Below are 104,969 nucleotides of genomic sequence, written 5' to 3'. Positions count from 1 at the left end.
TTTTAAGTTTAACACAGATATACCATTTTAACATTGTCGATTATTTTGGACGCTACTTTTCATCCGTTTACCTCATATAGACGCGCCCGCATCAAAGTTCTCCATCACCAAACATTCTCAAGATTTACTACATGAATCACAAACAGCTGTTACATATTTACATCTTTCATACTCAACTTCTAACAAACTTTTATTTACAAACCACGCTTGTTCCATTAGCGGCAAGTACGCGTACCTCTCAACTAAATCGATCGACAGGCAACAGCTCACACTACACGATGTGACTTCGCCTTGACGCATTGACGCTAACAACCCTGCACCTCGTGTAGCGTCGCCTCCCGAAGTACCCGAGCGGTCCCGAAGTTGTCCGGAAACAGCCGAGATTCGCCGCACGCGCGGTTCACTCGGGTCTTGTAGCGGTAGTTAATATAATGGTGCGGTAGGCATGTAGACCCCATAGACCATGGTGCAGCGAACCCCATAGCGGTGCAACACGTGACATCCTCAGCTTCCGGTCTAGAGAACGTGAGTATGTAGTCACTTCCGGTGGGAACATAAGTCAGATGATAGGCCGAGAGACAATATGTTACTGTAAACAACCGCAAAGGCAACAGCCGGGACGCATTGGTGCTTTGAATTATTTTTATTTTGGTAACATTAATTGTAATATTTACAACATATCAATACATATCAAACATTTATATACAATTTATATTAAATAATATACCAATGCGTATATTTTTTTATTTTATAAAAAGATATTTACGTTAAACATTTACTGGAATGGAAATTAAATAATTTACAGAGATAAATAATTAAATAAATTATTTAAATAATTTATTTAAGAGAGTTAAAATAATAAAATTCATTCCTATGTATCGTAAACATACCAGTGACCACGGTTGTAAATAATTGTTTTTTTTTTTACAAATAAGGGTTTACTACCCAAACTAACCTAACTGATGTATTATTTATAGTGTAAAATAAATAAATCAGAATATTATTTTGTTGAGTTAAATATTACACATTAATTTCGCTAATTTAATAAGAGTACGAGTACATTATTAATAAATTGTATGGTAATTAAAGTAACAGTATTCGTCATTAATTATACAAAATCAATAAATAGAGTTAACCCAAAAATTATTGTAGTGTGAATTTGTGGATAACCAAAAATATCTTAAATATTAGTTCCCAATGTTTGTGAAGTGTTGAAACATACTTTTCTTAATTTTTGTATACATAAATGTTACAAAAATATTCCAATTGGAAATACTAGCATAATGCAATTTTTACAGCTAAGTTAAACGTATTGGGAATCTATAACATAAAATTAAAATAAATTACACATAAATTCAAAATCTTCTTTCTTAACAATTAGGCATTTGTCCTTTTTCAAATTCACTATTATTAATATTTATTAAAAATTCTTAATGATGAATTATCATTAAATATTTTATAAAACGCAAAAAGAGGTTGTAAGAAAAGGCTTGTATATAATATTAGCTGTAAAAAAGAACATTCTGCATAAAATTTAATACAGTAGACCTAGAAAATTATCTGATTATTTGGATGGTTAATATGATTTATAACTAAACTGCACTAATACTATTAAAATTTAACTCACCTTAAAAACAGCTTTTCCAGTTTACCAAATGATTTTTGGGATAAAAAAATAAAACTTTATTCTCTAGACATCGGTAAGAGATAGTAAAATACAATAATTTATGTTGGGTCAATTAAGGTTTTCACTCGAGGCAAGAGCTGCAACATCTGTTGTTCCCTCGTAAACGTTGTTTTATTGCACTAAAAACAATTAGAAGAAATTTAATAATGGGAAACATTGTACAAAATATATTTACATAAATCCATTGTACAGTAATATAATAATTAACGGAATAAATTGTGTAATTTAAATTTAGTAACCTATAAGAAAAGAAATATTCTATATAGGTTAGAATTATATAAAAAAAATTGAATGGTAAAATATACCTTTGACAAAAACCCATTAAATGTACGTTAAAAGGTAAAAATACTCTTTTTGCGGTACAATTTATTTCACGATAGCCCTCTTTCCAAAGTAGATTAGCTGCTAAAGGGCTCCTTAAAAATACATGTTAGTTTATAAGGGCGAGCACTTTGTCCATAATCCTTTTCTGTTTGCTTGTTGCACAAAGATCACGAAAACGGCTTCGACGATTTCCTTCAAATGTAAATAATTTACACCTGGTCTAAAAACGTGTTTACTGCAGAAATGCCAACAAATATCGAATTGCGGAAAAAATAAAATTCTAATTCAAAACTGTTTAACATTGGCCTTATGGGTTGCAAAGTTACCATTTTGGTTGAACAAAATAACAAGGAAAAAATACACAAATACTTGTCACATGTGTTTATAACAAGCACACCACAGTATATTGGCCAATTATAAAATGTAATACATAGGGGAAAACATCAGTTGTTACTATTGAGCAAAGATTACACTGAAGATTACTCGATATAGGGGTACAATGGAAATAAACTCAACCGAGCCATGGCTTGGTCTCCAGGTACTCTACAAACAAAAAAGTACAGCCATCCCTATGCAATAACTAGGGGGGGGGGGGGGTCTTACCGATTTCGGCAATGACTCCACTGAAAAAAATTTGCAAAACCAGGTCTATTCATCTTTTTTTACTAGAGGGGAACGATTTCCTCGTTAATAAACCCTTTATAAAGAAGGGTCCACCACATAAATGTTTTAAATGAAACTGAAGCCTGAGAATTGTGTGTGGCTATTAATGTTTGTTATGGAAATATTAAAGTATTAGTTATACGTTAAATTCTAAATTTACATGGATGGTTTATGAATAAAACTGACATTTCGGTTGAAATTATACTAAAGAATATTGTGTCGATGACAGAACAGTTAAAATCAATTATGTCATCCAGTGGCAGTGATATATAATGCATAATGTTCTAGCATACTAGCAACAGCTGTTCTAAATGCTATGAAGTGTAGTTATAGGAAAAATAGGTTTCGTTAGTTAAAATGACGATTCGTTTGAGTTAAAAGTATTAAAGTCTTAAAATATTGATGTGCTTTGATATTGTACTTCGAAAATAAAACTTTTAACATTCACATTAAAATGCACTTACCAAATAAAGGTAAGTCTTTAGTTAAACCATTGGTGTGGTTTAGTTTATTGTTTGGGTGCTTGAAAGATTATGACTTTAAGACGTAGTGCTCCCAAAATTCATCTCTTTCTTTATATAAATCTTAGGCATAATAAAACATATTGATTTAAAAGTCAAAATATTGTTCCACCTTAGTTAAACACACAATAAAAATCGTCTACTTAGGACTTCCAAGATTCATCTTTTTTCTTCTTTTTAAGCAAATATAATAAAATACCGCACGCCCAACGTTTTCCGTTCGTATCAACTACAACACTCTATATGTGTAAAAAAATTGGTTTAGATAAATAATAGATAAAACAAAGTCACCTACATCGTAAACACATTTTGAACGAACCATGTCAAACAATAAAAGCAAATATCGGTGCGCTGTTGTTAAAATAATACATCCAATACATCATGATAATATTTATAAAACAATCTAGATAAAACATAATATAAAATATATATGTTTTAAACATAAATATTACCAACATGTAACACATAAAAATATGTTATCTTTTAAATTAAGATCATACGTCAATAATTGTCAAAATCACTATTAAATTTCACTATTAAAATTTTCCAACTAAACACGAGTGAGATTAGGGTAGGTTTTGGATGTTATTTTAGGCAAGGTTAGGTTAGGTAAGGTCAAGTTAATATGCATCACCCTCATTCGCTAAAGGAACATTTTAACCCCACTTTAAAACACTTCAGATATCTAGTTCCACTATTCTAATGAAATAGTGCTAATATTCAAATTAAATTACGCAACATGTTCCCATTTCTTAAAAATAATGATAAATCATTTAAATCAGTTGCATCCTAATATTCATTGGTTGGTCGCGAGGCAAGCTGGCCTCCGCCAGAGCACAGGAGTTCGGTCCTCGAGGTCACGGGTTCAAATCCCGCCAAATCACTAATGGATTTTATCAGTGATAATGCCCCAACCCCTAGGTATAGCCTGAAAAAATGTGATAAATGAGCCCAGTCCCTAGAGCCTAGCGTCCCAATTAAATCAACACATCAATCCACAAACTCAAAGTCAAAACATTGGGCCGAGGTCTTGTCGTGACCCATATTTTAATGTTTCAAACAAATGCGTTTTCCTCACTTTGACAGAGGCATGTCACAGCACGTCTCTTCGTGAGTTACCATGCTACCTTGTCATTTACATTTGGAACGCTCTAATGTTTATGTTGATGACACTAAAGGCTCAGTGTTGTTTGAACAACGAAACAACTCATGGACTCCATACAGGTTAGGTTCAAATTGCTATTGTACAATTTTGAATTTTGAAATATGTTTTTGATATAATTTAAAATAGAAACTGCACAACTATTTCATAAACATTTATTAAAGCAAACAAAAACAAATAGAATAACGATTTAACAAACATTGGTGCAGTTTCTGCCGACAAACAAATTACTTATTAATTTGTATAGCCACAGAATTTCACAATTCACAAACAGTGGTTAAAACGTGTCAAATAATCCTGGGTAGTGAAATTGCTATGTTTTGACTGTTACAAGAACTTTGCCTCGTATTCAAGTTATTGAGAAATTTAAAATTAGTTCATTTCATCACATGGTGTAGGAAGTCTATACATTTCAAGGATCTTTTGACGAGGTGTTGTTCAAAATTATATATTGGATTTTTACATACTGGACCCTATAGTTTATATATATATACATATATGTATAAGTTCGCAATTTCAGTTGAAATCAATTTGTAGGGTTGAAAACTAACAAATTAGTTTATTCAAACGTGTTTGTTCTTTTAATGATCTAAGTGAAAACATATAGCAAATTTAATATTTTTAGTCTTGTTGTGAATAAGTAAACTGTTGTAGTTTACTTGCATTTGATCAAATTTGCCAAATTTATTTGCATTCTAAACCTTTTATATAAAAAAAAAACAGCAGCAAACCAAAGTCTCCAACAGCAAACCAAGCAAAGTACTCACCGTTATTTCAATATTATTTTATTAAGTATTATTATTATTATTAGTATTAATATTAATATTATTTTATTTTTTAACGTCATGTCTTTTATTAAGTATACTCACCGTCAGTGCCTAACGTTATTTCAGTTTGGAATAGATCTGACATTTAAAAAAAGAAATATTTTTGTGAAAATCATATCCGGCAAATATCGCTTAGTCTACAGGGTTGCTTGAGGGAGTATCAATTTATTCTCATTACACCTTATTTAGATCATTTTGAAGCCTGACGATTGTAGAGTTTTGAAATGAACGATAAAATATTAGTAACATGTTTACAATAAGCTTACACGTAAAGGATATTTTGAAAAGTTTCATATCAGTTTTAACCAATATCCATTATAAACACGATCCCTTTTGTGCCGATTAACTTTTTTTAATATTTACTAACAAATATAGTTTTTTAAATAACATATTACCAATTATTTATGATATATAACAAACTGGTCGACGTTAGATATTAACAGGACCGTCCAAAAAAAGCGTTAAAAATGCTAAAGCGCTTTTAAAACATAAAAGCATATTTTAAAATGTAAAAATGCATTTTCCGCATAAATTTGCTAAATAAAAATAAAAACGTACGTAGTTCGAAAAGTCTGTAAATGCTATTTATTTCCTGTGTGTTGAACCACACGTACACAATTCAATAAAACGATGCATCAAATCCGATTTATTCTAGAACTGGAGGTTCTCCTAAAGATGTTGTCAAAATGAGATTTCCACGACTGTTCCTATTGGTGCTTCTCGCCTCCAATTACCACTTTTCACCTTCAATGTCAACCTCTCTGGGTTTATATTTATTTTTATCCTGATGCTTTATGACTTTCTTCCCTTAACACGTCAATTTTTGTGGACGTTTTTTGGGGTTTTTGATATTTTGCTTAGGAATTCTTTGAAAATTTTATATTGGTAGATTTTAATATTTTAAATATTACAATGAAGTTAGCTCTATTATCATACTGGAACATATCAAATTCTATTTTTTTTATTATTTATTTATTTATTTGACGGTAAAAACCATTTACAAGAATATGCTAATATGCTAAAAATTCTAACCAAACAATAATATGAAAAATTTGATGGCTAACACATATTTTTACAATAGATAATAGTATGTATGTACATGCTTAACTACACAAAAGATAGAATTTGCTTAATGGCTACAATTAGAAAATTTAACAAAGTGATGATTGCAAAATACATATAACAAGACAGACAAAAGTAATCGAGAATTGACAACAATGACAATACCTAATAACACAGCCATAGTGATACATGCAATAATGTTGAACAAAACAAAAGAGAAAAACATTGATAAGCGACTGACATTTACTAAATACATGTCTCCAGTGACTAGGATTTCCACAACAGCTCATTTACAGTGACTTTGAAAGACTTATGACTAGAATTGAAAAAGTCAACTTGTGGTGCAACTACATTCCCTAGTCTTTGGATGCGGACCATAGTGGAGTTTTGCGCATAGTTTGTACTGGAGTGCTGTCTACTAAAGAGGTCCCTGGATCTAGTTGCCTTTGGTACGTGGAAGTTTATCCTGCCGAGAAGTTCACTGCAATCCACCAGTCCATTTAAAATCTTGTAGAGGAACAATACATCCTGAGTTTCACGTCTGGACAACAAAGTTGGTAGGTTCATCTGAGCAGCCAAAACATCCAAGGGAACCTCCATGAAGGCAAATCCAAGTCTGAGTCCAGCCAATCGCAGGAATCTATTCTGGATCTTCTGGAGGCTATCACCAAGGGTAGACTGATGGGGTGCCCAGACTACAGATGAGTATTCCAGCAAAGGCCTTACATTGCAGCAGTATAGGGTTCTAAGTGTCTGAAGTTGGGAAAGATGTCTCGATGAGCGTACCAGGAGTCCCAACGCACGGTTAGCCTGTAGGCAAATCCTGCTTACATGTGCTTCAGCACTGAGGGATGGCATCCACACAACTCCAAGGTCCCTAATTGTCAAGGGCCTTTCCAGGGCAGTTCCATTAACATTATAGTTGAAATTAATTGGAGAAGGGATTCTGTGAAAGCAGAAACTGAAAGACTTCTTAAGATTCAAGCACATCCTGTTATCACTACTCCACTTGTGAACAGCTTGAAGGTCATCCTGTAGGGATTCACAATCATTAACCAGTTTCACTGAATTAAATATCTTTATATCATCTGCAAATAGTAAACTGTTGGTCTTGATGCAGTGAACTAGATCGTTGATAAAGACGCAAAACAATGTAGGTCCCAAAATTGAGCCTTGTGGAACACCGGAAGTCGCAAGGAAAGGATCTGAAAGTGCCGAAGCAAATTTTACCCTTAGGCACCTGTCACTCAGATAACTGGAAAACCACTGAAGTAGACTTCCGTTAACACCATAAGCCGATAGTTTGTCCAGTAGGCGCTGATGACACACCCTGTCGAAAGCCTTTGAAAAATCCAAATAAAGGACATCGACCTGTTCCTTTCTACCAAAGGCATCCACTACATAGTTCTGAAGAGAAATTAGATTCGTAGAAGTAGACCGGCCACGGACAAATCCATGCTGATTTGGAGCTAATTGTTTGTACAAGAATGGTCCTACATTCCTTAACACCACCCTTTCAAAAACCTTGGCAAGTCCTGACTGTATTGCAATCGGTCTATAGTTAGTCACGTCATCAGTTGGTCCAGATTTGTGAATGGGCACGATGTAGCTTTTTTTAAGCTCAGTAGGGTATACACCCAATCTAAGAGATCTATTAAAAAGACCAACCAAGTGACCGGACAAAACAGGACTACAGTATCTCAATACTAATGGCGGGATTGAGTCAGGTCCACATCCTTTTGTGACATCTAGAGAGTTTAGGGCGTCTTGCACCTCCTGGAGTGTGACTTGACAAGATGATAGAGCACCAGAGAAGTTGAAATTTAGCCCTCCTGACTGATAATGAGGATCAGAGGCTGTAAACACCGAGTTAAAGAAATCAGCAAAGAACTGGCACATAACAGTAGTAACACATTAATTCTGTAATGTGTTTGGTAACATATACTTCATTTAGATTATCTATAATTCTCACTTATCTCTTGCAGAAAAAAAATAAAATATCTCATATTATACCACAGTAGACTCCCTCTATCCGTACACCTTTTAACCGAACATCGGTTTAACCGAACTACACTCGGCGGAAATTACATCTCTACCGGGTAATTTTTATCAGCAGATCGGTTTAACCGGACTAGATCGGCAGGAAGTGGGTGGTACTGAAACGACTGTTCTCGTGGAAAAGATTTGAGACCAGTAATCACGTGTCTAAATACAATGCTCTCCTAAATTTAAGTCAAATGCTGTACACAGTATGCATTTAAACGGCACGTTTTGACGAGTTTTTGGGGACGTCGGTTTAACCGGAAAACCTGTCATCCGGATTGGCCTCGGTCCAGAGGAGTTTACGTATAGGATACGTATTTTTGGAGTATGTTTGTAATGAAACGGCTACGCCTTGGTGTATTTAACCTTAATATAAGAAAAAGTGTGGAATTGAGTGAGATCTGTGTAGCTTTGTTACCCTCTAAGATAAGTTGTTTCTTTAGAAGTGTTTAAATCCCAATCAAGGACTGCCCAGAAGCATCAACATGTTATTGGCTTTTCTCAGGATCGAATCAGTGTACAAGGAAAGCTAGATTAACACCATAACCACACACCTATACAGCTACCAAATATCGAAAGTGAATGATAATAATGAAGGAACCAATATAAAACTGCCTTGTGTCGTGTACACGTAGATGAACCTTTCTGAGGATAGAAAATTATTCAAAGTTGTGCGCTCTGACGAAAGAGTTGTGTAGCTGAGGGGGATTTTTACGGTTACGAGAGGGTTTTTATGTCGACCCCTTCTTTATTCCACCCCAAACAACCTCACACCATACTTCACTGCTGTTTATGGTTTTGTTTATGGGGCCCCTGAAGGGCTCTTCTTGTCGAGGTCAAGGTACCATTGTAAATAACGCACACTGGCCGTGAACCTTTCATTCAGTAGGTTTCATCTGATAACTTAATCGCAATCTCTATTGTTAAACGTATTTTGTTTATATCCATTTAAAATACAGAAACGTGGAAATATTAAAGTCGAATTAAGAATGCTTAAATTTTGCATATCTACAGAAGTTTCCAAAATGCCACTGGCGCAGACAAAAAAATTGTGCATATTATTTAAGGGGCCTTTTCCGTTAATTCACTACATAGCTTTGAACTGCTACTTAGGGTTGAAATGTTATCATTATTCAGAAGACTTGTTTATGGTTAGGTTATTTTAGATTGGATTAGGTTAGGTTATTTTAGATTGGATTAGGTTAGGTTATTTTAGGTTGGATTAGGTTAGGTTATTTTAGGTTGGATTAGGTTAGGTTATTTTAGATTGGATTAGGTTAGGATATTCGAGGTTGGGTTGGGTTTGGCTAAAACCATAACTTCTAAACCCCAACCTTGTCACATACAACTTACTATGTAGTTGTACCAGGACATCACTACCATTCATCAGGTAGTGAATTTAAGGTCCAACTTACATACTAACAAACGGAAAAGTACACAGACCAAGTATATATTTGAATCACTTTTCCAACTGGAACTGACCCATGATGCAACGTAAACTTTCGAAGGCGTTCCACCTGTCAGCGGCCGTGTCACTTGTCACTTGTCTCTAGATGGAGACAATTGCTCGAGTAGGACATTAGCACGTCCTTTTGGACCCTGGTCAGTCTCTGTAAGGATTCCCGCCCGATAACTATCGAATTCGCTGAATACAATGCAACCAGTTCGGTTTGACTTGGACAGTTTTTGGTCTTGTGGAATCTGTTTTAATTTTTTGGTCGTGGTAGGGACAATTTTGTTTGTGAATTTCAAACGTTCGGGAAAATATTTGCTGAAGATTGAACGCCGTATTGAGGTTATATTTTACACTTGGTTTTTATACCGTGATAGTTTCAGGGGATCAAAGATAGTTTTTAATTAGTCCTTTCAGCGAGTCATAGTTTAAAAGGTTCGTGTTTTAAAAATGAATGCATTTTGTTCAGAGCCACACCCTGTCGGTCGCTTAATTAAACCAAGGAATAAATACCACAGTCCATAGATAATACAGTTGAACTATTTTTTGTTCTAGAACTGGCTGTTTCTTCTGTTAGATACTGTTCAATGAAATGGCGACCATACATAGTAGGTATTTTAAGCCAAGTATGAATGGAGATGAGTGTAGGATGAGTGGCGCGATCTTGTAGTCTTGTTAGTGACTAAGGTCGACATTCCTTAGACACAGCTGTTAATTAATAGCCCATACAGCTAATGGCAACTAAGGGGCCTACAGGTTATAGTGGAATCCGAACCACATCTTCAACTTAGCGTAGTGTTCATTTCGCGGTGAATCTATAGTCAACGCTTGTCCCTACTTGGGCAAATTAGTTCGGAGTATAAATATCATGTAAATTGTACAGTACATAAATGCATAAATGCTATACAGTGCACATTATTTTGACTGCAACCCTCTGTAGTGTATTCCAACTTAGGTTGGGCGTTTGTGTATTGTTAGTTGTAATGTGTTAGTTAGGTTTTTTCACCTGAGGACGGGATCAGATTCCAGATCCCGAAACGTTGTGTATGTTTTTTACAATCGTGATGGAAAATGTCCGCAATAAACCTTTGGACAACAATATCATGTACTTTTAAAATCTGTATTAGTCTAGTTAATTGGTTGGAGTAGCGTTAGGGTGGAGTTAACGAATAACTATTTACCTTACAAGAGTTGTAAGAGCGTTTTTGCGGAAGCGAGTTGCATAATTTACCTAAGTGATGTAAACACTCTCTTGCGTAACGTGTAACGTACAAGATTTTACCTGACCCGACATTATACAGGAGGCTACGTACAATATTTTTCATTATCCATTTCACTCATCTTCTAACAGTAATGTTTATTTACAAACAAAAACTATGTTAGGAAAATTCTTCAAACATTAACAATAAAATTCAAGCGCACAGCTGATTTCTAGCGTTGAACGTCGTTGGCCCCATAGAGGTATATTTTTTTAAGTTAAGCACTCAATGTTATTTAAATAGTAAATTAATTGTTTCCCTGACAATTTCCTCTGTGCTTTTGGCCATCGAATTCTTAAACTACTAAACCATTTTAACATTTTAGTTTCCAGCAATTTTATGATAATCGTTTTATTATACGATACGATCACAAATTAAAAGAATCTAAAACAATCAACAAACCTAATCCAAAATATGATAAACCGATATACGAAAACAGTTTGGAATTCACTTGAGCAAAGAATGGTGTAAGCCGCTTTTAACGAGAACAAGTTTAAAGAAGTTGCAAAAGTATCGGGAATAAATGTCGCTAAGTTCCTCTTGAAAGTCGCATAACAAGACAACTTCGACATTCTATATCTTCACAACTTCGCGAGCACTTCCTAAGTGAAGATCTTCATAAAGTTCCATTCATGGCCAGTGACCAATGTCAACTTTAATTACCGAGCTATTCGTATTAGTAGTTTTTATTTTATCCTACAGTAAAGATAGTATTTAAAACAAAAATAAATGGGCAAAATGTGATTTAGATTAGGAATCAAAGTGTATTAGCACAGACAATATAATACTTTAATGTTTATTCCATTGTCTGTGGTATTAGCGTCAACATGTACCCTACAGCGAACTAAAAATTTGAACCTTGACTTGGATAGTAAATAGACATCCTATGTATATGGTCCAGCTATAGTATATTTTCCAAAAAGAATATAGTCGCATGAGCCATCCACAGAATGCGCTACTGTCTAAAATTATATTTTCTCACTTTGTTTTTGTTACTGAGATAGGGGATGTTACATAAAACATATTACAGCTTACAATAAGCCGTCCGTACAGTGTGACAGAGGTGTTGCTCTGTTTGTTTAATACTTGTTTATTGTACATGACTTATATTAAACATCTCTATATTGTTCCAATTTTATACTTGTGGGTAAATGTGTGCAAGGGACGAGACGAGGTTTACATGGGGTGGGTATTAATTGCACCAACTGACCTGAGTCAGGTAGTCGGGTATTCCTGGATTGCACCAACTACTCCAGGGAGCCACCTGATAAACGTTAGGTAAACTCAATAAACATTATTTAAGTAATTATAAGTTTATGATAGAAGGCGGGCCAAGACTCCGGCGTTGGAATGAAATATTAACTAAATCATTTTTGTTGATTTTCATCAGTCTCGTTGGTGTCATAATCGATAGCAAATATATATCACACTAGCTGTATCCCGCGGGCTTTGCCCCGTTTAACTTCTTAATTTTCATGATGATCTCGTTCTCATGGCTCAATCACGTCCTGGTTGAAGTTCGCTCGCTACGCTCACTCGCCTTTAGGTTGGAGCTCGTTCGCTACGCTCACTCACCTTTAGGTTGGAGCTCGTTCGCTGCGCTCACTTGCCTTCAGGTTAGCTCGTTCACTTCGCTAACTCGCCTCTAGGTTGAAGTTCGTTCGCTATGCTCACTCAACTTTTGGTTGTAAATTAGCTGTTGTCCTAAATGTAAAAGAAATAATAGTGCTGCACCCTGTTGGTAATCCTTGTAACTTTAATGCTATTGAACATCATAGAACAGAACCAACTTATTTAATTGAAACAGCTGTTAAGATTCATTAATTCCATTTCTCATGAGGTTAACATGGGAAACTCAAACTCCAGAGCCACTGGGGCGGAGCCGATTGGACGGATCACGAAATTGGTGGTGTATAAACCTATTCGATGGAATTCTACACGTATGTACCAAGTTTCGTGGCAATCGGTTCAGCGGTGTCTGAGTTTATCACTGCCAAATATATATATACAAACATCCTCTTTTATACTTATAGATAAATAATACAACAAAGGCTTGATCTTGATAACCGTCTGATTGAGTAGATATAATATACGGGTTTAAAGTCACTTGGGGCACGTTTTCCCATAAGAAATAACATGGGATCATTTTTTGGCCACTAAAACCAAAAATCCTGATCTTTTGCCTAAATATCCCTATAAAATTGTCAAACCTTATTTCTTACTTATTCCCCATAAATATATTCGATATTAAGCTAAAAAAGCTATTTCTTACATTTATTGACCCTTACAAGTGTAAATGTAGAGTAGAGGCAATATGATGGTTTAACATCACTTTAGGCACGTTTTCCCCATAAGAATAACATGGTGAGCTTTTTTTGACCACTTTTTTAAAAATCCAGCTCTCGGCCTATACAAGCCTATATAAATGTTCAATACCATTGTACAACACTATTACTATTTCAAATCCATATCCATTCACATGTATATTCTCAAAATCATCAACTTGACAGTGCGAGGTTTGTACGCGAACTCGGGCGCGCTCCCGGCTCATGGCGCGCTCCTGACCTATGGTCAGGCTTCTTGCTCCTGACTCATGGTCAGTCTTCTCGTCTCTAGTGGCAAATACTGATTAAGTCTTGAGTGGGTGACCTCCCGTTGAAGTAATTTCTAATTAAAAATTTTGAAATTTATGTAAAAACTTCTTAATTTTTAGTTAAAAAATTTGAAAATTTCACAATTCCTGGTTAAAAATTTTTGAAAATTTCACAATTTCTGGTTAAAATTTTTGAAATTTTCGGAAAATCTATAAATAGAGGTGACATCAGCCCAAGTCCTCATTCCTAAACATGAAGCCGTCATGTCAACACTGCTCCGTGTCGCTCTCCACCAAAAGTAACCTGATTCGCCACTACAAGGTAATTCATCAAATGAATGTGAAACTGTGCAAGGTTTGTGATTTAATCTGTGATAATAATGTGGCTTTAAAATCACATATATTACAAAGTCACAAGACTTGTAATTTTTGTAAGAAAAATGTTGTTGGCCATTTTAGAAGACATATCAATTCTTGCAACAATTGTCCATACACAATGATAAAATTTGTTGGTGAATCAATTAGAGCTGAACTTGAAAATACTCTCAAGTCTTTTCCTCTGCCAATAAAATGGACTTTAGTTAGGAGAATTAAATTTATAAAATATTCAATGGATAAAAATGGAAAATTAGTTAATGAAAAAGAATGTATAGCGGATTTTAGAAGTCTTACTACCTTAATTATTGAGAAAAGAGATTTAAAGCCTCAAATTAAAAATGCACTTTTAAAGATTGATGCATCCATTCACAAATATCAAGCCCAAGGCAGTGGTTGGATATATGACCATACTAAGTATTGGCAGCTGCATGTTTACAAGTATAAACCCCTAACTCCAAAGTCATATATCCCCACACCAGAGAGTATTCAATCAAAACATGCAGTTCTAAATATAAGAAATTTTGACAATAAATGTTTCCTTTGGTCGATATTAGCAGCTTTATATCCAAGGAATTGTATCAATGAAAATGCTAATAGAGTCTCTAATTATGTACCCTATGAAAGTCAGTTAAATATGACAAATATAAAATATCCCGTAAAAATATCTGATATTGATAAATTTGAAACACAAAATAATATAAGTGTTAATGTATTTGGAGTTGAAGACCAGAAATGTGTATATCCATTAAGAACAACCAAACTGAATAGTAATACCCATGTAGATTTATTATTATTACAAGAAGGTCGTAAATCACATTATTGTTTAATTCGTGATTTTGATAAGTTAATGTTCCATTGTACAAAAGATAACAATAAGAAGCATTTTTGCAAGCTGTGTTTGCAACATTTTTACACCAATGATAAATTAGAACGTCATATAACATATTGTAAGAATTTTGATGCGCAAAGAGTGGAAATGTCTAAACAAGATATATTACAATTTAAAAATTATAAATATCAAATTAAAGCTCCATATGTAATTTATGCTGATTTTGAATGCTTTATAAACTCCAATATACATATTCCATCGGGTTTTGCATTTGTCGTAGTAAAAGATTCAAAAATTATTTCTGAAGAGTTGTACAGTGGTATAAATGTTATGGATGTGTTTTTCGAAAGGCTATTTGAGACTTATGATTATATTAAAAATCAAATGGCAATATACATTCCCCTAGTAATGACTCCTGAGCAAGAGGTATCTTTCCAAAACTCAACACACTGTCACATTTGTGAAAAGCCCCTATATTTTGATAGGGTGAGAGATCATTGCCATTCCTTTGGGCAATACCGTGGAGCTGCCCACAATGATTGTAATTTAAACTATAAAGTAACAAAGAAAATCCCAATATTCTTCCATAACTTGAAAAATTACGATGGACATTTAATAATGCAACACTTGGGAAAGTTTAATAAACATAAATTAAATTGTATAGCTAAAGATATGGAAAAATATATATCATTCTCTGTTGATGATTTGATATTTTTAGATTCCTATAACTTTCTGTCCCTTCCATTATACAAATTAGCTTCCAATTTAAATACATTTAGATTCATAGACAATCCACTACTACAACGTAAAGGCGTATTTCCATATGAATATATGACGGGACCAGATAAGTTCGCAGAGTCTCTACCTCCAATTGAAAAATTTTACAGTACTTTAACTAAAGAACATATCTCTTCCAACGAATACGAACATGCTAAAAATGTCTGGACCCATTTTAATATAAATAATTTACAAGAATATCATGATTTATATCTTAAAACAGATGTATTGCTACTGGCTGATGTGTTTGAGACATTTAGAGACCTGTGTTTAAAGGATTACAAACTGGACCCCGTACATATGTATTCACTTCCTGGATTAACATGGGAGGCCTGTCTTAGAATGACTGGTATAAAATTACAACTATTTCAAGATATTGACATGCATTTGTTCATAGAAAGTGCGATTAGAGGAGGAGTCAGTATGATTTCCACACGTTACGCTAAAGCCAATAATAGATATATGGGTGAACACTATGACCCCAATCAAGAGAGTGTGTATTTAATATATTTAGACTGTAACTCGCTATACTCTACAGCAATGTGTGAGCCACTGCCCGTGGATGGATTTCGTTGGACAAATGAGATAGACTACAAATATAATCAAAATGATGAGTTTGGATACATTTTAGAAGTTGATTTAAAATATGATAAAAGCTTACATGATTTACATAATGACTATCCATTAGCACCAGAGAAAATGAATGGCAAATTAATACCTAATTTAAATGACAAAACTAAATATATTTTACATTACAAAGCATTACAAAAATATGAGGAATTGGGTTTGATTGTTACAAAATACCACAGAATTTTAAAATTTAGACAGTCTAAATGGCTTGCGCCCTATATTAATTTTAATATTGAAAAACGAAAATGGGCTAAAAATGATTTCGAAAAAGACTTTTACAAATTGTTAAATAATAGTCTCTTTGGTCGAACAATTATGAATCAACGAAAGTTTCGTGACATTTATCTCAAGGATGAGTCACTATTAACAAAATATGTCACTAATCCAAGGTTTGACTGTAGCAAAAAGTTCGATAACAATTTACATGCTATACATTTAAATAAATTAGTTGTAAAGTTTAATAAACCTATATATTTAGGAATGACAATTTTGGATATAAGTAAAGTAATAATGTATGATTTCCACTATAATTATATGTCAAAATTTAAGAACAAAAGATTTCTTATGACAGATACAGATTCTTTAATGTATTCTATAGTTACTCAGGACTTTTACAAGGAAATAGAATGTGACTTGCACTTTTTTGATACCTCTGGATATAGTAAAGACCATTTCTTATACTCTGATAAAAATAAAAAAGTCACTGGCAAGTTTAAAGACGAATTAGATGGTCATATTATGTATGAATATTGTGGTTTAAGACCAAAGTTATATTCTTATATTCCTCTTAAATGGTTATATGAAGAAGACAAGCAAGCTTTAGAGGTGAAGAAAGCTAAAGGAGCTGATGGTGCTACAGTTAAACATCTCCTTAGACATCAACATTATTTGAACTGTCTTGCAACTGGGCAAGATTACTATGAGAATGTGACAAGAATTAAATCTACAAATCATCATCTTCAAACCTTGACCATGAACAAGAAAGTACTATCCTTTGACGATGACAAGAGGTTTATTCTTGAAGATGGCATTAATACTCTTGCACTTGGTCATTATAAAATTGATCAAACATAGTTATGTTCAAATGTATGTAGATATAAAATAAATGCAAATGTTAAAAAACTCCAGTCTTTTATTTATTTACCCTTACCATCCTCTTGATAGAATTGGTCAAACATAAATCTATATTTACCATTATTCTTTGACCTTTCTTTGTCTATTACGAAAAAGCCATATTTAGTTTTATCCCAACATTGATGACAGAGATTTTTAAATTGGTCAAATGAAAAGTCATTACCAACATGATTGTGATATACATGTTTTAAATTTAAATCATCTTGTTTGAATAATATTAGGAAATTTACATTATCACGTAAATGTTTGTGTACTTTGCTGTAAGATTGACACAAGTAAAAACAGTTAATATTTTTATGTTAACCCATTGAGAAAAATTGTGTAATATTTGGACTATTTATGTCATCAAATACAACAACTGACTGTGATTTTACATCATTTGGTGTGATTTCACAGTCAGTAAACGTGTGTAATTTCACTTCATCACACAAACTAAATATGTCAATTATTTTTTTATATTTTTCTTGTTCTAAAGATTTAGATATTAAATATAAGTTTGTAAATTTTAATCCTTCCTTTCTTACAATTAAGTTATAAATTACAACCGTCTTCCCACTTCCACTTGGACCACAAATAACACATCGAATATTGGTAGGAAATAGACCCAACTTCTTTGGTATATTTTCCTTAGTATGTACTATTTTAAATTTGTGTTTTTGTTGAATAAAAGACATTTTTTATATAATAAAAATGGTAAAAAATGTCAATAAGAAAACATGTAAAAAGGGCAAAGGTTTATTCCTAAAGCCATACAGGGGTCGAGGGTTATTGAATACTCTTATAAATAACCTTCCATTCCCACTTCACATACCATCATATCGGTACTGTGGACCTGGAACGAATATACGTGAGAATCTAGCTAAAAATTTACCTCCAAAAAATAAACTAGACTCTTATTGTAAAGAGCATGACATATTCTACATGAATAATCCCGATACCGCTTCTCGGAACAAAGCAGACATGAGATTAGCAGACTTAGCTTGGACTAGAGTTACGGCCAATGATGCAAATCTCGCTGAAAAAGCTGCTGCTTATGCCGTAACAAATTTGATGAAGGCAAAAGCAAAAATGGGAATGGGATTAAAATTTAATAAAAAAGATGGACAACTACCAGCTGTTAGAGGCCGCAAAAGACGTGCCTCACTTCAGGGGGGTGTACCTAAAAAACGAGCTAAAAAATCTAAAACCAAGAGTAAAAGAGTGCGGAATAGTTAATTTAGACAGTTCATCTGGCACACATTGGACAGCATATCGTAAAAATAAAGATATTGTAATTTATTTTGACCCATTTGGAATCCAACCTCCAAAAGAAGTAATTAAATATTTTGAGGGATATAAAATATTCTATACAACTGATCAAATACAAGATTTAAATAGTTCTATTTGTGGAATTTTATGTTTATCATTCATAAAAAATTTTTGTTTATAAAAATGGATTCATTTACTATAACATTTTCGGGTACAGAGTCAGAGCTAAAGTCAGTGTTCTTTCCTCCCATAGAATTAAATGATGATTATGTAATTGGATTAGTAGATTTTCAAAGTTATAATTCTATATTTAATGTTAAAAAACCTCTAAATACTTTAACATATTACAAAGTAGAGAAAATGACATTACCAAAAGGAGAGATCTCTGTCGATGATTTAGACCAGTTATTAAATGGTAAACTTAAAGTTATAATAGATAAAAATGGAGAAGCATTAATTAATACCAAATCCAAACTTTTGTTTAAAGGGCTTATTCCAAAATTAAATCAACTTAAGGGCAACAAATTAACCATTAGAGAAGGTGATGATGTTTTCTATTATGACCACAATGCTCCAGTTACAATAGAAATTTCTGAAGGAACATATGAGGTGGTTGAGCTTGCAAAGGAAATTCAAAAGCAAATCCCAGACTTTTTCCTTACAGCTAATAATAAAACTATGAAAGCGACACTACTTTCTAGCCACGTGTTTGATTTTACAAAAACATGTTTAGGGTCTGTTTTATTGGGATTTAAAGGTGTATCTACTCCTGGTGTTCAGTTTGAATCTACAAATAAAATAAACATTAATAATGTAAATGTGATTAGAGTAAAATGTAATATTGCAAACGGGTCCTATTTAAACGGAAACAAATCACACACCATACATAGCTTTTATCCAGAAGCTCCTCCTGGCTACAAAATTATCGAAGTTCCAAGAAATATTATATATTTTCCTGTAAATAAGAGAAGTTTAGATGTTGTCAGTATTACATTTGCCGATCAACACGACAAGGCAATTGACTTTAACGGAGAAGAAACTACAATTACTTGTCATATAAAAAAGATATGAGAATTTATAAGAATTTATCTATAAGTGTACAAAATGCTAGGTTCCTAAAATCAATAGGACTAAAGTTAAAATTTTCTATTAATAAAAATGGAAGATTTTCTAGACGTTACAGGGAAATCCCAATTCGACGATAGTGTGGTTAAAATTACAAATCACTCCTATGTTCCCCACAATACTTTAGCAATAAATAATTCTGATGAAATTCGAATATGTATTAATAATCAAGATTTGCTAACTCTACCATGTAGGAGTTATCTGTATATTAAGGGAGAAATTGAAAATCATGATAAAGGTCATTTTATAAATAATGCATTTGCGTTCTTATTTGATGAAATTAGATACGAAGTTGCAGGTAAAGAAATAGACATTGTAAGAAACCCAGGAATTTCTAGTCTTATGAAAATATTGAGCTCTTACAATAAAACTACTAAATTGTCAAATGTAGCATTTGATTCTGACACGAATTTAAAAGAGTTCCATAAAGGTGGCAAGTTTAGTACTTGTTTGCCATTAGAGATGTTAATGGGTGTATTTGAGGATTTTAATAAGGTATTAGTAAATGTCAAACAAGAATTGGTGTTGAAAAGATCCAAAAATGATTTGAATTGTATATCAACAACCACTAGTGCTCCAGCCAGTGGCACTGCTGATACGATTCCCAAAATTACACTTAACTCAATTCAATGGGTAATGCCACACGTGATACCATCAGATGGAGAGAAGTTACAATTACAAAAGATGTTATTGCAAAATAAAAATTTGCAAATTGCATTTAGAAGTTTAGAGCTGCATGAACTTCCATCATATCCCAATACCACAAGACATACATGGTCAGTAAAGACATCTTCAAGTTTAGAGAAGCCTAGGTATATTATATTTGGTTTCCAAACAGCTAGGGATAATAGTGCACGAAAAAGAACTGATGAATTTGATCACTGTAAATTAAAAAATCTCAAAGTATTTCTAAACTCTGAATATTATCCTTATAGTGATTTAAATCTCGACTTTGAAAATGGAGATGTCTCTAAAGCTTATGAGATGTTTATGAGGTTTAGAGAGACTTACTATAATACTATCCCAGATCCTATGATTAGTAGGGCTGAGTTTATGAAGAAATATCCACTAATTATAATAGACTGTTCTAGACAGAACGAAACAGTGAAGGAAGGAATTGTTGATATTAAATTAGAGATTGAAACTGCAGACAATGTACCAGCAAATACATCTGCATATTGTTTGATAATACATGATAAAGTGTTTGAGTACAATCCTTTGTCAAATGAGATAAATAAAATGTAAATAAAAGATGAAAAACATTCAACAAGAATTGGTTGACTCTGCAAATCAAATACGAGAGAAATATAGAGCTTTAAAACGTGGCAAGTTTCTAGAGGCTGAAGAGAGGTTCCAAACATTCCAACCTTTAATAGAGCCATTACAAGAATTAAAAAAAATCACAGCTATTGGCAAAACAGAGAGGCCTCAAATGGAGATACTCCCAATGACTCCATCTAGAATATCAATGATACCAAGATTACAACCATTACAACCATTACAGCAATCCACTCCACAGAAATTAGATTTTGGTCTTTTAGCATCAGACTATTTAGGAAATTACCTCAGTAAAAGTAGTATGACAGACACTACATATGGTATTAGACGAGAAGCAAATAAATTTTTTATTGGAAATAAGGAAGTTGATATTGCCAATGATGATGTCACAGTTGCAAATAAAACCTACAAGGGGACAAAAGGCTTGTGGCAGTTGTTAACTTTAAAAGAACCTGAGGATTATACTCAGGTTGATTTGCAAAATTATAAAGAGATTTTGGAAGCCACAAATGGACATTTAAAGAGTTACAAAGATGGTGCACCAATTTCAAGTAATAGACATACTAAATATCTTAATATAATTAAACCTCTTTTTAAATCTGTTGGTGAAGGTTTGAGACAAGTGACTGGTAATAAAATAGACTATATTTATTGGGATGATCCTAATGAGCTTGTAGATAGGTTAAGACTTCTTTGGCTAAGTCGCCAAGCCGGTAACTCAGGAGTGGATAATGAAATAGATTCCATTATTGAGGAATTAAGAGAAAGTGGAATTATTTATTAAATAAAAATATGTTTATAGATAAATTTTATCGTTTATATAATCCATATAATAAGCCTACAGAACCCAGGGCTAGTCATGAACCTACTTTAAATTTAAAAGACGATAGTTGGAATTGTTTAAACCGTAAAATTGGTAATGTTAAAGATGGGGAGTTTGTAGATGATGTATCAACTTTGGGTCAGACATTAACTAGAAAAGGTGATGTATTTTTACAAGGTAAAATTAAATATGAGTTTTTAGAATCTAAGAATAAAAATTGGAATGCTAAAAAACAGAAAATTACTAATGTGGAAAAGGGTGAAAGTTTAGATGATGTGCCCACTTTACAACAGACTTTAATACGAACAGATGGTGGTACATTTGTACAAGACAATAAAAATTATGAATTTTTAGAATCAGAGAATGGTGTTTGGAATGCTAAGAAACGGAAAATTACTAATGTAGAAAAGGGTGAAAGTTTAAATGATGTGCCCACTTTACAACAGACTTTAATACGAAAAGAAGATGGTAAATTTATACAAGATGATAATAGTTATGAATTTTTAGAATCAGAGAATGGTGTTTGGAATGCTAAGAAACAGAAACTTAGCAATTTGATAGAAGGTACAGATAGTAAGGATGCTGTGAATGTTTCACAAGTTCCAAAAATGGAAGCAGGCTATTGGGATATTTATAATAAAAGGTTAGTACGTGAACCCGCCGTTGATGACACTGACTGTGTTACAAAAGAACAGACTATAACTTATGATAAAAAAGAAAAATGTTGGGATGCCAAAAAACAATTTATAAGGAATCTGCCAATGGGGGAATATTTAGATGATATTTGTTTAATGTCACAAGCTATGTATTATGATGGATCAAAATTTGTATATGCAGGAAGAAAATTTAATTTGATGGAATACAATCCTGATTTATTAGTTGCCGACCCTACATCTTTGAGCGGATTTAAGTATATAGATAATAGACCATATATACCAGAAAACTATGTATTTAAAAGAATGGAAGATAATCTATTGATTGGGGCTAATGGTAATATATTTACAGTACAAGGAAAGAGTGATGTTATAAAAAATGAATGAAATTGCATACGAACTTCATAAGCCTGCAAGAAAGAATTTCATTAGAAGGTCTTTTAAAGTAATAGGTATAAACGAAACTGTACAAATAGATTTAATTGATATGCAAAACTATGCTAGAGAAAATTCTGGCAATAAATATATTTTAACTTTAATAGATATATTTTCTAAAAAAGCTTATGCTGCTCCGCTAAAGAATAAGACGGGTTTGGTGGTTACAGAAGCCATTAAAACCATTCTACCAAAGGGGGTTAAAAACATTCAATCTGACAATGGAAAAGAATTTTTTAATCAATATTTTAGCAAACTAATGAAACAATTAAATATTAATCACTATCACACATTTTCTACAACTAAGGCTGCAATTGTGGAGAGGTTTCAGAGAACTTTAAAGAATTGGTTATATAGGGAATTTAGTGCTCAGGGAAGTTATAAATGGTTGGATTTACTTCCAAAGTTAATTCGAAAATATAATAATAAGGTGCATAGATCTATAGGAATGAAGCCTAACCAAGTGAGTATTAAGAATAGTAAATATGTGCATGAGAGGTTGACTTCTAAAGTAGTGCAAGTTAAAAAGCCAAGATATAAGGTAGGTGATAGTGTGAGAATTTCCAAGTATAAACATGTTTTTAGTAAAGGATATACCCCGAATTGGACAGGTGAGCTATTTACAATAGCAGAAGTTAAGAATACAAAGCCTGTGACTTATATCTTGAAAGATGAAAATGGTAATATAATCAGGGGAGGCTTCTATACAGAGGAATTGTTAAAGACCAAATATAAAGACATGTATTTGATAGAAAAGGTTATTAGGAGAAATGGTGATTTATTATATGTCAAATGGCTTGGGTTCCCAAGTAGCCAGAATTCATGGATTTCCACTAAGGATGTCCAAGGGAGCGCGCCATGAGCCGGGAGCGCGCCCGAGTTCGCGTACAAACCTCGCACTGTCAAGTTGATGATTTTGAGAATATACATGTGAATGGATATGGATTTGAAATAGTAATAGTGTTGTACAATGGTATTGAACATTTATATAGGCTTGTATAGGCCGAGAGCTGGATTTTTAAAAAAGTGGTCAAAAAAAGCTCACCATGTTATTCTTATGGGGAAAACGTGCCTAAAGTGATGTTAAACCATCATATTGCCTCTACTCTACATTTACACTTGTAAGGGTCAATAAATGTAAGAAATAGCTTTTTTAGCTTAATATCGAATATATTTATGGGGAATAAGTAAGAAATAAGGTTTGACAATTTTATAGGGATATTTAGGCAAAAGATCAGGATTTTTGGTTTTAGTGGCCAAAAAATGATCCCATGTTATTTCTTATGGGAAAACGTGCCCCAAGTGACTTTAAACCCGTATATTATATCTACTTGATTGATATGATTACGATTACGGAAACAGTGACTTTAGTGTCACATGTCTTGAGTTGTGCTTGAGTACTCTGGTGGACACTTGCTGAACCTCAAGGTCGTGTCGTAAACGTAGTACCATTGTAGTACACGTAGTATAAATATCCACCCACAGGTGGCGCGCATCTAATCGTCGAAACAAAGTAAGTTAAATTATTTTTTAAATACAAATTTCGAGTTAAAGTAGTTATTGGTGTGGCATATTTTGATTGAAATTAATCTAGACAAGATGATATACATTATATCACGCAAAGAAAAACGACAACGCGATGATTTCGTAACAGAAGAAGAGTTAGTTCTCGCAAGGAATTTATGCAATTATTTTCAATAAATCGAGCTTTTAATCACGTATTTTCACGTGAAACTTCATCCAACTGATCATAGTAATACAATACACTGATCACTGTGTGAATCGCAGTGGTAAGAATTTTTGACTGAGTTTCCTAATCCTAGGAGACCATAAGCAAGCTATATTCATGTTATTTATTAATAAAACCAACCCATCGATACGGTTAGGTTAGATAGAGCTTAAAAACACAAATAATTTTGAATATCGGAGGGTTGTTAGGATTAGGAATTAGCATTTACAGCTACGAGAAAATCCTCTATCGCAAATACAACATAGGCTTGACAACCGATTGGTCTATATCGATATGATTACGATTACGAAAACGAGTGACTTAAAGGTCACAACTTGTCTTGAGTACTCTAGTGGACACTTGCTGAACCTCAAGGTCACGTCGTAAACGTAGTACCATTGTAGTACACCTAGTTGAAATATCCGCCCACAGATAGCGCGCATCTAATCGTCGAAACAAAGTAAGTTAAATTATTCTTTAAATACCAATTTCGAGTTAAAGTAGTTATTAATGTGGCATATTTTGATTTAAATTAATCTAGACAAGATGATATACATTATATTACGCAAAGAAATACGACAATGCGATGATTTCGTAACAAAAGAAGAGTTAGTTCTCGCTAGGAATTTATGCAATTATTTTCAATAAATCGAGCTTTTAATCACGTATTTTCACGTGAAACTTCATCCAACTGATCATAGTAATACAATACACTGATCACTGTGTGAATCGCAGTGGTAAGAATTTTTGACTGAGTTTCCTAATCCTAGGAGACCATAAGCAAGCTATATTCATGTTATTTATTAATAAAACCAACCCATCGATACGGTTAGGTTAGATAGAGCTTAAAAAAACAAATAATTTTGAATATCGGAGGGTTGTTAGGATTAGGAATTAGCATTTACAGCTACGAGAAAATCCTCGTGTAGTCCTATTCCACCCGAGTTTTATTTCGCCCGTAACCTAATTAGTCCCAGTTCGCCCACGGTCCCAAATTAACCCTTTTAATCCTCAGCTGTACCTGCGTCAGGAGTCTCATTCCATCCATGGAGGCGAAGCCCCGCCTCCTAGGACCTCACCCTCCCCCAAATATGGAAAGGCCCTCCCCAATTGAATTCCTTTATAGTATTAATGCAAAGTTGAGACACAAAGATATCAGCATGAAAATATAAAGTGACATGTGTCCTTATTGATGTAGCCGTTATAAAGATATTTTAAATCTTTATAATCTGGAACCTTTTTGGGGTTGAAAAGCTTTAACAGTAACCTATATTTATAAATGTTTACGACATAACAGATTAATAAAATTTACTGCCCAAGTGCTGTTAGTTACTGTATTATTGTCTCCCCATCTAAAATGTGTTAATAAGCGAGTTAAATTATTTGGATTATAGCGTTTAACGGCAAACAGAAACATACGATAACACTGCAATCCATTCAACGATGTATTCAACGATCGAGTTGTTACGGTCAAGTTTATTTTTATGATTCAGGAGACTCAAATAATATTCGCTGTTAAAAAAGATAAAATGAAAATTGTTATCCAAATCTTGCAGCTACAAAAGTTATCCAACCTATTTTGACAAATGAATCCTTAGACTTTCAAAACTTTGGGACAGGTATTAAGAGAAACTCCACTAAACAACGTGAGAATGATCTGATGCTGTGATGTATACTGTGACTGACAGACAGAGACAACACGTTAAAATACGTTAATCAACTTTCAATGCGCGTTGCTGCTTTAGCCTATTAAAATCGGATTATGGCTGTGTTATGTGTGGTAGGTAGTATTAATTAACTATTTTGTGTTTATTTTCATCAGTCTCTTTGGTGCGTGTTATAACCGATAGCAGATACACAAAGGCCTGACAACCGGCTGATCGATCCGATATGATTATGATTACGAAAAACACTAAACAGTGACTTTAGTGTCACATGTCTTGAGTACTCTGGTGGACACTTGCCGAACCTCAAGGTCACGTCGTAAACGTAGTACCATTGCAGTACACCTAGTTGAAATATCCGCCCACAGATGGCGCGCACGTAATCGTCGAAACGAAGTAAGTTAAATTTGTTAAATTACTCTTTAAATACCAATTTCGAGTTAAAGTTGTTATTGGTGTGGCATATTTTGATTGAAATTAATCTAGACAAGATGATATACATTATATTACGCCAAGAAAAACGACAATGCGATGATTTCGTAACAAAAGAAGAGTTAGTTCTCGCTAGGAATTTACGCAATTACTTTCAATAAATCGAGCTTTAAATCACGCATTTACATGCAGCAATGGATGAAGGATTCAACTGATCACTGTGTGAATCGCAGTGGTAAGAATTTTTGACTGAGTTGAGTTTCCTAATCCTAGGAGACCATCAGCAAGTTAATGTTATTTATTAATAAAACCAACCCATCGATATGGTTAGGTTTGGTAGAGCTTAAAAACAAATAATTTTGCAGTTCAGAGGGTTGTTAGGATTAGGAATTAGAATTTACAGCTACGAGAAAATCCTACCTAACGAAGTACATTTAAAATTACCATGTTATTCTTATAATAATAAAACAGTTTTGTGATTTGCTTGTTTATATATAGATATAGTACCTGAGTGGTATAGTTAATTTCAATTTTAAAAGCAATATAAAAGAAACTCACGTTTTTTACCAATTATTTTGGCTTTTATTATTTAAGAGTTTCAGTGGAATTTAAATTAACTATGAAAAAAGCTGTACAAATTATGTAAACAAAAAAAGAGTGCATAAAAATGGTGCAATCTACCATTTAATGAGAGTGAAACATTCAGTTGACGCCAGTGTACTAGTGTACTACTGTACCAGTGTATAGAAACTAACATTTTTTACAACTAATATTGGCTTTTATTGAGCGGAGCGAGCAAAGCTCTTGTACTTGACAGCCCATAAGGCCAATGTTGATTTTTAAATTTTCAAATGAGTTGAGTAGCGAAGTACGAATTTTTCTAAAGTAGTGGATGTTGTCAATCACGTTTTAAAGGCTATAAGTTCCTGATTCTAAAATTTAGTCAAAATCATTACACTGGATTTCGAGATATGTATTACTGACAGACAGACGGACAAACAGACTTTGCTCGTATTAGAGTACCCTATAGGATATGATAATTTAATTATTATGGAAGGCACACCAAGTTAGTATTAATATTAATTAACGTTAAATATTTTTTGTTTATTTTCATCAGTCTTTTTGGTGTGCGTTTTTTATCTATCGCAAATACAACATAGGCTTGACAACCGATTGGTCTATATCGATATGATTACGATTACGAAAACGAGTGACTTAAAGGTCACAACTTGTCTTGAGTACTCTAGTGGACACTTGCTGAACCTCAAGGTCACGTCGTAAACGTAGTACCATTGTAGTACACCTAGTTGAAATATCCGCCCACAGATAGCGCGCATCTAATCGTCGAAACAAAGTAAGTTAAATTATTTTTTAAATACAAATTTCGAGTTAAAGTAGTTATTGGTGTGGCATATTTTGATTGAAATTAATCTAGACAAGATGATATACATTATATCACGCAAAGAAAAACGACAACGCGATGATTTCGTAACAGAAGAAGAGTTAGTTCTCGCAAGGAATTTACGAAATTATTTTCAATAAATCAAGCTTTAAATCACGCATTTACAAGAGTGTTATTGGCAAATTAAATCAACTGATCACTGTGTGAATCGCAGTGGTAAGAATTTTTGACTGAGTTTCCTATTCCTAGGAGACCATAAGATGATATGTCCATGTTATTACTCTAAACCAAACCATCGATTAAATTAGAATAGTACAAATCATTTTGCATATCGAAAGCGTTGTTAGGATTTAAAGTTACGTAAAAATCCCAACGAAGTAATAAGGCATTTTAATAGAGCATAATAATACAACAGTGTCGTCAGTTGCTTGTTTATATAGATTTTAATCAAATTTGGTAAATTGATTTACTTAATCCTATACTATTAAAATTAAGAACCAAATTGGTTAAATTGGTTAAATAATACACTTTTAACCTCCTCCCATCGATATATATCTACCACAACATAATAAATTTAAATTCCACTGAAACTCGTCTAATAAAAGCCCAAATTAGTTGTAAATAAAACGTGGGTTCCCTTTAGATTGCTATTATTGAAATAGACTATATCAAGTCCATAACTCGGTCCCCCGGTATTTGAAATTAATTGATTACTAACTTAAATACTTTCGATCTTTTATACAATTAGTTCTGTGAGTCAAAATATCACCCGATGAACATTATTGTCGTGAATCAATAGTTAAAATCACGAATACTAGAACTAGTATTCGTGGTTATAATTAATACATTCAGGGTATAACATTGTTGTCACAGCGAAAGTGCGCTATGACGCATGCACCATGTGGGTTTCTTAGCATCACCCGACGCCTAATAGCAGAACGCAACTAGTGCTGGCGAGCTCAGTCACTGCCAGGGATCCAGTAGGGGTTGCCTTCCCCGTAGCAGCAAACCTAGGTACTAAATTTAAAAACAAGTGATCAAGTGATACATCTGCCCGCTCTGTCGGTTGCACAGTACGACCATTTTGATTCACCACACCCTAGCAACCATTATAACATAGGGATTGAATAGTCAAGTAAAGTCAAAGGCTGTAGTAAATTTTCTGACAAAACCCCCGCCGAAGATAACCTGCAGATTGAGTTGATTTCATTTTGTCTGATTGGATCTGTACAACAAAATTCAATAAAACCTCACATATGTTCCCAATGTAAAAAAATTATATTTAACGAGTACTTAGGTTTGCTGCTACGAGAAAGGGAACGTCTTTTTCATAAAATTGTAATAGTATAGGATGAAAGAAATACATTTCCAAAACCTGATCAAAATATATTCATAAATAATAAGCAAACTGCATTAGTTAAAGTTTTCTCCATAAAAATAATTCCATGGGAATTTTAAGTGTAATCTTTTTATAATCTTTAGTTGTATAACAACCTTTAATATGCGATTTTGTAGCTTTACACGATGAATGTGATTAAAATAAAGCATTTCTATGTGTTAAGGGTAACAATTTGAAAACCCAAGTTTGAAAAAAATCTAAACCATTTAGATACATGATCTTGCTGGCTTGCGAACTCGTTTAAGTTTGTAATAAATAACATATTCCCCACACATTCATGCCAAATTTCACCAAAATCAAACCAAACTTGAGTTATCGTGTTCACGTGCGTAATTATATGAATTAATCAGGTTTTTTTGGCCCTGGTGACATCAAACTACTAACATGTTTAGCCTCTGAATCACGTAATTTACTAATAAAAGGTTAGGTAAATTAAAATTAGGTAGGTTAGGGGTTAGGTAACCTGTAGTACTTGTCCGTGATAGTACTACAGGTATTTAACCTTTTATTATCAAATTACTGAAATAAAACGCCCCCGGATCTATGTCTTACCACGAGACTTAGGTAGGCCTGGATCATAGCTTATTACCTATATGTAAAATACGCAAAAAACAAATTTCGGTAAATTCCACCTTAGAAATTTGCTGCTGTAAAAGCAGTTATTATTATTTTTTTGACCAAAAATTTATATAAAGTCCAACGATAAAGAAATACACCTGCCGTTTAAAAACTGCAGAATAAGCGAATTTCCTTTCGTCAAATTAGATTTTTACTCAAATATTTCCTCCAAGATTTCAGATTATTCCCCTATTTAAAAAAATGGTTTCACATATATTCAATCTGTGGTTTAACTCAGGCCATCGACAGTGACCTTGGAGAGGAAAGGGCTCGGAGCATAAAGTATAGCGACAGTCCCAAAACAGTAAAGGCCTCAATCTCTACATACGGGACCCTCGTAAAAGAAAATAGGATGAAGCCATTTGTTCAATCTTTTCCATGGCAATTTTGTGGACAAAATGTTTATTTGCAAAAGAATAGATTTTACATAAGATGCGTAACCTAAAATCCCCTAGATCCTAGGACTAGCAATTAAATTACACAGTGTACTGTATGCAAAGTTCGGTCTGGTCGTTCTTTTGGAAACTTTTTCATGAGTACTTTCTTAAAAATCCCAACTTAAATTTCACTTTAAATCACATGTACAAAGATTTTTTCCTGATAATATCTACAACGAGACTTAAGAAAAACTTATTGAAAGTCTACTTTTACATCGGTTGTAATTTCTTTTGTAGTTTTCCTACTTAAACTCCCTCCCTTACTGACGCAAAAATACTAAACAATCCTGAATCGTATGGGAACTTAAAAATCTATATATTAATAGGCAAGTATGTTTCTTTAAAACCTTTTTTCTCAGCTCGTGTGCATTGCGGGGAAAATCTAAGCATACCTTTAGAAAGATATTTTCCTGTAGAAGTGCAGAATCCCTTTAAAAATTTAAATAGGCTCAAATATAAGCACAAAAAATGAATTTCAAAAATTTAACATGGGCTTTATGGGTTGCCATGCTGGTGACAAAATAACAACAAAATATAAACAGAAAATCAAAACAAATGGAAGAAATCACATATTTTATTTACATGGGGTGAAAATAGAGAAGCCTGAACCTTTACATTCCATCCCCATGTTAAAGTTGTCACCAGTTTTTTTTATTAAATTCGTCGTAGTTGATGTGAGCCACCAACTGATTGCGCTGATCTAAATGACTAAATTTCTGTCCAATACACGAGGGTTTTTACCAAGTCAAACTGTTTGAATGAGATATAGGAACTGTTATGACCCATCAATTTTGTCAGCAACAAAAAATAAGGTATAAAATAAAATTTAAGACACTTTCTGTGAATGGCTCACACAACTACGTGTTTTTAAATAAATAAAAAAAAAATTGAAAAATGGTGACAGCTGGTCCATATAGATGGGAAGTCTACCTCAGTATCCAATATTCAATACGTTACATGTTTTGGTCGAGTTTTCGACCACTGGACGGCCACTAGTAATAATAATTGCACCGTACTAGTTTATCTGATCAGTTTTGTGTTACATGCAGTGTATTCACGCGGTTACTTGGTTCGTGTTGAAAAATCTGTTTTCAAAAGTAAAAGTTAGTTTCGCGTGAACAATCCCATTTTCAAAGAAGTTACTGCCACGCGGTATCGTTTGAAGTGAATCGTCGATATTTTATTCATGAGCCGTTTTTATCTCACAAAGGTTTCTTGCTCAACTATAAAGCCTTCTCAATATCAAATTTTTTATGATAACAGTATCAACCAAACAGGTATTGTTGTCTACCTAAATTGTTATAGCCTACATTTTAACGAAATTTAATTGGAAAGAAAGTTTATCATGCTTATTGGTTGATACGAAAATGGTTTGAACATAGCGTAGCGGATTAATTACTAAATTATTCATTATTTACTGGTGCAAGACTGTGCATTATTTACACCAATTTATTGCGTCCCATTAAAATATTGGCTAAATGATAAAACCAACTAAGTCGTTTTTATCTCATATTAAATTTGGGCACATCTCGATAACATAAAAGAGTAGTTATATTAGGCATGAACGTTCTCTGAATTGAAGAGCTACCTTTACTGATGTGTGTTAATTACTTGAATGACAAATTTTAAATTAATAAATACGCAATTTATCCGAACGACTTATTGAAACTGGGTTCAGAAGTGATCCTCTTTTGCCCTTTTGGATCAACCAAGTAATCTTCAGGTTGAAATTTCCCACTCATCCTTCCAGTACGACTACAGGTTTATACTGTTTCAATCATTCCACAATTTGTAGGAGACGAAATTTATACGTTAACAAGACGAGAGCGTTTTAAACGGTTACAAAATATCGTGAATTCATGATTGACTTGTGGGTTGGATCTTCATTATTGTCCAATACCTTTGTCAACAAATCACGTGATCTAATGATTCAAATTTTTACGAAATTTACAGTGCGTTATAAGACATTCACTTCTCACTTATCTTCGCATTAGAGGCCTATCCTCGTTTTCATGTGGTCTTAACATAAAGTCACGGCATTATTACTAGAATATATTGATGATGGTGATGTTTTAAGTCTCCAAGAAGGTATACATGAAGGCATCCGACACTAAAAGCACTTAACCAGCCGTTTCTAATCCCTAAATACTGAACCTATATTGTTCGAGATACTGGTATTACACCGAAATGCATAACTACGAATAGCCCTGCTTCGACACACAATTTAAAATACGTTTCTGGATTACGTCCGACCTTCAAAATTCTTTCATTGCAGTGCTTGAGTCCCATATTTCAAGAGTTGCGTCTTCGGAGTTATGCCTTTCTGGGTTGTGCCTTTCGGGGTTATGCCTTTCGGGGTTATGCCTTTTGGCGTTGTGCCTTTTGGAGCTGTGCCTTTGGATTTGTGCCTTTTGGAGTTGTGCCTTTTGGAGTTGTTCTATTCGGAGTAATGCCTTTCGAAGTAATGCTTTGCTTTATTGTTGGACGGACGATACACAAACACAACTAAATAGTTGCTTTACCTTGATTTAGTCTAGTGACTCCTTAACCTCCTCTAGATAATTCAAAACTACACACAAATTAAACACACTATTTCCCAAACCTAACCCAGATCTTCTGTTTCAGGAGATGAGTTGTGAGGCAGAGCCGTTGACGACAACGGCGCACCCTACCATCGTGGTTCCGAACCACCGAGACCGCCACGACGGCCACAACGGCTACCTGGAGCCCCAGAAGCATGGCCAGGACACGGAGCTCAGGATACGAGAGAACCCCCTCAGCTTCAACGCTGCGACCTCACCCATGCGCGGCTCCGTGTCGTCCGGCTACCACCAGGTGAGAATAATATGACTATAGTACGTATATCTATGGTAATATTGAGAAAAGGTTGGGCAGAATACCACAAAGTTACAATAATACTACTAGTGTACTTTTCATGATTAAATCGTGTATTTCAATCCGGACATTGCGTGGTCGAGATAATTGAAGTACATTATATTTCTTTCACAAAATTTAGATGGGTTTAGGGAAAGAAAACTATCCCACCCACGTCTTGGTCCTACCACTAAAACATAGCTCAACAGCTGAGATTTGTAAAACCATTAATCAGCTGGAAAATGCATTAAGCAGAAAGAAATGGTGGGAGAACTTCCCCTCGAACCGCCTAAATGTTGTGAACGGACCGTGGTATAACAAGTATTCATTCCTTCCATTTTTGATCGTTTGCATTGATGGTTTGCTCTCTAACAACTGGTAATTAATGCAATTTTGAAAAACATTTAGATTAGCAGCGTTTTGATTTTTTTGTGTCGCAGTTTCTAGGTAGCCTAGTCATAGCTTATCTGCCTTGATTAGACTCTTTGGTGTATGATAAAGGATTTCGACAATTAAGCATGAAATGCGTTGAAAACAAGGCCGCGAAGATAGGGCACGTTCCGCATAGTTTGTTTAGTCTTCGACATTTTGTTTTCCGAAATGATCTTAAAACAAGCCTATTGTTTTGCTGTTGCATTATGATATTGCATTTACACAATATGATATTTACACAATATCATGTGACTGCATGATTCATAAAACTCTACTTTCATAAAGAAAACATTGAAGATTAGAAGTCTCCAACAATGTTGGTTAGTGGGGTGTTATACGTGGCCGGCGTTGTTGTGGTGAACAATGTTAAACTATAATAAATAAACATTTTCTTTATATAGTTCATCAACGGACCGAAAGTATATTTTCTACCCTTATTCTTTGTCAACGGTTGTTTAACTTAAGCCTGTGTCGAAACGAGTCACATTAGAATGGTATCAATATGAATGGTAGAATGGTATGATTTCTTATTAAAAACCGCAACAATGATCTGATAGAAGATTTTCAAAAGTATCATTTTTTATTGTAGACCTCCTTATTGCGGTGAAAAATGAAAACTGAAGTAAGTTTTTATCGAAAACATTGTGATAAACATGAAAAGAAATAAATGTTGGTTAGACCATTGTTGTCTTTCCAATTACTGTCTTCCAAGAAATAAAAGTGTCCGAAAAATAAAGCAGAAAGTCCGAGGCGATTGGTCTAGCTAGTAACGACTAAAGCTTTCCATTGACAACGGGCTTTGATAGCTAACGTTATTTATTGGTCTTGGTTCTCCGTAATGCTATAGGTGAACATTACAAATAGCCTGTTTCAACTTTAGAATCAATATGCGGGAGAATCTAATTTCGGGTGTTTAATAGATTTATAGTAGTTTTTTCATCTTATGTTGTTTATGTGTTTATCCTTTTAGTAGAGGTAATACCAGAATATGACCCCACTTTCGGCGTTTTTGGACTCAGGACTTTTAAATTTTTTGGCGAAAAAAATACCCCAAATAGGTATAATATGATGGTTTTACCCCATTTTTGGCGTTTTAGAGGCTATATGGGGGCACTTTTTTGGTAAAAAAATGTTATTAATACTGAAAAACATGTCTGGAAATGAAGAGCTTTTTTTGACCACTTTTTTTAAAGACCCGGCTCTCGGCACGCGAACTCGGGCGCGCTCCCGACCTATAGGCATACTTCTGATCCCCAGCGATGACAAACTAAAAGTCTTATGAAAAAATGTTTGAAACAAAAATTGAGGAATATCTAGTCATCTATACTTTTCCCACTGGCAGTTTTTCTCTGACCGAAAAATAAAAAAAATCCTCGCTTACTCACTTTTTCATGTTTACTCAAAGTAACCTTTTTATATTTTCCATAATTAATAATTATACACTAGCACAAATTAAATTATATTTATATTGTATTAAACAGTAGTTCATGTAGAATTTTAATATATAAATTTCATGTTATAAATATTTTTATTAGAAGCTAGACAAACATGTAAGTGATAGGAGGCGCATCACTTTGAACATCGTCATGCCTCCGACAGTGCCGTGCTGGCAACACCTGGAGTTTGAAACCATTGCTATTGCTGAAATTATATTATAACACATTTACATACAAAAGAAACTGGTAAATGGTTTTAAATGTTTAAACTTTTTATGCTGTATTATTATGTAGAAGGTCATGTAGGCTGGAATTTTAGCCGTTTTGTTGTATATCAAGCCTTTTTGAGATATAAATAAACAATAAAGCAGACCTTTATTTACTAATGCTGATATTATATTACAATGCATTGGCATACAAATGAAAACGGTTTGATTTATTTGTACTCATATAAAATAATATAATTCTTTTGAGTTATAGGGACGTCTGGTGATAAAATCACAAATTTAGAACATTTAATAATGGACTTTTAAAATAATGGAATTAAGTATAGACTTATAACATTTTCATGATAACTGTTTGATTTACTTGTACTCATTTAAAATAATGTTAAAATAGTATTTTATTTTTATTGTTTTTTATCAAAAGTTGAAACCAATGTAGTGTGCCTAAATGTTTATTTACTGTTTTTTCTGTATCTCAAGCCAATAGATAGAATAGGACAAAGAGGTGTTTTTGGTGTTTTACCTATGAGAATAACATGGGGAGATTTTAAGCCACTTTTTAAAAATCGTGCTTACTCTCTATACATTTCTATGCAAATGTCCATCTCCAAAAATATTTCCAATCCCCATTAATGTCTGTATCATGTGAGATTTGCACCAGTTGGTTTGAAATATTTATAAATATAACGTGTTGCTGGAATCGCCTTAAATGGCAAGAGACATGTAGTCTTGGGACCTCTGGTAAAATATTGGAGTTTTCCTAGTATGGACTAAAGATTTTTGAAAATTGAAAAAAAATATGTTTTTTACTCAACTATTTGTGTCTTGAAACATGTATTACCGAGGAATTAGGCAAATATTTCGTGCCGAAATTATATTTTACCTTACGTGAGAACTTGGAATCATTATTTAAACTCAGTCCTACTCCACAGTATTATTGCAGGCTTGCTTCTCGTCCCAAGTGGTGAATTGTGTACAGTTTATGTGTGGTGCAAAGACTAGTTTCTCTTTTTAGTTGTGACCAGCTCATTTCTAAGATGCTTAATGGTATCCACTTTGCCTCTGAACATAAGTAAATTGTAATCTTCAGTTTAGGACTTAAAGTTAATGTCGGATGCGATGCCTCTTTGATCAGAAGTTTGGGTGGTTATTAGCTCAACCCCTATCACCAATATCAGCATAGATCCATTGAACTATTATGTGTTATTGTACTTTGTGCTGATTAATATGTGTTTGGCACAACACACAATCCCAGTTGGTAGTTTAGGTGGGCAAAGTAGAAGTAGGGAGCATTGACTTTCTACAATCATGATGATATATCCAGCCAGAGCCTCATACTGTAATAAAAAAATAGATGAAAATGCAAACTCTAAAGGCCCCGACTGTGTTTTATACTTCTAGGCTGGAACAACCTTTACTTGGAATATCGTACATAAATTGTTTGTATACATAAGACTCTTGTAGTGAATGTACTCTTTGATGAAAAGACAAAATAAAGATGAAAACTACTTTATGCAAAGTATCATGATAGTTGTGTGAAATGTGTGAAATATGTGTGAAATTTGTGTAAAATTTGTGTGACGAAGTACACACAAATTCAAATCACAGTCACAGTCAGTTGTTGTATACACTGTGTCGTAACTGATGTGATTGAACTGTGACGTGTTATGTGTGAATTGATTTTTATGTCGTCAAATACAACAGCTGGTTTCTTCTCAACGATATTTTTGGATTTTTCAAACGCCTGCTTGATGACAACGTATAAACTGGAAGCAATTTCAAAATGTCACACTATTTTCACACATTTCACACAACTAATCAAATTCACATCACAATCACAGTCAGTTGCTGTATACACTGTGACGTGATTAAACTATTACATACCGTTTGTGAATCGACCTTTATGTTGTTAAATACAACAACCGATTTCTTCTCAACGATATTTTTAATTGCTTGGACGCCTGACTGATGACAACGTATGTGTTTGTATATCAAGTACTGTTTATAACAATCAACAAAAACTGGCCAATGAAAATTTTATAGAATATTGTGTTTCAAATAAAAAATGTTATATAACATCGGTTAATGAAGAGTTAGAAAACAGACTGTAACCAAATGACTGACAGGTTGACTGAGAAACTATGGATGCAATTGAGACTGACCTATGACTGGATTGTAACAGAACTTTTACTGGACTGATATGCATAAATAGACCTTTTATAGTACAAATAGTATACAATTTCTCTCAATGGGTCAACATAAAAATATTAACTGCTTTTACTTAGAAAGTACGCAAACATTTACACGATAACGTACATTTTCTAATATTATCCAAACAAGGCAATATAAATTTTAAACCTTATATTTAACAATCATATTAATAATGACTTTTCATTTCATCAATATAAAAGTCTTTACCACCAGTGTTGGATGGCTTTTTCATAATAGACAAGGAAAGGTCTATGAATAATGGCAAATACAGATTTATGTTTAATCAATTTTATAATGACCAAGATCATGAGTATTAATGCAATCTTCATAATGTTGGTTGTAAGGCAGTTTCCTCCAAAACAGAGGAAGATAAGGGTAAATAAGTAAAAGACTAAAGTTTCTAACATTTGCATTTTTCAGTGTTCTATATCCTATCATGCAGGTTTGTCTATTTACAATTGATCCTTGGTCCGAAGTTTTGTGCCTTCAGGCTCGTATTCAGGGTTTGGCAGAGGTTAGATCAGTTCTAGCATACGTCCTTATAGCTTGGTGGTCTATGATATTCATGGCTCAACACACCCATGCAGGCACAACACATCATAATAGTGGTGTGAAATGTATGAAAATAGTGTGAAATTTATGTGATAAAATACACACAAATTCACATCACAGTCACAGTCAGAACTTGTAAAAATACTATAGTGTAAAATTTGTATGACGAAGTATGCATAATTCACTTCACAGTCAATAGTCCAAACTTTATGTATTGTCATCTTACCTTTTCGGGACACCAGGTCATAGTTAGCAAAACCGAGACGTTTGACAATCCTTTAATAGATAAACTGGAAGCCAGTTTTAATACGTTTCACCCAGCATATTTATATCGCACTTTGATGATTTATTCACTAATCTAAGTGTGTTAAATATTAAATGATCTCAAAGAATTTTACCATAGAGTAAACACACACAATGAAATCTACCATAAAATAAGATAAATACATTTAGAACCATTATTACATTCATATTACCGGGCATGAACTCACCAACTCATATTAAAATGAGTTTCATATTTTAACAGTAAGATAGGAAAACTAACTACAATATTCAGTGATTGGTTCTGGTTATTTGTATCTATTGTTTCTATATTGGATGAATCATTGCAATTTACTAGTTCAACCTGACTGACCTCTCTCTATGAATTCCTTGATGACCATGTTACCTCTGATGATCACTCTTGCTTACTTGATATTTCTACCACAGAACTTTCACATTCTGATTCATCATTAGGTCTCTATGGAAATACCCACCTCTATATTTACACCCTCAGGTATATAGCACAATATCAACTTCCTTTGTTACTGAATTCGGTAATTTAGCATGGTCTCATTGCTTTTACATATATGAAATACATAAATAATGTTCATACAATAATATAGATCTATAGTTTCCAGTTAATAATGTAAATGTTGTATCAAATGCTATGCAATTAATAATTTAATCATCTGTTAGCTCAAAAATGTGATTCAAATCAATGTAAATAAACTAGTGACAAAATAAGGCTCATTTTTCAACTTACATTTATTTAACCATTTATTTCAATATATAAACTTACAATACATAAGAGTAAAATAAACAACAAAATGGCTTATTTTATAATTTATATGTTTTTGAAAATGAGTAAAGAACAACAGAGCTTGTAAGTTACAATACCAATGAGGGATGACAGTGCATTATGTTGTATTGGTTTTCCAGGTTATTGTTTAACAAGAAACTCCTTCTCATATCGATTGCTCAACAAATACAATCTTTATCCACCACTATTATGGTCTTCATTTTATCACTTTAACTAAATCGATATGTCTCGATGTAAATGACATCCCCACTATGATTAATTCCTGTAAACACAATGCATATCTATAAACTTACCCAAAACAATCCCAATAATTATAGCAACTTTCATTGCTCACTAAAATCTAATTGTTTGTAGCTACCCTTCACAATTACTTTCTCTTCTTTGCATAAAGTAGTTTTCATCTTTATTTTGTCTTTTCATCAAAGAGTACATTCACTACAAGAGTCTTATGTATACAAACAATTTATGTACGATATTCCAAGTAAAGGTTGTTCCAGCCTAGAAGTATAAAACACAGTCGGGGCCTTTAGAGTTTGCATTTTCATCTATTTTTTTATTACAGTATGAGGCTCTGGCTGGATATATCATCATGATTGTAGAAAGTCAATGCTCCCTACTTCTACTTTGCCCACCTAAACTACCAACTGGGATTGTGTGTTGTGCCAAACACATATTAATCAGCACAAAGTACAATAACACATAATAGTTCAATGGATCTATGCTGATATTGGTGATAGGGGTTGAGCTAATAACCACCCAAACTTCTGATCAAAGAGGCATCGCATCCGACATTAACTTTAAGTCCTAAACTGAAGATTACAATTTACTTATGTTCAGAGGCAAAGTGGATACCATTAAGCATCTTAGAAATGAGCTGGTCACAACTAAAAAGAGAAACTAGTCTTTGCACCACACATAAACTGTACACAATTCACCACTTGGGACGAGAAGCAAGCCTGCAATAATACTGTGGAGTAGGACTGAGTTTAAATAATGATTCCAAGTTCTCACGTAAGGTAAAATATAATTTCGGCACGAAATATTTGCCTAATTCCTCGGTAATACATGTTTCAAGACACAAATAGTTGAGTAAAAAACATATTTTTTTTCAATTTTCAAAAATCTTTAGTCCATACTAGGAAAACTCCAATATTTTACCAGAGGTCCCAAGACTACATGTCTCTTGCCATTTAAGGCGATTCCAGCAACACGTTATATTTATAAATATTTCAAACCAACTGGTGCAAATCTCACATGATACAGACATTAATGGGGATTGGAAATATTTTTGGAGATGGACATTTGCATAGAAATGTATAGAGAGTAAGCACGATTTTTAAAAAGTGGCTTAAAATCTCCCCATGTTATTCTCATAGGTAAAACACCAAAAACACCTCTTTGTCCTATTCTATCTATTGGCTTGAGATACAGAAAAAACAGTAAATAAACATTTAGGCACACTACATTGGTTTCAACTTTTGATAAAAAACAATAAAAATAAAATACTATTTTAACATTATTTTAAATGAGTACAAGTAAATCAAACAGTTATCATGAAAATGTTATAAGTCTATACTTAATTCCATTATTTTAAAAGTCCATTATTAAATGTTCTAAATTTGTGATTTTATCACCAGACGTCCCTATAACTCAAAAGAATTATATTATTTTATATGAGTACAAATAAATCAAACCGTTTTCATTTGTATGCCAATGCATTGTAATATAATATCAGCATTAGTAAATAAAGGTCTGCTTTATTGTTTATTTATATCTCAAAAAGGCTTGATATACAACAAAACGGCTAAAATTCCAGCCTACATGACCTTCTACATAATAATACAGCATAAAAAGTTTAAACATTTAAAACCATTTACCAGTTTCTTTTGTATGTAAATGTGTTATAATATAATTTCAGCAATAGCAATGGTTTCAAACTCCAGGTGTTGCCAGCACGGCACTGTCGGAGGCATGACGATGTTCAAAGTGATGCGCCTCCTATCACTTACATGTTTGTCTAGCTTCTAATAAAAATATTTATAACATGAAATTTATATATTAAAATTCTACATGAACTACTGTTTAATACAATATAAATATAATTTAATTTGTGCTAGTGTATAATTATTAATTATGGAAAATATAAAAAGGTTACTTTGAGTAAACATGAAAAAGTGAGTAAGCGAGGATTTTTTTTATTTTTCGGTCAGAGAAAAACTGCCAGTGGGAAAAGTATAGATGACTAGATATTCCTCAATTTTTGTTTCAAACATTTTTTCATAAGACTTTTAGTTTGTCATCGCTGGGGATCAGAAGTATGCCTATAGGTCGGGAGCGCGCCCGAGTTCGCGTGCCGAGAGCCGGGTCTTTAAAAAAAGTGGTCAAAAAAAGCTCTTCATTTCCAGACATGTTTTTCAGTATTAATAACATTTTTTTACCAAAAAAGTGCCCCCATATAGCCTCTAAAACGCCAAAAATGGGGTAAAACCATCATATTATACCTATTTGGGGTATTTTTTTCGCCAAAAAATTTAAAAGTCCTGAGTCCAAAAACGCCGAAAGTGGGGTCATATTCTGGTATTACCTCTACTCCTTTTCGTTGTTGTTTTGTTCTATCTAGATTTCCTATTTCGTTTGGTAACTTTCGTGTTCGTAGTTTTTTCGACATCATAGTTGTTCTGTATGGATTCCCAGATAAGCGTTCTAGACAGGTCTTCAATAGAACGCCTTTTCCTTCAGCCTCTTATAGTTAGCATTTAATACAAAAACTGGGACGGCGGCGTCGTCCTGTAATCCAGCTACTAGGAGGTCACGAATTGTGGATACATAGGCATGCACTGTGGATGCGATGATCCCTGGTGTGGATTAACGTCCGCACTAGTGAGCAGTACGAATATCCGCAGTACTATCCTGATAATTAGACCAATTCGTTAATACCAAGGAAAAAATGTGGTTCGGATTCCAATTTAGTTTTCATTGGCTGTATGGGCTATTAATTAACAGCTGTGTCTAAGGAACAAGTCGGCCCTAGTCGCTAACAAGTCTACAAGATCGCACCACTCATCCAACACTCATCCTTATGTTAAAATATGCACATAGCGTCCCCATCTTAAATAATTGATAATTGATACAAGGTTGCGGTCGCGGCAAGAGAAAAGTGGCAACGTCGCAGATCCGGCCTACCGATACAGCTGTTATGGAGCGGCTGCACAATGTTTATGCTGCGTGTGTGTTACAGCCCGGCCGGTGCGATGTTGCCACATTGTTACTCGCAGCCTTTTACTTGTTTCTCTTTCAATAATTGTTTTGTTCTGTTTAGATTCCCAGAAGAGCGTTCGTCTGGTTACGTCTAGACAGGTCCGGGTCTTCGGTAGAACGCCTTCTCCTCATCTTCGTTGTTATCCTCCTCCTGATATTCGTCTGTCTGCTAGCCATCCTAGTCCTTAGTAGGCTGCAATGTACTCTCCCAGAAGGTAACACTCAACAATGGTTATGTAATTAACTGTTGAATGTTGAAATGCATGACATGAAATGAATGTAACATGCATGACAATTCGTGGAAGTGTTAGTCTTTGTAATAGGGTAGTTACAGCAGACATTACAAGACATTTTTCGTCAATCATTTTTTATTCGTAACTGGTTAAAGAAAGACAAGACAAATTTTATGGTAAATAATACAGAGGTGTAGGTAGAGTTAATGGCTTTGTATTTGCTGAAGACAATTATATAGGTTATGTAAAAAAAAGCAAGTTTAAAAATTATTTCATTTTAATTTTAAGTTGAAGTTTATCACTGTTATGAAATTTAAAAAATATTTACATTCGAACTGAAAATTAACCTTTGTAGTTTTGGACAGTAGGCATTTACCAAGTTTTATTTTAAGAATTGCCCGATGAAATAATCGTGGTCTTCGTACACTTATTAAGTACCTTACTCTATTCCCCCATCAATTCCTCTATTGCTGAAATTTAATAAAAATTCTGATTGTTCGAATATTGTGGTTTTAAAAACTATGAATGTAATTAAAAAGAATCTTAGTATAGGAGAACAATGAAGCTAATGGGTTCTTCTGTAAAAAACATTATGTATCATAAATATATCAATTTGCAGCATACAAACTTTCGCACTGTAATATATCAAACAAACTCCAAGTAGTCGTTCCGGGGTTTCCCACAAAACACAGTATTTAGTTTGCAATGCTGAAGCAGAACACATTTCAGATCGTTAGGTGAGTTTGAGTTTTCGCTCAGCAAACTCAGAAATGAAATGTTCGTTTACAAGGCAATTAGCGGCGCCGGTTCAATTGTTGGCAACCATTTGTAACTTTCACTTCAACTCGCATTTTTCAACAATTATCAACAACATACAGTCGTTGATTTGATTGCTTTGTTGCTTTATCATTTTTTTAATTATTCTCTTTAGCTACATATGAACGTCGATGAAATACATTCTCTCATGAAGTTTCATGGATCAACTGAAGATAATTTTAATGGATCAGCATAATTGATAATGAAGGTTTATTTTTCCTTAACTTGTTTGCAAATACGCCATTTTTAAGATTGCATGGAGTGGTGATTGCTGGCATTTGTTAATTTACAGATTTGCTATTTTCGTATTAACCTGGTATATACTTAAGTTTATGTGATAAATGTAAAGATTTTGATAATTCTGAATGCAATATTTTAGGATTTAATATAATCAAACCATATACTTCACATTTAAATGTTTTACTAAATTCAAGAAATCGTTGACAGAAATCGCACTAAGATTTAGGGTTTGTTGAAATTGGCAAACAATTGACCTTGTCAAAATCGGATCTTTGAAATTGCCAAAACAGATCGCCCAATGTTGTTTCGAGTGGTAGAGGGATATATTGGCTTACACCAAGCCTCATTCTGACAGCTTTTGTTGTCGAAACAATAACGGATCAGAACGCCGCCCCAGTGTGATTCCGTCTTTCATTTGCAAACGTTACATCTGGGCTTGGCTGTGCAAAGTCTGAATATAATTTCACATTTCTCATCGAACTGCTAAATATTCTGTTGAAAATGTTTATTTATGTTAGAGGTTGGAGTTCTGTTTTTACACAGAGTAAAAGTAGGTATGTGACGAAATAGTTAAGGTAAAATTGTTTGGTCGTGATCGTTGGTTTTCTGCCAAGATAACACAAGAGCATTAATAACTACGGGACCTGTTTTAGTGGAGTTAAAAACTTCAAAACTGCAATTCAGTCAACGATTTTTAAGATTATGTTTGTTTAAGAAAGTTATTGTGTGAATATAACCTACAAATTCACAATAAATTAGTTAATTGTAGACCTGTACCACAAAGCTTGATTTGCCTACCTCGATTGATATTAAACATTCAACTGAAGGATCAACTGTTATTAAATTACAATTCAAATTTAAAACAACTACCTATAAACAAAGTTTGTCAGTATCGCTGGTTCTTTGAATGTGAACTCTAGAAATAAATCAAACTCTAGGGACGAAACCCAAAATTAAATAATTAAATAACCTTTTTAGTTACAACGCTCAATTAGATCATAAGCTTTAAAACGACACCTAAATAGTAAAAATCGGTTAAGTAAGGCGGGAAAAAGGGATGTAACACAGAAACCCCCTTTTGTTCTAAGTATACAGGGTGATTGATATAAGTATGCCAGCCGTTTTATTCGAAAACTATAATAGATATAAAAAAAGTTAAATGGTAAGTGCCTTGGATATTTTATTTAAAAAATTATAGTAAAGTCAAAAAAATTATTTTACCCGCCATTTTTCCAATATGGCCGCCAACTTTGATTTTTCTTATGGAACACCCTATATTTTATGATGTATTCTGGTAGAAAAGGTAATTTTAAGACGATTTTATTCTTGTGATTTTTTTCATAAACCTAACCGTTTCAAAGATAATAATGGTTTAAGTTGTGAAATTTTGAATGGTTTTCGAACAAAACAGCTGGCATGCTTGCTTAGGCCTTTATCGAAACTCTCATGCAGAAATTTCAAAACTTTAACCATTATTATCTTTGAAACGGTTAGGTTTATGAAACAAATCACAAGAATAAAATCGTCTTAAAATTACTTTTCCTACCAGAATACATAAAAAAATACAGGGTAATCTATAAGAAAAATCAAAGTTGGCGACCATATTGGAAAAATGGTGGCTAAAATAATTTTTTTGACTTGACTACAATTTTTTTAATAAAAGATCCAAGGCACTTAGACTACCATTTAACTTTTTTTGATATCTCTTATAGTTTTCGAATAAAACGGCTGGCACACTTATATCAATCACCCTGTAGATAAATAGTAACCAACAAAGAAAACAGCTGATTGTATTTAAATCTAGCTGAGTTATTTCAAACTAAAACATGTTAGAATACAAGTATTTTTAACGCAACCTATTGCAAGTATTGTTTAAATTCCCTGTGTTAGCAGCCTTGCTTCCTTTACTTATTTGGCAATCAGCTGATATGTATTTTAGCATTGTTGTCTACACGGTTTAGTGTTATTGGGAATTTATAATGAATAATTAAATACTCAACATGTTGTTTTCACAAGCTTCAAAGAGTATGTAGGCTATTGTATAACCAAATCTTACAACTACCCCATCTACTTCATGCAAAGAAATGTTTGCAAATAGAGTGTTTGGGTTAGATTCCAGTACCTAATAAATCACAGGCTGTAAAAACTATACATTTATTATAGTTTTTGTGTATTGTCAATCAACTCTTCAAGTAGTTGGCTATACACAAGTATTTAAAGTATATTTGTAAGTATAACTCTTTAAGTATAAGTTGTTGCGTAAAGGGACCTTTGATACTCAAACCTAGTGATAAAACCTTGTATTCTTTACAAGAGAGAAGCGTGTTTTCTCCTGCCAGACTTAACAATGTTAACCGCTAGCAATGTTGAAATATTCACAGCCATTACTGTAAGTCCTGCAGCTACACTTGAGTCCTACACTCTCAAACTCGCCTGTAGTAGGGACACAATCGTGTTTTACAAGACTACAAATTGTTTTCTGGGAGTAAAATATTAGTAGGCAATGTAATATGTTTATTTAAAGGTAATACGCAGATCAATTATTTAAAAATGTAATAGAATAGAAATATTGAAAAATGTACGAATAAAAAAGCATACACAGTGAAACAAAAACGTACCTATTTCAACAATCATTTATGTTTCAATAGTTAAATGTTTCACAGAAGTTTTAACGAAAGAATTTACAACAAATCACAATATTATCATTAATGGATCGCTATATTTTGAGTCACTCCGTAAGATTAATTTAGACTAAGTTGAAAAACTATTTTTGACTAAGTTTGACTTGGTGAAACCTTAAAAATAGTTTTTAATTTTCCATTTCGCCGAAATTGAAAGCCAGTGCTCCAGGAACATTGTTAAGAGATTTTAGGAATTTAAAGTTGGGTTTTTCAAATTAGGTTGACATAGACTCCACTCCATATTCTTCATAAACTGTCTTAACCGCACACAAACACATATAAACATAAATAAATGACGGAAGTAAATTACAATAGATTTCACCGCGAATAATAGAAAAGAAACTGCGTGGATCATAAACATAAACAAATTACGTCACTGGCCCGAATGCCATTACTTATAGTTGTAGCAGCTGGTTTGTCAGTTCCATTTAAATAATAAAATCATGTTTACTTTTGGATTAAAATCAAAAGTCTCAGGATTATTTCCGAACCTACTCACATTTTAGTGGATGTACAGACGATAAAATTAAATTTTACTCAGTTACAACTCTTTCTTGGAACATTAGATGAAAAAAAGAATACACGACTAATCCCTTTAACTCAAATAACGAAATAACTAATATTTTTCAGAAGTCACTACCTATTTGAAGCCTTTAAGTCCTCCGGTTGGCCAGAACAGTACGAAAATATACGTATCCTGATATAATTTTTGAAATACCTTTTTTCAAGTTTGAACCGATACTGAAAATTATAGAAGCTTTTTCATGGTTTAAAACTGGGTTCAGTTTTCCTTGACCATCGAGATTTTAATAAATGTCTTGATATTAGTCAGTAACTAGTGTCCCTGATGCTCGAATTCGAGCAATTGCTAAGTATTACAGGCGTTATTTTAAAACGAATTTCAACCAAGTCAGCAAGTTTGTAGCAAACTGTTAAATTAGCAAACTTATTGACTGTTTACAATTAACATATGGTCTTCTTCTCGCTTTTGATTTCTGACAACAGCTGGAGTTTCATAACAATTTTTGTTTCCAATGTTAATCTTATGGAGAAATACGAAAGTTTAAAGGGCTCCATGGCCTCACTCTCTCATCATTTCCCTAAAAAGAAAGTTTCCTGCCCAACTTCACGTTACGCTCTTTCCAATGACACCAAAAACATGACAATCGGTTCAGTAGTTTCAGAGGAGTAATTGTCACAAAAAATCTGCTTGCGTATTAAATAAGTATAGATATAGATTGGCGTTAAAGCTAAAAATTTTATTAATAATTGTGTTTATTTTCGGCCTGAAACAAATAATAAACTTCGTTGTCTTATATAAGTTGCAAGAATGATTATAGTAGTATAAATAAATAGATTATACAGGGTGTCCCACGTAAGGTGTCTCAAATTGATTACGTAAAAACGGCATAACGTGAAACGGAATAGATAATTGATTTCTGTTTTCGCCAAAATATTTGTCCTTAAATACCTTTAAAATGATGTATAACATGACATAATTATGTTTACATTTGAAAATTCCAAGATTAGAACTAGTGACCCTCAGTTTTTGGCACATCCTGTATAGAAAAAAATTAAAACATTTAACGTTATTCCATGGAGTCAATTTAGTGGAAAATAGTTTTATTTCATCCTTGTACGTTATGCCGTTTTTCCGTAATCAATTTGAGACACCTTAGGTGGGACACCTTGTATATTAAATTAAATTAATCGTTGTCTAGCCTTCATTAGATCTTAAATTGTATTAGTTGATCAAATTGCAAAGAACAAAAGTTATAAACACATTTCTGTACAAAAGTAATCTATGAAATTTCACTTTCTCGAAGATTTTACCGGGTTGAGCCGTTGAATATATCTGAACATAACGGTTGAGCGGAGATGTATAAAACATTCGTTGCATTAGTCATGACTCGAATAAACGAGAAACAAGACTTTTGATATTGATGGCTGTGGTTTACATACCATCAAATAAATATTCCTCGCCGTCTTCCACAAGGTGATTTTTTATTGAGGTGGCCATGACTTTATTTTGCAAATTAGTTATGTATAGAAAGTGTATAGAAGACTTCCTTGAAATATTTTGTGTATTATTTACCTACAAAAATATTGAAAAATATATCATATAAACAAGTTTGTAAAATGTCTGGTTTTCCTGTTAGTAAGTCTGTACGTGAGGGTTTCAAATTAATGTATTCATAACCTTTGGACCTCTTAGGGTATTGATTTAAAATTTAGAACAAGAGCGGTGACATACAGGATAAATCTTCATATAATGTATCATATTTTTATAATTTGTACCAATTTAAAATGGTGACCACATGAAATGTTATATCCTAAAACTAAGCGATTCCACCAAAAATGTTAAGGATATAACAGTTTAAGAAATTGTATGACTAATCTACAGGATTTTTAATTGTTCAAATAATTTCAAAAACTAAAAATATATTTCAAATTTTGTGTGACAGTGTATGTGGTAGGTCTAATACCTCAACGCCGCAACAATTAGATACATTTAAAACATATAGTTATATAGACGGATTCACAAAACTTGAATATACTGTATCTTTGTTGTTTATGAAACTGAACAATTTAAGCATCGTTTGATAAGGCATAACATTTCCTAAAAATCTATACTCTTAAAAACTCGTAATAGTGGAACCACTCAGTTTTGTTAAGATATTTAAGATAAAAATTATAAATAGCCAACATTTTAAATTGGTACCAATTTGTTTTATTATGATTTGTGTGAAGATTGGTCCTATATGCCATCACAAATTCTATAAATTAATAAATAACTTCTTGATCAGCATCGTACGTGTTTTTAAACTACCTGAAAGCACAAAATACCTCAAATAACACTTGTAATACTATATTTACACTTATACTGTTTGCTCACAAGACGATAAATACATATAAAAGATGTTAAGTGGTGATCGATTTCGATTGCACACTCCAATCATCATCAGACCCAATAGGCGAGCCTATACCCAAGTTCGCCTCTTGGGTCTGATGATGATTGGAGTGTCTAATCGAAATCGATCACCACTTTTTATCTTTTATATGTATTTACCGTTTTGTGAGTAAACAGTATAAGTGTAAATATATTATTAAAATGGTTATTTATTTGACGTATTTTTTGTGCTTTCAGATAAATTAATAGAGATAGCTGTTTTAAAAGATATAAAACTAATTATTTTATAACTTTAGGCGCATACCACTGCAAACTTCCAGCACAATTTTAATTTAAAATTCTTGCTAATATTAATCTATTAAATATAGAAACGTAAAGAACCTTACAAATCGAACAATTCCCATAATAACAAAACAATGTCACCAGCATATCATAAACATGTCCATATTATCAACACATGAACAAATGTGTCTGACAGATAAACGAGTTGACGAATGAATAGGTTGATTTAGATATATCAGAACATCTGGTGTATTGACAGCTGATTATATGTCGTGCAATAATGGAATATGAATGTCTGGGTAAAACCAATATGACCAGTTTAAATAAAGGTCAAGTTATATAGCGTTTATGTATTACGAAAATGTCAAATAATGGATAGAAAATACGGGGTTTTTAATCCTTATAGATTAGCTGAAGACAACTAATTTTAAGTTAAGTTTGATTGCATTGCTGATTTACTTTACTTTTCTGTTATTTGACTACAAAATAACTTTTTTAATGTCACTTGACAAAGTGGGCTTCATTGCACTGATTATACTATAGAAAGTTGATGATTGCTTCATTTACTTACTTTTGCCGCACATCTTTTTGCTGCACACCAGTATTCCAACCAAACAACCCAAAACAGCTTGCTTTTATTATGCAAGTAATCCGTGTACGCTTGGCAAATAGGTTGGTAACACTAAAGATACTACGGCTACGAACAGCTGTTGCAGTGTTTCCCATATCGTTCAACGTTTGGATTTAACCTAACCTAAAACTTCTTGTTTATTGTTTGAAAGACTAATCATTTCTATGCTAATAACTGTAGGAAAAATATAATGTGTAACACGAGTGCAAACTGCCTTTGCTGCACTCGAGAAACTTTCCACACTCGCCTTCGGATCGTGCATAAACATTTCTCTAGTGTGCAGCAAAGTACCACTTCGCCCACTAGTTACACAAATAACTATATACGAAATATAATATACTATTTCTTGTAATCTGCAGACTTCTCTGTTAGTAGTTTTATAACCATACGTCAAAATGATTTATTTAGTCAATAATAAAACCTAAACAGTATAATGTTTCTAATTTTGTATAAAAAAATAAAAAAAAACAGCGTTGAATCCCACTCACAGTGAATTTTGTGTTCTACATTAGAGTCTAAAATTCTTTTTCGTGTCTTAATTTGTGTCACTGCGATGGTTAACGTGACAATAATATGGTCAGCACATTGTGTTAAAGTTAGACGTCCATTCAGTTTCGCTTGATTAAAAAATGGTCAATTTCGAAATAACTCAGTATAATTTTCTGTAGCTCAAATCAACTACGTTCATTTCAATTTTAAAACATAACAATTTTAACATGGAATGTCTAGTTCTTTTACTAGCCAAATAAGCTGAAACAATCCTTTTACTCAAACTCGAATCTAAAACATAAGAAGGAATAATCGACGAAATTACGTACTCAATTCAAGTTTACAAGCTTTACCGGAAATCGCCCTCAACGCTGGCTCAACAATGATATTTGCAAACATGTTGAACGGAATTAACATTTGTTGAAGTGTTCTTCATCACTCAGAGGCAGAGGAGTTCAAAACCGTTTCAACAATAATGCTGCTTTCGACACTTAACGGCGAAACAAACGTGCACTCAACGTCTCAACGTACACTCAACGTTTTAATCATAACCATACGTCGAGTGTGAAGGTTTGGAAACAACGGGTGGCAAATGTTTGGGAACGTGTCAATCAAGAGAGTTGATGAATATGTTTGATTGAGGGGCAAGGCGCATTTGGTAGAGTGGGGTTTCTGTAATTGAGTCTTGAGTTCAAATCCGAACAATCGCAAATGGAATTTCGCTATGAGTTGATGTCGTGATAAGGTTTTTGGAGTACTAAGGAGTTAGAATAGTGTGGAAACTGCTAAGAACGTTTTGAAGAAGATAGCTAATTTATTTAAATACCCTTTGACAATAGATTATGTAAATTAGCTTAACCTATAACTTGGCCTAGCTTAGGATAAACTGTTTTAAAGTGCATTATTATTTAGTTATTGTGAAGGATAACTATTGTAATTTTATTTCATCGACTTTTTTAAAAATTGAACCATATTCAAATTCTCAAAGAATAACAAACTTAACGAAATTGTCCTTTTTATGATGAAGGAAAAAAGATCAACAACATTGAATTCAAATTAAATGCTGAACATGTTGTAGCAGTGAAATAATTTAAATTATTATTATAGTTGGATCAAAGATATCGCAACAACATAAAATTAAATTTTGCTTGTAAATCACAACGAGTAAAACAAAATAAATTAATTACTTTTATCAACTGAACATGCTATTTCAGCATACGTTTCGGCAACAAGAATAACTCTTGAATAAGAATAATTAGAAACTAAGACAAATTTCCTAAACAATAAGCAATAATTCCTTTGTATTGGTTAAACCTGCTATTTTGATTTTTTCACGAAAACATCTTACAGTAATTCTAACAAATTAAACGACAAACCATATCAAAGACGTATAAAACGAACAACAAATATTGCCAAGCCATGTAGAGCAACACAATTAATTACTTATAAAGCATTTAGTAACAAGCTTTCAACAATATTACATTTTAGGGAGGAGTCCGTTTGCCGATAGTTAACATCAATGGTCAAATGATTAAATGGAAAACGTAATTTTGATATTGGATGGATTAACACCAAATATTTAGGGTGTTTCAATGGCTGTTGATCGATTAATGTGTTGTTAAGGAAATTGTAATTGCTTATAAGTTATTTTGTATCTACTCAATAATGTGTTTACTTACAAATTTACTTACTACAGTTTCTCAAACTGTTTTTACAATTTAAAAAATATTTAACTTCTTAAAGTGTTATGCATCGTTAATAACGTGATTTAGGTTGTAGGTATTTAAGTGAAACTAATTTCACCAATGTATGATTTTTAAAAATCTATTAGCGAATTTCCCATATAGGGAATAAGCTATTACCGTAGGTCTCATGGTAAGACCTAGACCCGGGACCGATTTACTTTTTCGTTTTGAGGTCCCCAGAGGCCAAAAACACCATCCGTTCAAATTCATTTATATATATATATATATATTTATTTATATATATATTTATATATATATATTTATATATATATATTTATAAATATATATATTTATATATGTGTCCGTTAGCGCGATAACTCGAGCAAAATTGATTCGATTTTGATGAAATTTGGTACAAACGTGTAAACCTACATTTATTCGAACGAGTTCGCGAACCAGCATTACTACTACTGGGGACCATGGGATCAGGGGTTTATGGGGGTTTTATGGGGTAAAAATGGGTTTTTCTCATTTTTGACCCTAAAAACTTTAAATTTCTAAATTTCTCTCTAGACCATTTTGAAGAGCTTAAAAAACAAATAATTTAGTATATTGAAGTGTTTTTGAATGTTCATTGACTACAGAGAAAATTTAAAAAATTGTAAATTTAAAATTCCCATGTTATTACCTTAAGGAGAAGGTATTCTTAAGGAGAATAAATAAACTGTTCTAGTTTGCTTGTTTATGGATATATTTTAATCAAATTTGGTTTATTTCATACTAAGCTATCAATATTTCAATTGAAAAAACACACCTCAAAATCTTCCCCGTAGCAGCAAACCTAACTACTCACTAAAATTAATGTTATAGGAATATTTTAGTAGAAATCAAGCCGGGTAAATGGAAATTCGCTTAGTATGCAGGTTTGCTGCGACGGGGGTATTTGTATTTAAAATAATTTTTGCGTTTCAATTTTTGAACCAAAATTTAACATATTTTATATAAAAATCGTACAGCCATTATAAAATTGAACCTTGTAAGTCTCATTGCATATTTAAAATCACAGGGTGTTTAAAAATTAATGGTGCAAAACTAAACATATGTATTTTGCCTTAGATGTAATAGCTATAGGCCTATAATTAACAAGGGATAGAGCACGCTTATACTGTAAACTATTCTGATAGAAATTCTATGCTCTCTGATTGTGACTGCCTTGTTTATTAAAAAGCCACCTCTGACTCATGATGGAACACAATTAAAAATTCAATTTCACTAAAGAGCAATAGACAGAGTTTTGTGTATCGGATATTTTTCGAACTGGTGCCGTTGTGGCCGATCAACGAAGCTTCAGGGGGGAAGCGGATTTTTATCCCCCTGAAATTTTACCCCGGGCAAACGTGACGTCACAAACCAGGGGGTAAAATTCCGGCCGCGAACTTTTGAGTTTAAATGTTTAAAACTAATTAAAAACAGAAACAACAAAATCAATCATTCAATTTCTAAAATTGGCCATGGGGTAAAAATCCGGGGGTAAAATTCCGGGGGTAAAATTCCGGGGGTAAAAATCTTCAGTTGTCTAAACGCTAGTTATATGTACAGGGGGTAAAATTCCGGTTTTTATCGCTAATCTAGATACCATTATTAGATTGAAAAGTGGATGTTTTTATCGTATTCAAAATTTTGCCCCAGCCCCCAAAATAGGGGATTTTGGGGGCAGCCCCAAATTTTCAAAAACTTGATTGGGTAAAAAAGCGCCCATTTCACCAATTAAAAATGTTTAATGCCTGCCATTTCGTCTAGGGATGACATATCGACCTAAGATTTGTGCCACTGCTTTTGTCTTGACAAACCCTTCAAAACGAGGGGTCACTCAATAGGGATTTGCGTTTAAAAATTTGGGGCTGCCCCCAAAATCCCCTATTTTGGGGGCTGGGGCAAAATTTTGAATACGATAAAAACATCCACTTTTCAATCTAATAATGGTATCTGGAGTTCGGCTTACCCAATGTAACCCATTTAAAAGGTAAATTATGGGTATCCACACTGGATTTCGTTTGCCCATCTCGAAATTTAAAATGGCCGCCATTCTGGTTAGGGGTAAGATATCGACCTCGGGTTTACGGCATTGTATTTCTTTTGACAAACCCTTCAAAATGAGAGGTCACTCAATAGGGGTTGCTATTTAAAAAAATTAAATTACCCCCTACCCCTACCCCCCCTGAGGGGGTGAAAAGTTTTTTCTGATGCAAAAAATTGCGGAACCTTGGTTAACAGTCAATGCCACAAACCAAATATTTCTATCTATTTTGGTTTAAAAAATACAGATTTGTTTCCATACTTAATTTACACACTGTATATCGCGTTGATGCTATCATATAGGATAACTGCTGAGCTGATTGACATGAGCGAACTATTTTCAGTAAATGGGTCGTGACACTGGAACCATTTGATGAATTTCTTTTTGATCCCACCGTATCCGTGGAGTTTATATTGTCAACTTGCTGATAATATGTTGAGGAGGTGATCCCACAATATACCTTAACTTGATGGGTAGCATTCACTGCGATGGGCTTGCCAGCGAACCATCGGGCTAGGTCCACATCATTGATTCCCCTATCTCGGAAAAAGCTCTCCACAGTAAGATGTTGCTCTCATGAGCACTTACTTGTTCATAGGCCGTGCTGCAGGATCCATGACGTCACACTAGTGGATAGATTCACTGCCATATCCCCTATGTTTTTGGTAATTAGGCTGGTTGTTTGCCAGATTTCAATGGTAAGATTTTAAACTTGACAAGCATCTGATCTAGTGTTAACAATCAATAGCGGTTAAATGGTGAAGCCGATCTTAATGAATTGGAAAACATTCTACGCAGACGTTTATGCTCTTCAAACTAACTACAGGAACATTTTTTTCTATAGCATGCGTTAGAAGATGTAAGCCAAAAACTGAAAGATGAATACAGGGATAGATCGTATATAATGGGTGGTTGGGATGAATCCTAGAATTTTCGGAACCTCAGACAACAATATTAGACTTAAAATTACATAGGGGGTCTTACTCTCATCACACCTTGTTAGATAAACCTCTAGATTACCATCATGGAATAAACCACTATATAATAATTCATAATCCATTTAAGGACGGGATCTATGTTGTTACCAATTTTATGAAAATTTCCCAACTTTAACTTTAATGCTTTTTTTAATGAAATGGCGTCCATAGAAAGTAAGTAACAATCAATTGCCGTTATTGATTAATAAAAAAAACATTATACGCAGAATTTTGTGTTTTCCAAACTAACTACAGGTGCATTTTTGTATAGCATGCGTCGTTTAGGAGTTTTAAGCCGAAAACTGGTCAAATAATCAACCTTTTGGCCATGTTGATGAAAATATCACACCTTTAAAAAACTACAGCGGCTAAACGGCTCGGCCGATTTTGACGTATTTAACATCAATCGACGCGGAATTTATTGCACTAAAAGACACCTCTGAACAACATTTTCCTTAGGATTCGTTTTTTAGGAGTTATAAGCGAAAAACTGAAAAAAGTGCAAAATTTTCATAGTTTTTCGACTCCCAAAACTTAAGCAGACGTCAGAATCCGTCGCAAACTCACAGGAGTCTTATTTGGGACCCCCAAAAGGTATTAAAACACTTTCCAGCTTTAGACGATTTTTTGGGGAGCACACCCTATATTTGATCTAATTTGCCTGGACTATCAAGTAACATGAAATGAACGAAAACGAATCGAAATCATATTTATAAAATCTCTCTATACCGGCTAGAACCAATGAATACAGAACCTAGAACTTACCTTACAATTTTCTTTTGACCAGCTGATTCAAAAGTGTGATGAATCTATCTTAATGTTGTACACTGCACAAAACACGTATTTATCATAACCTTTGAAAATAACTATTTTATAGTACACATCCTGTGTAATGTTCAACTGTAAAAGGGCTTGTAATATTTTTTGTTTTTATCACAATTTAATTCTATTTTAACTGCATACACATGTTTTATTTTGCAATACTGTACTGTGTGTACCACAGTACAGTATTTTGGACCAACTACACATTAGCAAATATACATTTATATTGTATGGAAACTGTTGATTTAAACTGATTGTTTTTATTTTACTTTTCAGTGCCACACAATCAAAGGATATGTTTGACTGAAGAATGCGTAAGAACAGGTAAGAATATGAAACTGTAATAATTAGTACAACAGAATAGAGTAGGACAGTAGGCGTTGTTCTCAAAATTGTCAATTTAGGTCCGTTTCGTTACAGAACCAAAAGATACTTTGACACGAGCTCAAAATTATCTATAAGGGCAAAACCAACTCGGTATATGTAGGAAAATTCTTTTATCTTGAATAAAAAGTACCACAAAACATTTCCAGAGACTCACTAGATAATCAATTACAAAACAATTTACAAAAAGTAACAAATAAAACCGTAAACCAAGTTTTAGCTCGTTAGCTTTATGTTGTAAAACTCATTCGTTGTCGTTGGTGAGGATTAAAAATGTAGCTGTCCCTGAGGTGTTCTGTAATTTGGATTTATTTCTCTCTCTGAGTCAGAACTGGCACAACGTAAATCTGTTGCTAACTCTTCTTATCTAGGTTTTATCTTCTCTTCATAAATGCAATACAAGAGTATAAAACATATAAATTATCTTTGACAAGATGGGCCTAATTTAAATGTGACAAATGATTTAGGTCTAAGTTAAAATTATTTTTTCATTATTTTATTGTAAAATGATTATACATTTTTTGCCTATGAATATGTTAAAATGTTAATATTAGAGTATTATTAAATTCAATTATTAATGGTCTTGAAAATTTTATAGAAATAAAGATCTTATGCCTAATGTCTGACAAAAAGAACTAAAAACTATTTACATTCATTTACTGAAAATGATTTTAACCTAATTTAAATTTAAATTTAAATTTATTTTTTAGAAAAATTAAATTATCCTTCGTGAAAAATCCAATTACTTTATTTCATTTATTAGGGGTTTGATATTAAAATAAGTGTGTGATCTAAATTGTATCATAATCTTTATATATTTTTTTATCAACTATGTTATAAATATTTATTTAATTTGATTATTTCCTTGAGTTTTTTGTCAAGTTTGGACAAACATTTTATTTTGTAGATCTTTAACTTGGTTGAAAATTTGGCAGGATAAAATACCTTACAAAAGAACCTAAAAAATTATAACAAAACAATTTAACAAAATACAACTAAGATAAAAATTTCATACATTATATAGAATTTTTATTATATAATATATAAAAAACATATAATATATAATATATAATATATAATATATAATATATAATATATAATATATATATATTTTTTTTAATTTTCTTTTTTTATTCAGAAGTTCCTTAAATTTTAGTTAGTACTTAAATTTAATAAATGTCTTAATAATAAATGTCAAATAGTTATTGTGAAGTCAAGTATATGTCATTTAACTAACAAGAAGTTTAAGACACTTTTTTTCTTTTTAAGATGCACTGGTAAACGGCAAAATAAAGAACAGACGTAATTCATTGTAGAGTTTTGATAATAAAATCAATATCTATAAGTATAAAAGAGGATGTTTGTATGTTTGTTTGGCAGTGATAAACTCAGACACCGCTGAACCGATTGCCACGAAACTTGGTACATACGTGTAGAATGTCATGGAATAGGTTTATACACCATCAATTTCGTGATCCGTCCAATCGGCTCCGCCCCAGTGGCTCTGGAGTTTCCCATGTGTTTCTTATGAGAAATGGAATTAATGAATCTTAACAGCTGTTTCAATTAAACAAGTTGGTTCTGTTCTATGATGTTCAATATAGCATTAAAGTTACAAGGATTACCAACAGGGTGCAGCACTATTATTTCTTTTACATATATGACAACAGCTAATTTGCAAACAAAATGTGAGTGAGCGTAGCGAACGAACTTCAACCTGGAGGCGAGTTAGCGTAGCGAACGAGCTAACCTGAAGGCAAGTGAGCGTAGCGAACGAGCTAACTTGAAGGCAAGTGAGCGCAGCGAACGAGCTCCAACCTAAAGGTGAGTGAGCGTAGCGAACGAACTTCAACCAGGACGTGATTGAGCCATGCGAACGAGATCATCTTGAAAATTAAGAAGTTAAACGGGGCAAAGCCCGCGGGATTATAAATAGTCAAAGGCAAGACAACGTCTGCCGGGTTCAGCTAGTAATCCATATATTTTGGTATAATAATACTCTCGTCACTTTCGTGGATAGTTTTACTGCAACCTAGATACAAGGTAAAAAGAGTAAATATTTTTTTCATTATTACAAAATGATTATCAAGGAATAAATAAAAAAAAAAAATAATAAATTGAGAATAATTTCACACATTTTTATGACCAAAACAATTATGGTATCTTTGCGTTTCATCGTATTCTAAATATACTATTAAAATAAAAATGTTTGTCTAAAAATAAAAATCATCCAAACACCTGTAAGGTCTTGAACGGAAACACCGCTAGGCATCCCTGTTAAATTAAAAGTCCACTTAATCAGGATATAGAAGGTAAATCGCTCAAGGGTAAATTTCAATCTGAGATGAGAAGAAATTAGTGGGGGAGGAAAAGGGGGGGGGAGGGTGTTTCAATAATTAAGAAGCAATCAGCTGGTGGCAAAGTGACATTAATCTTTAACTAGAAGCAAGAAGCAACAGGTATAAACCTGGGGTGGGGAGTTTGCAAGGAAAGTGGTGCGAGTTAAAAATGTCCTGACTCAATTTAATTAATTGTTTAATCTAACTAGCTAAATTGAATCTTCTTACAGAAGTAAACTAAACTTATTGCGAAAAGATCACGTGTTTAAAATTGAAACTATTCCAACTGTATTTTTTCTGTATACTTTTGACTCTGGAGCAAGAATATTAGAACAAAATGTGTGGATCCTGATAATAAACATAATAAAATTACGTCATTAGTCCGGAAGTAAACACGATTTTATTAATATTTAAACGGAACTGTCAAACCTGCTATTAGTATAGGCATTCGGGTCAGTGACGTAATTTATTATGTTTATGATTCGTGCCGTTGCTGTTCTAATATTCGTGACATGGAGAGTAGAAGACACTCATTTCCCATATTTAATCAGTACAGTTTGAACGAAAATTAACGTTAGTAGTAATATACATATTCTTTTTAACCAAGCAAAACTGAACGGATTGTTTGCTACATTATAGCACATTTTATGTCACAACGATTTCGATAGTACTGTATAAATATAACTGTTACATAGTTTACTCTTTGAATAGCTCATTCAACTGTGTTAAATTTGAATGAAAATTGGCTACAGCTGGTTCATATAAGTGGATTTTTTTCTCTAGAATTAAAAAGCTGATCCTTATACGTAGTTGGATCAAAAGGCCTTGAATAATTAAAAAGTGAATCCATAAATTATTTTCTATATAACAGGGTTGTTACATAATTAGTGTAGCCTATGACTTGGGTAACTAGATAATTGTTTTGGTGACACTATATATTCTATTTTAAATTATATTTAGGCCTACATCATTTTAATGCGATAGCAATGTCTTATAAACCTAGTTCTAAATCACTTGATATCTCTCTTTGTCTCCCATAGCATATGGGGTCAAAATATATATAAAAAATACAGCATGAAGTTAAGAAATTTGCCTCCTTCACAAAATTTGAATTTTCTTTGAAAAATTTCCTTTTTTGTCTTTGTAGCTTGTCACCTAATTTTCTTCATTAGCCAGTCGTTAACTACAACCTGTGTATGTTTTCAGCCTCTTCACTCCTTGCCGCCATGAACCAGACAGCCAATCCGTGCGTGGACTTTTTCCAGTTTGCGTGCGGAGCGTGGAATAAGAAACACCAGATACCGGAGGACCGGGGCAGCATATCGGTGTTTGAAGTGCTGTCTGACCAGTTGCAGATCATCCTTAAAGGTACACATAGGACACAGATATACATATATAGGACATATATATAAGTAGATAGTAATGTACCAATCCTAGACCAAAAAAGGAAGACTTTAATAATTTAATGAAATTTGTTGTTTTTCAATACTAATATGTTAAATTTTTGCCTCTTTTAGGCCAATTTCTAACATTTTCATATTTTTCTAGAAAAAGTATATAATTTTGATGAAATTTTCATGAATATGTCTATATTTTCCATATAATTGAGTACAAAACAAAATGTTTTTAAAAACAAGTAAAATTTTAAAATTTAATGAGTAGTTTTTATACAAATTTAACTAAAACAGTTTCTTTATCTTTGAATGTTTTAATTTCAGTAATAATTAAGTTTAAATCTTTTTTATTTAATTCTTTAATTGTTTTTTCATCAAATATATTAATAAATCTATGAGGCAAATGAACTTTACATTTTTCTAATTCAACAATAACTGTTGGTCCATATTTATCTTTAACTTTTTCAAATTTTTCTATTTTATATTTTGTATTCAATTCTAAACTAATAGCATTAACCAAATTATTAGTTTTCTTAATATGGTTTTTTAAATCCTTATTAATATCATTAAAAATGGAATTTAATTTTGAATTAATATAATCATTTTTTACTTCAATTAAATCTTTTTTCTGTCTACCAAATAGATCAAATATATTTAATGAATCCATATTTATTAAGAATTAATTTATTGATTATGTTATCAAATCTTGTATTTTTATTCAACTCATTTAATACAAAAACACACAAATGACCACATATAGGTGGATCATCATAATTTTGAATTTGTGAATCATTAAAAAATATATTGTCTTTTCCTAAATATTTAACAATTTCCTTAAAAGGTTTATTAACAATTTTTCCATAAGAATCAAAGTAATATTTAATTTTATCTTTTTTATAATAACATATCCAATGAGTTCCATTACCAGAAAATGAATCTAAATTGACTATACCACATTCAAATTTATTAACAGTTTTTGGAAGCATATCTCTCATAAAAACACCTCTAAAATTCTTAATATTTTGACATAATTTTTCTAAATCAGCTAAAGTCAATGGGTTGAAATTTTTTTCTTAACATATTTTAATGTTTTTTCATCTAATCCAGATCCTTTTACATTAGCTAATTCTTGATCTAACCAATTTATAAATTCTCTAAATTTTGGAATAACATTGTCTTTTACTACTTTAGCTCCTCTTCTAACTTTTGGTGTTAAACTATTTATGCCAGGAATATAATCAGCAACATTTAATATTTCATTTAATAAACCACCATCTTTTATTTGTTTAAGTTGATTATAAGAAAATTCAAGTCTTAATCCAGTATTTAATTTTTTATGTTTTTCTAATTTATTCAATTGTCTTTTAGTTAATAATAATACATCATTACCATTTTTAAATTGATCTATTTCAAATTGTATAGTCAAATTTTTATTTTTCTTAAAAGCAGATTTAATTTTAGATTTTTGATAATCAGTTAAATTTACCTTAACTTTCTCCATTTATATAGGTTAAAATTTTAATCCTATTTCTAATCCCATTCCAAATTTTCTTTTTAACCACATAGCACCTGATGTTGGTAAAGCAACTAATCTTTCACCTATATCATGATCACTAGATGTTGCTATATCCCATGCTTTATCTTGTAATATTTTATCAGCAATATCATTTCTAGATTCTGTATCTTTATGATCTCTATAAAATATATCATGTTCTTTAGCAGCTTTATCTAAATCATTTATTCCAGGATCACCTCTTTTTAATCTTTTTTGTAGCTTAGTTCCAGGTCCTAGATATTGAAAACCAGGTACATGCAATTCAAATGGTAAATTATTTATAAAATCATTTAATAATCCTGAACCTATAATTGGTGATGTTATAGTTGGTAATATTCTTTTTAAATATTTTATACCATCAGGTTTTTCAATTAATTCATCTAATTTGTTTGAAATAAAATCTTTAATAGCCCTTTTTTCATTGATAAAGTTATTATTTCCAGCTTTTTCTTGAGCATATATATAATTGATTATACTTTCTAATTTGTTTAAATCATCAATATATCTGTATTCAATTTTATTTTCTGAATATTTTCTTATACCAGATCCTTCAATATTTCCTTTAGAATCCCAAATAAATTTAATCAAATTCATATATTTATTACCTTTACTTGATTTTGGTTTTCTAGTACTTGGATCATTATTTTTATAAATTGAATCTGTTTCCCATAAAATTTTTGAGTAATTATTTAAATCATCTTGACTATATAAATTATCATCTGGTTTGTCTTTATATGTCAATAATCTCCATAAACCTTGAGTGCCAGTATATGTTTTACCATTAACAAGTAAATCATCATTATCAATTACTGTTATTTTATCACCAATCATAAATGATTTTTTATGTTTATCCCAATACAAACCAAATTTATCATCTTTTGCTCTAGGTAAATATTTTTGTGCAATTGGACCAATGATTTTATTTAATATTTGAGGTGAAACAATATTTGGATCTATAAATGTTGATTCTTCTTCAATAATTTGTTCTCTTATTGGTCTAAATGGAGTACTTGAAGGTAACATAAATTCTTCTTCAGATTGTGGTATTGATATGTTTGCAAATTGATTAACAATAGGTACTAAATCCATTAAATTTTTATTTTCATTTAAAACTTCACCAATTTTATTTTCTACTTTACCAATTGCAGATGTTATTGGTTCATATGCTTTTTGTTTAATTTGTTCATAATTTTCATCAATTTTAATTTGATTTTTAAATTCTTTTATTAATTTTTTTTCAATTTCATCTAACTTCTTAGCCTTGTTGACAGTTATGTTATCCATTTATTAAAAGAAAAAATATGTTAACATAAACATAAATGATGTTAACACAAACATAAACCATGTTAACATAAACATAAACTATGTCGATTAAGCACAATCAACACCACACTAATGATTAATATAAATAAAACAAAAATAATAAGTAAATCTAAAAATAAACACAAACACATCATTTTTTATTTTCTGTAAATTTAATAAAAAAAATAAACACTAAAGATAAGGCAAATATTATTATAACAAATATTTTATCAACAATTAAATCAAGCATACACCACATTTATTTAGAAGAAAATTTTATATTAGAAAACTTATTCATATATTTTCCTTCATTTGTTTTTAATATCAAATTCATAGTTAAAAATCCATAATTTTCTTTCCAACAATCATTACAAATATCCTTAAATTCATTAAATGACATATCAGAACCTACAAAATGATCAAAAATTTGTTTTATATAATGATTATTTTGCTTAAAAATACATAACATATTTAAATTATTCCTTATCAATTTAATGTCAACTTTTGAATAACATTGTGAAAGATAAATACATGATATGTTTTTATGTCTACCCATTACAAAATACTCTTTTATTTTATCTTGATTTTCTAAAATACAATCATCAAAAACAATTAATGAATTTGGTTTACAATCATTTAATGAAATTATATCTTCACATGAACCAAAGAAATTTGCAACTTTTTTGTTAATGTTCATTTCAATATTTTTAAATCTATGTTGTAATTTTATATATGCAGGCTGCTCTAGTGATTTACTAAAAACATATAAATTTGTGTATGGTATCAATCTTTTATAGATGAAATTTAATAGTAATGTTGTTTTACCAGAACCACTTGATCCTATTATTAACAATCTAATTGGTTGATTATTCTTGATTTTTTCATCATATGTATCAAATTTTATCTTATTTTTTTCCTTTAAAAAATTTTCCATTTAAATAAGATGAAATTATTTAAAATTACAGGCAATTCTTCAAAGATTGAACTAAGATTAGAACATCCAATTAATTTGGATGGAAATTATAGTATTGGTCTTTGTGGATTTTATTCAGATAATTTTGTATTAAATGTACCAAATGATTATAAAAATGTATATGGTTTTACTATTAAGAATGGTGAAAAAGAAATAAATCAATATTTTAATTTAAACAAAGGATATCACACATTAGAAACTATAAAAGAAAACTTTAAAAATAGCTTAAAAGAATTTAAAAAGAAAGCAGATAATTTTGATGAAAATGAGTTTTTATTAGAAAATGAGGGTTCTCTTATTGTGATAAAATCACCTGTTAAAATTATAGTAACAGCTATTATAACTGATTTATTAGGTTTAAAGGATGAAATGATTGAACCAGACACTTTAATTAAAGGAATTAAGTTACCTAAATTAAGATCTTTTGATGTTTTAGAAATCCATTGTAATTTGGTTGAACCTAGCTTTGAAAATCATAATGATCACTCGCATTTACATAAAGAATCAGAAATTCTATATACTTTTTATCCAAATGTTAAATATGGTTCAAAAATAAGTGAAAAACCAAATCAAATAGACTATGTTCCTTTAAAAAATATTAATAAAATTCAAAATATTGTAATATCTATTCAAGATAATGAAGGAAATTTGATAAATAATAAAAATGTTAAGAATATTGTGTATTTAAGATTAAAACAAAATTTCTAACTTAAATTTTTTTCTATATAAATAATGACAACTATTGATTTATTTAATAATAATTTTATATTTAAAAATAAAAATATATTAATTCATGAATCAGGTTTATATTCACTAATTTTAAAATCTTAAATTAATTACATTTTGATCATTTTCCTTAAAACTTTCTTTAACATATTGTATTACTTTATATAAGAATGGTTTTATATTAAAATTAAAGGCATTGTGATAAACATAATATCCTTTATATTTAAAAAGATAAATTAAATATTTATTTGATAATTTAGTTTTAAACAAAAACAATTTTTGATCATATTCACTGTCTATTAATTCTTTTGGTATGATTATTATTTCCATTTATTTATGTTTAAATTATATTTTTATGTCCCCAAGGTAATGTATCAATTCTATTTTCACATACAAATCTTTTATCATCCTTATTACTCAAAGCTAATTTGTTTATTCTAATAGTATACAATTCATGTTTATAACTTCTAATACATGTCATTGTTCTATATTGTTCTATATCATCAAACAAGCATTTCTTAAAATCACTCATATTAATTGTCTTATTTACAACACTTTTTTTGATACCTTTACATTTTACAGGATTTTTATTGTTAAATTCATAACTATATAATTTTGATCTTAATCCACAATATTCTTCTAGTATTTCACCATTTAGCTCATCTTTAAATTTACCAATTACTTTTTTATTTTTTTCAGTGTAACACTCATGATCTTTTTTATAATCACTTGTATCAAACTCATTTATATTTTCTTTAATAATTTTATAAGGATCTTTCTTTAATTCCACAAAATAACTATCAGTGTCCATATATAATAATTTTGCATTTGGATCATATTTCTTTAACTTATCATAGTAAAATTCATACATTAATAATTTTGATAATTCTAAAACTGAAAATCCCACATATATTGGTTTATCAAATTTAACTTTTTCTTTAATCAAATGTGAAGCAATACAATTTTTATCAAATATACTAAACGTTTTAAAGTTTGGTTTTTTAGCTTGTTTTAATGAATATTCTTCATCACCTAATTTTATATTACATCTATTCCTTACATTTTCCATTGTTTTACCAAATACAGAATTATTCATTAACTTAAAGAAGTCTTTTTCAAAGTCTGATTTTGATTGAGCTCTTAATTTTGTGTTCAGTTTTATATATTTTTCCATATAGTTATCTTGATCAAATGCTATTACTCGATTTACTCTTTTTAATTCTAGACCTTGTTTTAGGTAATATTTTAAGTTTCTTGAATGAACCACATAGTCTTTTTTATCAAATAATGTAGTACAAAGCTTATTATTGTAATGTTCAGGAGCTAATGGTAAATCCTTGTGATTATCATGTAATTCCTTTGGATATTCTAAATCAACATCTAATATATAGCCATAATCAGCATTTTCATCTAATTCTAATATAGTTTCTTTCCATTCATTAGTTGTATATACATTTGGATTCATCCATTTAATATCTTTATATGGTAGTTTTTGACTTAAGGCCCATCCATATAAATTGTTTGCATCTACATATAACATGTAATTTTCAGGTTTATTAGGATCATAATTTTTGGTATATTTGTTATTTGCTTTACAATACCTTGTAACACATTGAGAAATTCCACCTCTTATACCTTTTTCAATCATCAAATACATATCATAATCGCTTATCAATTCTAATTCTATTTTTGTTAATTTTAACATAGAGTCCCATGCTAATGATGGTGATGTTAAATAATGTGCAGGATCTAATTGATAGTTCTTTAAACAAACTGATCTAAAATTTTCAAATATATCAGCTAATAACATCACATCTTGAATATTGTACAAATCAGAATAATTTCCTAATGTTTTAACTTTTAATTTGTTCCAAACTTTTAGATAGTATTTATAATCATCATCACTAATATTTTCATCAGTTAAAGAACTATAAAACTGTGCTTTATCTAATATTTTATCATAATTTAATTTTTCAATATCATCTATAAACTCATAAGGAAATATACCTTTAGAAGATAATATTTCAAATGTTTCATCATCTTTTTTAATTATATCAATGTTTTTTATAAATTTAGTCAAGTGTTTAAATTCTTTCAGATTTTTAGCTAACTTATCAATTGATGAGGCCATAAATCTAAACGTATCTACAAATGAGAATTTTACAAATTTTCTAGGTTTATCATCTTCAAATTCATAACCATATCCTGAATTAACTGAATAATTTATATATTTTTCATCAGTATTTGCTATTAAATCAATTTTACCATATTTTTTAGCTAATTCTTTAATAAACAAATGTGTATCATAGTTTGAACTATTATGACAAAACACAGGTATATTTTGTGGAAATTTTAGATTTAAATTACAACTTGAATGTGCTGCACCTCTAAATTTTCCTGTTAAATGACAGTGATCTCTTACCTTTCGTCTTGTGTCATTATCAAAACCAATAGTTTCACAAATATGACAAACACTTGCTTTATGATATTCAATTTCTTCATTTTTAGTTAAACTCATAGGCTTTTTGTTTTTCGAATTATATTTTTTAGCTATATACTTTGAAATCTCATCTAAGTATTCAAATAATTTATTTGGTACATTTTTCAACTCTTCATCTGTTTTTGCTCTATAACAAATTGGTTTATATATTTTATTAGTCACTCTAGAAACTAAATAAATTGTGAATCCATAAGGTATATGTTTCTGAATTTTATTTGTATATGAGTTATTTGGATTATTTTCACAAGTATTAATCTTTTTCAGAATGCTTTCAAAATCCATATAAATTACAAAAGGATGTTCAAGTTTTTTATAATAATTTTCAAATTTAACAGTTTCACCAGAAAATGGCATAATTGGTCGACAAGGTTCAAGAGATTTACAAATTATTAAATGATTATTCAAATCACTATTTTTATAAAAATGTGTCAAACATCGTCTACAAATATATAGTTTATGACCATCTTTTGAAACTTGGTTAGAAACTAATTTACTTAAATCAGTTATTAATATGTAATGTGAGTTGTCACCATCTTTATAATACAACAAATCAATGTCTAATTTTGCATCATAATTTTCAGATATTTGTAATGGAACAATCTTTTCATCTTCATCAATTCTATAAACATTAATTGACATGGATGGATAGTTATATTTAGGATCAAATGATCTTTTTTCAAACAATTTTATGTCTTTTAATGTTATTGGATAATCAAAACCTTTAAAAAGTTCATCATTTATATAACTCTGATACTGTTTAACCCTATCTGGATGATCTAATTTTCTATTTTTATATTTATCAATCGCACATCTAATTGCATAAATGAAGCAATATTCATCTTTATTTTTAAAATTTATACAACTCTTCTTGTTTTTGATTTTATTTGGTAGTTCAATATATGAACCAGCATTTAATGAATTAACTTTATACAATTTGAGATTTAATTCTAAACATCTACTTAATGACCAACCACTACCATTTGATGGTTGATTCAAATTTTCTCTTAATATTAATTTTTTAAACTGATCATTTATAAATTCATTAATATTTAAGATATCTGAACTCCTAAGAGCAAAATACATTGTACTGGTTTGATTTTCACCACTAACCAATTTTCTTTGATATTCACATGTTAAAGCTAATTGTCCTTTTATATTTTTAAATTTTTGTTTTTCAATTAATTTTTGAATTTCACTTCTTTGTGATTCTAAATAATCAGATATATCCAAACCATCATTTGAATTTGTTAGAATATATTCTTGAAAATAACCTTTTAATGAAGAAGCTTCTTGAATATTTATTATATTTTCTTTTAGAATTGGTTTATTTTTAAGATGATCAGTCAATAATTCAGTCAATTCCTTTCTAGTTTTATTTACAATTTTAATATTATTTTTAACAGCTAAATCTCGAATAAATTTCAATGATCTATATTTTAAATTATTAGGATTTTGTTTAATTTTATTTAGTCTTTTAATCAGTTCATTTCTTACTAAATTTGTATAGTTTCTAACAGATAGTTTGTTAGCAATTTCCTTTAATTTTTCTTCTTTAAATAAAGAATAGTTTGTTGGATCATATGACTTTTTTATTTCTTTTAATTTATCTAGATTTTTGTTTTTATAATCATTAATATAATTTTGTTTACACCATATTTTTAAATTATCAGCTTCATTTTCATATTTTATTTTATTTTCTAAATGTTTCTTTGAGTTGTAATGTCTTGCATAGTTTTTAGAATATATATTTTTAATACAATAAGGGCATAATATATTTTCATTTCGTCTTTCCATTTAGATGAGAAAAAATTCCTTTATTTAATAAAAATAATTTTTACTTAGAAAATATGTTTTTATAAAATATAAGTAATATACCCAAATTAATGATTAATTTATTTTTCTAGAGTATTTTTTTTATAAAATTAGTAATCAACTAGTCAATTTATATTTTCTAGAGTATTTGTTTTCAATAAAACTTTTATAAACTAGTTTATTAATTCATCTTATTTGTTATATTTTCTTTATGAATTTTAGTTTCTAAATGTTTTGAATAGTTATTGACCCATTTAATACTTCTTCCACATTCACACATTTGTGGTTTTAAAAACATATGTCTAATACATTCAATACAAATTGCCAACTTTTTATCTTTACTATAGTAATTTTTATAAAAATTTGATATGTCTTTAATTTCTTTACAATTCAAACACTCTTTTTGATTTATTTCAATTACTTTAATATTATCAAATAATTCCTTTTTATAACTTGTATAACATTCTTTACAATAATAATATAAACCATCTTTTGCTGATTTCATTTTTGAAAATTCAGATACATCTTTATATAAATTACACCTTATACATTTTTTCTCCATTTATATAGTATAAAATTTTACAAATTAGTTTTCTTCAATTCATAATCATAAAAACTACCAATTATATCTTCATCATTCAAGTCTTTAATACTATATGTAATAGGATTTGTATTATTAATTCTAGAAACAGCAAATATTTCTCTTGACCAATTGTTTTTATATTTATTTGAAAAAGTTGATTTTTTGTTTCCTATTCTAACTCTATCATTTATTTTAAATTTAGATTTTGTAATTATTTTTGGTGGGATATATTTAAAAACTGTATCCAATAAATCATTTTCATTTTCTTTATTTACATCAATTGGTTTCATTTTAATTGTTGAATGATATGAATTATTATATTCTTTAACTATTTTTTGAAGAATATCAATCCATCTAAAATTTTTATTAATTTCAAATAGAACTTTCATTTTTTCATTTTGAGTCCTGTTATATCTTTCAATAATACTTGATTTTTCTTCATTTTCTGTATGATACAATTTAATATTATACTTTTTTAAAACTCCATTAAATTCTTTATTTATAAATTCTAGTCCTTTATCTGTATGTAATAAGTTTGGTGATTTATGACCAATTTTTATTGCATCTTTTATAATTTGTTCAAATGCTATAGATACGCATTTTGCATCTTTTTTCTTTAAAGGTTTTGACCAAACATATTTAGAAAATGTATCAATAACATTCAACATATATTTATAACCATCATTTTCTTTTTCATAACTTTTCATAATGATCAAATCAGCTGCCCATAAATCATCAATACCTAATGTAACTATCTTTCTTTTTGGACATTTTTTTCTTATTGGAGCATGAATTTCTTTAGCTTCAATTATTTGATCTTTTTTATTTAATTCCTTTTTTATTATTGGTTTAATTTCTTTTTTAATTATTTTACTTTTATTTGTTTTACATATTGAACACTTGGTAGCAATTCTAAACAAACCATTCTTCATTTCAACAATTTCTGGATTAATATTTTTAGTTTTCTTCTTACATTTATGACACTGAATAAGTTCTTCCATTTAGATATAAAAATTTTATATATAAATGTATGTATGTTATAGATGTCATAATTTTAATAACTTTACAATTATTGAAAATTGTATAGGATGTAATATATGTAAAAGAATTATTTCTGAAAAAAAGATTAATAGACGAAAGAATAAGAACAAACATCTTATAAATATTTTAAGAGAATTTAATCATTTTCAACCATATCGTACACAACAATTAATCAATGAAATCTATACATTATGTATTTTAGACAATAGTTTTGAAATAACACCTAAAAATATAAAATTATTCTTAAAACAAAGAAATTATACAAACTGGATATTTTACTATCAATTCTTAAACAAAATATTCAATATTGATTTTGAATTAAATTTTGAAGATAAAAGAAATATTACAGTAATTTTTAATGCATATTTCAGTTTTACAAAAAGAAATATATCATTTAAAAAACTATTACCAATGATTTTTAAACTTTTAGAATTGAATTTTTATATAAAACCAGAATTTGATGATATTTTTTTAAAATTCTTAAAACATCTATCAACTTTAAATGATCCATGCATAATAAATTAACATAATGGTTTTTCTGATAACATAAGTGATACATCAGATATTATTTAAAAAAATAGAATTTTAAATATCACACAACAGTTCTAACTGTTTTAGTTAAATTTGTATAAAAACTACTCATTAAATTTTAAAATTTTACTTGTTTTTAAAAACATTTTGTTTTGTACTCAATTTTATGGAAAATATAGACATATTCATGAAAATTTCATCAAAATTATATACTTTTTCTAGAAAAATATGAAAATGTTAGAAATTGGCCTAAAAGAGGCAAAAATTTAACATATTAGTATTGAAAAACAACAAATTTCATTAAATTATTAAAGTCTTCCTTTTTTGGTCTAGGATTGGTACATTACTATCTACTTATATATATATATATACACATACATATATAGGACACATAGGACATAGGTGTACACTTAGGAGGTTTACATAGCCTCTCCTCTACAAGGCGTTGGTATGGCAACGTCGCACCGGCCGGTCTACATGATTCGTGGTGAAACCGTAGCACATACTCTCCATATGTAGTGCGGTAAGCCGGAACTACACTGTTGCCACTTTTGTCCTGCCGCGGCCTTGTATTACAGGAGGTTATTTTATAATCAGATATTTTTACTTAAAATCGTAAGGTGGATTACTACTAGTTCCTGAAAAGAATACACGTTGGGCTTGATGAAAAAAGAAGAAACCAGAGTCAAAACTTACAGAAAATTTGGTATTTACATTGCAGTAATTCCTGTCGGATGAACGTCAAAAAATGGCGTGGCTGGCGTCTCGCAAGGGTATTCAGTGCTTAACGCATAGATACGATGGGGCAAGGGTAAGGAATGGGCGAAATGTGGTGATAAAGTATTGTTCATTGCTTTCTACGAGCCACGAGAAATGGCAATAAATTAATTTATTGAATTATTTCGCTTGTTTTCATTTATGGTTGTAGACACTCCATTCCCAACTTAAAGTTGTTGCTAATATTAGAATGAAAACAACATATCACAACCTGTATAATTTTCCCAGAAGTAAGTTTCCTCGGGAGGAGACAAACCAGTATTTTGCTCAAGGGGTTGTAGAAAAGGCTACCATTCATGAACTAATTTAATTTAATCTTTCAAAAATATTTCTTATGCTGCCTCAAAGCCGGAAATCTATTTCAAACACGTTTTCGAATTACCTACTTGTTCAGCAATCTTTATGAAGATTTCAAACCATCGATGTATAATAGTATAATAACTCTACATCGATGGGAGTTATTATACATATATGTTTCAAACTAGTTAATTTGTGTATTAAGAGCGCAAAGTACGTCATAGCCTATCGAGAACTGTATATGCCATACATTTCGAGAGCGGCAATGTTTGCTGTAATGTTGTTATTTTATTACCAGATGTAAGTATTTTTTGCAGTGCCAACAGTGAAATCAGCTGATTTAGCGAGAGGTAATGGTCATTCACAAACGCAAACTAGAATTAATAAAGCGGTAATGAGCTATTTCGCGTACTGTTTATAGGTGTGGAGATGTAATAATTGCCATGGAGTGGTAGGAAGAATAATGAACAAAATTTAAACCAGGTGAAAATTAAAATAACAGTGTTTGTATATTCTTGGGAAGGTTTCTATCTAATGCTTTAATGAAAATCAAAATTCCTTGGTGCTTTGTCACCCAGGTTCCATATTTAACTTTGTTAATATTAGAAATATTTTATCTATAGGTTTCTATGAATATAGTAAAAAAATATTTATTTTGAATAATATTTACTGCCCAGTTATTTACAATTTTGAATATTGATATTGATGAGTTTCTGTAGAAATAAAAGGTTGAAATGTTTACATTTCATTTGTTTGTTTCTCAATTACCATTATTGAACTGCAACTCACTCAGCTGATTGAAATAAATCATATGATTTATGAAAAAAACAATACATTTGTCTGTTTTGTTGTTAATCCCATTGTAAACATGAAGTTTTCTATAAGCAAATCTGTGCCATATTACTTGTTGGTAAAAATAGGAAAATTAAATGCAATCCAAAAACTCATTATTATATGCTTGATCAACGTTTATTTAATTTTCTGAAACAAAAGACTGGCTGCTTCCAAACTCGCAATGGGGATCACGCTAACAAAACAATAAATCATTGTAACAACACCAGTAATCCTGCTTAGAAACAGCTGGATTTAGCAGTCCAGATCCAATGTTCCAGTGTTTCACATGCTCCACGTTTCGCCGTTCCCACTGATATTGCAACCACTAATCATGCTATATTGCAGCTGTCACTATAGCCTGGCTGCAGTTTCTTGATAAATTGTCCGTTACATATCTGCCATTTTAGTGTGTGACTGTAACTTATTGGGGAATTTAATAACTAGTGTAGTTAGTTTTAATTTATGTTGTTTTTAAAGGACGATTAAAACTACATGTCTTCAATAGCTTGATTTTTCGTAAATTAAATATTCAACAAATATTTTAGTTTTAAAAATAATTTATTTTACCCCACTAATTAAAAAAAAAAACTGTATCAGCTAACTGACAGATACTTTCATTGACCCATTGGCTTATCAAGAACCCTAATGGGTGGTGGGAGTTAAAATATTCTATTAGGAAAATCACAAAAAATTAAATCACTTTTGAACCGCAATTTTTACACTTTTACAGGGTTTGGGGTTGTATCATTTTGTTTGGAATTAAAAGGACCATAATATACTTAAACTTTATCAAAATTGGTTGGTTGGTTTTTGTCAAAATCCGTTTTTATTGGGGTTTATAGGTAAATCCCCATTAAGAACAAGAATTATTTAAATAAAAAAAAAACCCTGGATATATCATGAATTGGTACCCAAACCAAATTTAATCAACATTAATCAACACGTGTGGTCGTTTAAGTCAAACTAAAATTTGGGTTTAAAAGAGTCAATTTACGCCCTAGTAATCAAATTTAATATCATTGATAAGGTGGTAAATCAAATCCACTTTTCTAAAGAATCCGCTGATTACAAAGGGGTAATACGTACTACGAAGAATAATTCTAATTATTAGTTATGCAATTCATGTAATGTTTTTGCTGTGTTGGTTAGTACAAAACTAAGTGAAAAACAATATTTATTTATAATTATTTAATGGGAACAGACTCAACCCAGAATTTTTTTTGTAAGATGCATCTAATGGACAGATTAATTATTGGCATAAAATACAGAAAAGAATGTTTACACTGTTAAAACTAATTTGGCCACAAACTTCCTAATAGAAGTGGCAACTGTTATTGTTCTGTTGGCAAACTACCACTTTGGTCATGAATATTGAACTACATTTGTTATAGTATGTCACATTTCCCTGTTATTAACTCAGCAAGTTGGCAGCACTGTAGTGGCACAGCTGACTGTTGATTGAACCTGGTTTATTACCTCTGATTTGTCAATCAATCTGACATCCATTGTTGAAGAGACAATCACTCTATTTCTCCCAATCACTCTTCTACGTTCAACATCAGAGCAATTTACTTGTGTAGGCCTATTATAAGCAATTTATTAAATTTTCTTTCAAGATTTACTGGGATTATGTCTTGGAAATTTGTTGTGATTTTTTAGAGTATCTGAAAAGAAACATCGTAACCGATTTTGTAGATATAAAATTCGAATAATTTTTCTTCTGCGTTATAGTGACTTACTTAATATTATTTCAAAATTAAAATTATGTAGGCCCTTTTGAAAATTTACTGTATGTATTTTCTTTACAAGACTTGTGTTTTAATAATGTGTTTATCAGAATGTAAACCAGATTAAAAGCTAGATTTTGTTCATATAAAAACTAATTAACTAAGCTTTAAACCAAAAGGCTTTAAACAGCATACATAATTTTCCGTAAGTAAATACCAAAAAGTTAGGAATAGGCTTAGTGGGTCAAAAATCAAAATAAAGCTAAAATTAAAGATAACAGTTTTTTTTTCAAAAACGCCTCATTAATAACTTTATTTTACGCCTACAAATTGTGATTTTCACCTATTTATTATTCGATATTTTTGTAGAGTTTTAAATTCTAAATATAAGTGTTTATGAAATTCTTTAATAAAATCAGCCATTTTTAGTAGTTTAATTTATAAAAATTGAAATGGCCGCTGCTTTGTGTTAAAAATATCTTACAATGATAATTATTTCTCTTATAGCTTTTGAACTGTTTTAATCGTATACCAAATATCGATATAGAAATACACAAAATTGTCCATGGCTAATTAATATTACATAGAAACTATACAGTATTGATCTAAATTATGTTAACTATAGAAACTTGTACAATATCTCACATAGAAAATCTTAACACTTAACTACTTTTCTGTAATATGGAGTAACTTCAAGGAAATTTCTTTTTCATTCCAGTGAATACTGTAAATTTTTAATAACAATTAATTTTGAGAGAAATCTCTTACTCACAATTTGTATAACTGAGTACAAATACACAGACAGGGCCGGCTTGATATATGAGCCATGCAGCCTTTCTGTGACCATTCTTCTAACTTCATTATATACCAAGGTTGCAGCTTTTGTTTACAACAACAATCCCAGATCTCCTGACACTCATAGGAAGAGCATTAGAGCTCTGAGCTTCCTCTGGTGTAATTATAAAAGCCCTCGAGCTCACGCTGAGCTTTTGTAATTAATTCAGTCTTAGAATTAATGTGTCAGACTCGACAACTTTTCTTTGATTATTCTTTCTGACCTTGTATAACATCTTTTAATATTTGGTTTGGGTTTGCTTTGTTTTGCAAGTATTTTTACCTAAAAATAGTTTAGGGTGTGAATTCTAAATATTTTAAATATGCTAGACGTTATAAGGGTGTTGTGAATTGAATCCTGATTTTGAATAGATTTTCAAGTTTCGAATTTGCGTTTAAAATATTTTGAAAATAACAAGGTTCCTTGCTATTAAGTAAATTATGTGTTTCCGCTACAGTGGTATTCCATAAAAATTTTACGATTTAATTTTGTATTATTATTTTCAGTGTAGTTATGTATTATAAATTTGGATATAAAAACAAGAAAACTTAAAAAATGTATAAAATATGTTTTTAATGTTTTGTTAAAGTTATCAAATTTTAAATTTTTATTTAAAAAATTAAAAAAGAAATATGATTATAAACTATTATTAAATAAACACTTCACCAATATTTTGTTATTTTTTATTTCATGAGGCCTTTGTGAAAATAATAAGGTTACTTACAATTAAGTAAATTATGATAATACTAAGCTAGAGTGGTATTTCATAAAACATTTAAAAACTTAATTTTTAATTATTACTTTCAACGTTGTTATGTATTTAAATTTGGGTACCCTATTAAAACAATAAAACCTTAAAATAGATATAAAATATGTTTACTTGACAATTTTTATGGAGTATCAAACAGATTTTAGAAAAGCTATCAAATTTTAATTCAGAATAAAAAAAGTAATATGATTAAAAATTATTATAAAGTAAATGCTTTACCAATTCTTTTTTATTTCACTAGGCCTTTTTGCCAGATATGCTGGGATCTTCAGACACATCACAAGAACTAACAATTTATTTAGTCTATATAATAAACAAAAAAAAATATTTTGTTATTTTATACACTTATCATAAATTAAAAAGAAATATCTCTACTTCTGTGAACCAAAAGGTTTATTTTCGTTGTTTTATATAAATTTGTAAAGACTTTTAAAATACTTTAAAGGTACCTATTGAAACAAATTAATTCTACTAACTTATTGAATAAAGATTAGAATTATCGTTAAGAAATATTTTTTGATATTTTAATTATAAAAAAACTATCATTCAAACTAGTGTGAAGTAAGGCGTTGATTTTGAGTTTTTTATTTGTTATAATTTGCAGCAACTATAAAAACTATAACTATAAAAATTTATGATCTCCAGTTGCCTAAAACAATTAGACCTAGTTGTAAAGAGTTGTCGTATGGAAATTAATTAAATATTTAAGAGAAACTAGAGGTTGGTTTCAAATTGTTATGAAAATAATGTGATGAAATATATTAAATCCCTACTATTATTGTGAATCAAGAAATTGTTTTTACTATTTTTCGTTTCAAATAATTATATAGTGAAATAATATATCTAAATATTCATATGAAACAAGAGGTTGATGAATGCTAACATGTGTCATGATAAACTGATCACTGTCCGCTCATATTGCATACATGCATATATTGTACATGACAGCTTGATGTATGACATTTACAAGTACTAACAGGAAATTTATGGCAGCATGTCCACATCAATTATGTTTTAACACATTGCTGCTTGCATTGTTTTCAAGTCTGTTTCAAGTCTTTGCGATATTTGCATAAAGAAATAGATTTTTTAATAATACTGGTGTTGAAGTAATGGTGTGAAACTAAATAGGCAGATTTTCTGTATTTTCTTAGTAAAGCCTCTTTGCACTTTTGGTATATCTCTAGAAGAGATATATTATGACTTTGCCGGGAAAAAGTAGCCCCTTTTTTCCAGTCCTGTTAAATTGTACATACACATTCTTATCATGCTTACTATCATAGATTAAACATGCACCCTACGTAGATAATCCAATAAATGACAATATAATATTTACTACACAAATGTTTAACATTGTCTTATCCATTGTAAGATTTGGCCTCTAAGATGTACACTGTTTGTGAACTAACATTATAATTATTATTAACAAATATTTTATCCCTCCCGAAGCTGTGAATTGAGCATCGATCTCCTTTACTCAAAAACATTTTAAGCTTACCTTTCAATATTTTATCCTGTCAATATTAATTATCATGTATATTTTTCAGGAGTGTTGGAAGAGCCGTTTAATGATCTTGACTGTTCAGCAACAAAAAAGGCCAAAGTGTTTTACAAATCCTGCATGGATATACGTAAGTAAAATTTACGAAAAAGCTATAAACTCCAATACAAATGTTGATTCCCTGATATGCCATTCATTTTTTTTTTTTTAAACATACACTGTTATTACAAAAAAATAAACTTGAACCTATCAAACCATATCTTCAAGAAAAGCCTTTCATAATTCCCTCTGTATGAAGGTCCTTTAACATTTAAGCGTCTGAGGCTGACATTATATGCCATCAGGAACTTATTCAGAAAACAAAAGAGTCAATTAAAACAATTCATTTAAGAGTAACCATAAAAAAATCTAATAACTCAATAAACCCAGTTCAAAACTGTCATTGGCATGCGCAGCATCAGAAAACAAGAATCAACTAAAATACTCTTCCTATTTGGGTTTACAAGTAATTATTGTAGACCATTTAATCAAACCAATGGTCAAGTGGGTAAAGGCTGACAGCCTTCAGGCAGTTATATTAGCTTTGTGTCTAGGATTTTCTTGGTTCAAAATACATAATAATACTTCCTTAAGCTTGTAGTTTTACTCAATGTTAAACAGTCTACAATGATTATATTTATGACTAAAATGGTTTATTGAAAATATTTAATTTCTATAATAATAAAAGTAAATAGTAAATTATGAAATAATGGTTTAAAAATTTGGTTTTCCACAAGTTTTGGATATGAAAACTGTATTTCTTTAAAGAACATTTTCTACCTTATATTAAAATTTTTTGTTGGAAGTAGTAGTGTATTATCATGGATCACTGAACTCTCCGTTTGAATATTTTTATTTAACTACATTTTAATCTCTTTTGAGATTTCTGAAAGTGATTTGATTGTTTTGAAGCCAAGAAGTATTTTAATTCTTCACAGATCTTGGTGTGTATTGGTAAATGATGGCGAGAACAAAAGCTTCAGATCCTTTTGTGCGAGACACAATGGCTGTTGAAATTAATGAGTTTCCTATTTAAAAATTCTCTTCAACTTGTCAAATTGAATGTTGTTAACTCCTTTAATTAGAGAGCTTACGTTCATTGAACAACTGCTGAAGTTAAAAGGCTCTATTTAGAATCAAACGCAACTTCTGACAATACAACAGTAGTTGACCTTTTAGGAGTACCTTCATTATAAATTTACTCTAGATAGATAGTTTAAAGACGGCTATTGTAAGTTCAGGGCTATTCAGGGCTGTACCCAGCTTTTTCAGGCCCTGGTAAAAATATTAGGCTAGATCACCCCTCCCCTTGAAGTATAGGTTCGGCGGAGGGGGCCTGGGTCCCGGTAAAATTGTCCGGAAAAACCGGTCTGGGTACAGCCCTGTGTAAAAATAAACTGTAATAGTATGAAAACACATTACACTTCTTTATAACTTTTATTTATGTTGAGTTCCTTATTAAGTACAGAATTTACCTTTGAATCCCAGGTTGTAATATCGTTGATTAAAAATGGCTCTTTTGCTATGTAGTTAATGTGTAATTTGATGGTTTAGAGTAATGTAATGTTTGAATTAAAACTTTAAACTATTGTAGACATTCTTGTAAGAATCCGGATCACTTGAAAGTGGCTTGATTTAAATAAAAGGGAAATTGAGTATAATTACAGTCTGCTAAAGGTAATCCAATGATATAGAGCAAATAGCTTTGACGCCCAATCACATAATCGATGCCATCTACTCAAGGTATACAAAAAAATTCTTTATCTCAACGTCTTTTGCTGAAGACTGCCGAGAACCATAGGACCTAGCATTCTAGGATGTAAAGTTGGAACAAAACATGCAAAATGTCTTCGATTGTTGCAGAACAAATCCGCAAGTACAGTGACGAGCCGCTGCGGGATGTACTGTCTCGTCTAGGTAGTTGGCCGGTGGCTGTGCCGGACTGGCATCCGCCGAACATATCTGTGGAAGTGCTACTGGGTCGACTGCGAGGAGACTACAACGAGGGCGTCCTCATAGAACAGTGGGTCGGACCTGACGACAAGAACTCTTCAGTGAACATCCTTCAGGTGCGGACAAAGTAAGGGTCTCATGCAGGCGGAAAATAGCAAAATGATAAAAACTGAAACACTAAAGGGAGGAAAATAAAAACACTGCAAAAGTCAACAACAAAAGTTTCAAACGTAAATGCAAAACAACAAAATCACAAAACAAACCGCAACGCAACAAAAAATGTAATGTTAAAAACCAAAACAAATTCAAGACAACAAAGAACATGTAATGCAAAAGAAATTAACTACAAACTTGAAATAAAACCAAAAAGAACTAAGAGTGTAAAAGTAAAATTGTCCTAAAAAAAAATACAAAACCCAAAAGTAAATAATGACAAAATTTTTACAAAATATATACTAATAAAATTGTTCTGGCATAATAAATTAATAATTAGGTTTATCAGCCATCTTAAGTTTTTCTTAACTAACTCATTAATTTAAAAACTGAATGTAGGCAGGAATGCTTGGAATTGCTTGTATTGTATAATACCTTTATCAAATTTGTAACTATGTATCTTCATAAAACTCAACCCCCCCCCCCTCTCTGTACAGAGAAATTTGTTTTGATTGAATTACACACTGACACAGAATAAGCCTCATCTAGCGTTTTGATTGTTTTAATGCATATAAATTGAAGATGAGAGAAGTCTGTTATACAAAATTAGTAGTTATCCTAATGTTTGGTGTATCAAAAACAACATTCAAACATGTATAATTAAAATTGCCCTTATTAAATTTTTATTCAGCTATAGATCAATTTGTGACTGATTAATCTTTGAATCATTAATTAACATTAAATAATTGTTGAGAGTATTTTTAAATGTTCCTTCAAAGAGCTTTCAATAGGGTAAGACATCAACAGACATAGAGAAGTTATGCTATCATGACGTGTTGATGAAAATAGTCTGACAATTTTAAACTGTAATTCGTAAGATTGACATTTTATATAACAATACCATTGACTATACAGGGTGGCTGAAAAGTAACTTACATCCCCCCTTAACTTTTCAACCATTTGAGATATTCGAAATATTGTTTGCGGCAACCTTCTTAGATATGAAGGGCTACAATAATTATGGTAAATTTCGAAAACTTTGCCCTTAGAGGTAGTGGGGGTAGGGGGTAGCTCAAAATTTTCAAACGACAAGTATAGTCGAGTTTGGTATCATTTGACAGGTCTTGACGAAACAAAACAATTGACATAAAAAAAACAAAAATCGGCCCACTAATAACAAAATTGCTAAAACATATCAAATCCAAATAACCATGAGGGTGGCTGAAAATTAACTTGCACCCCTCTTTGTCTTTTTAACTATTTGTGATATTTGAAATCGGTTTGGGTTTAGATATGAATGGCTACAATAATAATGGTTAATTTAAAAAATTTTGCCCTTAGGGGTAGGAGGGGTTTGGGGGTAGATTAAAATTTTCAAACAGGAAATATGGTTGAGTTTGGTATCATTTTACAGGTCTTGACATAACTAAACAATTGACATAAAGAAAATTAAAATTGGACCACTAAAAAAAAAATAACAATAAAAAATTACTTTTAATAACCATTGTCTTAATCATTTTTAGCTGCCATTTTGTTATTAATGGTCCAATTTCTATTTTCTTTATGTTCATTGTTTAGTTTTATAATTCAAACCTGTAAAATGATACCAAACTCGACCATACTTCCTGTTTGAAAATTTTAAGCTACCCCCAAACCCCACTATCCCTAAGGGCAAAATTTTTAAAATTTACCATCATTATTGTACCCCTTTATATCGAAACAGGTTGCCGCAAACCGATTTCAAATATCTCAAATAGTTAAAAAGGTAAAGGGGGGAGCAAGTTAATTTTCAGCCACCCTCATAGTTATTTGGATTTGATACGTTTTAGGGCGCCATATTAGTAGGTCGATTTTTGTTTTCTTTATGTCAATTGCTTTGTTTCGTCAAGACCTGTCAAATGATACCAAACTCGACCATACTTGCCAATTGAAAATTTTGAGCTACCCCCTACCCCCGCTACCCCTAAGGGCAAAATTTTCAAAATTTACTATAATTATTGTAGCCCTTCATATCTAAGAAGGTTGCCGCAAACTGATTTCGAATATCTCAAATGATTGAAAAGTTATGGGGTGGGTGCAAGTTACTTTTCAGCCACCCAGCCAGCCAGTTCTTAGTACTGTATAATGAATAGGTAGCTGTAGTAAGTTTGTCTACTTATTAAACTGATAACAGTTCATTTAACACTCATGGTGAGTAAAGATTTATTTTGCTTCTTTGGCAAAGGTGTCTTGTATAATCAATGGTCCTCTACTACTACCCAGTATTCATACCCTGGAGATCAAATCTGCCGTCAATGGTCTTCTTTACCACACGGTTTATTGTATTATCCCAGTTTCAAGATCTTTCATTTTATCAGCTATGCACATTTTTGTTGCCTGTGTTGTTGAGCTATAGTAGTTTGTATATCTCGCTATGCACATTTTGCCAGCTTGTGAGTTGTAAGGCATCTAGGCAACTTCAGGAGGTCTCTTATGCTGTCTTCATCGCTATCACTACTGTCTATTATTTATTTATAAAATATTTAATGGCAACAAACCCCCAGACCAAAAACCTGGAAAGCGGTTAAACATCCCCAGTCCAAGAAATTAAATGTAAGAAAAATACCTCTTGCCAACATGACTCTGTTGTGCTGCATCACTGGGCTCGATCACAATAGTTGTCAAATTCATATTCTGCAGGTTTCAACTATAGTCAATGGTCTTGTATTCTCAACTGTTGTGTTCATTCTTTGGCATGGTGGAAGGAAAAAACATAGGTGTGCTATTCCCACATATTCTGACGTCACTCGGATTGCAAACAAAAGATCATCTGATTGTAACTGTCAAATTTAGTATGTATTTGTTTTTATTTGATTGTTATTGTTTTCATAATAATAAAAACAATAACAGCCAAATCAAAACAAATACATATACTGATTTGACAGTTATAATCAGATGATCTTTTGTTTGCAATCCGAGTGACGTCAGAATATGTGGGAATAGCACACCTATGTTTTTTCCTTCCACCATGATTCTTTGGGGGGGAGGGAGGAGGGGTACAATCCATAGTCAATCTCAACTCCAATTATTGCATGTTTCAAATCAAATCAATCACTGTTACAGCTAGACCAGATGACCTTGGCTCTCCCCAGTAGGGATTACTACCTGAAGCAAAGCAGTGAGGCGGACTATCTCGGAGCGTACCATCGCTACATGACGGAGGTCGCCGTTCTACTAGGAGCCGACCCCACCACTGCTGCGGTCGAGCTACAACAAGTCATACAGTTTGAGAAGCGTTTGGCTAACGTGAGTCAGTAGAATTTAGTCAAATGTGTCTTTTTTACCATTTTTAGTCAAGGTGATTTCGTAATTTCTTTTATCAATGTTTCATAAGAGGATCCTGTGCAAATTCAGGAAATACCAGAAATGCCTGTCTCATTAGGTGAGAAAAGTCCATAAAATGGAGCGAAATAAAAATTACCCTTGCTCATATTATTGAATAGAGCCTGCAGGTGAGCTACAACGCTAGTAGGTGTATTATATGTGTATATGGTGTTATACGGTGTATTATTTGGTGTATTTTATGTTAGTAGTTAATGACTATGTTTTGAGTGGCGTCATTTATTATACACGTCAGAGGATAAAAGTGGTTTAAAACATACTCTTTTTAGTGTTAAGAAAGTAAATTCAATTTTAAATCACTCAAAAAGGTACTGAACACACCCAACTTTAAGTGGTTCGTTCCTGTCTGGGGCAGGCTACCAGAAATATTTCAGGGCCGTTTTTCCTCAGTCCTCCTCTCAATATCACTCTGGTCTTACTAGACATACTGGTTGGATGTTGGGAAGGTTTGGATTCAAATCCCTCCAAGCACTATTAGTAGCTATGTGACCCGTAGTGCTCTGTCTAACAAGTAAAAATTAATATCTTAGACTAAAAAAGCTTTTACTAGATTCCCTCTTTAAAAAAATGTTCATAGTGAAACATAACTACAAAAAACACCTAAAACGGGGCCGTATTTAGAATATATGAGAAGTCTGAAAGCATAAAAGATCAATGGTGAGACAACACGGATTGATGGAATAATTATTTTGTCTGCATTCGATAAGATTTGTTTAGCTTTAGTTTTTTATTTTTAACCTAGGCATCTCTGCCAGAGGCGGACCGTCATGACACCAGCTCCATCTACCGCAAGTTGAGTCTTGCCCAGCTGCAGGCGGAGGTACCTCAGATTAACTGGCTCGAGTACCTCACGTCGTTTCTGGACGCAGACATCACAACCGAGGAAATGGTGGTGTCCTACGCAATGCCGTACTTTGTGGAGATGGGGAAAATCCTCGCTGACACTGATCGCAGGTGAAATAAAGGAATAGTTTGGGCACGGCGGTGTACAATACTACATCATCTTTAATTATCACCCATGTTTAAATTATTTGGTCAATATTATACAACAGAAGTTAGAATCAATCCTGGGAGAAATCAGTTGCTCATGTTTCAAAACTGGACCCAGCTGTCTTTGATCATTATAATAAATTAACCAGGTGACTAATAAAACAGCTGTTCTTAGAAAATTTCAAAGCTACACAGAGATAATCTCTTTCACTCTATACTCGCCTTGCATTCATAGATCAGCTTAAAAAAAGGAACCCAAGTGTGGGTCACCGTCTCAAAGAATTGATGACTGATATATATTAATAAGAATTTGTGAATCACACCACATTTCAACTTACAGGGTTATCCACAACTACGTGATGTGGCGTCTAGTCATGGACATTGTCCCGCACATGATAGACGAGTACCAGCAGAAACACACCGAGTTCCGCAAGATTATGCAAGGCATCCAGTCTGAACGCAATCGCTGGTCACAATGTGTTGACTGGACGAACAAGAAGCTAGGAATGGCGGTCGGAGCACTCTACATACGAGACAACTTCAACCAGGATAGCAAGGTAATTTGATTGAGTTTAATATCATCTTAGTAAAAAGAACCATAACAAACAATTCAAGATACTCATCGGCGTATGTAAAGGGGGAAGGATGGTTTGCGATTGTATAAATTGAATGAATGCTTTGTAATAAGTGGTTACAGTGCACAATAAATATTGCCTGCTGGCTATTCTGGGGTTTCAGGTTCAATTTTTAGAAAAGTGACAAACATTTTTAAGGTTTCAAATTTGACCCAGCTGTCCTTGTTTATAGGGATTTAATAAATTATCCTAGCTGAAGGAACAGCTGATCTCATTCTGTAACATATGTACACAGATACAGAGCATCCATGTCAATCTACACTCACCTTACAATCAGAAAGATTTCCTTCAAACTTTTCCACTATTTTGAATGGTAATAGAACGAGTGTCCAACTATTGTTTTGTATTCAGATTTTAAAAACATACTAATTTCTAACATGCCACTTTGATCAGCTAACACATTTTTCTTCACTCCGCTAACTAACTTTTCCGTGCAGGAGGTGGCGCTGGCAATGATACATACTATCCGGGAGGCATTTAACGAGCTGCTTGCCGAGAACCACTGGATGGATGACGAGACAAGAGCTGTTGCTAAGGAGAAAGCGGACGCAATGAACGAGAGAATAGGATACCCAGAATTGCTGACCGAACCTGATGAACTCAACAAGGAGTATATTAGGGTGAGACAAGTGTTTAAAGTAACTTTGATGTTCATGAAGACTTTGAAATAGACTTTAGATTTGAATGTAGACTTATTTTAAATTTTACTTTTAAAAAGTAGGTACCAGTACTGAATGAAACAAAATACACCAAATAATCAAATGTGTGACCTTTTGAACTGAAATCTTTTTACAATTTTCAGATTCAAAATGTTGAAAACTAAGGTAGTTTGTTAAAACTAGTTAGAACTATAGTCTTTTCACAAAATCTAGATGGTTTAAGGGGGAGGTTTTTTGGGTTCCCCAAATACTAGTTGATCCTAATATATATATATATATATCAACTGATCACCTTTTGGCTGTGGTTTTGAAGCTGGGGTAAGGTGGAGGGAATGGAATCGCTTCCCCTCAAACCGCCTAAATTTTCAAAACAAAAGAAATACCTACCCCGCTTTAATGTAATATCTGTTTAAATTGAAACACTTAGTATTCAAATATATATTACAATGCAAATAGTGCTTGCCTGGTAATCAAAAGGTGGCCGGTTCGATCATGAAATAAATTGTTTAATGATGGTCTCTGGGCAACAACCATGTCAAGTAAAATTTTGATTTGTCATCAGTGAGGAAATCAAGTCCCTCTGTGTTGAGGCTAAAACGGCAGTGAAAAATGAACGCCTGAAGACGACGTTTCTTGGATTAAATGTATTCTTCATTATTTTAGTTTTGATGTTTATCGGACGTTTTTCCAGCTAAACGTAACAGAGGATCAGTTTCTGACAAATATCTTCAGCGTGCTGAAATACGACGCTTACCACAACTTACAGAAGCTACGTCAGCCCGTCAACAAGGATAAGTGGTCTACGGAGCCAGCTATAGTAAATGCTTTCTACAACCCCAACAAGAATGATATTGGTAATCATATTATCACTAGATGATGCATGTTAGATGATGTATGGAGAAGCACCAGTCATAAGAGTTGTCTGTAAATCAAATTCTCCAACAACTTTTAAACCAAAGTAAGCTAGTTTAGATCTCATCTTTTATTTTAGCAAGTTTCCATCCTTAGTGATGATGTCTTGTCATAATAGCCGTCATAATTTTGCTAAACCTTCATTATTGGCTATGGTGAGTTTGTGAATAAAATATTGCAGAAATTTTCCATCACAATGTTAATATGGATCTAAAATCTGATCTCGTCCTCATTTGAGAATGTACTAAAAATGTAAGAAGATTAGTACAAAAACGCAGCCAAAGCTTGAAAAACACAAATAAAACAACACATACAATTCTATAGTAGTCAAACAAAACAAAAACCTAAAAGCCCTTGGATAAGATGTTATTTAGTAGTAACAAACGAGATTGAATCTGAGTTTTCCTAGGCGCGGAAGCAGAGTGCGGAGAGAGGAATGCGGAGAGCGGACTCATTTTGTCTTAGGTAATCTAATGTTACTGTTTTCCTAGAAGCGGAGCAGAACACCATGTTTTTCCGGTCCCAACCATCGCTTTTCCGCTCTCCACTCTCCGCTCTCCTCTTCCGCATCCAGGAAAACCCGGCTTTAAGAGATCATTTTGGATTGAAAATGTATACAATCGAATCGGATTTCCAAAGCTGGTTGTGATCATCTATCAATAAAAAAGTTAAAACAAAGTATTTTATTTCAGTGTTTCCAGCTGGCATCCTTCAGCCCCTGTTCTACAGTCAACATTTTCCAAAGTCTCTAAACTACGGAGGGATCGGAGTCGTGATAGGACACGAAATAACTCATGGCTTTGATGATAAAGGTTTGTCACCAAATTTGTTTTGTATTTATAACAAGTTATCTAGTATTGTGTTTATGGTTCAGCACCAATTAAGTTTAAGAACAGTTAATTTTTTTGGACCTCGTTTCGGAAGCTTTGATTCAGCTTTGAACAGATTCTAAGATTTGTGACAAAAGTTAGTTATCATATGAAAAATAATTATGGTCCAAACCAAGGCTACACTAAAAAAACAGGCTGTAATGCTCGTCAAGCATGACGTCACGATAGAAGACGTCAATGACGTAGGTATTTATTTATTTATTTCCAAGGAAAGATTAAAACAAGCAGTTGACCACAAACGGCAAACATTACGTCATTGCAGTCTTCTTGTGACGTCATGCTTGACGAGCATTACAGCCTGTTTTTTTTTAGTGTGGCCTTGTCCAAACTCCAGCCCAAAACCTGGAAACCCAAGGATTTGTTTTCAGTCACCTTTCCCTACGTTAGATTTTTAAAGGAAAGATCTCTTGTACTTATTAAGGATAATATCCAGGAAGAAGGAATGAAAACACAACAAAATATTTACCTTCCGGGCTTCTCCATAGGGATGTAGAAAAAAGTTCCATTCCTAACCTGAAGCCCCCTAAGATTTTATCCTGGTGCCTCGGGGACCAAAAGTCTCCCACTCTACCTCTAGGCCAGCTTACTTCCTAAACTATAATAGCAACATGTAAAGTGTCATCGAGAAGTTTCCAAGTATGTTCACTAACAAGTAACCTAATAAATTGCAGGAAGACAATTCGACAAGGATGGAAACATGATGCAGTGGTGGAACAACGCAACAATCCGAGAGTTTCGAGAGCGAGCGCAATGCTTCATCGACCAATACAACCAATACAAGCTTGACGAGGTGGATCAGTTTGTCAACGGACGAATGACTCAGGGAGAGAACATCGCAGACAACGGAGGGTTGAAACAGTCTTACAGGGTAGGTTGTGGTGGATTAGGTAATGTAGAGTTAGTGAAATAGGATCTTTATGAAAAGATATAGGAGGGCTGTTAGTATGAACATTGACCATATGGAAAAGAAGGTTGGTTGTGTCTCGTTTGTATCTGGAAATGGTCCATATAGATGGGATCGACTTCAGTATCTGCAGAAGTCAATGGTATAAGTAACATGAAAAATCAGAGATATATTGCAAAAAACCATTCTTTTGCATTATGGACTCATCGTCTATAGTCCGTTTACAAAATTTAGGTGGTTTAAGGGGAAGTTCCTCTACCCATTTTTTTGCTTAATAATGTACATAGGTACCGGTATTGCAGCTGATTGACCTTTTGACAAACCTCAGCTGTTGAGTTATTGTTTTAGGTAGATTACGTAGAGGGGATAGATCCCCCCCCCCAACCTACAACCTGTTTCTCCAGCTGGGGTGGAACACTGAAAATGTATAATAAACACTAGTGGCTTGTAGGGACATAAAGTCCCTAAAGCGCTCAAGTGTAAAATAAATTAAGAATTATAAATTAACTTACGATATTCAGTTATAACTCAGTTGAGTATCTATTTCACAGGCTTACCGCAAATGGGTGTCCAAGTATGGCGAAGAGCCGTTGTTGCCCGGCATCAACCTATCTCACGATCAGCTGTTTTTTCTCAACTACGCTCAGATCTGGTGTGGGACGATGCGACCGGAGGATGCTTTGACCAAGATTCGATCAGCTGTTCATTCTCCTGGACCGATCCGTGTGATCGGACCTCTCTCCAACTCTAAGGACTTTGCGAGCGCATACAAATGTCCACAGGGATCTCCGATGAACCCGTTGAAGAAATGTTCAGTTTGGTAAATGTTTGTCTCAAGAACGGAGTATATCTCTATGTTGTTCAAGTTCACTGTTGATCAAAGCCTGATCGGTCAGGCTCTTGCGATTGATAAGATTTGGATCAGATAAGTAGGTCACCAGTAATCAATGTAGTGTTACATCACATTACATTGAAGGTGGTTAGGAAATGTCCTTACATTTACGCTTACAACTTTTTTTTATCTGTTACCCAGCTGTTTGTTGATACTTTTCAATTGGAAATCATGGATTAATGATAAATTATGTTGAAAATCATTATGATACAATTTAACTTTCATTTCCCCTGCTCTGCAGTTATTTTAATTTTTTATTACTTGCAATTTCTGTAAACATATATTTTGAATGATGGGATTTTTACCTCTAGAGTTTTTTTTATTTATTTAAAACTTAAAAATATAAAAAGGACTTTTAATATGTCAGTATTAATGGTATACTTTGTACAAAAACACAAGTTATTTATTCCCACTATTTTTTTAAAAGGTTTATTTCAATATTGGTTTTAGGAAACAGTCAATATTGTACACAGAAATAAATAGCATTGATCTATTATGCTACAAAAATAAAAAAATGTGTAAACATGTAAGAATTTGTAAATATAACAATGAAAAAGTGTAAAAATAACAAACAAAGAAGTATGTCCCCTTAGTAGGTAAACCAAGGAAAACAGATGGTTAGGTATTTTTTTCGTTTGAAGTTTTTCCCATTTGCAGCCAAGTAAAAATCCTATAACAAAATAATTATTTATGCTCTTTTTTGTACCTGGTATTAGATTCTATTTGATTGGTTTTTTTATCACACAATTTCATACTTGTGACAGATATGTAAATTTAACCATCAAACAAATCAATGTTGGACTAACAAATTCGTCATCAATATTATATTTAATATTATTTTTTTTTATCTTAATTTAATTATTCAAAGTTGAAATTGTAACAGTTAATTACTTCATGTTTAAACCTAGAGATGCACAGTTCTCAAACTTTTGAGAAATTCGTGAGGTTAAAAAAACTTGTTAGTTCAAGTGAGATTGACTTTGCTCCACGACTTTTTCGAGGCGAGATTATTACATAGGAAACGCAACAACAACGTGCTCCTGTATTGCGGGTACGGCAGAGACTTTTGAAGGAGGTTTTTAACTGTACACATCTCAAAAATCTGTAAAACAGGTTTATCCGGTAATTTGTTTATCCTTTATAACCCTGGTCCCGTAGGGGATGTAATAGGTTTCACTGTATATGTTATCATTTTCACTGTGATCAGAGCTACTATAATCTGTCATCTCTTATAGACTACTTTTGTTGTGATACAGTTAGTTGTGGTGTGCATGTTACAGTTTTACATTAAAGATGTCTTATTCTTTTTATTTTTTTCTTATCTATATATATAAAAGGCAAAGCCCTCACTGACTCACTCACTCACTCACTCATCACTAATTCTCCCACTTCCCATTTAACTAGGAGGCTGAAATTTGGTACACTGATTCTTTAGGCATTAAATAGGAAAACTAAGTTGTTTTTATCCTGATCGGACTCTTGGGCTCCGCCCCAGTGGCTCTGGAGTTTCCCATGTTAACCGTATGATTTTTCATATTTAAAAGGAATAAATGAATCTTAACAGCTGTTTCAATTAAACAAGTTGGTTCTATTTTATGATGTTCAATAGCATTTTAGTTACAAGGATTACCAGCAGGGTGCAGCACTATTATTTTTTTAATTCATGACAACAGCTAATTTGCAACCAAAAGGTGAGTGAGCGTAGCGAACGAACTTCAACCTGGAGGCGAGTTAGCGTAGCAAACGAGCTAACCTGAAGGCAAGTGAGCGCAGCGAACGAGCTCCAACCTAAAGGTGAGTGAGCGTAGCGAACGAGCTCCAACCTAAAGATGAGTGAGCGTATAGCGAACGAACTTCAACCAGGACGTGTGAGCGCAGCGAGCGAGCTCCAACCTAAAGGTGAGTGAGCGTAGCGAACGAACTTCAACCAGGACGTGATTGAGCCATGCGAACGAGCTCACGTATGAAGTTAAACGGGGCAAAGCCTGCGGGTACAGCTAGTTAGTAATATTTTTATAAATACAGTATTTAGCCAAAATAAACATTGCTGAAATGGTAACAGCTTATTCTTTTTCAGTATGTTTATTTAGACTAATACTGCTTTTAAGTTCCTGTAAGATTTTGTTATTTTGTACACTCTTTTTGTATCAACCTTTGTAATAAATTATTAGTTAATTACTTTAGTTGTTGTTTTACTAATGCTTTATTGTTATTTTTAACCATTGTGAACCGAATAATTCTCAATAGTGAGATCCATAATCTTGTCCGAGTTATGATGAGAAAAAAATCTAATAATTGTAGTAAATAATTGTTTTTGTTTACAAATTAGGGTTTCCTACCCAGGCTAACCTTGGCGAACTGATTTATTATTTATAATGTAAAATAAGTAAGTTTGAAGATAAACCTGTTGAGTAAAATAAAACCCCACCTTGAAATGGTTTTTTTTACAATTTACTAAACAATTTAATTGTCAGGTACAGTGGTTGGTTGTATATACAAAATTTTAACCTAATATTGTCTACATGTTAACTTGTGCTATCATTTATTAAAACTAAAACCGTTTTGGAAAATAAAATATGTTTGTTTGAATTTGTGTTTCTATATAACGATGGAGCGTCTTTAAAAGAAAGTATATATTATACTGTAGAAAGTGAAATGTCTTGCGTATAAATGTATGAAATAATTAATAATCTTTTAGATTTTATATGTTTTTAAAATAAATAAATACCATTACATTTGTACTATACTAGTAATTCCACCTAGAAAGTATAAGTAATATTGTAAATATACCATACTGGACAGAACAGTAATAAATGAAATTGTTTGACAGAACATATTTGAGGTTTGCTAACATGATTTTAGAGGCACATGATGAAACGGTTTACTTGCATTTTGTACATAGTCTAGAGGGGGATCAGGGAACAAACTGAACAGGCTGTAGGACTTTACGAAGATGTGATATGATTTGTACAAAATTATCACTTAGATAGAAATATATTGGTGTACCATTCATAAACACATTACATGTATAAGGACTTCTGTTCACTTTAAGCTAAGATTCTATTTCCATATATTTCGTTGGTTTCTAGCTTATTTCGCCCAAAATACAAGTTCATAGTCTATTTCAATTTAGTTTGTTTCTTGTTAATTTTATGCAGAGAAAATAATTCCCATAGTACCTGCACTGCATTGTTAGCAGCTTAATCCTTGACTAGAAGTTGTTTGTGAATTTTTATTGGGCAAATAATTTAAAAATAACTCATCAACTTTAATTGATCAAGTTTATAAAACACCAGCTCAGAATATTGATTTGAATATTAATAACTAATACGTTAATAGTAATAAATGTTTTGAAATTTTATAAAGACCCATTTTTTAATCTTTTAGTCATGTTTTTGTTAATCTGGCTATCATTCATATAAACTGATGTTTAATACAACAATTTTAAATATAGAAAAAAATCATTTGTTGTGTTAAAAATATTTGAAAGAACAAAAAAATGGGTTGCTTTGTACTTTAATTTCATAACTTATGGTGAACTTATTATCCTTAAGATTGCATTTAAAAGAAATAAAGTATTTATGATTTTCTATTTTAGTAGTAATTTCTTTCTAACGTCTGTAAAAGTTTGAAAAATATTGTTTATCAAGAGAAATTTTGAGCAACTGTAGCAAAAGATGATGTACACACAACTTCATTTTTAATTTATAAGTGTGGTATTAATGTACAGTAAAGCACATAAATGTAGATTTCTTTGCCAAAATAAAGATAAGATAGAACATGAGTTGTAAAATATATTAAATCATAAGGTTACATTTTTATATAATATTTTATAATGACTCGGTGTTGTATAGGTATCTAACCCAAATTATCTTTATTATGCTTATTTATTAGATATAGGAACATTATTGTAAGATCTGACAGGTCAGATCCTGTTTTCACACAGATATAACAAAAGAAAGATAAAAATATGTATGAAAGTTAATAGGATCCAATTAACACTCTTAATTCTAACAAGTTCTAGTCTTTTTTGTAAAAGATTACTGTATATTAATAAGTTTAGTTTTGATACATTTCTGTTAATCTCATTTTTTTCTTCACAATTCTTCAACCCAACCTATTTCACTTGCTATACCATTTTTATTTTCACAATTAATTAATTAGTTAACTCGCAATACCTAAATAATAAAGTTTAATAAAATATTACCATACTGATTGCAAAAATTTCCAATAAACCCAAAATTTACTGAAATATGTGAATTTGAATGTCTGCATAAAAGATTAAAATCTTCTTCATTGTTTTATTGGTTATAATTATACAAGTATTTATTCACATTTTAAGTACCTATTCATTAGTGAAATTCACAAGTACAAATTGAGTTCTTTTATGTCACGTCAAAATTACATTTAAAAAGTGAAAACAGGATGGCCATTGTATATTGTAAACTTGTAGTCTACCCAACATAACTTAAAGGTTCTATATTTGTACAACTTTACCTAACTTAACCTTTCCTTAGTGACATTCTAGCAGGGCCAGCCCTAAATGTATCCTTTCCAAACTATTGTTTTTGTAGATATAAGCACAATAGGACATGTGCCTTTAAGTATATTCTAATCTCTTCCCTCTAACCCCAAGTCTTCCTTCTTCCTCTTATCTTTACTCCCCAAATTCCTTAGCTATGTGATAAGATTAAAGATTATCTTGTGAAATGTAAAAATTACCTATCTGTTATCCAAGTTATGTATTTTTTGACTTCACCAGGCTAAAATAACAGTATTGTTAATTCACCAATGTGATATGGAGTAAAATACAACATGCTGGGAAAATCCAAATCGGTGTTTTTTTACCTAATCTAACCTACAGGGTTTTCTCAAAAAAATATAATATAAATTTTTATTAAATCTGATATTTTTAGTAACTAAAGTTATAAAAATGAAAGTGGTTGTCATCTTGAAACAACAATATTTTATAATGATTATCTTATATTTTAAAAAATTGTTTTTATTTTCCAAGTTCGTTTGGCTTTTCTACCAGACCCATTTTTATGTTTGAGGTCTCAGATATAAATTTAGTTTATTTTCGAATTCTTACTCCAATTTTAGATTTATTTTACTAGTTATGTAATCCTACTTATTTTGGTCTAAGAACCTTCAGTGAATATCCGCTTTCATTTAAGTTATTAATTATTCAAATCAGACGAATTCAAGCAAACGCAGAACAAACAAAACAACAAACATAACAATTATTTTTATAAGGTTTTTCAATACCTTATGCTGCGGAGCAGCATGGGTCCTCTAGTTTGTTTGAAATTCGTTTATTGGGACCTACCTAAAGCTTTATAAATATACCATAAATAGTTTTAAAGGTATCAATTTTAAAGAATACAAAATGATGGATATTTGGTAACGAGGCATTTAAAAAATTCTTTATTTTATTTTTATTTTGGCCCATAAACTTATTCCTAACGTTTTTTAACTTATGAGACACCCTGTATATTGATTAAAAATTATTATAATAAATTTTTTGTGAACGAAACATTTACTTTACAAACCAGAATGAAATTTTGTCTAGCGTGAAAGTAGAAGTTGCTTGTCGACATTTTTTGCACCCTTAATTATTTACAGAGGCGCGCGTGCCCCGGGGTACCCACACCCACACCCACACCCGGCACATCTGGGTGCGGACGTCCGTTTGGGACACATGCACAGCTGTTCTCTTCTCTTTCACTTCCTACATCTGCAGAGGTTTGTGATTTATGAACAGCTGTGAAAGAAACATTATTTTTCAAAGTCCTCCAAAATCTGAGCAATAACAAACTTAACTCATCTGTACACAACTAACAAAGAGAAAGGGAGTGCATGGCTTGCCAGCATTGGCCGGACGGCTACGGAGGCGCTAGTAAAATCCCCATGTAAGCTCAGCTAGAAAAGAAAAAAACGTAAAAAGTTAGTAAACTGCTGAGACCCTGGCATTGTAGCTACATCTTTCAGTTGCTAATTTCAATCTTTGGTTACATTAGCAAATCGTAATCTAAATTACTTTATTGTGTTATTTTGTCCTTATTTGGCACATATTACACTTTCCAATGATGCTCTTATTTAATATTTACTTATTTTTAAGGAATCACCCAGTAAATTTTAATACACGTTTTAATTAGATTTATAAAATTATTGTATATCCATAATGTAATAGTTATTGTACATAGCAGATTTAGAACTCTTTTTACGCACACGGGCTTATGCCTATGCGGAAAAATATATTTCCTTATTAATATATCTGTTTATTGTATTGCTCAATTTCTGGAAATAAACGATTTGACTTTGAACTGTGCCACCTCTGCTTTGGATAGGAACTATTCCAACATTAAATGGAGAACTTAAACTATTTTTTGTGATAGAAATAGTTATTTGTGCAACTAGTGAGAAAAGTAAGCAATTGACTCACTCGAGAGAAATCCTTACTCACGAGCCGTAGGCGAGTGAGGAATGGTTTCTCGAGTGAGGCAATTGTACTTTGAACTCGAGTTGCACATTATACTTTTCCTACAGTTACCATAAAACAAATAAGTTGGTGAAGAAACATAACCTATTTTTACACAGAAGTGAACTTTTAATATAACATTTAACGTGAAGTGACAAATACAACAGTACAACAGATGACCAGCTGATTTACAGTCAGTGCTGCCAACGTATTTCGCGCGCATACGACGTTGCCTGCATGTTACGCGCTCACTATTTCGTGCCTTCACATTGCAAATCTGGAGTGAGACAAAGTAATTAGAGTGTGTCTCACTGATGAGCGAATTGGCCACTTTGCTTTCTCAAATCAGTGAGAGAACATGTACATTGTTAGGTAACTGTAGGAAAAAATATGAACTCCACTTTTTTGTCACTTATTTTCCAATTCGGTAGCTAACTTAAGCATTTATTACAGAACATATTGTATTTTATTATTGTTTTAAAATTTAAATACAACCCCAAAAGGTTTTTAATTTTCACGTTTTCCCCTGAAGCAACTTGTTTAGCAGCTATACAGCGTGTAATTTTTCATCTTGGAAAAAGCAGTTTGCTTTGTACATTTTGTTTCGTGTGTAGCTCCAACGATAACTTTTGGAGAGAAAATATTAAGAATAATTATCAAAGTTTCTCGTTTGTTTGAACATTAATTGCAAAAGTAGCGAATAAGTCAGCCATTTTAAAAACAAATGAAAAACACAAGTTATTGGATTTTTTGCTTGAAATAACCTTATCGAATAAACAATTTGTTGTTCTTATCTCAGTAAACTACTCGTTGAGTCAAAATTTTCATAGTCCCTTATCTACAGATCTTTACAGGTAGAGTAAATTTATCAATCCATTTTTGACGTGAAGCAAAAAATTCTAGCAGAGCGTGGTTTCGATCCACGGACCTCTGGGTTATGGGCCCAGCACGCTTCCACTGCGCCACTCTGCTGGATGAAAATTAGGGTTGTAAAAATATTGTTGAGTCTAACCAATAGTATGAACCTTATAAACTGAATGATGTGCGCTCTGTGGTTTAACCATAACAGTATTATGGTTTGTTTGAACTGCTCCGTCAGTTTCCTCTAAAATGTTGGGTACAGGATACGTCTTAGTTTTAGGATAATACTGCTAGGTTATGTTTAAGGAAATTAGGGTTTCGTCAAAATGTTTTTGTTCAAACTTTAATAATGGTTTAACGGAGACAATATGTATATTGGCTGAAAAATGTGACATAAGCCAAAACATTGGAAATCTTCAACCAACAATACAACTTATAAGTTGCAATTAAAAATATTTAGACATCACGGTGTTTTTTCATCGTCAAAGTCTAAAGCCTGGTATAATATGTCTTGTTGGTGACGTTTGAATTTTCTGATCTTCTCAATGTTTCTCTCCTAGTTCAGAGCAGAGCAAATTGTACTAATGAACTTGTACTGAAATAAAATGACCAAAAACAAACAGTATTAAATTGCATTGTTATATTAAAAAATAGGGAGCTGATGGTTAAAAAAAACCATCATAAAAACACCCTCAAATCAACCGACACATGAAAACCCATAAAACGGTTTCATGATAATTATATAAATCAGGTTTAATTATTTTTTTTTCTATTATCTTTTTTTCTTTCCAAAACCTCCTTATCAGTTAGAACCAGCTGAGCTCTCAAAGAAAACAAACAAAGACCCAACCCTTTGAAGAACACAGACATAAACCTGATCTTCAGTAGAATCTTGAGCTGATTACCATGAAAATGGCTGAATGCTCTTGCGGTAGATGGAGAGAAATTATCTTGTCTATGGATGACTAAGGGATGATGGGGGGAGCAACAGGAAAGAGGATCCGGGGTTGAGGGGCCCCCATGTGTCCCGGGGGGGGGGGGGGGTAAAATGACCTTCACCCTTAGACATGTGCTAGGGCTATCAGTCTACACCAGTATATCATCTGTAGTGTGTAGAGGTGGTTTGTGTGATAAGGTTATGTGCCTTTAAGTTTCTGTCGGTTTGAATTTGGATTGCCAAACAAAGGTAAGTTAAGGTAAGGGAAAAAGCAAAAAAGGGTTTGATATAAAATGCACGTAATATAGTATAGGATGAAATAAATAAGTTTGTCAAAATTAATTAAAATGTAACCATAAACCTATAACAGTTTTATTTTTTATTCTCAAGAATAGCATGGGAATTTTTAATGTAAACTTACAATTTTTACTTTCTCTTCCTATACATTGTATAGACAAGGAATTGTTTCGTAAAAATGTTCGAGTTTGAGTTTTGGTTGGACATGTCCATTTTTAGTACCCTGATCTTTGACTATTGATACAACTAGACATTCTATACCCATTTGAAAGTAATCAGTTTATTTGTCAAACTAGAATCCTAGTGATGAAGTTAGCCACCGACAGATCGTGCTGTTGAAATTAACTGATTTCTGTAGAATGGTTTTTAACTAAGACAAAATGATACGACGATTTATTGTAAGCTAGCAACAGCGGCCTTAATGTCATTCAGTAACAAAAAATGATATAAAAATTACAATTTTAAACACAACTGTAATCTGTGATTGGTCCAAAGAACTGCATTATTTAAAAAAAAAATGTTGACAGCTGGTCTATAGATGGGATAACTTCAAAATCCAAATTTAAAAGTCAGTCAATGCTCATGTTTAACAAAGGATAAGGAAGAATGTCACAATTGTAATTTAAGTTTAAATAATTCATGCTCGGGGGCACCATCCACCATGTGCTATCGTGTAATTCTATGAGTATCTAATGGTCTCCTTCAAACAGGAAACTCAAAAATTACTATTAATATGATTCTCACACAATAATAATAGAACACATGATACTCATGTCTCTATTGAGTTGAAGTTAGGTTGATAATAGAAGCTTTATTTATTGTAATGGATTGCTTAAAGTCTCTGTGAGAACTAAATATCCTTCTACCACGATATTATTGTATTATATATTATTTTCGTAATATAATGTGAAATATCTTTTCTTAGTTTAATTGTTAACTAAATATACAACACCAAAAACACTATTTTAGTTGCAAATTGTATAAAAAATCATTTAAAACTTACTTCGTTTCGACGATTACGTGCGAGCCATCTGTGGGCGATTATTTAAACTACGTGTACTGCATTACCGACCTGAGGTTCAACAAGGGTCCACTAGAGTAATCAGGTTCTGGAAATCATTGAAGTTTAATATTTTAAAATTAATTAGCCGGAGCTGGAGTAAACATCAGTTGATCAGGTGTACATTTTACTGATGTTAAACTTTTGCAATGAAATAGTTCAACTGATTACTATGTTATTTGCATTGTTATCAAAAACTGTTTGTGTTTATTTATAGTGTACTGTACCAACGACCTCCGCGAGAATATGACCATAAAATATAAGTACAAGCCAAGTACAGTTAATCGAACCTACATAGGTTCAGACCGATCATGGTAAATGAAGTGACAAGGCAGAAACGCCTTTTTACACGGTTCAAAAGTTCACACATCTGTGTTTTATGATCCCCATGGGAAAGAAGTCTCAAATGTAGGGACAAAAGTCACGACTGTTCTAAGAACCATTGAACTCTGAAATCAACCCCGCCCATCAGGGTCACGCTTGGGGCACGGGAAACAAAAGACTGACTTACGGGTAAACAAAGTCAAGTGAGAAGTTAAGTGACAAACAGAACAGAACTACAAGTAGTGTGGGACGTTTGGGACAGAACTGTTAATATACAGACACACACACACACACAGACATCATATCGAAACCAAATTTTGGGGTTCAGGGGAAGCCAAAATAAACATATCCACGGAAGAATTAAAATTAAATTTGACGAAAATAATACCTTTTCCATATATGTACCATGTATAGGGGGAGAAAGTAAAAGTAGCCTATTTAAGATCCATGTTCAAAATAAACTGTCCTTTTTGTTTACAATCTGACTGTGGTTAAAACATTCAATCGAAGGGTATCTCCTGACACAAATCATATTTTTTAACCAAAGAGTGTTTTTCAGCAACACTAGATGTTTGAAAGTGAATTCTATAAAGCGATCTTTTGCTGGACACAGACCTCTTCGATGAGAAGGGGTTGAACCACGCCAAATACAGGAGTTGGGATAGCTCCTAACATTTGAGCTTGAGTACGTTAATCTCCCTTGATCCCTATTTTCTCTTTTGAAAGAATGTATTGCATTATCATATCTAGCACGTTGGTTTTTATTTACAGCTTTGATTGAAGGGAGGGTCAATTCCTCTTTTTGTCGTTTCAATTCTTCTGATTTGCGAAGTGAAGTTATTTCAGATTCCAATGTAACTTTATTTTCTGATTGTAGTTTATCACTCAAATCTTGATCACGCATACCAATAATAATGACCTTTAGTAACATTTCATCTTCAAGCGTTCCCCATTCACAGGTACGAGCAAGAGAATATAAATCTGTCACAAAATCTTCTGCAGTTTCTGTTAGTCCTAGTTTTCTACGTAGAAATTTGGCTCTTTCGTATATAATATTCTTCTTTGGATTGAAGTTCCCATCAAATTTGTCCATGACTGTTTTATACTTTGTTCTTCGTTGGTCATTTTGAAGGATGAGAATATTTCTTCTGATTTCGGGCCCATTGCATATATGAGTGTACTCACTTGTTTTTCTTCAGATGATTGATCCAAATCACTAATTGTTCTAAATCTTTCGAAACGTTTTTTTTCCAAGATGACCATTCCGCTGGTTGGAAGGAAAAAGGTTCAGGCATTCTTACTTGTGTATGAGCCATGATAAACTTTTTTGATAATGGTAGATACCACAAAAGTTGTTGATATGTTTGTATAGGTAAAAAATTAAATTTTAGTGTCAGTATATTAATTAATACATAAATAGTTGAAACAACCAAAGCCTTTGGTCACCCCAAACTATGCAAATAAAGACTGCACCATGTATTAATTTAATATACTGACACTGAAATTAAAACTGAAGTAACTCAAATTCAAGGAGGCGATGCCCCTTTGGAAATTACCTATGCCGATACCATTTTACAGGTTCGCTGGATTGATAGCTTTAAAATGACAACTCAATCTTGAAAATCGGTTACGTAGGACGGGTGAAATGAAGTAAGAAATAAGCCCCTTTTTGGAATAAGTATATAGATTGATAACAAGGTTAGCTACTTAACTTAGAACTTAACTACTTAGCTACTTAACTGTACCCATGTGGATGGTCCAAAACTAGGCTATTGGAAATTATTAGATATAGAGCATACAATAAAGAGGAGATTTCATATAATTTTCATAAAACTCAGAAATATATTTTTGCTCCTGGCCCAAATTTTAGTGAACCTAGAATCCCACTTATATATTTGAAGATTTCCGACTGGAACGAGTTCTTTATTCGTCACTGGGTGACCGACTCGATGGAATGCCAACATAAAATCCAGATAAATTACTATTGTCAACGCCGTTCTTCTTGTTCGTGAGTTTTTCTTTTGAGTTTTGTTTTTTCTTTATTAGTTTTTTTTCTTTTTTTTACACTGACAAAGTTGGTTTCGCACATTCGTACGATGTTGTGATTTCTTGACGTTAGAAATTCAAAACAGAGACAGGTCTCACCCAAAACATTCTATGGCGTTAGACCAAAATTAAATAAAATCAATTAAATATTAAATAAATTTCGAAAGTTCATTGTTTGTTGATACGTTTACTCTCTTAAAGCTTAAAAAACTATTAGAAATCATGAAAGTTTGAAAACGCACGCTTCATTACACGTACATTCAAATGTTGGTACATTATTCATTCAAGTACATGTAATAGAGCACATATTTGTCCGTGTACACGACATCAAAACTGAAGGGAAGAAGCTTTAGGTTATTAGATTTAACAAAAATATATCAATAAAGATATTATCATTCATGTCCTATATAAATAATGTTACATTTAACGAGAACCAGGTTTGCTGCTACGGGGAAGGTTAAAATTGCATCTTTTGTAGGATTATAAACATTGATTTGCCAAATTTGATTAAAATCTACAAACAAACTACAAATGCTTCATGTTCTCAATAAGAATATCACAAGCAAGTAGTTAAAAATGTACTTTTTTGGTATTTTGTTGTAACTAAATCATAAACGCTTCAATATGCAAAATTATTTATTTTAAACCTCTACCCATTTGATGGTATTATTAAAATTAGGACCAGCATCCCATCCCCATAGGCTGGCTAATTAAAACTTTATGGTCTCCTAGGGTTAGGAAACTCAAAAATTCTTATTACTGCATTACACACAGTAATAAGGGGAGATACGATTGAAAGTCCGACGAACGAACCCTCAGATTGGGATATGAAGCTGTATTTATTATAACGGATTGTGTAAAGTCCTTGCGAGAACTAAATCTTTTTCTGTTACGAAATCATTGCATTATTTTTTTTCTTTGCCTGATATAACGTAAAACATCTTTTTTAGTTAGGTTTTAATCGAAATATGCCACAATACAACCTACATTCATTCAAAATTGGTATTAAAAGAATAATTTAACAAATTTCACTGATTTTGTTTTGACGATTACGAGCGAGCCATCTGTTGGCGAATATTTAAACTACGTGTTCAGTACTCCATTTCCGACACAGCCTTGAGGTTCAGTTAGTGTCCACTAGAGTACTCCACATATATTGTGAGAGTGAGACTAAAGTCGTTCGTTTTCTCGGTGACTACTTTATCCTTATAACAATTTTGACGATATGGGTTCAATATTGTTCCTACTGCTAAGGATGAGATGAGAGGCACGATCTTGAAGTCTTGATACTGACTAAAGCCGACATTTTCCTAGACACAGCTGTTAATCAATACCTCATACAGCCAATGGTTACCAAAGTACCTACAGTTTAAAGAGGAATCTGAACCACATTTTTGCCTTTTGATTAACGAATTGGTCTGCGGTGACGAATTGACGACGAATTGATTAACGAATTATATTACTGCGGATAGTCGTAGTACTCTTTAGTGCGGACGTTAATCCACACAAGGAAGTCTCATATCCAGAGTTCATGCCTATAAATATCCACGTACAAAAGAGACTGAAAAAAATAACGGAGTTATATTATTCGAGTTTATAGTAACATTATTAGTGTGTTTTGTTTTGTGGATCTGGCATGGACATTTTCAAATTTCTTACAAGGCTACAATCCAAATTATGGTTTATTATTATCAATTTTCGAATTTGTTGTTAGATTGTATCATTTGATAGTGCAACGGCAAAGTTACAGAATCGACCACGATTGCAAATTACACCCAGAATATAAATTTATATTTTCTAAACTGCGATTATGTTCAAAAAGTACTGGACACAAAATCGCCACGTAATAGCAAACTCATGCATTGCTTTTTGTAACGTTTTGGTATTGTTGAAACAAAATCGTTTTCCGTAATTATTTCTGTTCAATTATACTCACTCAGTCCCATCCTGGTTCGATGTTTGTCAATTGGAAATATATTAAATACATATCGATAGTTCATTGTATGAACTCTGATACATATACTCTCTTAAAGTTTAAAAACGGTTATAAATTATATAAGTATAGAAACCAATGTTTCGTCACACGTGCATTCAAATTTTAGTACATTATTCATTCACCTATACTTTATATGTAATCTTATAACGGACACAAAGCTCATCTTGACTTCCAGGCGGAAGGGAGGATCCTCATTATACACGCTCAGTAAACATAGTGATTCATATAACTAGAACGAAAAACAATCATGGACCATGACTTGAGTAAAGCTGTACTTTAGTTCCTTCTTTTTTTAAATATAATTTCTATAGGCTACGTCGTTTTGCTTCTAGATTGCCACCAGGGATATTGCAAGATGTACAAATACCCAAAACTGCAGCAAACCTGCAGACTATAGGCAAATTTTAATTTGTCTCAATAGATTATACAAAAAATTCATTCCCCATATAAATAACGTTAGATTTAACGAGTACCTAGATGCTGCAGGAAAGGTTTGAAGTGTATATTTTTCGAAATGTTAATAGTATATATATATTTTGAGGTTGGCATCCTCTTTTTAGCGAATTTCCCTATAGGGAAGTAGCTATTACCGTAGGTGGCACGGTAAGACCTAGACCCGGGACCGATTTACTTTTTCATTTTGATGTCCCCAGAGGCCAAAAACACTATTCGTTCAAATTTTTATATATGTATATATATATATATATAGACTTATATATATATATATATATACGTCCGTGAACGCGATAACTTGAGTAATTTTTGTCCGATTTTGATGAAATTTGGTTTAAAGGTGTAAAGCGTGATAAACTTGAATGAGTTAGCGAACCAGCACGATCGGACCATGGGAACGGGGCTTTACGGGGGGGTTTATGGGGTAAAAATTGGTTTTTCTCACTTTTGACCCTTAAAACACAAAATTTCCCAATTTTTCTTTAGACCTTAAAGAGCTTAAAAAAACAAATAATTTAGTATATAAAAGTATTTTTGTTCGATTATTAGTAACGGAGAAAATTCAAAAAATTGTAAATTTAAAATTCCCATGTTATTCTTATGGAGAATATTGTTAAATGTTGTAGTTTGCTTGTTTATGAATATATTTTGATCAAACTTGGCAAATTTATTTATTTTGTACTAAGCTATCAATATTTTACTCAAAAACACACTTTATTAGTTTCCTTG

At 31.9% G+C, this 104,969-nt stretch overlaps 1 protein-coding gene and 1 non-coding gene across 2 annotated transcripts; one reads left to right on the top strand and one right to left on the bottom strand.

The window, feature by feature from the left end:
- Positions 1–416: 416 nt before the first annotated feature.
- Positions 417–90,076, top strand: LOC129003151 (neprilysin-1-like). Its single transcript, XM_054431406.1, has 15 exons — positions 417–525; positions 33,211–33,420; positions 42,715–42,868; positions 56,774–56,821; positions 60,427–60,588; positions 78,424–78,507; positions 80,280–80,485; positions 83,625–83,807; positions 84,646–84,857; positions 85,234–85,450; positions 85,966–86,148; positions 86,879–87,041; positions 87,792–87,911; positions 88,661–88,857; positions 89,445–90,076. Exons 2-15 carry the CDS (start codon positions 33,214–33,216, stop codon positions 89,715–89,717), a joined length of 2,409 nt encoding a protein of 802 aa, XP_054287381.1. The 5' UTR covers positions 417–525; positions 33,211–33,213; the 3' UTR covers positions 89,718–90,076.
- Positions 90,077–97,166: 7,090 nt separating this feature from the next.
- Positions 97,167–97,238, bottom strand: Trnam-cau (transfer RNA methionine (anticodon CAU)). Its single transcript has one exon. It is a non-coding gene; the product is annotated as a tRNA-Met (tRNA).
- Positions 97,239–104,969: the final 7,731 nt, after the last annotated feature.

The sequence above is a fragment of the Macrosteles quadrilineatus genome, unplaced genomic scaffold (assembly GCF_028750875.1).
Source record: "Macrosteles quadrilineatus isolate MER2022 unplaced genomic scaffold, UCM_ALF_1.0 Scaffold_9__3_contigs__length_116548681, whole genome shotgun sequence".
NCBI classification, from domain to species: domain Eukaryota; kingdom Metazoa; phylum Arthropoda; class Insecta; order Hemiptera; family Cicadellidae; genus Macrosteles; species Macrosteles quadrilineatus.
This window is presented reverse-complemented; position numbering and strand designations above follow the sequence as displayed.

Excerpts from the sequence above, each read along its gene's own strand:
- LOC129003151 (XM_054431406.1), top strand. The coding sequence starts at position 33,214 with ATGAGTTGTGAGGCAGAGCCGTTGACGACAACGGCGCACCCTACCATC. Across the intron at positions 56,822-60,426 it reads TGAAGAATGCGTAAGAACAG|CCTCTTCACTCCTTGCCGCC; the intron begins GTAAGAATATGA and ends GTATGTTTTCAG. Across the intron at positions 84,858-85,233 it reads CTCGCTGACACTGATCGCAG|GGTTATCCACAACTACGTGA; the intron begins GTGAAATAAAGG and ends TTCAACTTACAG.